The sequence below is a fragment of the Falco biarmicus genome, chromosome 5 (genome assembly GCF_023638135.1).
Source record: "Falco biarmicus isolate bFalBia1 chromosome 5, bFalBia1.pri, whole genome shotgun sequence".
Classification (NCBI taxonomy): domain Eukaryota; kingdom Metazoa; phylum Chordata; class Aves; order Falconiformes; family Falconidae; genus Falco; species Falco biarmicus.
This window is the reverse complement of record NC_079292.1, coordinates 54,126,026-54,242,791: the sequence shown is the minus strand read 5'-3', so window position 1 is coordinate 54,242,791 and position 116,766 is coordinate 54,126,026. Positions and strand designations below refer to the sequence as shown.

Below are 116,766 nucleotides of genomic sequence, written 5' to 3'. Positions count from 1 at the left end.
AACTGGAATGAAGTGCGGTCAGCAAATTAAGCCAGTTTGGACTAAAGCTGCCTATACAGAAATAGTACCACAAGGAGCTATGTTATCAGAAACCTGAGAGGAACTTAACACTGTTGCAACCCCATCCAGAAAGCTGTATTGGGTTCTAGGCATTTTGAGGACAGAGGTTCATAAACTGTTAAGCATTTCAAGCTAATGTAGAAGGAGGAGGGGAAGGAAAGAAAACATACAGATAGGAAAATGAAGAATGGAGGAGTAAGGACTCCACAGGCAGCAGGGAATTTTCTCCAGCTTGTACAGCCCCCTGAAACAGCCAGGTGGAGTTGTGATTCCCATCTGGAGGTAGCTGTAGAGCGTAGATATCAAAAGAGGACAAATATTAGCTACGATGAAACATGGAAAAGCTATCGGAACATAACAAAACATCAACATTTCAAGTAATTGTTATCAAGAAGTCCTAACAAATGCCTTCCTTGAGAAAGTTGGCCTTTTGTCCCATGGGAAGTGGGAAGGCTCTGTTACTTAGGACATTTGTGACTGGACTGCAGAAAGCATCCAAGAATCCCCTGCAGATAAAATGAGGTATGCATCAGGCATAGTTCCTGCAGGAGGCAGGGCAGTCACGCTGGACCATCGCCATTGCTGCTTTCTCTAAAGCTATGTAGTAGTGATATATAGCAAGCACGTTTGTTTTTCACATGAAATTTATTCTCAGTCATTACAACATCAGAGTTAAATACACAGGAAGCTCTGTTTAGCAGCCATCTGTAAGCTTTCGATAACAAGACACAAACAAAGCAGCGAAGAAATAGAAACACATTAATAGGATGGAAGAAAAATGTCTGAGCTGAGCTTTCACCTCTGCTCCCTGTTACATGTCAGGAGTTATTATTTCTCTGTTGAAAAAAAAAAAGAAAAAAACCATTGGCTCAGACCTCAGCCCTGTTAGAGAAGCCTCTGGGAAAGGTGGCTGCACCTGCCCTTCACCCTCAGCAAGCGCCGGGCAGCCCAAGCAATCCCCTGCTGCAGCAGGACTGTTTCACCATCAGATAGCAGAGTCAGCAGCAGCGGCCTCCCACTTGCCACACGCTACGGAAGGACACGAGCAGTAAGTGGCAGTCCTCAGCAACCCTTCGCTGAGCTGAGGCGTGGGGGGCCTGATCCCCACACACCATCTGCATGCCCCCATCCGTGGTCCCTGGTGCTGCACTGTCTGCTTCCTCTCTCCAGCATCCTCCCTGCCCCTCTCTCCTCCTATTTCTGCCTCCCTCCCACATGCTTTTCCCTTCCTTTTCTGCCAGACAATGCACATTAGGAAAGCCTTTTCCCTCCTCCATCTTCTCCCACAGACAGCAGCTGGCCCAGGTCTCCTCTCCCTTCCTCTCCCTCTTCTCTCCTTCTCCTTTCCTTTTCAGGCTTCTTTCCTGCGCCACCAGGGGTCCTTTGCTGATTCTCTAGGGTCTAACGGAGCAACTGCAACCAAAAGTTAATTTGGAAAAATAAATATAAAACCCCAGCAAAAATCTAGGGCTCAAAAGAAAGAGCATGGAAGTACATGAGACATATTTGTTTCGCTGATCAGTAAGAACTGCTTCTGGGAAAAAAACAGTGAGATCTTAGTCCCACATCCTACCTTTAGTACCAGATTTCTCCACTTTGGAAAACACAAGATACAAGAACACTTCACTGTGTTTAATACTATGATATGTAAATTTTTTTCTTGGCTCCAATCTGGGGCAATTTCCCTGAAAGGCAGAATAAAGCTTTGCAGCTTTATCCTGGCAATGTAAACTCTTAGCATTCATTCATGGTAATGCCTAATCCCATTTTTAATCTTAATAAGCTCTTTAGTGTAATAATATCCTATGGCACTAAGGCATACAACTTAATTCCTTGAATTAAGCCAGGAATCTCTTCAGACTTCCACAGGCTTTGGATCAGGTCAGGCTCCCCAAAAAAACCAACCCACTGCAAACTGGTAAACTACCTGACTGAAAAAGTGCTATGGTTTCATATTCTTTTAACACTTGGTTTTTCTACACGTATAAAATTTGCTTCAAGCAATGTTTAACCTGAATAATTAGCTACCCTGATCCCAAGATGTTCTTGATAAACTCTGCAGGAAGGAATATTTCCTTACCCTCACTACCCTGCCCCTGGGTGGTGATTCAACACAAGCAGTTTGGAGCCTTTGGGTGCCTACTCCCAGAAGAACCTTATCTCTTGATCTATCTAAATTAGTCAATTAAAAACAAGATTCCCAAGTTCATGCAGACAAAAATGATAAGATAAATTTAATATGAACTAAATTGCAAGCAGGAGAAAATTGCTGCTAGTTATAATAATTTAATTACAGAGCAAACTTTAAATTACCTCTTTTGAAGGACTGAGAAAAGTCATACTGTGGGGACTGACCGGAATTTCTCTCTGAGTCCCAAATAGAGGTCCCAAGTGGTCCCAATAGTATAAATCTTCTGTCTTGCTTTCAAACTGCAACTGTGGCTGGGAGCTACACAACAGTGCAAAAACTCTTCACTGCCCTTCAAGTGTCTTCACTTTGACACTACTTAAAAATGAGAAATCTGTCTCCAGAGCCCCTTCAGTCCCTTGAGCTTTGTGATGCAGCACTGAAAGTGCACAGAGGGGGTAAATTAGCTCAGGGCTCAGACACACATCCAAAGCAAGGGGGTTGCCCCAGCTTTAAAAGTTACTGCTCATTGACTGGGTTAGAGAAGGTGACCTCTTTGGCTGCTTCAATTGTCAAGTAAGATATAATTCATGGTGGCTAATGCTTGCGTGTATCCTTTCTGCTTGCAGCAAGCTTAGAGCGCAAGCACAACACATTGCTCCAGCTCAGCTGCTGAGCAGTACTCAGTAACCTGAAATGGCTTCATTGCTTTCCACCAGGGACCCATAACTCCTGTTTAGTTTACTAGAGATGGTCAAAAGGCCATTTGATCAGACCAGCAATGTCTTCGTAGGAACACATTTCTGATAGGAGATGAGTCTCTTCCAAGCAGCAAAAGTAAAATCAGATCTGGTGACTGGAAACTAGTGTTTGACAAATTCAGATAAGAACTACATTGCTCATTTCTGAGTACCAAAACAACTTTCCACGTGATCTGTGCCCTGTAGGTCTTCAAACCAATACTGTGTGACATCTGTGGCTCAGACAGTTCAGAGCTCTTTTTCAGGACCACTGGAGATGTTTTCAAGTCAGAGCTATACAGGATGTCTGTAGGATGATCCCAGCTGGTTTTGACAATCTATCACCCATGCTTACCCACTGGTGCACAGGTGGGAGCCCATGAGCAAGAGCTGTGTTTAAATATTACAGCCTTTATATTCATCCATAAGTATTTGGAAAAATTGAGATTGGCATGTACATTAAATCAATGTCACTGAGTCTGACACAGGCACTGCAAAATATCTAGCCTGTTGCTATGGGCCAGACAAAATAGGGCTTCATTGCTGCCTTCTGTATGTCTAATTTAAATCAGAAACATTCAAAAAAGCATAAGAAGGCAGAAGTCTCTGCCAAACCAGACAAAAGGTCCCTCAAACACATTACTCTGTCTCCAGCTGTGGCCACTAATGGATGCAAAGGAGAAGATACAAGAAGGTGGCAATATATAACACTATGTCACTAACACAATCTAGTAGCTTCCAGTGATTTGCACTCAAGGACATCCTGAGCCAGAACTGATGTCTTAGTGCTTCAGAGCACCTGGTGAATTTTTCCTTCATGATGCAGTGTAGATAGTTTTGGAACCTAAAGAAACATTTGCTATCCATGGTGCCCTTAGGCAAGGAGTTCACACAATAAACCTATTCATACCTACTAAAGAAATACATAGAAATATGACCTTTTGCTTATCTCAGAATTCAGAAAAAAAATGCCTCATAGTGCTGGCTATCACCTGCAAGTTTCTTCAATAGTTGTCTTGAAAGAGACAGTAGCTCTCCTACTTCATGCTCCAAAGCAGAGGATGCTGGGGTCATTCATTGTTTGGCCAGTTGTAATCAACTGCAGATGGTGGGTTTCAGGTTAGAACATCATTGCTTGAAAAATACTAAAAGCTCTACATTCTTCCTCACCTAGAGAGGTCAGGAAACCTTCTGCCTTTAAATATAGTTACAAAACACTGTAATGAGTGACGGGGGATGTTGGTTTTGGTGGGTTTTTTTTAAGTCAGCGTTACTTAAAAGCAGCATTTCAAGAATTCAGGTAGGACATGGTGGAGATTAGTAGAAGTTATTGGAAGTTGAAATAGTAAAGTTCCAGGGAGAAAGATAAAAGAATCTTTACGATAACTGCATTGTCCCAGTAGTTTCAAGATAAAAAATACACTTCACAGCCTTTCCCTACACACAGTCAAAACATCTGCTGCTGAAAATTGACCTTGCTCCCATAAGTCACCATACGTGACCAGCTGCAGCAAGTGTATGGTCCTTGAGCAGCTTTCTGGGTCCTTAGAAGAAGCTCAGGTGCTCATGTGCCCTGTTTTAAGGAACTGTGTTTCCTTCCAGCAAGCAGTCTTTTTCTACATTTGGTTTGTGAGGCACCACCACTCACAGTATGAACCCTGGGCTCCTCCAAGGGCTGGCAGCTGATCACAGCAGTAAAATCCAGCTAAACTCATTGATACAATGGAGCTGAGGACTTTACTATGAAAAGAGCCGTAAAGTTCTTAGCCTTCATGAAGTAACTAACAAGAAGTAACATTTTAGAGAAGACAAGGTAATTTGTTGGTTTAACATTTTAGCCAGCTATGGCAAACCAGAAGACACTGCCTCATGCTCATTAATATCTTAACCTAGGATATTGCATTTCGTGGGTTACTCAAAGCAAGGCTACGGTGGAGCGTTACTGTCTCAGAAAGGCTCGCAAGACACACCTAGGACAGAAACTGGGCGATTAACGTTTGGATGGGGTAAGCGTGTCCAGCAGGCAGGGTCCATACCTCACATACCAGAATCAGAGGGAGAACTGATTCCTGTGGGGATCAAAACAGAGAGATGCTAATAATTGATTGGTCTCAAATAAGGTTTAATTAACAAGAAGGTGGCCAGGACACCCCTGTTCCCTCAGAGCAAAGTCCAACTATAGAAGCAAGGCCACCCCTTGGATTTGCTGTCAGTACCATAAGCACAGACTGAGACCAACCTGGCATTGCCTTTGTTCCAGTGCTGGAGGCAGTGAGGCTGCAGGTGTGAATCTCTCCAGTTCTCGTTCCCCATGCCCTGTACACAACTGCCTCCTTTAAGCTCCTTTTGGAGGATGATGGCAGTAGCTAGTAAACACGTCCTGCTCTCTTGGGGCTCCCCACATGCTTGTACTGGTTCTGCCTCTGTTTATTCAAGGGTCACTGTGCCCTGCTCCCCCCCTGCACACAGTGCTGGGTGCTCAGCTCTTGGCCATGGAGATGTCCTTATTGAGGACACGGCTTTGCATGGTTAGACAGTAATGTCTGAGATGTACTGTGAGAACTGGAGCTATAAACACAAAAAATAAGGGTGACTTTAGTATGTTTTCCCACTTAAATTTTTATTGGACTTTTTAGATCCAGAAATACCAGAAAGATGCTTTTATGACAATGGCATTCTGTAAGAGATTGTAAAAACAGAGCCCTAAAACCTCTGCCCTATCAGCCCGTGCTTCTCAGGCCTCGATGCAAGTCATTCTAAGGCTGTGCAAAGCGAAGACGCCCCTGACACAGCATCACTGTCCCATCCTGCTGCCCTTTGCCATCTTCCAGCCTTTGTCCACTTTCTTGTTGCCCTGTGGTCCAGCTGAAAGTGGGGAAAGGAGAGCCTGAGTAGCTTTTGCCTTCCAAAATGCACTGCCAGAGCTACCCAAGAGCACAATGGTTGGCTTGCAAAGCCACAGGTGGCACATGGCAGCAGGCTGCCTCCTCAGATAGAGCTTCCCATTACTGGCACTGAAACACAGGGAAGTTCCTCATCCATAGAAAAATTTAGAGAGTTTTCAGAAGCTGACAGAAGAGTAACCATGGGATTAGTAATACCCGACATCTGAAGGCAGAGCATAGGGAGCCTTGCTGCCTCCCATGACCCACCCCACCATGCAGGAGAGAAGCAATACCATAGCATCTGGGGTCAGAAGCAGCACAGAGGGGTCCAGGATACTCATCCACAACGATGTGTGTGTATCCTATGTGGAAGCAGTGATTTCTGCTCTAGGAAATGCCAGTGCTGGTACAGACTTGCTTGGAAAAAAGCAGCCTTATAACATGAGTTTCATCTTTTGGCAGCTGTACCATAAATAAGAACTTTCTCCTAGTGGAAGCAAAGACAGGGGCTTTTGGGAAAATATATTGTACCTTTAGCACTATCAAGTATTATCCGAGCTTTCCACAGCTGTAGAAAAACAGCTGTTGGGTCCTGTTTTGACCAGTGAAAGTCATAGTTACGACTTTGAATGGCACAAGCACAGAGATACAAATAGCTTGGTTTTATTTATTTTGTTTTCTGAAATCTACAAAAATAAGCATCCTCAACATTCTGAGACTTTGCCAAAAGTTAAAAATACAATTGAAGAAGAAAGAAACAGCCAGACTGTCCCTAGCTCCAAGTCAACAAAAAAATAAATAAAACCAGCCACAGAAGAGTAAGTCTAACCAGGGTTTTCTACCCTACAAACTCACTTACTCCTCACCTCACCTCCCAAAGAAAATTTTCAAATATAAAAAAGAAATTAAGAAAATTATTCATTACCATACGCTAAATGTCACTTAGCCCTGTTCTTCTCTGTGAGGTTCTTTTTGCCATGCATGCTTCACTGTCCTGATACAAAAAACAAGCCTTCTGTCTCAAATCAGCTATGAATGCGTCACCCGATTTTTCTGCTGAAAGATACGCTGTGTCCCAGGAATCTGCAAGGCACCAGGAAAGAGAATTATTAAGTGCTTTTCAGCTTGTGATCTACAGTCCCTGGGGACTTCATGAACTATTTTTAAAGGGTCGGAAAAACAACCAAGGCAAGCAAGGCGCTTGTCACTACACTTTAATTTGATAGGCAGGAACCCAGACTCCATTAGAAAATGTTTTGAAACATATCAGAAAAAAGATAAAAGACATCATCCAAGGTTGGCGATGATCTAGAAAAGTCCATGAACCCACCTAAAGAGCAGGAACCCGCTTCATACATACCAGTCTGGATTGTAAGTGTTTCAACTAGCTGAAGCATCGAACTGTGGTAATTTTGTACAGCTTCTCAGCCGCATTTTGCAGCCCATGCAGAATTCTTGTTGCTGCACCAATTTCCTCAGCAGCATCCATGCCAGATAACTTAAAGCTACTGCTGTGGTTTCATCACTTTTCTAGTACTAATTTATCTGAGCTGTTGTTATTTCACTGAGTCGAGGCTTTGCTTTCATCTTAAAAGTAGAAGCATTATTGAACTGTTTGTTTTCCGCATTATAGATCTGCTTTGCTGATTTACCCAGCCAGCCCTGGATCTTCTTGACTCATTAAGCATCACCAGATCTACTCCATATCGTCCTATTCTGGGTACAGCTCTCTTGCAACAGACAAAAATAACCTCTGCTGGGTTAATATTTGTCATGTTGTCTGTTATATCATGGATCTGTTTGGTGCAGAAACAAGCAACAGATCGTACCTGCATCGTACAACAGAGCCTGGTGCAAAGGTCACACAGTTAATGCCCACCAAAATAGCTCTGGAATGGGAAACAGCCTAACACCTCAGCTCAGCACAGCAGCCTGGCCAGCTAATTTTCCCTGCAGAGAAACGGAGTCACTAGTGAAACTGCTGTGCTGTACTCTACTCCAGATTCAGACTGCTATCTCAGCACAGCACTGCTCAGACATTCCAGCTCTAACTGGAGCTAGCTCCAGGACATCTGAGCTATGAACTACATAGATATGCCACCTATGTGCTAGTCCAGAAATCACTGGTGGAGTGCTATTTTATACAGATCACATCACCTCCAGATAACATGTTTCTATAAAGAAATACATGAGCAAATAACAACATATTTTCTATGCTCATGTGCAGCAGCATAAAACAGCTAAAGTTAAGGGCAGTACGTTAGAAATGTAGCAGGTACAAGAAGCCACGGCCAAATAATCTATTTGCCATTCCACCAGGGGACCACTTGGTGTCTTTCCCAGATTGAGTTAGGCAGGAAAGCAGACTGCAAACCACTGCGTTAGCTTCAGAGGGGTTTACCTTTAGGCTATCCCTGATGCTGTGGAAATGTAAATTCAAGTTCATGCTCCTTAACAGGGTGCCAAATCAGGATAGCTGTTCTCTAAATGCTGTAGTTTATTGATGTAGTGCTGTAGGATCACAGCTTGCTATCAGTAAGCATATACTGTCTGCCCACCTTGCCTGTTCAGTGAAAAAACAGGCCTCTCAACTCTTCCCTCTGCAGAGCATCTTCCCCATTCACTTTTCTCACTGTCTTCCCTATTTCTGTGCCATTTTGGGAAGTTGATCATTGTTCTCAGCACTGGTGTCACATTTTTGCTTGCAATTAGCCTTTATTTTCCAGCTTGGGGGTGTACCCTCTGAGCTAAAGAAGACTTCTGGCTGGACTGCACCTTACAGAGGTCTTTTTAGGTCAGAAGGCTCTTCAGAGCCTGGTTATCCCAGCAGGTCCATGTCCTGGATGACTGAGTATTAAATCAGAGGCAATCTTTAGTGCAAGTCACAAACTGACTGACTCTGTACTGAGATTGAGATGCATCAGCCCTGATACGGCTGGTCTCCCACAAGGCCCTTACTATCCCAGATGGCAACGCTTTCATTAACTGCTTCTCCACTCTCTGACTACAGCCAATTTCTATGGAATTTATAGCTAAGGAAAAGTTATTTCATTTTAAAAAATCAGAAAAAAGTAATTGAGTTGTTTCCTGTAAGTAAAGCCTGTGTTTACAAAACAGCCATGCAGCCAGCAATGCCCAGTCGAGAGTGAGGAGTGTAGGGGAGGGATTAGACATGGCAACCTCAGACCCACTGCCACGTTGCCACCTTGTCTGTGAGAGTTCATCTATTTAGATTCAAAGATAATGCCTCTGATTTAGAAAGCTTTTGAGCCAGACCCCTGCAGGCTGGAAGCGCTACCGTGGGCTTGCCCTGCATCCTTCCCCAGTGTCCAGCTATCAAAAACATGGGGGGGGGGGTGAACCCTCGGGCTGGCCCAGTGCAGCTTGTCTTATGTCCTGAGCTATTTCAAAAGCTGAGGAAGGATTTTCTCTTACTTCTGCTGCCCCTGTAGTTAGAAAGACACTAGTAAAAAATTTTCAGTGAAAAAACAGTGAAACCAGTAAAAAACTGGCAGACTGGTTAGAAGTAGAAGGCAGTGTGAGCACAAGCACAGCCCTGGGAACAGCAGCAGCGATTAGCCAAAGGGAGGAGCAGGGCAGGGCAGGACAGGGCAGGGAGGGAATATGTGGTGGAGGGAAAAAGCGAGAAAGATTATTATCTGGAGTTCACACTCTGCCCCAGATCTGGCTGACTGTGGGCCTGGTTATAACAGATTCACAGACTATGAAAAACATATGGGAGCCCCTTTGCTGGGCCAGGGATGCAGCCCCTGCAGCACCCAGCCCTCTGACTGGGATTAGGTTAGGCACCATCTACACATCAGCGTTCTATGCTTAGTTATACAGACACCACGGTAAAGGTCTCTAAGGATGGGATTAATCTCTCCTAACTTTAGGTTTCTATAGCATAGCTGTCAAGGAGGATCTAGTCAATAAAATCGCTGGAGTTAAAGGACATATTCATCTAACCAAACACAGGCATCTGCTTCAGCATGAGATGAGTCGTACCATAGTCTCAGCTACATTGATTAATCCTCCACAGACAAGGGAAAAAACTTAAGGTGCCTAGCCCAGATGCAGACATTTGCATGTGATTAGAGGTGAGTGCCACAGTCAGAATCCAAAAATAAAGTAGTCCAGAATGCAGTGAGGACAATGCTGGCACAACAGTGACAGCAGCAGTCACACCAATACATAGCTGGGGAATGGGGATAAAAATAAAACCTGTGGGAACAAACCAAATTCTCAAAGCACTACAATAACCATTGGTTAAATAGCACAGTTTTGACTGCCATTCCCAAAACATCCAAAAACCCTTATCAGGGATCAAAGCTTCGCTGTGCTAAGCATTGTACAACCATAAAATAAAAAGACACTCCCTATCCCTGGAGAATGTGTGCAGGAGCAGCAAGATCCATGCATGGTCATCACCCATTTACTCTGACTTTGTTTTTCCTAGCCATTTCCAGGAAGGTCTCACCATTGCCCATTTCTCTTAAGGGGTTGTGCTGGAATGCAGTAATAAGATTTTGGGAAGTGCTTGTGTTAAAACACGGTGCCTCAGAACAGGGCATATATTGTTGATTGCAAAATTTCTGACATTGCAAGGCCAAGTTTGTACCATGACATTTCAGGTTCCTTTTTGGGTGATCTCAAGTTGTTTCAACATGTCTCAAGAGCTTCAGCCAAGGCTTTAAAACAGAATGAGGTAACAAAGAAAAATATTAGAAATATTAACCAAGTATGTGGGAGAACTTCTTTTATACATACAAGAACCAGAGTGTTTGGGGGAAAATGGGAAAGAAACATATCCCCCCTAATGAAAAAATTTACAGAACTCCTCTTTAACTCAGTAAACACAGAAAGGAACTTAAACATTACAACAGACTTAGAGCAATTTGTTAATGAAGGCACAAAACATTTTAAAAATCTGTTTATTTTTTATGTGCTCCAGGTTTGAGTTCAGGTGTGTGTTGAGTACCCACCTCCATGTATCTTCAAGAGCATTTTGTTCAGTGTTTAAAACAAGGTCGCTTGGCTTTTTAATCCAAATAGAAGCGTCAGAGTACACAAGGGTTTATTTGCAGTTGCAGATGAAATCTTCAAAGAAAGCCCAGGAGGCTTATTAAAGCTGGAGCTGGAAAAAGGGAAAAAAAAAAAGAAACCCAAGCATGGACACAAGAATCAGTATTGGCAGCTAGGGGTGAAACCGTCATGAGATGGCCCGAGAGAAGAAAGTATGTGGAAAGAACAGAAAAGAACAGAGCAGAAATAACTGGATTTAAAGGAGCTTCCTTGACTAAGAGCTTCTCAAATACCTGTAAAACTTCACAGAGATTTACTAAATCCCATAAGTAAGCCAGCTGTGTAAGTATCAGAGAGTATATTATTTTTATTTAGCTACAAGATGCTGCAATATATATTCTTAAACAGTTTGCCTTCTGTAAAATGGAGAATGCACCTTTAGAGAATTGTGGAATCAAATGAAAACATGGAAATTAACTCAGAAATAGAAAAATGTAGCAGTGATTGTATCAGAAAGAAATTAAATATATCAGAGAGAAACAAACTAGACCGTTACCTTCAGCGTTGCATTTTATCACTCCATAAATTATATTGCAGCTAAAGAAAAGCAACAATAAAGAGAATCAGGTCAATTCAGGACATGATTTATTTTGGAACTCCTCTAGAGCATGTTTAACATGAGCACATTTCACCATATCACTAAGAATAGTCCTCTAGAAATAGAGAGAAATTTAAAGCATGTGTGCATGTTTGCAGCATTGGGTGAAAGGAACCTAATACAAACCACAACTTCATTTTGTGTAACATTGACATTTTTTCACTCGTTTGCCTCCAGGGGCAGAGTCTTACTGAGTAATGAATAGGTGTTTAAATCATTAGCACTGAGGAGAAAAACTTGCACAAGAGTGGAGATGGACTCCATGGGGGAAACAACAGTTCAGACCATTGGTTACGGTTCTCAGTAAGCAAATTACAATGAATGCCGAGTCCATACCAGTACTGACACCCTCTTTTTTTCCTTTAAAAGATTTAAACTGTATGCTGCGAAGTGTCTGAGCATCCACATCTGAGCACCACAACCAAAGGAAACTTGCTATTCACAGCAACCAGCATTTCTGCATAGAAACACAGCAGGAAATGCAGGGTTTATCTTCATTGCAGAGTTAAATTAACTTTATATGTTGTAAATTGAGTGTTGCCTTTATAATAAGTTCTGTTGACACAAAAAAACTTCACTCAAGTATGATATAAAGCAGATACAGCATAGAAATAGGTTAGTGCTGCCAGTCCTCACACACCTTCCCACAATTCCCATGCATTAAGAAATGATGAAATTCTCCCAGAATTCAGAATGAAACAGTTTACAGAACAACCTCCTATGTCTTTTCTGGTAATTGTAACCCAGACCAAAATGAACCCTGCAATTGTCTGCCCTAGTAATCTGTCAGAAGCTCCCCTTTATCTTCTTTTCTCTCATAGCAGGAGCAGCAGAAGTAAAAGCTTTTTTTTTTCCCCAAAAAAACCTGTGGTTTCATGTGCATTAATATGGGTTTGCACACTGCCAGATCACTCAGCAGCACAAATTTAATCTTGATCACGTGCGGGCACATGACTGTATTTCTGTCAAATCAGACAGAACACATGATGGAGTTTTCGCTGCCCTTTTCTATTAACACGAATTTTATGCCAGCTGGGGAGGGTGGATGATGCCTGATCTCTCACAAAGCCAGGCACTATGAAGTTAACCCATTATATTACCCTGAACCGATGCGAGCTGGCAGGGGTAGGTAGGACATCAGCACTCTGCAGCCTGGGGCTGTGCCATTCTGGATGCCATCAGGAGAGCCCAAGAAGCAGACAGGCTTCAGGAGCCAGCCAAGGCCTCACAGCAGCACACGAGCCCAGATGCTGGCTTACACCGGCGATTTTAAAATGCATTTGCACTTGCCATTCTTGGCCAAGTCACTTGCCACCAGCCTACGGGGCCAACAAGAGAGACACTGGTGTTACACCCCATTGCTCAACCTCACGCAAGATTAGCTCGAAGTGAAAGAACTCGAGAAAACAGATCTGCAATAACTGTGCCTGAACACTGCGGACGCTCCGCTGTATGGCCTAAGGCACGCAGGCATACATACATACGTACATACATACATACATACATACATACGCAGGCCTGCCGCGTATACATACATACATACATACCGGCCTGGCAGGGCGGTACCTCCGGCCCCTTACAGACTGCTGCCACCTTGTGGCCACGCTGCTCCCTGGGCTGACAACAGCAGCCGAAACACTTAATAGGAACTTGTGCTCCCGTTCTTTCAGCTGTTCCACTGGAGATAAATGACTTTTAGCGAAAGAAGTACCAAAAGCAAAAAAAAAAAAAAAGCGACATTAAAGAAAAACGTGTCAAAAATGTTTTCTGTAATGTTTACACCAGGATCCCAAAATGGTAGCTATCACTCCATTTTGCAAACGCAAATAAAGCTCTTTTAAGGAAAGACAGCACAGATGCTTTAAAAACAAATGGATAATTTGCAAAGAACGATTTCTCTAATATCAAACAAAGCTTTAGTGCACTCATCCTGAAATCCTGCCATCCTTGATTCATTCAGGAACAAAGACCGAGACACAGTTTGTAATACAAAGCTTAAAGAAAACAGTTTAAATCAAGCTGCTATCAACACAAACGATTTTTCCCCAAGAAAGTACCTAACAATACATAACCAAAGGTACCCAAAGGTTCCTGGAGACCCCAGACTAAAGCTGTGAACTTCCCTCTCCAGCTCAGCAGCTCACTTTTGAGCTCCTGTAAAGGACAATGCTGCCCAGTGGACAGGACGGATTTATGACAGTTTCCATCGGCAGTTCTGCTGCTCCATCCTCTGGGCGAAGTCACTCCTGCCTCCTGTCCCTGCCTTCCCTGCCTCTCCTTGTCACCTCTCTAAAGGAAGGGTGGGTGGGCCCTTAGCAAAACACAGCACCTAACGCAACACGATTCTGATCGAGACTATGATTTTTAAGAACCATGACAATAGAAATATAAGTGAATAATTGAAATAAGAGCATGGGATTGGTTGTTTTGTGATTAGATTAGAGATTATTGTTTGCACAAGGAAAGCAGATATGATCATTCAACGGGCATTTTGGGAAACCAAGAAAAAGCAGTTCTGGAAATATCAGGATATTGATCAGTTAATATTATTTTTCAGCCTATAAAACAGAGTAATTTTTTAAGACCTGTTTCAGGATTTTTCCCACTATTTGCTCATACTACAAAGCTTTTCTTGTGGCCCACATCTAAACACACATTTCTAAATGTGGTTACATTAAAGACACAGTTTTCACTTATCATAAGTAGGGAAACATTATGGTCCCAATCTCTTTGCTCAAAGACTTAATTTCTTTCAAACATTTTAATAGCATGGGACAGAGGTTCCACACCTGCATGCATCTCAGACCCATCCACTACCGAGAGAAACATAGGCATTGTTTTTCAGTGCTGAAGATGCAGGATCTGACTCTAGAAGGCGTTGTAACATCATATGTGGAATGTGATTCTTGTAGGGAGGAAGTAACTTTCCCATGTGTTAAGAAGCAGTGGTCCCCCATTTCATGTACAAATTGATATGACCGCAACACATATTGCTGATATCAAGGTCACAGCATTTGTCCTGTGGCAGCAAACAGTAAAACTCCCATGACTGTTTTGTCCAGGAGACTATTTGTGGAGCTATTAGGTGTTCTGTGATTATACAGATCAAAAGCGCATAGTAATATGTCACTACTGTAAGACGCAGGTTCAAATTCTCTCTCTTCTGCTCAGTAAAAGAGTACGCCTACTGCCCACAGTCCCTTCTGTGAGGTGACTTGCTCTGGGCAAGGTTCAGGGCACCAGGCAGTTTTGCCTGCCCATAATTCACAGAAATCCTAGGGATGGATGCTCACTCTCAACTAACTTGGCACTCCTATTTTAGCCAAGGAACTCTCCACCAGTCCCTCTACAACCACTGGAGAAAGTATTCCAGAGAGCAAACCCAAGCAGATCCAAACTGTAGAGCTCTGAATTGTTCTTTGGGAGTGCCTGCCCTCATGGACAACAGAGGAAGCTGAGGGAGTCCTGCTAGTTTGCTTAGGTGACTGCAACCTCCAACATCATGGTTATTCCTAAAGTCCTGTCTTAATACCCCTTTCTGTTGGGCCTTCGTTCCTCTTTTTAACAACTAACCTCATTACAGGACAGCGACATGTAGGTCTGCTCTTCACTCCCTGCCTTCCTTCCCTCTGGTCCCCTCAGCCGGGGATGGTAAGCCACCCTGACACTGATGTAAGGCTGGTCATCAGAAGCTGGGGCTGGCACCAGCGAGTGAGCTGCAAGGCTCCACAACAAATTTGGCACTGGTCAGCAAAGAAGTTAACCCTTCCTCCCCTGTGCCCTGGGCGGTCTCTGCCCAGGCTCTGGACTCCAGGTGATTCTCTGGGCCTTGTGCAGAGCCATTGCTCTGGAAAGTAGCTCATTTGGGAGTCAGCCATCAAGGCATTATAAGGAGTGAAGAACTATGGCAAGGGAGCTAGAAATTAAGAGGGCAGCCTCCTCTAAGAGACAACATCAAAGAAGAAGGATTCACACTACATGTGACCCTCGATGTTTGCAGCCCTGTTGTGGTGCTGACAATGGCACCTAAGGCTCAGCACAACCTCCTGCAGCCCCTTCTACCTATATCAGACAAAAGGAATGCTGTGAAAAAATAGGAAATCCAATTACTAGAGCCACGAGACTCAAGTGACAGGGTAATCACCAGAATGTAACAAGAAACTAGAAAACAGATTACTCAGTAGAAGATCATCTGTCCATGAAAGGGCTACTAGAACTCTACAGAAGGCACCTGTGACACGACACAGTAAGAAAGGTTACGTTTGGCAAACGCATCCTTCTGTCCCTCAGCCCCGGGGCGCCCGGAGCAGCTGTATCCCCTGGTGTGTCCAACAGGTCACGGCCCGTGTACGGCCCACGGGAGCTGCCTGCTCACGCCTCCAGCAGCCGAAAGCGCCCTGCCCCAGCTGCGGGGGCTGCTGCAGGGGGCGGGGGTCGCCCGGGGGCCGCTGCGCTGTCACGGGCCAGGCTGTAGCTGCGGCCAGGTAACACACTGGGAGGAGGCGGCGCTGCCTGGCGCTGTAAATGCACGGGGTTTGTCAACACCGTACTTCACAGTGATGTGTCGTGCGGCTGGCATTCCATGACTTCCAGGTCTAACGTTCACACCCGACAGAAAGCAAATGCCTTTCCCCCCGCACACCCCGCAGCCCGAGCCAGCAGCGGCACCAGCAGGCACTTGGAAGCCGTCGCACAGCCCCCGCCACGCCGCGCACCAGCCTGGGCCTCAGGGCTGCACCCCGCTCCCTGCTCGCTACCCGGGGCCGCTGCGGCACAAACCCGCGGCTCGGCCCGCGCTGCCCCGCCGGCCACCGAGGGCGGGACGAGGGGCCGCGACACCCGCCCCCTACGGCCCCGCGCCGGGGCCGCCCCCCACCCCCCCCCACCCCCCCGCCGGGGCCGCGCTCCCCCCCGCCCAGCCGCCGAACTCTCGCGAGAGTGGCGGGGAGTGCGGCGTTCCGCGCTGGGGGTGTCGCGCCGCCTCGTCGGGGCGCCCTGTCCCGCCGCCCGGGACAGCAGCAGCGCTCTGGTCCCCACTCGGTTTGATGTTGGAGTCGGCAGGAGCTGGGAGGGAATGCCTGGCTGGGAACTCCCTGCTGCAGAGTTCCTGCAGGCCCTGCTGAAGTCTGGTCTGGGAAAGGATCTAATGGTGACTCCCATGCAGAAAAATTAAATGCCCCATGACAGAGCTCTCAGATTTTAGGCATGCGTTTCATTCCATAGCGTTTCACTGATACAGGTGTTTCCAGAAACAGTTTTACTGGATTAACTACTGGAACACTTCCTTAATGTTAAGGAAGAGCATGAAGAGGAAGGGAAGAGCAGAGGAACTGTGAATGGAATTCAGCTAAACAGAAAGTAGTTGAATTCAAGTAGGTATTCCAGCTAGCAAACTGGAAAACTAGAAAACCCCTGTGGGTCTGTAGTAACTGCAATCATGAGGAACAGTACAGTACACTGAACGCTGTGTTCTTTTGCATATGGCAACACTGATTCAAGGAATGAAAAAATTACTTAAAGGAATCTTGTTTTACAGAACTTCCTGGGTGTTACTGTCAGAGCTTTAGCAACACTACAGGAGAGAATAAGACAGGCTGCTGCAGCATACATCTCTAGCGGAGCCCCGGCCAAGCAAGGGCAGACACAACTGATCCGAACAGGATCTAACCCTGCTGTATGGCGTGGGGTCCATCCCCCATATTTGGCAGCATGGTAAGGCAGCAGTTTCTCCTCAGGTGGATCCAGCAGTAAGGCGATAGAGAGAAGCAAGAATACAGGAACTGAGAATCCAACAGTCTGATGATCGGTGTCTGGCCACCGGTACAAATCCTTCATTTTGCTAGATAGAAAGTTAGGTGGCAGGGAATTTTGATAAGACAGCCAATTCAGTATCAGCAGTGTGAAACCACAGTCACGTAGTACGTCATTGCAGCCGAGAAATACCTGCAGTTTTCACCTTTCTCCTTTTCCCTGAGCTGGCCCTAACCAAAGTGTCAGAGCGCAGCTCCTGCCGGAGCCACCAGCAGGGCTGCACTGACTGCAGCGGGATCTCTGGGCTCCCGCTGTCGGCAGAAGTGCCACATCCTCTCTCTATTTTGTGGGTGCAGTTTGGGGGTGACAAGGAAGTTTTTGTTACCCTGGGTTTGCAGGCCTTTGCCACCTTATTGACACCAATACAGAGAAAGCAAATAAATATTAAAAACAATTCCTGTCATGGTTCTGTAAAGGGAGGATCCTTGACTACTAAAATTACATCAAGAATATTCTGTAACCAAAACAACTTCCCAAACAAAAAAGTAAATTATTGCTGATGGCAAATCTAGACATTCTGGCCCTTAATGAACTAAAGTAACAGAGATTGTAGTAGAAAGTTCAGTTATGCCTCTGTGAACCCCTCATCTGAGGAAAAAGCAGAAGAGGGTAAAAGGAGGGACGGGCTCAAATTGCATGCTAAATGTGATGGGAAAACATTACTTGCAGTATAAAAGTGATTGCTGCTTGGTTTGGGTGTTGTATTTTTTGCTTCTAGACTAGAATAATTGAATACAGAGATTTAATAACAAACTGATGGCAAGAGTTGTCAACTACATATGATTTGTGAGTAAGAAGTTACCCGTTTGACTGGTGCAAGAACCCAGGGGGAGCTGAGTCCTGCAGTCTTTCCATCTAACCCAGTTGCTTTGCATAAGTACAGAGTATGAACTGCCCTTTGCTCATGCAGAGAGACACAGGGACCTCCAAGACAGAGTCGGATCTTAGGCTGGCTGAAATCCATAAGGTTAAGTGGGCATGAGCAGCAAAATCTTTGTATAATTTCTTTTATGCTTAACCAAGATAATCCTTTAAGTTCAACTCCATCAAGTTGTCTTTTTCTAGAAGGAGTTTTCAGAAGGGTGCAGGTGTTCCCTAAAATGACTCAGACTGAAATGAAAGATACCTGTTCTGCTCCTTCCCCTATCTAACAAAATCTCCTGGTTTATGTATTCCCAAGTGAGAAGTCTCTGCCCCCTGAAGCAGATCCTCCATCAGAAAGGGGACAACACACTGATCTTTGAAGCACAGTTTGAGAGTGTGAATTTGCAGAAGGTGGTCAAAGTGTAAGTTTCTAATCTTTTTGTCTGTTATTAAGATGGTGTTATTATCAGAGTTGTTGTATCAGCAGCCTGCTATCAGTTTCTGAGCAGTATGTGTTACTCCGGGTTTGCGCTAGTTTTACATTAGTTGAATGAGCTTCAAAAGTAGTTGCAGGTAGCCTTCACTTGAAATGATCTGATAGCACTGAATGTTTTCTATAGGTGATAATCACCCACACAAGCTAAACACCATTTCTTAAGCACCTCCTTTTAAAGCATAATGTGGAGAAAATTTTCAGAAGTCCCAGTTATTGTTAGAAGTCGTAATTAAGATAACAGTTGCATTATTGACTAGTTGTGGTTAGGTGTCTTTTCCTAGCAGCTGCACAGACTTTATGACAGTGTAAACTGCATTTGCGCCTGTTTCACTGTGGTGTGCTTTTTCATGGTAGTCTGCATTATTTGGCACTGCATCATACCGCAGCGCTAACCAGCATCACAACTGCTTCTCTTCTTTCTGCCTACCAGCAATGAATTTGAGTAGCAGCTGACCCCATGCACTGACCTCCACACAAGCAGACGCATACAGTGGTACTACTTCAAATTAACGAGTACGCAGGCAGGGATGCCGTATCGCTTCACTATTGTCAATTTTACCAAGTGTAACAGCCTATATAAGCATGGCTTGTGGCCACTGTTGTACTCAGAAGCCAATGCTAAGAAACACAAGGTTGGCTGGCAAAGGGCTGGAAATGAAATCAAGTATTACAAAACCAACAGGGGCCAAGGCAGACATCAGTATTTCTCACTCACTTGGGCATTCTAGTTCACTCATACCAAGACACCTGCTACTTTGCCCACTGCTATCCTTACACCTGCCATCTCTAAAGATCAGTGAAGCCCAAATTCTGCAAGATTCATATCTTGTGCTATTCACTGGCAGGAAACACAGCGTATGCTTTAACTACCACCAACCCCCCCAGAAGTGGCAAGGGCACCGGGAGGAAGGCTGTGATACTTGCCGCCAGGGTGCATCTCGGAGAAACTAATAGTTCCTGGGTGTCAAAGGGCTTTCTAGATTACATTCTTGGCAATTCAGACAAAGCTCAACTCCTGCAGGACAATTTTGTCTTCAGAGTGGTACCCATGTTGAATCCAGATGGTGTCATTGTGGGAGGTCACCGCTGCTCTTTAACAGGTCGGGACTTGAACCGCAAATACAGATCTAATGTGAAGAAATTTTACCCTTCTATCTCGTATATCTGAAGCATGATCAAAAGGTAATGTCATTTTATTTCCCATTGGAATAGATTATTTTCCTTTCTACTGTCTCTTTGTTAGCGTGACTTCCCTATGTCCCTTATTGTTTTGGAATTTTTGGAATTTACATCTTTGCCCTGTACCCAAGCCTTTCTGATTGTTCTGTTTACATTCAGTTGCATTTCAGAGTAGGTTATTTTTTTCTTCAGTATTGTGCCGGTTTTCCTTTAATATACTTTCTCTGTTCTGGTAATAAGTTATATCTCCAAAGTAAGAGTTTTCATCAAAACATTATCAGCATAATTCTCCCCACTATCCTTTGCCAAAATCTACATATAAATTCCTTATTTCTTTCATTTTCATCTTTTCTGGCATACAACCACAGCCCAGAATGAAGTTAGGTTAAAAATAGATCCCAGATGTCCATTTGACAGCAAAGATTGCCAAGTTTCCTGTATGTTTTGAAACAAATATGTTTGATCTCTTATGCAGACTTCCAGTCACAGAGACATTAATACTCTGGATATAAATCTAAACCTTTGGGTATTAAACTAAACCTTCAGCTATTAAAACAAATCCCTCTGGTTTAACTTCTGTAACAAATTAATACAAACTTGACTCTTCTGCAAAAAAACAGTGTCAGAATTAATAAATTTAATGTTTTTAATCTAGTTACAGTCTGTTTTAAGTAAGATCTGTATTCTTTCAAATGAATATTTTGGCATGTAGATCCTTAGCTTACAGGGGATGAGCACGGTGCCTTTCCTTCTTTTCCATGAGAATTCCTCTCTCTTTCTTACTATATGGAGAGAGTGAGTGCCCCATAATTAGTATTAATTATGTCTGCTCAAGTGCTACTGACCTTCAGCATCATATTCAGCTACTATAGCTTCACGTGTGGTTGTGAGAGAAAGCAGCAAGCAGAAGTACTATATGTGCATCCATGTGTCTTCCCACTCTTGCTGAGCAAGAGCTGCCCAGATAAGGTAAGCAAATATTTGGCTAGAAACTTACTCACCTAAAAAATCAAGCACCATCCGAGTTACCTAATTTTTTGTTAAGGTATCACATTTATTAAAAGACCACACTTCAGCCGGTAAAATAATCTTCAATTGGCTAAAACTAGAAATGGTAGGAATATGAAATGTTAACTCCTTTGAAATTCCAGCACTCCAAATGTATCATGCTGAACTGGGACATAAAGTTAGCATTTTTAAAAAACTTTTTTTTTAAATAATGAAAAAAATATGAAATATCAAAGTAGCATTGTTTTAATAATGTCAAAAATGAACACTAAATATTGTGTACTCTTATATTAAAGGCAGCTTTAAAACATACTGTAGAATTACAAACAAACAAGTAAGTAAACAAGAAGCTAAAGAAGAAAAATGTTTCCTCCGGACTGAATCCTTTTGAAAACTTCTGTTGAAAATTCTGTCAAAATCACTATGTTTGTGTAAGCTATTTCAATTAGGGGGAAAAAAGTTCAGTAGGAAATGACTGCTTTTAAAATATGTCATTTACCAGCAAAATCTGACTGCAGTAAGCTTCTTTTGAGCCTTTGAAAAAAGGTTTCAAAGGCTCAGGAATAAAACAGCACACAAACTAACCTACTAGATGTCATTGCATACGTGCAGCTAATGCTGTTTTCCTCGGATATCAGTATATATATCAGTAATATCAGTAATGAGGTGGTTGTGAGCTCCAGATTGGTTGCATCAAACTGTTGGTCTATTAACTCATGAAAGAAGACCTATTCCAACTTTTTAGTAAATATGGATGTTGGTATATAACAGGATTTCTGGTAACTCAGCTGGTCAGCTGTCTGTATAGGGTTGTTTAGAAACAGTAAGTACAGCCACATAAAAATTATTTGCATATATCTCAGAAATTCTTAAAGTAAAATAAGCTTTTAACCTAAGGGCTATTATTTCACCTACATCTCCATTATACCAGTAATAACAGTATGCTGTGAGCTATGCTGTGCAATATTAAAGTAGAGTGAAAACTCACAATCGCTTACCTGGTAGATAAGATTTAAAAAAACCTGCAGGGTTAAAATGAAATTATTGCATCTTCCTATTTCCTATATATTCCAGACTTCAAAGGCTAATGTTGTGTCTTTTAAGTTTTCATTCCCAGACTGCCGTTTCAGAGTACGAAAGAACAAAGGCAGCCAGGCCGAGTGGTAGTGTGGAAGATTAACATCAACAACAGCTACACTTTGGAAGCCTCTGTCTGTGACTTTAAGTTGGGGGAGACAATTCCCTATAGCTATTTAGTAGGAATCATCAAACAAGACCTTTACTTTTGTTTTTTCATGGAAAATGGTGGCTTGAGCTACAATCCCCTTGTTGGTGTTCTGTCTTATTGGGTAGAAAGTAGTGATGATTTAAGATAAAAGTTGGAAAAAACAGAAAACTAAGGCATTCACCTAGCAACCTTTCAGGCCACCGCTAGTATTATTGCATATGTATCATGAAACAACATTAGTGGATGGCAAATTAAAAGCAGTGACTAAAGCCAATTGTATTTTTAGGAAATTTTGTAATGAGTTATCCATTAACTATGCATTATAGTTAACCGCTTCTGAGGGGATAGACTTGTTCATATAGGCAGAATAATGATATGTAATATCATCTGTATAAAACTCCAGCAGTTATAGACCTGTCTAGCATCTGGCAGTGAAAGATATGTAAGTCTGCAGTCAGCCACCATCCTGAAGTATCACAGATACCTAGCAGTCAGCAGGAAGACTGACATTTTCATTTCTGTCTTGCTCATATTGATGCTGCAGGCTGCAAAGCACCCATTTCAATATGAAAGACTTGCAGTCAATAGGACAGCATTTCTGTGATGCTCTTTTGAACTACTGTGTTCACAACAGGGAGGTAAGGAAAGTACCCCCTAGGCCTTTTCTCCTGCCTCAGTTCCTCCTACTGTAACAAAACATAATACGCTATAGGTTTATAGCAAGAATAAATTTGATAATGGTGTTCTTTAAGCAGTAAACTAAAATTGTGGTGTTTCTTGTTACTATCTGTGCCTGATGGAACACAAGAAGGTAGTGAAACAGCAAGCCAGAGTGAACTCCAGGGTCCTGAATTCTGATGTGTTAGACTGAGATTCCAGGTATCTTAGAACTATTCAGATATGCCATACTTTATTATATGTTTTTTTCACTTCATAAAGAGTGCCAGAGTAAATATTAGAAATGTTACTGAAATTAGACTTTTAATAGTCACACTCCTTTAACACTCCTTGAAAAACTGCATCCAAATCGTATACCCAAACTTTAACAGCCAGTTCATCAGAAGCAGAACTCAGTATCTTCCCCGGACGGCCTTCCTGAGGAGAAATGAAACTGTTATATCACTTAAATTGGTCTGTTATATCACTTAAATCAATAGGCTTTTTTTCAGCCTTACATTTTGCAGAGCAATCTAGCCATAATATAAGGTATATTGTTTGGGTTTGTGTAAACCTAATTTCATTAACTATGGAAGACTCTAGTCTGATTCCATTTAGTCAAAGGGGCTAAGTTCAGGGTAACTGATAGCAGTCCAAGAATCTGTATGCTGACCAAACGATACCCCTATTAAACGTGATCAGCTCTTCCTGTACCAGTGCTGACTGTGAGTGACGGCAAGTCAATTGTGCATGTGATTTGTGAGAGGGGGACATTTATGTGTTATGAACAGCTGTGGCTCTATGGCCGTTTATTAGGGAATAAAAACTTTGTACCTTTCTTTTTTGGGAAAACATTAATAAGTTTATATAATACATAATAACATAATACATAATAACATAGATAAGGATCTATCTCATCAAACTTTAGGTGCCCAGAATATAGAATTCAAGAGCTGAGCTGCGCAATTGGTGCTGAACTGCAAGGAAATAAAAGAGAGACACCAGACACTGATTGTATCATCAGAGAACTAGGAGAAGGCTTCCCGGGAATAAAGGGGATGATGTTCTGTGAGAGGATTTAGGAGGGGAGGGAGCACAAAAAGAAACCTAGGTAGAAGCAGGAGGTGCCATCTGGACAGATCCCATCTCTTTCAATAACCAAGCTTTCTCTAAGATGATGATGCCCACCTTTTGCAGGTTAGCTGTAGGTCTGTAAAAGCAAAATGTGGATCTGGAAGACAGGCGTGTGGAAAACACATATGCAACTCTACAGCTAGGGTTACTACAGAAGACACATGCTAACGGTTGGAATGAGTGCTGCAAAATACTGTTTGCAATCACCAAATCTGGAAATTAAACAAAACAATGCTCGTCTTCCACAGCAGCCAAACTTCTGACAGCACAGACTCCTGTGGTCTTGTTGCACACCAGCTAATACTAGGTATTAAGGTATGCTATGACTTTTTCTTGGCTATTTTCATGTCTGTCCTGAATGCCACTGGGAAAGAATTGCTAGAGTTTAACAGGCTCTATTTGAAAGAGCTTTAGGATTGAGTCAGTCAGAATAGTAATTAACAAATCAATAGTCTATAGAGGTACAGTCCAAATGAACAGTGCAGAGCAACAGTATTAATTTTCCTTATAGCTTAACCCAGATTGTCCAGAAGGTGGTGGTTTTGCTCCAGAAGAAGGAAGCCAGGCTTTCTAGCTGTCAGCTTCTGTAGTACAGCTGAGTAAGCAGGGTCAGGGGGAGGAGGAGGCGGGCACCAGCTTGAAGCACAAGAAGTATCGTGCCCAGGTACACTGGTGTCAGCCGTACCGTGCAGTTACCCAGTTCAGTGTTCAGGAGCTGTGTTCTCCTCTCACACACGCAGACAAGCCATCACACTGGTGCTGTGCTGTCAGCATCAGACTGCCCCGTTGCCTACTTCTAAGCCCACGGGCAAATGTAGCCCCAGATTTAACAAACCACTTTCACTGAAGGGCAATGAGACGTTTAATTTTCCTGAAATCTGTATTTACTTATTTTGCTGAAAAGAATGGGTTGAAACATCAGGCTTTTTGTCCTTATTTGCTTGGTGTTTATTTCTTTGGTGCCTGTGATTGCCATAATATTACTCAAGATATTTCCTGTAGATAAACAAAACAAACTTTGGTGAGTGTATTACTTTTTGAACGCTTGAGGATGAATTTTAGCCAACAATAACAGTTCTTATAAATTGTTGCTTCCTGTTTGTGACATAAATACATTAAATAAACAACAGAAAAAGGGGAATCTAGTACCAGGGCTCTGTCCTAAGAGTGTGTAAAATTGAAGTGACCCCTGTAACACTTTGCAAAATATGCAGATAGGCATTTCATGTAACTGGGCTGGTCAACAAATTGCATGATTTTGAGTTTTAGATCTAGTTTCAGAGATGAGAGTTTGAAACATGACGTAGTCAGGTAAGCTGTCATGAATGCACTTGTGATGAGGGAAGCTGCCACAGATCCCTTCATGTGCTCTGCCCTTCCCTGGAGGCGTTTGTCCCTGGAGGGGTTATACGGAGAACACATGCCTGTGCAAATTGCAACAGTTCCACCTAGTCCCACTCACCTAGAGTTAAAGCAAAGCTGCTGGGTTCTGTACTTCAGGAAGGTGAAGTCCAGAGAGCCTTTCCACTCACCCAGCCCACATGGGTGGATGGAAAGGTCTGTGAGGATGGTGTTGACTTTTAATGTTTATCCACAGCTTGAAATTTCTTCCCCTGCAGTGCTGAAGAACCAAGCAGGAAGTTCCACCACTGATGCCATTGTGTTTCCAGGACTATATTGGTTACAGGAGGGCTTCTGTAGTGAGTTGGATGAAAAGTCTCTTTTGTACAGTACAAGGACTGGTAGCAGAGGGTTGGTGAAAGTATGCAGGGAGGGGTGAGTTTTGAAGTATTTTTTCCTTAATGTATCCTCTGTTATGTTTGTTCTTGTAACTTTACCTTTGGGATTGAGTTTATTCATATGTGAGTAATAAATCCACATGGGCACATTTCCCAGTGCTGGATTTAAAAAAACAAATTATTAATGAAAACTTTAGAATGAAAATGTTAAATGAACTCCAAAGTTAGCTAGTTAAATCTTCTGGTTGACACCAAGAATCCAGGGCCTTTTGGTACTTCCCAGCCCCTCATGCTTTCTTGCCCCACCTCCTCTGGTCTGGCCAGCAGGGTGCCAGTGTGACATGGGGCCGGCAGCTCTGAGGACTAGCAGCCTGAGAAAAATTTGCCTAAAACTCTGAGCCTTTCTACTTCATTTGCTAAAAATATCCTTGTTTGTATTAAAACACTCACCATGCCAGTCAGCGGGATTGATTTTGTTTTTTTCTGATAGCCATAAGCATAATTTTCTTGGGGTCTATAAATGGTACATACAAGCAAGGCAGGCAGGTTTTGCCTCATATCTGTGACTAAGCTGTATATTGAGCAGGCTGCCACATGACTTTCATTCATAACTGCTTATTGCAAAACATCTGTGTGTGGTATTCATCCCAGGGATTGGGATTAAAGGATATGTAATGAGATTTATCCAGGTGACATGGGAGATATGGAACCCTGTTGGATAATTGTGATTTCAGGAGAATTTCAAACTCAGAAGAAGAATTGGAGGGGTGTAACACTGCTTTAGATAAAGTCCAGAAAAACACAGAAGGCTACTGCAGAAAGTTAGGGTATTGTTTCTTATCCGTTTAGTTTAGTCTTTAAAACTGGTAGACTTGCTTAGTAATATACATAAAAGAAACATCCAAGAACAAAAAAGGGCAGGGATGCCTTCCAGAAACACAAGAGCATTTGTTAAAGCTTAATTACTTTAGGATCTGTACTAAATAATGGATTAGCATTTTCCTCATTCTGACAGTGTTTAACAACCACTTTCTGTCCTCCCTTGTTTCCTCCTGCCACATTCCTTGCTGTGTGTTCCTTCCCCTTACATCCCTCTGATGTTCGGTCCCTGCCAGTGACCTGGTTTAACACACCAAGCTGATAGGAAAAAAAACCAGCAAAAAGAATGAGTCGGTTTTCTTCTGTGTTAATGAGTTAAATCAGCTCACACAACGTTTTTTGGAGCATCAGAGCCAGTTTAAGGGTTGGGGGAAAACACTAGCTAGGAGCAGGGACGAAAGCCCTTTGGAGATCTCAGCAGTCTGAAACCACAGCTTTAGGTGATTACTTGAACCTCTCTATTTTGAGTGACTGCACTTTAGAAATTAATCACTAATGTAATAATAAAGAGAAGTCTTCTCCAGCAGAGATCCCTCTGGGTACAGAGCCCATCCCATCATATGCCTGTCTTAGGAGAGGATGAGTATCTTCAGGACTCAACACAGCTTTGGCCACCTAAGAGTCTGATTCTGTAAGGCTATGCCTGCCAATACCTATAAACACCAGTGCACATTGCAAAACTATTAGTTAAGTGGAACTTCACTAGGTCTTATTCTGTAATTTTTGTGCTGAAACACAGGCAAAGATATCTTTCATGCAATGAGATTGTATGAATTGCATTCATGCATCTTTCATGCAATTAATTAATGTGCTGTTGCTGGATGTATAGTAGGAGAAAAACACATCAGAGTGATACTGTTACTATGTAAAGAAAATAATAATAGCTTATCAAATGAGTTTGAAAGATCAGTACATCACAATTCCTGCCAGAAGTTTCTTTCTCTTGTTCTTTTTATGATTATGCACAATTTTCCCATGTAGATCTACTTCAGTGACTAATTAACATTATTAGATCAAAAGGCTTACCAAAATTTCTGTTGTTGCTCTTGATGGAAGTTCTTAAAGACATTTGAAAAAGGTGAATAACAAGGAATATCACAGGTACAGTAGAGGTTTTGACAGAAAATCGTGCTGGAGCTGTACGTAGCCCTCAACGGCACTTTGCTGATGTTCAGCCTAGAAAACTATATGACCCTCAGATGTAAAATAGGAGCACTGTTATTTTTGCCTAGAGACAGCAAACTGTCATTTGGAAAGAAGTCATGTTAATGTTTTGATGGGTAATGTTCTTTTTGTGTTCATAAACTTTATAATGCTGGCTGCTATATTAATGCTTTCATTGGTTCAATAGGTAGACCACTACTTCACAAGCTTTTAGCATTTTATGCCAATCTGCCTTTTCAGAAGCCCCAACACTGGAAAAACAGAGCAGTGGCAATTCATACTGCTGAGAAAGCATGGACATCCAGGTTCCCAGACTAAAAATAAACAAGCCATATTGAGTAGGAAGTAAGGTCCCTTGTCAATACGTTATGTTTGTGTCCAGGTTTGTAAGTATTTGCTGAACAACACAGCATAAGGAATTTGATCTTGAGCAGCTTGCTTACATGTGTTCCTTCTGGCATTGTGATTATCATGTTTATTTGGAACTGTTTGAGGTAGTGGTTTTTTTCTTTCTAACTATAATATTCCCTCATGAATCAAAATGTTTACATACTATTTTCTGTGCAGAAAAATACCCAAAACATGAGGAGAACATTTTCACAGCATTGCTAAAGACAGAAGTCATGAAAGCAAAAATATGAGCATTTTTCATCCCAGTAGAAACATGTTGTGCTCTTTTTCTGACCAGAAACTGATACATGACAACTTAATTCAACCACTGCAACTTTAGACAATTTTGTCACCAGAACCTGCTGACCTTATTGAACAAGATTTTTGCCAAGCCCATTAAAATATTTTCTGTTGTGTTTTCCAGTCCAGTAGAATGCTGTGAAGATAAGAGAAAGGGAAAGATCACAGGACTTTTAAGGGAAACGGGTAATAATTTTTTTAATTAACTTTGGGATCATTACCAAGCCCCTGCTCTGAAATACTTGTGCTGGCAATACTTGTAAAGCTGCATCATGCCCCTTCCTAACCATTCAGTGTGTGATTTAGTACTCAGCATTAGCTGGCTTAGCAACTACCATGGGATTAAGTTTATTAAAGGGTCATTATCAGTCTAGTTGGCATAAAACCTAATCATTTTTAAAAGCATCACTTCTCCATTGTTGCTGTTCAGCATCCTACATAACTATTTACATAATGAAAGCCTCATTGTAGCTGACAAACACTTCAAAACTGTAGATGAAAATAATGTAGTCTAATGTTATGCTACTACTTTCATGAAAAGGAATTTAACGTCAATATTTTTTATAATGCTGAGCACCCAACAGCTTGCAAAGCGAGCACAAGCTGCCAAGTTTTCTGAGCTTTTGAAAATCAGGCCAAATACAGAACGCCTAGCTTGCCTTCTGCTTTTTGGGGGTGGGGGGTCTCGGTGGGGGAGGGTGGTCAGGGAGGTGAGGAAGGAAGAAAGAAAGAAAAGAAAAAAAGTCACCTTTACAAGTTAACTCTTCACTCACTAGTTATTGAACCCTGACCAAGCTTCTCCTGTCCTAACCTCGTGCACACACTTTGAACAAGCCATGAAGTGGCTGCCTGATGATACTTTTTTGTCAGTCTTTTGGAACTTAATAATATAAATAATTTGTGTTTTCATTCTGTTTCACAGACTTAGGACATTGAAACTCAACATGAGATATTTCAGGTACTTGACCCAGTGAAAAAAAGGTAAACATTATGTGTTTATTTAATTCTTAAAATCCTAATAAGCCATATTTTTTTTCTATAATCTCAAACCTCAGTAAAGAGTATGTTCCAAAAAGATAATTACAGATTTCTTTGATTTCTTTGTGATTTCACTCAGCCACAGCATTTGGAAGAGTTCATTTTTCTTTTGTTTCAGCTGTCTTCATCACATTATTACACTCTGTTTTACTGATTTGGAACAGTCTCACTGGAGAAAAACAATCTGAGGCAAATTCCAGACAGGTGAAAAAATATTTGCTTCTATTGACAGTAGGGTTATGTGCATTTTTAATAATGTATTCATTTGGTCCAGAGAAACTAGAGGAGAAAATATTCATTGAAGTCAAACAAGACAGACCAAATCTTATGGAAAATTGGGATCAACCAGAACTTATTGGTTTCAATAGAGACGAAAGAGAATAAGTGAATGCGGAGACTAAGAAAACAGAACTGGAGAACTTGTGTCATTGCAAGAACTAGGAAATCTGGGAAGGATTTTGATATCACAGTGAATAAGTAGCTCAACATGAGTTATCTTCATACTGTGCCACAGGGACAAATACAGTTCTTGCCTATGTAAAAACAGGAGGAGGGAAAAGCTATCTTGACTTCTTTGTAGAATTTCTCTGAGACTAATACTGAATTATTTTGACTACTTCTGGTGTCATCATTATTTTAAAGAGTTTTTTAAAAAAGAAGAACATAAAAGGGAACCCCTGCAAGTATTTAAGAACCTCTTGTTATGACACTTTAAAGAGTTCAGCCACTTTATGATGAAATTAGACCTTATGGGATGACAATTGTCTCCTAAAATATAAGGACATTCTTCAGTAGAGCAGCTCAGAATAGCAGAGATAGCATCAGGTAATGAAAAGGAAAAAAAAGCATGAGAAGCTGTGGCTGCAGCTGATAAAAGTTTGCATTAGAAATAACAGATGTATGTTTTGACAGGGAGTCAGAACACCTATTAGGGCAAACTCCAGATGTAGTGGGTTTTCTGTCTCGCTTCAGTCACACAGTTTACAACAGGGTTCACAGCAAACTGAATGAAATTGCTAGCCTATTTTTCATGGTACACAAATTATGAGATAATCTGTGATTCTTTCAGGCCTTAAAAATCTGATTTTCGTAAACTTACAGTTTTAGTTTTTGACATGAAAACCAAATGGGTTTCTTACGGGAGTGTTGAGTTTATTGAATTCAGGAGTTTAAGGATAGGGTTTGGTAGAGTTTTTGGTAGGGTTTTAATTGAAAACATTGATGTGGACAGAGCACTGAAAAACAACGGCATTTGCTGTGCTTAGTGTCAAACTTTGTGGCACAGCAGATACCTACAAAGCCGTGGGAAACAGCCCGCTATCAAGCATATAAAACCAACATCTATGTTGGTTAATCTATGAGGAAAATAGCAGAGCAGAAATGTCCTGAATACAAAGCTGTCAGCCCTCACCTCACAGTACCATAAGTCAGTATTCATTGATTTTAGTCATTGTTATTAATTTTTATTCCGATAATCACTTGTGAGCAGTGTTAATTTCAGTACTGTGTCACTTTTAAAAACTCCTTACAGCTCATACATTGCCAAAATTTTGCAAAGCTGATAATACATTTCTCTTCAGTTCTGACCTGTCCTACACAGTTAAACAAGCCTCATGAAACATTCCAAGAATTACAAAAAGAAAAACAAAGGATTCTTCTAATTGAAAGAAGAGAATTTAAAGATTTAAATCTTTTCCAGATGTCATGTCAGCAAATTATATAGAACAGTACTTCAGCTGTTATTTTCTGCTGAGCAAAGATCTAGAATTCCTCAATGAGGACCAGGTAAGAAATATTAAGAGTCATACCTATTATCTGTGTTTTTATATAAACCTGTGGGTTTTACGGATTCATGGGGAGCTATCACAGATCAGTTAAAGAGAGGAATGTGAGAACATGTTACTTATTCTCTGCCTACATAAGTAATACTGGAATTAATTCTCAGGATGATCCTTTTTCATGTGATTTTCACTCTTTTGATCTTGAAAAGCTAAGAGTGTCATGCTGTAGCGGTATGTTTTAGTAACAACTTTGTGCTTGGTTCTGAATTCCTGTCTTTTTTCTTCCTCAGGCACGCACCCAGAGCTATTCTGCCTTACGACTACTTTGGTTTTGTCTTGGAGAGCTTAACCAGAAAAATAATCCAAAACCATAGTGGCATGGTAGCTGGAAAACTAAGACAGATACTTGGTTTGTGAAAGGATTTGCAAGAAGGATGTGCCTGTGATAGGAGAGGACTGGATTCACTGATTGAGGGGATCCTGTGTTCTTAATATGTGGGTTTTTTTAACCTACAGAAATATAACTGGCGAGTTTCCCTGTGTGTTGTGATTGAGTTACGACCGTCAGGAAATAACGCAAAACAAACAAAATAGCAAGCAGCAAAAAAGCGCGCCCTTGTTTGTTTCTCCAGGTTTGTAGACCCTTTCTCCAGCTTCTCTGATTGGTCGCCCTTACAGCTAGCAAGCTCAGCAACAGCTGTTGATTGGCTAAGATGGGTGGATGTCATGTCCTGAGCCAGCAGCTGCCCTGTCACTGGTCTCTAGCCTCGCCTCATATCCTGTTTTCTCTCTTCCTTCTTGTCTCTTGAGTTCACTCGGTCAAGGTCGCAGCTTGCTCTCTCTACGGACACAGCTCTATCCCACCATTGAAGCCTGAGCCACCAGCAGCCCAGTCTGATCCCTCATATTCCTCACCTGTGTTTTGCCTTCCCTACTGTATTTTGGCCAGATGTGTTAAATATTATTATTTACATTCAGTATAAACTATATAAAGCACCTCTTTGCTTAGAATAAAATGAGCTTCAAAATGTCGTAAACATTATTTTTGTCCAAGGGATACGGCTCCCCACACACTGGCAGACCTAGTTCCTCTCACCAGTTGGACACAGACCTTACCCAGTGGTTTCCTGCCTCCCCACACCCTGCAGGTGAGCTGTTTGCTGTGCAGCACTGCAGCGAGCAGCAGCCAACCTGGCCCATGTCTGGCTGGTAAGATGCACCTCCTGGATCAGGTCATGCCGAAAGGGAGGCCAGGGACCCGGGCTGCAGCAGGGATTTTGCCGCTTGAGGAGATGTGGTCTCCACCTGCCATCAGTGCCAGGGCCGTGCCTGTCACACCAGCCGACGTGCTGAGATCTGTGTCTTCAGAGTGAAGATATGAGTCACCTGCAGTGTGGAGGGAGAAATGGAGTTAAAAGTGACTTTCCCTCTGCCAGCCTGTCTCGACACAAGTCGTTAGAGCTGTAATTGGCTTCTGTGGGACAGGCGGTCCAGCTAAGTACAGTTTAAGTATGGTACAGTTGAGTACATTTAAGTGTTATGACTGATGAGGGCTTGCCTGCCAAAGAAGAGGTTAATAAAAAATGCATTTTTATATGTTTTTGCAATCTTGTGTGACTTTAAAGCACTTTATTCCCCAGCTGCAGCTGTTCCATCCTAGTTATAGCAAAAGGATTAAAATGTAACAGATCACGTTCTTCTAGGCTTTCCTGGAATTGACGTTGCTTAGAGGAAGGAGAAAAAAAACAACTACACAAACAAATCCTGTCTCTTAATGTTTTGCTACTGTGGCTTTTATATCTGGACTCAAGTACTATCCCACAGCCTGTAAAACACTTTATATCTCCTTTTTCTTCCTCCTACTGCTCTTCTAGAGATGTCTTACCAGTGTAGTGAAGGCAGGTGTTATATGTGCATCTGACGGGAAACAATTTCTAGCCCAAAGGCTGCTGTTGCTTAGCCACTTTCATCTCACCTGCCCCGGACCCCTGTTCAGCAGCCGCCTCAGCACAGTGGCCCCCCGCTCCGGAGGCTGCCACCCCGCTGGAGCCCTGTGTCCCCAGGGCTGGCGCAGCTCACGCCGCAGGGCACCCTGCTGTGGCACAGCCGCGAGCACCAGCAGCTGGGCAGGTCATCAAGTATGGCCTGTGAGGGTCTGCCAGGTGGCACCAGCTCTTCTCTCCCACTCCCACCAGTGTTGCTTGACCAGTGGGGCTCAACATACTACTCGTGCTCTGGAGATGTTTGTTATGAGACTGGTCCAGCATCATTGGAATGTCAAACACTTGCTTTCCTTGGAGCAGCTGCTACGAGTGAGAACGCATTGTTCAACAGACCTACACACTTACCAAAACAAAACCATGTTGCCTTTGGCACCTTCACCTCCTGACTCAGTTTTATACTTTGTGGAACAGTTTTAATGGGAGCTACCTACAATGTCTTTATCGCCAAACAGCCTTTATTAGGCAACAGGTGAAGAAGGGGAGGTGGTCATTTGAGTTAGAATCTGTTCAATATGCAGAAAGTCTTAATCCCCACAGTCAGCTGAGTAAATGGCTTGGTGTCCAGAGATGTCTGCGTACTGTAACTCCACTTACTGTAACTCTACTTACTGCACAGTAAGTAGAGTTACAGTAACTGTATCAGCCTCAGTCAGTTATTGAGTCTGAAGTGGCCAAGACAAAATTTGGATGTTTCATTGTGTTGATTTTTTTTAAGAGATCTGATACACACTTTCAATATTTTTCTTTTTTTCTACTTTTTACAGTAGAATTGCCTATTACAGCTTCTGCCAAGCAATTCAGAAAGGATTTCAGGTAGGATACTATTATATTTTACAGGTTTCTAGCATTTTTCACAAATCAGGAATGAGAGAATGATCCCAGCCTGATTTCTCTACAATTCCACTCTCATCCTTTTTTTGCTCTTCTGACATTGTGTTTTATTGTTTTTCATTCATAAATGAGACAGCTGTCCTTGGCCACTTCATCCGATGGCTGAGATTGCAGTGGAAGGTGAAATTGAGGAAGCAGATAATCTTCTTTCCTCCATCTCATCTGGAGCAGCAGACCCCCTCCTTCAGCACATAGCTGAAACTCCTTTCCTCAGCTTTGCTGGACACACCAGCGCACAGGCACGGATCTGATGCTTTTCTGGAGGAAGGGATGATTGCTGCTGCCTTGGAAGGCAGGGAAAAGATAGGGCCATGCAGCTACTAAGAAACAGGGAAGAGGTGAGCAAATAAAGGCCAAGCCAGGCTAGGTGGCACAGTTGATAACAGACATTGACTAGTTTAGCATGGTTGGATATCTTAAAATCCCAATATTGTCATGGTGCTGGTGCATAGCTCATTGCTAGCACTTTCCCTTCACTTCCAGGTTCTAGTGCTTCAGCGATGAACAATGGAGGTTGGACACTGTCCAACAAGGCCCAGTGGCTGTAACACTGACTTTTGTAAGTACCCACCTGCTGAAAGCATGAAATGTTGTGTGTTTTGCTGAGCATACACTTGTCTGTGGTTGGGTAACAGAGCAAAGTGGAGTTAGCTAGCTAGTTAGATTGCAGCAGATCCTGCCACAAACACCTCAGGAAATAATACATATTAATTTGTTCATGCTAAATGATTTCAAGGACTGATGCTTTGCACCTTACAGCTCAGACTTTGATACACAAGCTTAAAATTTTTAGGTTTTCCTCTGATAAAAGAGGAAGAAAATGTCTTTGGTGTCTGATTTTACTTCTGTGATGGTAAGGTAACCCTCTGCTGCCTCTGTGATGGGTACTTCTGACTGACTCAGAAGGAATAGTGTTATAGTGGCTACATGATATTGGCACTAGTATCCTTAAGACAGTATGATGGCATTGTTGTTCTTTGCAGTTTGAAATACAGTAAATTACTTATTTTCTTTTTTCTTTTTTTCTCTCATATGAATCTTCGGAAATACTTCAGACTGAAGTAGCAGGAATTTTACCTGTAAGGATTTTGTGTTCTGCACGGTCATCTTTATGTACACCTTGTCATGGATTTGTGTGGAGTGAAGTATTTTCTGGCCTGACCTCCATGTGTTTTAGCTCTGAGAGTCTCACTCATGATGCTAAAGGCAATCATGAAGAACCATCTGTGCCACAGGAGGCAGGAAAAAGTGTGCTACGATACAATCCTATCCACAAGAAAAAATTTCCATTCATCCAGCTTTAATGTGTTCTCCTACAAGATGAAGCAACACAATGGCAAGTGTCTCCAAGCCTGCAGAGAAGACATTTCAATATTTAAAAGGTTTCTCCGTTCTTTTTCTATTCAAAATACACCAGATAATAGGATTTAGTTCTGTTTGGTGGGTTTCTTTGTCTAGCTATCTCAGGGTCTGGAAAGACATAAGACAGATGGTAGCAGTACATCAGCAGCGCTGGAAAACTCTTCAAGTGTTCATACCAGAACTCATTTCATGGAGCTTCCCAGCTGGGACATTAAAGGTCCAGAAGCTCATTAACCTTTTCGTGAACAGCCCAGTGAAAAGAGCTTGGAAAATCTCAGCCTAATGACAAAGGATAATGCCCCTGACCCTGCACTATCCTTCTGCAGTTACTGGTGGGAGAGGCTCTAGCCATCAGTTCATTGCTTTTTATATGTATTAGTATGCAATAAAGGGATGTATGGTCTGATTCTGTGAAATGTTGGAATTAACCTTTCCAGGAAAATGTCAATAGAATATTGTATCTCTGGAGCAATAAAACCAGGTCCTGTGCCTGTGCCTGAAGTTTCCATATTTTAGTACCAGATTTTGAATCATGCTGTGGCTCTCCTTTAGTAAAGGAAATGTTTCTGCCATAATGCCACATTTCTTGTGAAGGAAGTTAGAGCCATGTACTTCTTTGGTAAGTAGTAACCCTGTAGTAGTTGATACAGATTTGTTTTTTCCTCCTTTTTGGCTCAGGTCATGATCATAGTGCAAAGAGCAATTCAAAACTGGAAGAAAAGAAAATGAAGGAGAGACTTCCCTCATAAAACACAAGGCCCAAGAAAACCAGGACAGCAAGACAAGATATAAATTTTGGGAAAAATAAATCCTGCCAGGCACAAGACACACTGCAGTTCTCTCTGCTGTTACTGCCTTGAGCAAAGAGCAGACAACATGTTGCAAGGCACATTAAAGTGTCATGTATCTGATTTGCTTAAACAGCTCCCAAGACTTTGGTTATGGATTATGGCTCTACCAGCAAGGGACATCAAAATTCTTCTTGCTCTTTTTTTTTTTTTTTCAAACTAGTTCACACACATTGGCTAATGTACACATGAAGTTTCTCTCACCACATGAAGAAGTATCTCAACTTCTAAATCAGTTTAGTAAGGGAGTCTTTTCCTGAATATAAAGTAACATTTGTCTTAAACAGCATATACTGGTTTTGTGAGGCAGGCTCCACTTGTGGAAAGAGCTCTATGAAGAGCTAAGTCCCCCCTGCTTCTTTTTTGCCTTTTTTCCCCCCCTTCTTCACTCAGTTTCAAAGTTTCCCTAAGATTCTTAAGGAGAAGGATTATTCACCAAGTAGCTGAAGCCACGATTCCTTGATCATAGTAGAAAAACCGGAGTCAGAAGCCACAAAACTGGAGATTTGTAAGCTACAAAAAACATTCCCCCTTTCATTAACAAACCAAACACTTGTTACACTCAAAAACATTTGACATAAAATCCACACAAATAGTCTGTGGAACTCTGCTGAAGGATGTCATGGATGCAAAAATCACATGGATTTAGATGGACATGTACCTTATAGATAGACCACTGGTAGTTTTTGAAGACACATATGGCTTCAGAAATCTCCTCAGCTGAAAAGAGTGAGAATCTGGGAGAGTGCTTGGGAAGAGTATTGCATGTTGGTTCTGTTCCTGCTCTGCCCTGGGCATCCATGCACTGTCACCTTTGAGGCAGGGTGCTGTGATAGATGGCCCCTTTGCCTAAACCAGTATGGCCATTCATGTGTTCTTACATACCTGGGTAATATTTTATTCATTACAGTCATATACCTGCATAGCTTGCATCTTCTTAATTCGTATTGTACATTTACTATGTGTAATTAGCATTGTACAGACATTTGGGAAAAGAGATTAAAACTATGCTGTTTAAGACAAGTACTGAGTTTTGTCTCCTTTAAATTTCCTAGCATGTAGGATTGCCCAGTAAAGAAGTCAGTGGACTTCCTCTCTCTACCTCATTGCTGTTTCTACAGCATACTCCATTTTAATCCATACATTGGAATCCATTGCTGTAAAATCAGGGGCATCAAATTTTGAGCATTTGAGAGGGCTTGAGCTAGAATCGTCAATAATAGAGAAAAACTAAATTATTTTGTATCTGCAAGAAGGAAGAATTGGCCAAATACTTAAAATGCCAGGTGCCTTAGATGGGTAGAACCTCACACTGCAGCCATTGAGCCATGTTGCTGCAACGGCTCTGGTGCAGGGGGAAAGTAGGGTATGAAGTATACACAGGACAGCAATTGGTAAGCCTTGTTTTTCCACATAGACCAGACCTATCAAATGCAAAGGGAAGCCTACTCATGCCTGAAGTATCAGACAGGACAATTATATTACCCCAGTATTGCTGGAAGGAAATACCCCATACAGCCCCTCTGTTGTGTGTATAAGAGACGAGGAAAAATCGTACTGTGTTACAGCAAGACAAATGCAATAACAAAGAAAAAATTAGACACATAGGCACAAGTCATTATTACAAGGCAACTGGGTCAGCTTTCTGTCAGGGCTAGAACTGGGTGTGAGTATGGTGGAGGAGCACCTTCCAAACTAAAGGCTGCAGCCAGGCTGGAAAACGAGTTCTGAGAGCCTTGCATTTGATACCCTGCAGGACTAGGGTTCAGTCTCATGAAATCCGGCAGCACACAAGCAGACAGCACAAAGCCATTTAGCTTTGCACTACCTTGGACTCTGGCTCTCAGGTTGCTTGCAACCTCCTCGTGACAGATATAGGAAGAAAAGCACAGAGCTGGCTTTGTTTCACTGAGATTTATTATTTTTAATTGTCAGTAGGTTACAGATGAGGAAAAAAATAGTAATTTTATGATTGTTTCTGAATAAAAGTGATTTCTAAACAATGTAGAAGAATATGAACTCCAATTCTCACCAGCCTAAGGACTCCCACAGGAATCCCTCAAGTCTGGTACAATAGGACAGTACTAGCTATAGCTCAGAGAGTTTTTGAGTAATTAGAGGGAATGGAGTTCTGCTGTGGATATTCCCTCAGGAATGAGGACCAGGGTCATGATCAACTTCTGGGAAGCAAGTGTAGTAGCTTACTTTTGAAACAGCAGGCTAAAATAAGCAAAACACTTTTCAAGGTCCCAGCTCATCTCGCGCTTTACTTCTGATCCTTAATATTACTAGAACTGCCGACAGTGTTGCTGTGTTTGCTTTAACTGCACCATAAGAAACCAAGAGCTGCAGAGCAGTTCATTCCACTGTAAAGCCATGTGAACATCTTAATGTACACAAGCAATGGTATTTCTATTTCAGGAAACAATCCCAGGAAGAAACAATTGCAAAGGAATTTAGTGGAAGCTGGCTTCTGTAGGAAGCGCTTTCCTTTCCCGCCCATACACATCAGGTCCCATCAGCCCAAACACTCCATTCAATTCCTCCTACCTCCGGGCACACATATGTAGAAGCCCTGCTTTCTCCTCTCCCTTCCTGTTCTTTCTCCATGAGACACGTTGATCATCATCCTTCTGCTTACCCCACCCTACACCCATCACATGTATCCTCCCCAACTGCTCCCCCATCAGATAGACTTTGGGAATCAGAAACCAAAGGAGCAGCCAGAGCACGCCCGTAAAATGTCCCTAGGAAAGAGAACAGCAGGGCATATCGCATCCTGCCCAGCCTTCAGGCACAATCTTCCCTGGATAAATGCCTAGAAGGAGAAGGCAGGGGAACTACCTGCCAGAGACACAGCCAAAGGTGTGGAAGGAGGCCTCCAGAATAAGAAGGTCAGCTGGGACCAATGGCAGGTTTTGAGCCAGGGGCTGACTGGACCTCTCCCTGCTGGCAGCCATGCCATCCCAGGAGGCATTACAAGCAGCAAAGACTGAGACCCTGCAGGGGAGGAGACAAAGTGTTTCCAGAGAAGCGCTTCTGCCATAGGTACACAATCAGGCAAGAAGCTCTGGCCGGGAAGACACCATGCTAACATTCCCAAATGCTCTGAGCAGCACAGAAAAGGCCAGAGAGATCGGAGGTGAGTGCAAAAACTAAAGCCAGGATGTGTGGCCATCTGTCGCGCTCATGAAGCCTGAGGTTCAGGAGATGGGAAGGGGATCAGCCACCCCTCTAGGAGGATGGTGGCTGCAGGGAGAAGTGCTGTGGCATGACAAAGCAGGCCCACTGTGGCAGTCATCCTGATTGCTTCAGCAAACAGGACCCCAATGTGACATGAGGATGTTTGTGAAGGAGCTGCTTGTGCCTTCTGCCTGTGGCAGTGGAACAGCAGCTTCCCCTGCAGTGCTGAGGCCAGCTAAGCACCTGAGTCACCAGACCCAAATCATACACCTGTTTCCTTCCTGAATGACAGAAAAGTGAGTGGTGTGAGGCCAAACTGCATGACCGCCCCTCTTGACAGCACAAACATGCCTCCCATGCCAATGCGTGTTTCTTCACGGGAACAGAGGTCTTGCCTTGGTAGTCTCGGCTCCTTCCCCAATTTCCCAGCCAGCAACTGCAACATTAGATGATGGCCATGTTCAGCCCCAAGGCTTCCAGGTCCCCATCATTCACCACTTGCAGCTCAGCAGCTGTGGCCTGCTAGGCTTTATTTGCTGCAAGCCTTCTGCCCCCACACCTGATTTCTCCCACCATAACCCCTGCTCAAGTAATCTATGATCTGAACCACCTCAATCCAGATCCCTGTCCTTCTCCACGCTAAAATTATTCAATGCACACAGGCCAGACAGGAAGGCACCTCCCCACTCCCACCTGCCTTATGGCTCTATCCATTAAGCTTCTTTTAGGGTTTCCTCCCATATTTCCATTCACTTACCTCGTGCTCTTGGATGTGAGTGTCAATATTACAGGTTCACAATATGTGTACCACCTGGAGGTTTCCAGACTATGCCTAAATGTGGAATCAGTAGGTAGGACTCTGTGAACAGCTTCATGGCTAGCTGTCCCACCTATATCACCCTCCAGCACACACCTCTCCTAACAGACCCACCACGAAGGCTGCTTATAGGACAGGACAAATGGTTCTGGATCTGGCCAGGAGGCCTAAAATAAGAGTTTTGCTCCTTACACCGCTTGAGGTTTCAGAGGTGTCGAGGTTTAACCCCGGCTGGTAACTACGTACCGTGCAGCCACTCGCTGGCTCCCCCCTCAGGGGGATGGTGAAGAGAATTGGAAAATGCAGAACTCGAGGGTGGAGATAGAACAATTTAAGAATAGAAATAAAACTAAAAGAACAATAATAATAATAACAACAACAACAGTTATAATGAAAAGGAGGGAGAAGGGGAGAGGAATGAAATCAAAAGGGATGGGAGAAAAGAAACCAAGTGATGCACAATACAACTGCTCACCACCTGCTGAATGATGCCCAGCCAGTCTCTGATCATATCGGCAGGCCCCAGCCACCACGACTTCTCCTCACCCTCTGCAGTTTATATACCAAGCATGACGCCCCATGGTATGGAATACCTCTTTGGCTAGTTCAGGCCAGCTGACCTGGCTGTGTCCCCTCCCAATTTCCCGTGACCCTCCAGCCCTCCCATCAGCAAGGCCTGTGTTTAAAGGAGAAATTCACACAGACATGGGTACCACTAGGTTTGCTTTAATCACAACTAGGACTTGGGCCACCGCCTCCGTGAGTGGCAGAGAACAAAGGGATACAGCACAGCTTATATACACTCATCAAATCATTAGTCAATGTCTGAAGTTTTTAGAAGTTTACTTCGGTCTTGTCAGTTCTGCGAATCCATCAGCTGACTCTGTCCCATTTGATTCATCTATTTGGTTCCAGTCTCTGCCTCGGTTCCAAGGTCCTCCTTGGATCATGATCTTTCTGCTGCTTTAACTCACACAGTCCTTCAAGCACACTCAGTCTTTGAACAAGCAATTCCTATTCACATATGCTGATTTTTTTCTAGAAACACCTGCGTTTCTGAGAGCACCTGTGTACACAAATTGATCATCTATTGTTTCTCTGTCCTCCCACTGATTAACTTGACCAAGTTTTAAACCAGCCTTGGATTAGGGCTATACAAGGGATGAAGCCTGGTTCTGCCATTTAGCAGCTTCAGCACTTTAAATTTCTTAATTAAAAATACATTTTCTTTAACAGTCTGAAAAACTAAAGTCCTTGACTTTGTACAAACATTACCCAGCAACAATGAAAACCATCAGTGTGCTATCAGCATTGCTCTCACACCAAATCCAAAACGCAGCACTGCACCAGCTACTAAGAAGAAAACTAACTCTGTCCCAGCTGAGAGCAGGGCAGCAGGTTTCCCGTCACGCCAGGCAGCGGGCCGCTCTCCCCGCGCGCTGCCTGCACCCGCGCCCTGCCTGCGGGCGGGAGGGAGCTCGGCTCTAGGGAGGAGAGGGCGGGCAGCAGCGTGCAGAGTGGTCAGTGAACTCTGACAGTGCTGCAGTACCGGGGTCAGCGCTGGGACGGTCAGTCACCTCTACTGAAGCGTCCCAATAAAACGAACTCATCTCAGTCCCCGTAGACGCCCAAGCCCCTCTAGCAGCACAGCTTTCCTGGGTGAGTTTAGCCCCATCTGGGAGAAGAAAGTGGAAAGTGCAACCCTGCCCCTGGCTCGGCCGGCCGCGGCTGGGCTCAGTTTGTTTTCTGGCTCTATTTAGATGACGCAGTATCAGGGAGGAGCACTGCATCAAGCTACCGTGGCCCTCAAAACCGAAAGAGAAAGCAGCGACAGCTGCCTTCGACGCAAGAGGGCCTGTGGTGTCAGCGCCCAGGCAGCACCAGACCCAGCAGCAGGCACGAACCCGCTCAGCCCTCTCCAGCGCCTTTCAGCTCCACACACAGCCAGATGGGCAGCCCGTAAGTATCCTCCACTGAGTCAGTCCCTGCAGAGGAGTGGTAGAGGATTTATAGAGGAATGAAGGCAGTTTAATTAACATTGATAATATACAGCTGTGGGCTGGCTTCAGGGGCCGTGGGTTGGTTGACGTGGATAATGTGCAGCTGTGGCTGGTTCCTGCTAAGTAGTTAAATAGCTGTAAGGGGTACAGAAGAGGAGTTCTGGATGAAGAGAGACCTAGAAGAAGCAGAGGGAGGAGAGAGTGCACCCTGGATGTAGGAAAGACAAGGAGAAGAAGGGGGCCCAGATGAGAAGAGGCTGGCTGGAAGAGGAGCTGGAGAAAGAAGACTCTGGATGCAGCAGAGGCAAGAAGCAGGGTGGACTGGCCTGAAGAGGATGAAGCAACAGCACAGACAGTAGATGAACTTTTGAAACCTTGTTGGGGGTTGGTGGCTGTGTTGGAGAAAGGTGTGGGAACTACTTATTGAAGTTAACCTGGTATGTCATGGTAAAAGCCTTGTTGCAGCTGGCTAGTTTTGATAGTGCTGCAACAAGTCCTCCACCTTCTCAATGCTGCTGGCATTGGGAGTTGCTGCCAGAAGTGGTACTGCAGGGTGCCAATGTCTGGGAGGCAGCAGGCCCTTCCATAGTTGTAGGACATTCTTGGGGCAGTTCCTCTGCAGCCTGGTCTGCATCCCGCTGGCTGTTTTCTGTTTGCCAGCAATCCTTAGCTTGTCAGCAGCCTTTCTTCACCTACGGCTTCCCTGCAGCTAATCCTGTCCACGGGGAAAGAGGGATCCTGGGGAGGAGTGGGTGGCTTGAAGGAAAGATGCTAAGTCCAAAGCTGTCTTCCTTTCCTACCACTCTTGCATGGCATCACTCTCCTTAGCAGCTGGGGAGGGGGAATGCAGGCAAGCAGTCTTCTGTGGAGCTCTTCGGTGCAAGAGAAAATGCCTGTTCCCTCACCCCTCTGCATTCAGCCTGTTCACTGCAGCAGGGTCCATCGGCTCCACAGATATGTTCATTCCTGCACAGAGGCCAGCTCCTGTGCTGGAGCTGTGTGCCTTGGCCTCCCTGTCCCACTGCCTTCGGCCAGCACTCGCTGAGGGGCACGCACAGCTCCAGCCTGGGAAGGTGCTCACCCACCTACCAGCTGGCAGAGGGAAGGGCTCTGCTGTCCTGGCAGCACAGAGGGTCCCTACAAGCCCCATCTCGCACACAGACACCCCAGGGAGCTCCAGAGCTGTGTGCACAGAGCCCCTCTCTACCTGGGAAACTGAGACACAGAGCTTCCCCCAAGGTGAAGTCCAGTGCTTCCAGTGATGCCTGCCCAGAAACAAGGAGGGGCTGAAGCCAGGCAAGGGCTCATGGCATTGTGCTTGCTTTCCTCTTTCTTGCACCTTTGAGGTAGAGCTGCAGATGCTCTGTCTGAAGGCACAGGCAACTCCATAGAGGTAGAGGGGCTGTGGATGTCTGGGAAAAGCCCCAGCTGGACACCAGGTGACAGCTCTTTACTGTTTATCTCCTGCTTCTCAGCCAGGCTGCCCTCAAACTAGCCTCAGGGCCAAGCTGAAGAGCTCACAGGTGCCATGTCTGTGGCTGTGCTGGTGGCAGGTCTCTGCTTTCATTGCCAATCTGTAGGTCACCTCCAAGCCAGCTGTGTGCTGTCTGCCCCAGCTGGCATAGGGCACACACACCAAGCATTTTTTTTGTCCCTTGTCACAGTCATGGCCTTTCCAGCCTTGGAAAGTCACAGTCATGCCTGCTGGGCTGGGGAGGCTGCAGGAGGCTGAGGGGTAAATCTGCCTGCAATCTGGCAGAGTGAATAGGGGGGCATTGCTGGGAAAAGAAACTAGGTCCTTATAGACGTGAGCCTGAAAGCAGAGGAGAGGGCAGATACACCATGGGATTTCCTCAGGCCTTCACACATGTGGAGATCACATAGCAGTGCAGAGTCTCTGAGGTGGCTCACCTCCACTCCTGCCATATAGTTCCACAAACCTGCTAGGAATTTATTTCTCTGTCCACTCTCTATTAAACATGTGCAACTAGGACAGTTTTTTAATTGCTTTTGTATTTTATGGAAGAGTGTGCATGGTGCTGCTAAATAAAAGATAACGTGAGATGGTGGAACACAAAGCCCATCTTCCTAGGAGTCTGCCTTCCTTAGGAAACCAGTCTAAAGAAATATGACAGCAAGAGTTGACAGGTAGACAGGGCCAGGATCTGGCTGGGCTGTCCCAGTCCCAGCTCTGAGTTCTGACAGAAATCCTGGGGAGATGGTCAGGTGACCAAGAGCCCCCTCCAAATGAAACTTGTTCTCCCTTTGAGGGCTGTGAGGCAGGATGGCGAGGAGAATGGTACGTGGATGTGAGCCCCTGTGGGACAGCGAGAGAAGAGCTGCAACAACTGGCTGCAGGAGAGCACATGTAAAGACAGACAAACCAAGAAGCAATACCAGGGGCAAGACAAACCCTGGTGAAATTACATGTGTGTGAGGTCTCATTCTCCTACATGCTCTGGGCCCAAGCACGGATATTTTCCTGGTCATTTGTGTCTTCATTGTAGATTCAGAACAGTGGGCATCCTCCATGTGACCTTCCAGTCTCTCCAGAAGCCTGTTGTGAAGAAGACCTCCAAGGGAAGCTACAAGAAGTAGTGAAGTATTCATCAGGGGAGGAGACAGGTCGGTGTCTGGATGCTGTGACTCCCTTCCATAGTGTGTGTGTGTGCTCCTGCTGACAGTGATTGTGTGGAGGAGGAGTTTGGGACACAGAAGCTTTATCTCTGTGCACATTAAACATTGGTGCCCCACTCCCAAGCATCTGGGGAGGCGAGGATTGGGAGTGGGATGATGAAGGGTCTCTATAGTCACCAGCACTGCAGTTAGGCACCAGGTACAGATTGACCTGGCACTCTAAAAACTCAGAGACTGTACCAAATCATAAGCAGCTGTGGGGTGATGGCCTGGGGCATCTAGGACATCAGGATGATATACTGGGCAATGGGCAGCGGAGGGAAGAAGTGGGACTGAAGTTGTGAACTTCTTGAGGCAAGGTGATAAATGATTCACAGGAGATAATGCTTGGCAGAGGCTGGAAGGGGGTTGTCTGCAGAGCCTCAAGCCAGATGCTGAGCTTGAAACCAAGGTCTCTTGAATTCTTTGCCCTGTGGTTGTGCCACTGTACAAACCTGGGTGGACAGTGCTGCAATGCCTCGTGGCTCTTGCAGCCAGGGATACCCCTTCCTGATGCCACTTCCCTGTTTCTCAGCACAAAGCAGAAGCCTGCAAGTGGACACTGAGGACAGCCCACATTTCTGGGAGAGGAGCAGGGAGTCCAGCCGGTCAGAGAGGAGCGAGGAAGATGGCAGTTGCAGGTCTGTCTCTGTAGCACCCATTTTCCTGGGCCTCAGAGGAGGTCAAGTGGCTGTGGGTGGGTCTGCGGTGGACAATTGTCTGCCCACACGAAGCATCAGTCCTCAGGCAACCGGGACAGAGTAGCACCGTGTCTCACAGCCTCAGTGGGGAGCAGGGCTGCAGGCAATCAGCCCTGCTGTGCCCATAAATGTACGGCAGCAAAAGCCTCAGGGGCATGTGGATTCGGGAAACTGTGATATCAGTGGCATTGGTTGTTCCAGTGCTGGGGGGGTGGGGCGGCAGGGGGAGCCCTGCACTTCAAACCCTGTCATGCCTGCATTTTAGCCAGTAGTCCAAAGATCACAAAGGATGTCCTTATCTGACCAGAACTGGAAAAAAAAACATTTTCCCAGAATAGCTCTTAACCCCCTCCTTACCAGATAGCAGTGTTTTGCTGCCCTCCCATCACTGCAGTTCGCTGACAGATGCCTTTCTTGTCCAATGTGAGACCATGGTGCAAAGGGCATGTGTGGGGATAAGGGAACTCTACTGTCCTCCCAGTGCTGGTCCACGTAGGGGACATCATTAAGCCACCTTTGCATGACCAAAAAATGCATCCCCCTCAACCCAGTAACACATGCACAGCAGAGGCAGGACTGAGACACTCTGGCTTTACTTGCAAAGGAAGTCCCAAGACCTCAGTGACACAGGCTCACTGCCCATCTTGGGAAGGGTGCCATAACACGCAACCACCAAGAGGTCCCCCACTTTGTGTTTTGCAGTAGGTGTCCCCACAGCAGACTTTACCATGATACCAAGAAAGCTTGTGGGCACCAGGATGGGTCTGCTGCAACAGAGGTGCACCAGGCACCTGCTCTGTGCACTGACCCTCCTGGAGGCTGCCGGCACCTCGGCCTTAATGTTCTACGCACTGCTATGGGAAGCCGGGAACCTGGTCAACCTCCCTGAAAAACGCATTGGCTTTTACAACTTCTGCCTGTGGAATGAGACAGCCGGGGAGCTGCAGTGCCTGGACTACAGGCATCTGCAGGTGATGGGCATCAGCCTACTAGGAATGGCACTATCCAGGGTGTGTGTGTATGGCTGCCTGGTCTTCAGCATCTTCTACCCCATTTTTGTTGCACATGTGAAGTGCACAGAGGAGCAAAAGGGATGGAAGGTGATCCTCACCGTACTCGTCATCAAGCTGACAATCCTGTCTGGCGGCCTGGGTATATTTCTTTTCCAAACCTCGCACTGGATTCACCCCTCTGATTTCACTGGAGGCTTCCTGGCACTGCTTGGGACTTACGCTCTGCTACTGCTCCAAATTGTCACTGCCACTATACACCTCAGCTGGGCCAAGCACACAACCCCATATCAAAGCTGTTTGTACTGAGGAGGCCCTGCCCATTGAGATTTGACAATGAAGAAGATGCAAGAGGTATTGATAACCTGATTTAAAACAGTAATCCCACTGCAGTTTTAGTCACTGGCAGGAATTTCATCCTTGGTCCAAAGGCCCATGTCCAGCCATGCTCTGGCACGTAGTTGTGTGCGGCGCACCCCTGCAGTGAGCAGGCAGCAGCCACCAACACCCACAGCACAGCATGGAAGCTTCCCAGGAACTGCAGCACGTAACACACTCCTCAGCCTGGGACAAAGCATCAAAGTGACAGCATTTCTGGCGCTGAACCAGAAGACAGTGAAGGAGACAGATGAGAATGAGCACACAGTGGACACAGCTCTGGCCATACCTAGCTGTCCTGGTTTCAGCTGGCATAGAGTTATTTTCTTCTTAGTAGCTGGTGCAGTTTTTGGATTTGGTATGAGAGCAATGTTGATAGCACACTGATGTTTTTAGTTGTTGATAGTTAATGTTTACACCAAGTCAAGGACTTTTTAGTTTCCTGGGCCCTGCCAGTGAGAGGGCTGGAGGGGCATGGGGAACTGGGAGGGGGCACAGCCAGGGCAGGAGACCCAAACTAGCCAAAGGGATATTCCATACCATATGGCATCATGCTGAGTATATAAGCTGAGGAAAGGAGAAGAAAAGGGGAGGGGGGGGACACACTTGGCATTATGGTGTTTGTTTTCCTAAGTAACCATTGTGTGTGATGGAGCCCTGCATTCCTGGAGGTGGCTGAACACCTGCCTGCTGATGGGAAGTTGCGAATGAATTCCTTGTTTTGCTCTGCTTGCATATGCAACTTTTGCTTTACTTATAAAACTGTATCTCAACTCACAAGTTTTGCCACTTTTTCGATCCTCTCCCCCATCCCACTGTGGGGGCACTGAGAAAGCAACTGTGTGTGGCTTGGTTACTGGCTGGAGTTAAACCACAACACTAGCCTAAGTATAGGCAGAGAAGCAAACAGGCTTCCTCTCTTGGAGATGCCCAAACAGACACTGCTCCTTCGTCACCTGCTGTAGTGGAGGTTCACTGACTAGGGATGCCTTCGAGGGAGCTGTGGCTTCACACTGCCATCACAGCAGTGACAGCCCCAGAGATACACTGGAAATACCCTATTCAGCAGGAGTATCTGTATTTCAACTGCTGGAATAATATCTAGAGGGACTCTGCCTTAGTTCTTTAGGGTGAAGTGGCCCACATCCAACCCCAGCAGCAGCAGAGCACCTGGAGAGGCAGCCTAACAAGTTGCTGAACAGCCCTAATAAGGAGGGTTTCCATGAGAAAATTGAATATTTTGGTGCAGAGCCCCAGGTTTGTCCCTGCTGGTATTAAAGGGCTGAGCCCAGCACTCCAGCAGCCTTTGAGACTGCAGGAGAATGGGTTCTGTGGAGGGCAGTTCACCGTAAAGCTAGCTCAGACCAACACGTGCCTGGTGCAAGTCTGTGCTCAGGGAGCAGTGCCAGGGCTGCCAAACGACAAGTGCAGTGCGCCAGCTGGGCCGTCGTTGCCAGCACTGGATGGAGTCTCTCTGCTGTGGCAGTGCATAGCACTGTTCCACGCCATGTCTGTAACCTTGCACGAAGTGCCTGCTTCGCCTTCCATCCCCTTTGGGGACATGAGGGTCCACTTTCTCTCCTGCTGCAGACTTGGTGGGAATGTGGCTGCTGATGCTGGTTTGACCGATTTTTTATTTCAATAAAGTCTCTCACACCTGCCCTGGACTCATGTGGTTTGTTCAGCCCCCCTTAGGACCAGGAAGAGGATGCTAAGCCATCCTCATGCCTTCCTAAACCCCCACGCACACTACCATGGGCTCAGCTCCCTCAGGATAGACCCTGCTCCCGCCCGTCTGCTCCCACCCATGCCTTCTTCAGCTTATAGGAAGCCTGGCCTGAGCCTGGAGACAAATTCAGTGTCCCCAAAGGGGACAGCCTGCCACGGCCCACTGTAGCTATCACAGAAGGACCGCAAGAACAAGGGAGACCCAAGGCTGACCACAGCTATCCAGCTCTGCAGAGCCAGCAAAGACCTTCAAGGCCAGCAATTCCCTGCTCCCCTTCAGTCCCAGCAGGGACCTGCCAAAAGGACACTCACAGAAACCCACATGTCCTCTTTAATCTCTCCATGCTCTGAGATGCCAAACAGAAATGAACATAAACTACTCTGGAGCCAAATCCCACTGAACCCAGCACACAGCGGGAGAAGCGAGTACCCCCTTCCTTTTCCCCCATGGCCTCCACCAGCTCCACAAGCCACCAACACGGCAGATACACGGCCCATGCCAGGCCGTCCCCCCACCATCCTCAGTGCTGGGGGAGGGGACACTCTCCCCACTGTCCCCTTTGCTTCCGGGGAGCCTCAGAGAAGGCAACGTTAGCTGAAAAATATCTCCCTGACATATTTCAGAGCATCGTCCTCGGAGTCCTCCCAGCCTGCCAACGCCGCGCCGGCACGCGCCCCAGGGGCTGGAGGGGCCGGCGGAGCGGGGCCGCGGTCACTGCCTGCCCCCGCGCTGGCTGTGCCTGCGGGAGCCGCGCTCGGTGGTGGCTGAAGCTCCCGCTCCTCTCCGCTCCCGGCCGGGGCCTTCTCTTCACCTTCCTCCTCGCGGTCCAGGTTCTAACCAAAGAGAACAACCAGGCCGGGCTGCGCGCCCGGGAGCACCCGGGGAGGCGGGGGCCACCCCACCGCCCCTGCGGGCCACCCCGCGTCGGTCCCGGTCCGCCGCGGAGGCGGTTTCCGGGGCGGCCAAGGGGCAAAGGCACCGGCCCCGGCAGCCTCAGGGAAGGGGACAAGGGGACTGGGAAAGGCGGGCGGCGCCCGGCAGCGCCCCCAGACCCGCCTCCCGGAGAGGGCCGCCGGGGAGCCGGCGGCGGCGCGTTCCCTGCCCGCGTCCCGCAGCCCTCCTGCCCGCCCGGCCGCGCTCGGGTGCGACCAGGGCCGCGTCCCCGCCCCTAGGGAGCCGGGCTCACCTCGCCCAGGACCGCCAGGGCAACGTCCACCAGCTCCGCCTCGTTCATGCAGTGCACCACGGCCGCCGCCCTGGACACCGCACGGGGAGACACTCAGCGCGCCAGGGCCCGGCCTCGCCCGCCCCCACGTCACAGCGGCCCTACCTGGGCCCCGCCGCCGCCCGCCGCCGAGCGGCCTTAGGAGGCGCCGCCGCCGCCCGCTCGTCCCTCGCCGCCACCATCCACGCCGGGAGGAGCCGCCGCCGCCCACCCGCCGCCATGCCCCGTGCCGCCGGCCGGAGGGGGCGGGGGGGAGACGGGGCGGGGGGGAGACGGGGCGGGCCCGGGAGCCGCGCCGCGCCGCCAGCGGGAAGCGCCGGGCCGAGCCGCGTCCGCGCAGCACGGCGGGGCGGGGCGGAGCGCTGCCGGACAGCCGTCTGCCGCCAGTCCCCTGCCTCGCTACAGCGGGGCTGCAGGCGAGCAGCAAAACAACCACAACGCCCCCAAAACCCGACAGGACAGGAGCCGGCGCTCGCTCGGGCCGGGCAGCCGGGCGGGAGGCGCGGGCGGGTGCGGGGCTGCGGGGAGAGGCCGGCGGGTGGGCGGGGCGGGCAGATGCGCTGGGCTGGCGTACTTTACTCCAAAACCTCACCCGATGCACAGAGGGCTGCATCCTTCAACATTCGAACAAAGGAGCAAAGCGGGCTCCGCAGCGGCAGCTGTGCAAACGGCACCTTTCCGCAGACGTATTCCTGGGCCCCCGCCCCGGCCCCCCCACGGCGGAGGCAGAGCCCGCTCTCCCCACGCCCCCGCCGCGCTGCCGCTGTTAGGCCGCCCCCTGCCGGCACTCGGTGCTGTCGCCGCCGCGTCAGGACGGGCGGCGCGTCGGGGGCTGCGAGCCGCGGCCGCCGCTCGGGGCGGGCTCCGCTCTTGTCGCCCTCTCCCCGCCCCGCCCGCGGCCCGACACAGCCCGCCGGACGCCTCCCGCGGCTGCTGCGCCCGGGGCGGGCCGTGCCCCCGTCCCCGCCGCACGCAGAGGCGGCCCGGACTCCTCAGGGGGAGCGCGGGCCGGCAGCGGTTCCGCGCCCTGCGCCGCCGGGGCCTCGGGCGAAGGGCCGTGGCGGGTGCCCCAGCGGGCGGGACGCGGAGCGGTGAGGGGCAGGCGGAGCCCGTCGCAAAGCCTGCGCCCACCCTGCCTGGCAGAGCAGAAGGCCCAGCAGCAGCTGACAGCTCTTGCTTTGGGACAACCGCTGGCTTTCCCATGGGTGCACCTGCACCGACCAGAGTAGGCAGGGTCCTTCACCATGTGGGAGGTGATGAGGCCAAACCACTCTGGCCTGTAGGAGAATGATAACCTGTCACTTGGATGCAGGACTCGAGGGATAGAGATAGGCAGAATGAAATTAACACAGCAGCATCACTATTCTTACCCCATTTGTAGGTGTCTTGCCAGTAGTAAGAGCAGAGCAAGAGGAATATGACTCTCCTTTTGATTCTGAGGTACCTTCTCTAAAGGAGGCAGGGGGGCCCCACTGGGCTTGCTTGCTTTTGGGCTCATTTCCCTTTGCTGCTACCTGTTCAGAAGCAGGACCCTGACATGCTGTTGCTACAGGCAAACTGTTCTCAAAGTGAGGTCGAGCTAATAACCTGGGTCTCCCAGCAGCTGACCTCAGAGCTGGATTTCTAGTATAGGATTGAAGCAGTAAGGCTTCCAGCCTGTTGCAATCCTCCGAAATCCCAGAAGGCTGGCGCTTGTCAGGGTTGCTGGCTTTCCATGTCACAGCTCTCTTCTCCAGCTCCAGTCAGTGTCAAATGTTTACCTGTAGGGCCTACAGTCTAGATGCTTAGCTTCTGTCCTTGTCCTCTTATCCTGGCCAGGTGTACTCTGGCCCGTTTCGAAAGCCCTGCTCAAGAGAGAGATGCCTAACATGCTGATTGTTGGCCCTTTTCATTCTTTCTGTCACCTGTTACGTTGTTACATGACTTGGCTGAAATGGGAGCTCTGTGCATGGAGGCGGTTGAGGAGCCTGTGCCAGTTCTCATGTGTGTTTTTTTAAATTATGCAGATAGATTCTGAAGGTCCCAGGAAAATGTCAGCCAGCATGCTGCTTCCAGCTGCAGACAGACACAGAGCAGGCATGCAGTCTATTGGAAAGGAGCATGGCAATGGTAATCTGATGGACTAAATGGTTACCTTTGTAAGCTTCTCTGAAGTGAAGCAGATGGGGAAAAGCCAAGTAAAATAAGCGCTCACAGCAGCCTTGTGCTTCTTACCTCCTTTGTAGGTGTACTGCCAGCAGCAGGAGCAGAGCAAAAGGAAGACTGACTCCTGAGAATAAGGTACTTTTTCTTCCAGAGGTAATGTATTACCAGTGGCAGAAGTCACACTTCTGCAGCCCCAGTGCTGTAATGCAGCATAGTGCTGTAGTGTTGCTGGGAGTTCCTTTCCCCACTGTCTGTGTTCTTGCTCACTCAGGTTTCTGCGCTGGTGAGAGAAGAGATTCAGCTAAAGAAGGATGCTTCAAATCAAGCAAGTTATTGAGGTGACAGACAGGTGACTGTTAGAGGCTGATGCATGTATTCGTGAATAGAGCCTGTCAGCGTACAGTTCTTGCTACTGAGTTCATGTCGGAGTGCTGCTCAGAGGAAGTGACTGAACGTGGGCCTGAACTGTATTGAGTTCAGCAACTGTATTGAGACCTCCTTTTGACAGGAGTGCGCTGGGCCCATGAGCTGGAGGTGAGTTCTGGTGGCTTATTTGTGCCACAGAGAGGCTGTGGATTCTCCATGCTTGGAGATGCTCTAAACTGGATATGGCCCTGTGCAACCTGCCCTGACTGACCCTACTTCGAGCAGGGCAGGGACAGACAACATGAGGACGCTTTCAGCCTCAATGATGCTGTGCTTTCAAGGCACAAATGTCTCCAGTGATCTGAAAATTTCACACTGCAGGCCTGGTTTTATACAGTCAGACTTTCTGCCTGCTTTAATGAGCTTCTGCCTGAGCCTGACCTCATCTGAGCTGTAACTGTAGTCTTCCTTGGGCTATATCCAACACCTTCAGGCACAAAGGTGGCAACAACCACCTTGGACACAAAGTCAGGGTGGGAGTTGTGATGCCACCAGTGAAGAATAGCTGTAGAGTTAGCCAAGCTAATCTTGGTTTCCAGCCCCCAGGTTGTAACCTGGAAGTGGAGAAGAACCACCACACTCCAGTTCTGGCTGGGCAGCAGTGGAAGCTGCCAGCTATGGAGGTTCTCCTGGCCTTGCCCTCATCTCTCCAAATGCAAGGAGAAAGGCAGAGCTAGGCATTACAACTTTGACAAGTCACTCTTCACAAATACACCAAAGCACACAAAACAGACTGAAATAGCAACCTCCTCTCCAGGCAACTGCCCTTCACATTATGAATGTTAATGGACATCCAGGCTCTAAGAGCAAAATGGCCTTTGGAATATACCAAAGGCATCTTCAAACAGCAAACTGGGCCAATTCTTCACATAATTGAAATGAGAGCTCTGCCAAGGAGCAGTACTGTAAACTCCCAATAAAGGCCAAGGGCACCAGCAGCAGTAAGCTCCGTGGTGATGTGTAAGCAGATAGATCTGGCTGCTTGACAGTCCATTTGAAGAGTATGCAAGATCCGAGCTTGCCTGATGTTGGGGGCATGCAGGGGGAGACTAGCTTCAGTGACAGGGAGCACCATGCAGGACCAGACTGGTTCTGGCCTTCCCTCCTCCTATCCACCACCAGGCGGCTGCTAAGCATTATGTAGTTTCTGAACTCCAACACAAGCATTTCAAGTCTGACTCTGGATCTCTCCTCTAGCTGGTAGCAGGTATCTATCACAAGGGAACACAATACATCTGAATGAATGCCAGTTATTTTTGTTCCTGATGTCTTGCACCGATTCCCCCAGTGTGCAGGTGTCTGTGCTTGGAAGTGCCTGGTGAAAGCACAAGGGTTTTTTTCTCCACCCAGGAGACTTCTTGGCACACCACTGCCCCAGCCACCCTCCATGTTTTCCAACAACAGCTGAACAGAGCACAGAAATCAAGTGCAAGGGATTTTTTTTTTTTATGGAAAAGAAACTAAAACAAAACCATCAAAGAAAAAGCACATCGAGAAATGCTATACCAAAAGAATACCCTTGTTTTGCACTGGCCTTTGCAGTTTGAGACATCACCATGCACTGTGCTGTCTCATGCACACCTCCTCCAGCCTCACCTTCTTCTGCAGAACCCCTGACATAATCCCAGCAGCCTTCTAGCCATGTGCTAGTTAAGACTCCCTAAGAGAGGGAGTCCAGCTACCACAGTGGGTCAGTGGAGACTTACTTTTCAGTACTGCCACTGATCCCATCCATATCGGCATTCTATTGCACAGTGTTTTGGCAAATGTATTAATGTTTGTCAAGAGGCAAAAGCTACAACGAGAAAAGAGACTGCCTTCTTTCCCATGCAGTTTGTTCCCATGGAGTTAACACTGTTTCTGTCAAGTTTGCTGCTCTTCCGCTTCTGTACTATCCAGGTTAGGACTTCTGAGCCAGCAAGGTTGTTAATTTAATCTTCCCATCCATAGAGGCAGTGAGGCAGGTCCCACAGTCCATGGCTGTGCTCCAATCCACTGTGACAACAGGAGCTCGGTGTCCTCCCAGGGAAAGACAGCTCTCCAGGACCTTTTCCTCACCATTTAACTGAAATAAGGAAAGCATAAGATTTTTAAGGAGGAAAATTTCTGTAGTGGGGGCAGTGCACCTGCAGAAGTCAAAGCCTGCTATAGACTCCATATCCCTATAAGCATACATAACTAAGCATAACATCAGAGATGTTGAGTTGTATGTAGCACACAAATTTCCAGTCTCATGACAGAAGCACATGTTCTCAAGCAGCTCAGCTTCTAACATCACCCAAGCTGCTGTAATTGCACATGGCAGGCTAAGACTACTCACTGACGAGGAGCATGTAAGCCTAAGATAAGGCTCACATTAGCATGGGTGCTCTGAATGCCCCAGATGCAAAGTAAATTCCTTCTGATCTGCCTTGCAATAGCTTATACTGATGGCTATTGACTCAAGAGGAGGCAGGCAAGGGGCTATCAGTAACCACCTAGTTACTGCAGCACAGAAATTTGGGTATTTGAAGCCATTCAGCTTTACCCTTCATTTCATTTTAGTACACAGTAAGGGGAGAGAATCAGGCTGGGACTAACATAGCATCAGCAAGCACACAAGGCAGATTAAAAACGAGCATCAGACAACAATTACACATTTTGCATTGAACTGGCATGCATCAATACATTTAAAAAAAACAAAACTTTGTCCTAGGCACTTGGGCACTAAGAAAAACTGCTGCAGCTAAGCTTTAAGAACACAAGGAGCATACCTACTCCAGCTATATGCAGAGGGCCAAATGCTTACAGAGTTCAAACACCTCCTAAACACCACACACTGCTAAAATGCATGTTGTATGAAACTGAGCAGCAACTTTCACAGAGCAGGGATAGACAGGTCCTGCTTGAGACCTTCCAGTGGCTGCTGTTGCAGCCTTGTAACAAAAGCTTGTATGAATGCTTGAGAGTACTCCCCATCACTTCTCAGACTTACCTTAAAAATTACTCCTCCAGTAGAAGAGCATGTCAACATATAGCTACCCTCGGAGTCAAAAGCAAAAAGCCTCCCTCGTGGGAATTGGACTTGCTTGTAGCCACTGTACCCGGACAGAACAAAAGGACCTGTAGCTTCGCTGGGAAGATCATACTCTGACACCTTCAAACCACTTTTGTGAATATTCCACTGAATAAACTAGAATGACAAAAAGATGACAAAAGCCCATAGTATAATTCACTGGGATGACAGTAGAGAGGCCATTTGACATTAAGCAAAACAGCTATTCCTCACAAACAGAAGGTGGCATTCGACATCTGTGTAAGAGGCTATATTTATAAAACAGGCTGCAAAGGCTGTAAGGAGTGCCTGCTATCCATGCAAACATATGTCCTGCCTTCCACTAGCACTGCTGCCTATGTATCCTTCTACATTTCATGCAGGATCCCAGTGAGAAATTCACTCTAACTCTCACCAGCCAAGGACCCACACCTTCAGGCAGGTGGCTCCCTCCCTCCCCAAGCCACACCTGTATGTATGGCTGAAGACTGCAGAAATTGAAGCTTTTATTATAAACAACAGGGAGCTGCTGACAAGGAATTCATGCTAAGTGGTCAAGGATCTGCTCCCTGGCGAAACAGATCTCAAATGCGGTGATCTCGGGGGCACAGAAATGTCACCTTCGCATGGATCCCCTAAGAAGGGGATGTCATCAGCAGTAGGATTTGCAGACAAGGTCCAAGACAGCTCTAGTTCTTAATACTCCTTCCAGCCACTCTTTGCAGAGACTGCATGGAGGAGGGTGGTGCTGCACACCTAAGATTACAGTCAGCAGCCTGCAGATCCTCCAGATTCTGAGGGTATTTTTACTCCTATCCCCACCATATGGAGAAGACCCCAGAAAGGATAACACTGACAGCTGACCAGTAGACTGTCACCCAGAGCCTACCTTGCCATCCTCCCCTATGCTGTAGACCGTGTTCTCATCACAGCTGAACTCAACAGAGTATACTTCCCCGTCATGTGCCGTCCAACTCATGGCACACTCGTGCTGCTGCATATCTGAGGGGAGAAACAGTACTGAACACTTCTTGTACTTGCACAGAGCTGAGGTCAAGAGAGGCCCTTCACATTTGTAAGGTCTCTGTCCCAGCCCTCTAAACCAGCCTGGGGGAGACCAATCCAACCCCAGTACCCTGTGCTTATTCTCCAGCATGTGGCTTTTACATGGGCCACAGAAATCATTGCCTTTAACTAGTCACCTCTTCCTCCAGCTTTACAGGGTTGCTCACATGCTCACTGTCAACTGCAGGCATTCTGTTTCCAAACTGCCACCTGTTTTCTTCCCCTCCCATTGCCATCCTGTCCGGCCTCACAGCTGCTGCCAGTTCTGTCTTCCCACAGACCTGGGATCTGGGCCAGAAGCAGATCCCTCATCCACAGAAGAGGGAGGCCCAAACTGTCTTTATCACAAGGACAGGCTGAAAAGGGCAAAACCTGAGAAAGAGAAATTGCTCAGGGAAGGACCAACGTGAAGATCTTGCCTTCAACTGGAACATCACACATAAATGCCTTTCCTCAAGACTCAGCCTCTGATACTGGTACTACTATATGGCAGAGCCAAGACTGCATGGCTCAAGGGCAAGTAAACTCTCTCCTCAGCAGGAGGGAAACAACAAATCCAGCAGCACTACCAGTGTCACCTGTCAATGTGCCCCAGAGAAAGTTTATGTCAATTCACTCCTGAGAGCTGTTGTTTTCTCTCCTCAACAGCTTCCACCTTGATGTTCAAGCATGTCCCACAGCTGCCTCCCTACTTGCAGAAGAAAGGCCCTGGGGGCAGCCAGCTGGGGATACCGAGGGGCCACCTCACTGCCTCGTTTCATAGAATTGTTCAGGTTGGAAAAGACCTTTAGGGTCATCAAGTCCAACTGTTAATCTAGCACTGCCAAGGCCACCACTAAACTATGTCCAGAAGCACCACATCTACAGATCTTCTAAATACGTCCAGGGATGGCAATTCAACCACTTCCCTGGGCAGCCTGTTCCAGTGCTTAAAAACCCTTTCAGTGAATAAATTTTTCCTAATAGCCAATCTAAACCTCCCCTGGTGAAACTTGAGGCCATTTCCTCTTGTCCTATCACTTGTTACTTAGGAAAAAAGAGACCAACACCCACCTTGCTACAACCTCCTTTCAGGTAGGTTTGGGAAGTGATAAGGTCTCCCCTCAGCCTTCTTTTCTCCGGACCAAACAACCCCAGTTCCCTCAGCCTCTCCTAACAGGATGTTCTCTAGACCCTTCACCAGCTTTGCTGCACTTCCCTGGACATGCTCCAGCACCTCAACACCTTTCTTGTAGTGAGGGGCCCAAAACGGAACATGGTATTTGAGGCGTGGCCTCACCAGTGCTGAGTATGAGGGGACAGTCACTGCCCCTGTCCTGCTGGCCACACTATTTCTGATACAAGTCAGGATGCTATTGGTCATCTTGGCCGCCTGGGCACACTGCCAGCTCATATTCAGCTATTGGTCAATACCCCTAATCCTTTTCCATCATACCAAAGAGACGAACAATCCCATCCGCAGCCCCAGTGACCAGCAGGTTGCCATTGTGGTTGAACGCTGTGCAGTTAATAGCAATGGGCTCAGGCTCCAGGGAGAACTGCAGCTGGAAGGGAAAGTCTGCATTAATGCAAAGAAATGGAGCTAGGGGTGTTAAGGAGCTGATCTCCAGGGGAGGGAGTAAAGACTGTATCTAGTAGCAAGAATTCCAGTTTGAAGCCCTACATGTCTCATGACTACAGACTTCAAGGTTGGCAGCTGCATTTTACTGTGACACCGAACCAATGATTCACCTCAGCCAAGCCACAGCTTTCTTGGCCATGGCCTCAAGGCTGCAAAACCAGCTTCTGGCAGGCATTAGCTTGAGTATGTTGCTTTCTCCTGTACGTCAGGGATAGTATTTCTTAAGGGTAGAGGTGAGAGATGGGATGAAGATTCCCTGCCAGAATCTGACCCATCTAAATCAAAACAATGGTGAAGATGACATGAGATGAAACCTCTGAAAGTAGCACTTCATTTAGAAACAGGGAGGGCAGGGGAAATGGCAGCAAAAAAAACCTTCAATGGAGCACAACTGGAGAAAGCCTCAGCAAAGCATCATTCAATCCACCTGGAACATTTCCAGTCACAAACTCTGCAGGCAGGATAGAAACAAGGCTATGGACTACTTTGAAGAATACCTCAAAAAAACCAACACACCAATAAAACAAAAAAACCACCCAAACCCAGAAGCTACTTACATTATTAATTTTTATCCTGTATGTGATAAAGGAGACAGGAGGGAGGGGGGGGGGGGAAGGGGTATTGAAAAGAAAGTCAGCATAATTTGGAAAGAGGGCTCCTACACATTGAAACAGAAGACATTCATTCTCAGCAAGCAGACCAAGAAAGAAGAGAAACCCAGCAAGTACCTGCTGCTTCATCGTTTTAGTGTCCCACAGTAGCAGCTTCCCAGGAACTTGGTTCATGCTTTTTCCCCCAGAGCTGACTGCTGAAAAGTCCACGTGGGAGATGGGGCTCTGGGCTGCCGCAGAACAGACAAAGGAGGCACCACTTGGGCTGCAGGCAAGCGAGAGGATCCTGTAACACAGTAAGCAGTCTGAATTACCTCTGTCCGGCACATGCCTCAAGCCCAACACTCAACTACAAGTTCTCCCGTTAAGACCCTGCAAGACAGGGTGCACTGTAAAGGAGGGCAGGATTTGTGTTCTTCGACAGATTTTGAGCACCTCCTGTTTAAAGGAGCAGTTTTATGCTACTCAGACAGGGACTGCCATTTGGATGAAGGCTATAGTCCTGCAGTTGCAGGAAAGCAACAGGAACATGTAAACTTCACCTACCTTTTCATAATCAAACCCAACAACATTTATATTTATATATAAAAATCAGTATTCTAGAGTTACCTGGGCATGTCTTCATCAATGCTGATCTCACAGAGATTCTTCTTTGCTTCTGTGTCATAAAGACGAACTGTCCCGACCCCACTGCCAAGCAATAGCTTGAAACCAGCAAGGAGGAGACGGAAGGAGGGTGAGTGATGAGTACAATGATGCTGTCCAACAACCACTAACACCACAGAGTAAAATTTTTTTCTATTTATGCATTCCAATTAAACATCACTCCATTAGGGTACATCCTTGTCTTTCTGCGTGTATCTCACAGATTATGACTACCCCAGAGCCACAGAAGTCAAAGTAAAATCATCGCTTTCCAGTCAGAAAAGGATCTGATAGGCTCCAAGGTGGAATAAAAGCCACTTCCTAGAGTATAGCTCAACATATATATGTGCAGTCTCAATATCTAGAGAAGCAAGAATTAACAGCCTAAGTTTAAGAAAAAATTAAGTAAGAGTCACCTCCTCTTATCCAGAGGAGAATGAAGTCATCCAGAAGGGCTCACACATGCTTTATCAGTGGTGCTACAATTCAAATAAAAGTAAAACCATGGTGGGATGCATTATCAAAGAAAAAGCAGCAAGCCAGATCCTTTTCACTTCAGAGCCCAATTTGCTGCTGAATCCCCATGTATTTCAGAAAGAAGAACCTTTCTATCAGCAAGCAGGAAATAAATTCCACAAAGCAGAAGCAGCATCAGAACATCTACACAGATAACTTCCTTTCTAAGAGCAAAGGAAAGAGACAAGCTGTAGCACCAGCTCTTCACAGATAGCATTTTGGGGTTAGCAACAACACATCGTCAGTGCCAGAACATGAACATTATTCCCTCAGTTGCAGGCCTGCCTTTTCACACAGCCCTGTCTCTCCACCAAGAGAGGGCATGAAACACTAGGAATAGTTCCAGGACTCAGAATACATATAATTCAAGGCTCCTCTCTAGTTACAGAGCTAGAGAATAAGTGCTATAGGAAACATTTAAACTGTTATGATATTTAAACAAGCCTTGAGCTACTTATGCACACAGCAACCCCCCAACTCGTCAGGCACCAATACAAAACTGGCTATGGAGCCCTTTTCACACCTGCACAAGTAGAATGTCAACACCACACCCCTGCTCCTCCTTCTCTGCTTCTGGCTCAGGCTACAAGTAAAGCTCCACAGCTTCCTGCTGGACGGTTCCCACAGGCTGTTGTATCAGGAGGCCTCTGCCTGCCTGCCTTTACAAGCAGCTACCTGCTCTGCCTGAAGAGAGGCACTTCTGCTAAAGGAGCTACTTCTATCCTGTAACTGTACCAGCACTGCACCTTGAGAACTTCTGACTCAAGGCAACCAGTGGTGAATTTCTTGCTCAATACACAGAGCACACTCCCCACTTTTTCTTAGACCCTACGGGCTTCATTTCCCCAGGTCCCACTAAAGAGGAAACAAACTGTTGCCCTGATCTTTTCCACAATGCAGCTATCATGAAGTTCACACACACCACACAGCAACACAACCCCAAATATCTGCTGTGATGCTCGAGTCTCCACACACAGACTACTCACCAGCCGATCACGCTTGGTTGCCCATTCCAGAGACAGCAATGGAGATTTGGAAATGGATGAAGCTTTAGTTTGCATTATAGGGTTGAAAGACCAAACTTTGATAACCCCATCCACATCCAAGCTGGCCACCCTCCGTCCAGAACAATCAACCCTATGTGCAGAAAAAAAACCAATTGAAATGTGCAGAAATTGAAACCAATTGGGTTCATCAGTTCTCAGATGCAAGTAGATACCCCAGTAATTCTTCCTCTCCTGGCCACACACCAATTCCTTCTGCAGGAATCAACTTCCTTGCACCGCTTCCTGTTCAGTCCACAGTAACTTGCACAATGAAGCACATCAAGTTCCACATACAAAGCATAATGCCCTTAAGCAATACCATTCTGCTTTCCCAGGGATTTTCTTCCTGGCTGGCATCTCCAGTCAGTCACAAAAATCTGTCTGTTCCCACTGCACAAGCTATAGGCTATTTTCAGTCACACCAGGTAAACTGCCCTACAACTGAGAGTACATGCACGATGTCCTGGACAGAAGAGAGGCTGGGAGAAAGAGGTCAGACACAGCTGGTCCTCTACAGATGCTTCTGTGAGAAAGCCCTCTTCTTCCAGTCCATTACCTGCAGTACATGATTGATGAATGGTGCTCCCCATACTCCTCCTGGCTCAGGACAATGAAAGGCTGCTCCTGCCGGACCCCCACAGCCTCTGCACTGCTGGCAGGCATCCTGGTTGAAGTCTCCGTTTGCTCAGCATGCAGCTCTGAGCACAGCTCTGTCTCAGCTGCACTAGTATCTATTTTCTTCTCAGCACTTTGGCCCTGAAAGAAGAAATCCTGTGTGAAATACAAGAAAGCAGAACCTCCAGATCAAGCTCTTCAGCCACCCCAGCCCACTGGGAGAAAAAAAAATCCAAGGAGCTGCACTGACACAAAAGCATTGTCTGCTCAACACCCCTTCTGCCAGGGACCTTTCTGAGCACAAAGATACCAAGCTGCACAATTGCACCATTTAATATGGCCTCCTTGGTTGTAGAGTCCCTTATATCCCCCTCCACATGCTCAGCCGCACGCTTTCCTGGAAGAATTAAAGGAACCACAACATCTGTTTGGCATACCTCAGCTGGTATCAGAGGCCCATTTTGATGCCATTAGAGCACAGCTTCACAAACAAACATATTTCAAGGAATTCTTGCATTCAGCAATGTAAGTTACATCCATGTAATACGCAGTTCAGTAAACCTGCACAAAAGCTCTTGTTGGATGGTGAGCCCCAGGCATAGATTATCCTCATCTGCCAAAGATTTAGTCTGTGCACACTGGGGCAACCACTGCAGCCAACTGATTGATAACAGTAGAGTTGGCACAAGAGTCCAAAAGCTTAAAACCCAATTTGACAGGGCAGAGAGAACAAGTTGAGTTTTATGAGGTGAAGGTATCTGAATGAGAAAAGATTTGCACTGCAGCAAACAGCAGTGTTTGAAAGCAGCTTAGTCTTCCATTGCCACGGGAAGCTGAACAAGAAGCAGACACAGCACATAATGCAAAGCACTTGACACTGTACCACAACATCCTTCCCTCTAAACTGGAGAGACATGAATTTGATGAATGGACCACTTGGCAGATAAGGAATTGTCTGGATGGTCACACTCAATGAGTTGTGGTCAACAGCCAGCGGTGAGTGGTATTCCTCAGGGGTCGGTACTGGGACCAGCACTATTTAACACCTTTATCAGCAACATGGATGGTAGGATCAAGTACACTCTCAGCAGGTCTGCTGACCACACCAAGCTGTGTGGTGCAGGCAACACACTGGAGAGAAGAGATGCCATCCAGAGGGACCTCAGCAGGCTTGAGAGGTGAGCCTGTGCAAACCCAATGAAGTTCAACAAGGCCAAGTGCAAGGTCCTGCACAAGGGTCAGGGCAATCCCAAGCACAAATACAGGCTGGGCAGAGAATGAATCAAGAGCCGCCCTGAGGAGAAAGGCTTGGAGATGTTGGTGGACAAGAAGCTCAACATGACCTGGCAATGCGTGCTTGCAGCCCAGAAAGCCAACGATATCCTGGGCTGCATCAAAAGAAGCATGACCAGCAGGTTGAAGGAGGCAATTCTCTCCCTCTACCCTGTTCTCAGGAGACCCCACCTGGAGTACTGCATTCAGCTCTGGGGCTCCCAACCAAAGGCGGCCATGGACCTGTTGGAACATGTCCAGAGGAGGGCCATGAAAACAATCAGAGGGCTGGAGCACCTTCCTGTGAAGACAGGCTGAGAGAACTGTGGTTATTTAACTAGAAGGAAACACTCCAGGGAGACCTTACAGCAGCCTTCTAGTACCTGAAGGGAGTGTACAAGAAAGTTGGAGAGGGACTTTTTACAGAGGCACATAGCAAGAGGACAAGGGTATGAAATGGCCTTAAATTGAAACAGGGTAGATTTAGATTAGATATTTAGATAAAGAATAAATTCTTTACTGTAAGGGTGTGGGACACAGGAATAGGTTGCTCAGAGAAGCTGTGGATGTCCCATCCATGAAAGTGTTCAAGGCCAGGTGGGATGGGGTTTTGAGCAACCTGGTCTAGTGGAAGCTGCTCCTGCCCACAGCAGAGGGGTTGGAACTATATGACCTTTAAGGTTCCTTCCAACCCAAACCATTCTGTGATAAGCTAGTAAAACATCTGCAAGCATTCCTTTGCTAAACCATCCTCTAAAGATTAAATGCTCCAAAACTGTTTTGAAACCCTGTTCCCTAACACATCCTTGCATTATTTATAGTAGCTTCACATCTTGAGCAATGGGTCAAACACTGGATAATGAAATAATCTGAAATCACAAAGCCAGAAAAGATTGGGAAATAAATCCAAGAATGCCCCTCTGTGTTATTTTATGTGGAGAGATAACAACCAATGAATGACAGTCATGTGAAAAAAAGTGCTGCCACCTTTCAGTTTCCTTTTTGCTCACACACATTGAGAGCAAAGCTAAATACTATCAACTTCAAACACTGCCTTAACCTGGAACGTCACAAAACAAGGGAAGTCAAAGGATACTTAGGGGAAGCTGGGCTTTGCAATTTTCTGACCAACGTTTAATTAAGAAGTGTTTTAGATAGCCTTGAATGCTCACTGGTGTACTATGAGAGAACTTTTCTTCATGGCTATCTCCTCTCTAAAGCAGTGCTCCCCACCACAGAACAGCCATATCTACTGGCTATTAGGCAACAGTCGCTCTGCACCATTTCTCCCCCAAGGGAGTGCCTGAGATGCTGCCATCGTTCCTCCTGCACTGTTATCCTTTGACCACATGCCTGCTGAAAGCCAAACAATATACAGGTGAACAGAACTGCCCTTCAGCAGTTAAAATTGAGGACACAGTTTTATTATTTCATTAGATTAGAAAGAACAGTACACCCCCCAGGCAGAACTGCACTATACAGTACAAAAGAACTCCAAAAAGCAAACATCACTCCTATCCAGAAAAACTTTCTATCAACTTCTTCTGTCCCACAGAGAGCCTGCACAAACCGGCATAAGAACCCACAGAAGAGAACTCACTTGAGCAGAATGGGTCAGCCAAGCCCTTTGCCACTAAGGAATGGGGATTATAACACAGTATGTGAACAAAACCATTAAGCCAGATAAAACATACGCCCTCCACAACCAGGCTGTTGAAAAGATCATGACAAAAGACAACTCTTCTTCCATTTGAAATGTCAATACTGATTCCCTTCTAGGGACACAGAACCTTTGATACAGAATGATCTGAGTAGCAACTCAGAAGTGTAACAGGAACACTTGCACTTGTCCACATAGTACAAACTACAAAAACCCTGTAGCCCTCCACTTCCCAGCCCTGCGGCGTTGCCTGGTACCTGAAAGGTCCCTTTGGAAAGCAGTTCCTTCCTTTCTTTCCCATGCTCTTGCAAGCGCTTCTGCCGCTGCTGCAGGGAACTTGACTCGCCTGCTAACCCACTGAAGTGGCTCTTCCCATCCTTACAGCTCACTGTTCCTTCTTTTCCTTTGGCACTCTAGAAGGCAGAGGAATGATTTGGCAAAGTTACACTTGTGCTAGGCTGCAGAACAAAAAGCAAAAGAGGCAGCAAAGAAATCAAGCACCTGCAAGGCCTCCACAAGACCCCATATAACAGCAGCTGTTCTTGTGCTGCATTCAGGCCCAGCATAAACTTGCAAGGAAGGAAAGGACACTTCATTTTTTCAGGTGGAAGCAAAAGCTTAAAGCAGTGCTGTGCTGCAAATTAACTCCTTGGATACTGAGCACCTTTCAATAAAAACAGTGGAGAATTACCTGGTGATTTGTTGGTTCTTTCTTCCCTAGCAGCATACTGCCAGTCTGCATTGGAGAAGCCCCACTTGGATGGGCTGGTCTGGAAGGGCCCTTTTTACTTTGTGAGAGAAAAGAGGACAGAAAGCCTCCCCGGGACTGAAGAGAATGCGCAGTACTCCTCTGACTGCAGGTCATATCACTAATTAAAAAATAAAGAACAAAAAAAACAACCAAAACAAAACAAAAACCCCAAAACAAACAAACCACACCAAACAGAATATGAAATTGTAGCCAGACAGCCTGATCAAAGACCACCCAACAAGCAAAGTGCCAGCTGTATGAACCACTAGAGGACAGATGTCCCTTTCCAAGCCAATGGACTGCTATGCATTTAAAAAAAAAGTTTCAAAACATCCTGTTAGTGCCTAGAGCAGATCATAATTACTACAACCAAAGCTCACTTCTCAGAGATGCCATTGAAACAGCGGGCTCAACTGTTGCTGAATCTCCTGTAAAACCACCTCAAACCGCTTCCACTCCATCTGGTTAGTTTAGAAAGACCCAAAGGGAAAGGCAGATTTCTAAAGAACCTATTCAGCTGGGATTCCACTTCTAAGCATAAAACAGACCTACTTTGAAATGCATTCAGTATCCAGTGTTTTACTGAATATCTTTAGATATTCAGCAAGTCATGTTCAGCAATTTCAAAGCACAGGCCCTCAAGCATCTCAAAAACTAGACCCAAAGTAAGAAAGTTTAGGTCCATTTCTATGATTACACACACCTCCCTTCTCAGCCCACAACAACAAGAGCAGCAGCTGCTTCCCAGAAGGTAACTGTCTGACCTCACTCCGCTACAGCTTCCTCAGAGCAGAGCAGCACCCAGGAGAAGGGGAATACAAGCATCTTCACTGTGTCCATCCTCTCTTCTAGGAAGGAATTATTCTACCCAAGTTGGGCTTTGGGTTCAGCACACATGGAAAAAGCAATCAGAACTGGCCCCTAGACTAAAAGACAAAGTTGTGCACACAAGAAATGCCACTTCTTAGGCAAGTTTTTCTAATACAAATTGACAAAAATTAATATGGGAATAAATTATCCTATCCTTCATGTCACTGTCCCCCATGTGTGCAGATAAACATCAGGGCTTTCCACACAGAGTAGTTAAAAAAAAAAAATCTCAAATTAAACTCTTGTAGCCGGTCCTGTGCAGAGTGTACAGTGCAGTTATCAAGACAGTTCAGACACTTAAGTCTATCAGACAATTTTTAGATTAAAACAAAGACTTTGTGTGTGGCCTCTGCCACAACTTCTATTTGTCACTGTCAGCAGGATAATTTGATCAACCCCCCTCTGTCTGAATAGGACTGAAAGAAGCACATGAGAGTCAAAGCCCCAGTAGTATTAATACCTTGCGGCTAAGCTACATTTGCTTTCAGATCCTTTTAAAGAAAGAAAACATCTCAACACCATAATGAATTCAAACACAGACTTTCTTTTCATGACTGTGTACCGGGGGAGGGAAAAAAAAAGTTTAACAATTAAACAAGCCGTATCACTGTGTATGTTGCCCAATTTCCACAGATAGGAATACAATGGATGTAACCATAAAACACCCTTTAACTGCAACAAGTTTATAGGGAATTCTCTGCATAACTGAGCCTCACAGAAAAAAACCCTTCCTTTTCCCCCAACTATGCAAAAGCAGGAAAGCATCTCTGCATAAGAATGACCCTTTTGGGTCACACAGAAAGAATGTTTTCAAAACACAGGGCACTCACCTACTGCACCACAGACACTAAAGTAAATAGGAACCAAGAGTCAATCCACTTCAGTTGAGCAGTACTGCAGGGTATTGCACTGCTACTAGTGCCCTGACTGCCCAGAACACCTTGGTGTGATGCTGAGAGGAGAGCAGAATCACTTCCATGTGTACTTGGGCTCTCACTGACTGGCAAAAATCTGTCTACCAAATGGCAGGAGAGATGCCCATCATGAATACCCCCGTTAAACCCACTTAGGTCACCAGAATTTCTGCCTGGATGTCTTTCTGCATTGATTCCTGGCAAAGGGGACAAGTAAATAACCCTCCAGGAGCCTTCCTGACCCAATAAAAGCAGCAGAGCCTGTCCCCACCTCCTCCCCTGCAGGCACTTACAGCTCAGAGTCCCCTAGCCGATCCATGTTGGCCACATATGCAGGTAACTTGTGATGCACAACTGCTTGTTCCACCTGAAATTCCTCTTTCTTCATGCGAGAGGATTCAGCCTGCAAAGCAAACAACTACGGGAGAAAAAGAGCAAAGTAAACAGAGGGTCACTGAGATTCACCTCCTTCCCACTTGCTGAAATGTTTACTCCTTTTATTCCAACAGCCCTAGAAGGGTGGTGAGGGAATAGTGTCACTCTGACTGGTTAAGCACCAAACTAGTCCAAGTAATCAAGACAATCAGTACTTTACACACATGAAACTGGAGCCTAAGGAAAACCCTTCACTCCTCTCCTTGGGCTGTTGCTGTAAGAACATTAATGGGGCTGGTAACTAGAGCTGGCCAGGGCAGAGCTGATCAGCCACCCCATGCGTGCAGTTCAAGGCCAAGGCAATGCATGTGACTGGCAGCAGTGATGTATGGGCACTGAGCCTAGAAGGTAATCTTCCCACGGCCAAGGGTTTGGTGAGCTGGCAGAGTGCACTGACGACAACACCATCAGGTCACCCCAAAACCCAGTTCCACACCATGCCCAGCTCCCTCCCAAGCATGACCAAGTGAGATTTATCTCCACATTGTGGAGAAAGATATTTTTCTTTCTTCCCTTTAGCAGAGAGGAACCTCGGGATGCAGCTTTCTGTGACAGATGTGGTTTATGCCTGTGACTCTTGTTCACATGAGTTGCTCAGGCTTTTCTGTTTCCATACATTCGTTTTTCAGATATAATTCTTTTTCCTTTTACCACAGTATTTAAGGAAAGAAGTTACAGGAAGAAAAAGGAGCTTTAGAAATCCAGTTTGCTATTTACATATTTGAATTGTTTCAACCGTGAAATGAGAATCACTACTTATTTTCAACTAGCATTGAGTTCAATATTTATTCACATCATTTTTTATTTAAACCTGTACTCTGTAGGTAGCTGCTTGCTTTTCTGACTTGAGCTGTTCTTCAAAAAGGAAAGTCCAATTTTAGTCTGCCTATTTGCCAGAGAAATCTTATCTAGTCTTTAAGCGATATCAATCAACACACCAAAACAGCTTTAATTTTACTAAAAGTACAGAATACAAAATTGGAGGAAATAAAGGAGCCTTGTTTCAAAAGATACCTTATCCTGCTGTTCCTATCCACTGACCATCTTTGCAGAATCCTCCTGTCAAAATCTGCCTGATCCACTGACTTCATACAGTACAGTGACAAACCTCACCTTTCATAAAAAAGCCTCCTTTTTGAAATCAATTATTCTATTTTACTTCCAACAGTTTTACTACAAATGAACAGCATTGATCAGCCACCAAAAGAGTTGAAACAGGAAGCACAACATACAATGTAACATTTTGTAACACAGGAGGTAAAACAACTTATTTTACTGAAGTAATCCTGCCGTGAGAGCTTTTACTTGGTATGTTTGAGGAAGTGAAACTAAAGTAGTGCTTACATGAATAAGGCTTCCCACTTGCACATGATCATCCACATGTGATCCATAATTTAGAAAGTTCTTAAACTGCAGATTTCCAAAACCTCTCTCATAGGACATTATACTGGAAAGGGACTGACTCATGTTATATATTCTTATACCATCTAAGCGTCTGCCCATGATACTGTCAAACACAAGACAAGATGGGCAACATTTTGTCTGAACCAGTCAGACCTTCTTATGGTTTCCTGTAAGGTCTAGAGTTGAGAAAAAACATTCACAACTTTTCCATTAGTTGATCTAAATTGCTTTGGTGTATGCCAACCACGCTGAAGTGGCCATTTCAGAAGTAATGTTTTACTGCCTCTTTGCCTGTTTTTATTGCTCCACCAGCTAAAATCTGGAAGTGACTAAATACTATTCAGAAGTTTACATCCGAAGTCAGCTATATATGCCCTTAACCTGCCACTAGTTTCAGCTTCTCTTGACTTGCACAGTATCCAGCCACCTGTCAGACAGTACAGGGAGAAGGATCACCTCCAGTGGAGCGACAGCAATACTCTAAATAGACATTTTATATGATCACAACCCCAAGTTTGCTGGAGACAGTTGAAAGATAAACCAAAATAACAAAGGCCTTAGAGGAGAATCTGACTTGGAATAACTGCACTGAACAGTTACAGCTTTCTTGAATAGATGGAACCAATTTTACAAAAAACTTAGAGCCTCATACAGTCAGCAACTAAAGACTGACTTCAGTTCTGACCTTATGCCGCAATGATTCATTTTCTTCTTGTATGAGACTGCTCCTGAGACATTCAGCTTCAAAGTTCAAAATGACTGGAACTGGTGAGGAATGTTAAAGAAAACCAAGGCAAGAACTTGTATGCACCAGACTTAATTCTAAAAGTCAGCACTCCATACCAGCCACTTGCCTGTAAGACAGCAAAGCCGCTCAGCCCATACAACTAACAAGAAGTTATGTGCAAGGTCAGAAGACTAGTAACAGCTTAGTTACCTAAGCCAACTTTGTACTTTACCGTTGCACAAACTATCTGACATAAGACTTTGCAAGAATTTTTAAATCCTTCCTTTTTACATGACCAAAGTGGAGGACAAGACAAGTTATGTTACTGCATTAGTGTACACTACAGACACAGTTCAAGATGATCTGTATTTCAGCTGCAGTGTAAACCTGTCTATCAGCAAACAAGGTCAGAACTCTGTAGTGGGGGACAAAAGCAGTTACTTCTGCCAGTGTTGAACTTTAGTAGGAAAGTGAGCTGTCCTTAGACAATGTTGTGAACATAGGTACCCACAGAAGAGTCTAGCAGGAGATGCTAGTTCAGTTATGGACTATGACCCAAGGTTGCATGCCTGTTTTGTACTATGCCAAGCAAAGAGGAAAAGCATTTCAGAACAAAATGCGCACTCCCAGTCACTTGCATAGTGACAAGTTACTATGGCTGAACAACCACAACTGTCCGCACCCAGGGAATATAATATATCAGATAATTGACCAATAATTATTCCAACATCCTCTGGTAAACACCAGCTTCCTATTAAGTCTTGGCTCCAAACCTGAAAGCAGCAAGCTCTGCAACATTATATTCTTGACACCACTGTTAATAGTAAGCATTTTACTAGTACCAGGGCAAGGGAGATTTAGCTATTAGTTGCAAAAAAGGATATGCATGCACTGAAACAAGACGCTCAGGAAGTTGTGCAGAGACACAATAAATGTATCTGCCCACTGGCGCGAGAAATAGGTGGCAAAGGTGGGGTTGGAGTCTGGGGCAGGGAGGAAGGGCAGGACAAACCAATCCTTCCACTCCGCCTGGTTCTGGAGCTCAGAGGCCTGCTTGAGGAAAAACTCCTGCGCCTTGTCATTGCGGCTGGTCTGAAATACAGCAAGAAGAAAAGGGCTCACGCTTTCATTAATGCCACCACGTGGGTTCTAGTGTGTTCATAACAGAGAGCAAATATTACTAACAACTACTTTCATCACCCAACAGAGCACATGGTTAGAGTTAACAGATTCATCAGGGAACAAAAGCACCCCAAATACACCAGGAAAATGCATTTAATTTGACCTTCTTTCTACTCACCAGTCTTGTTTAAAGGCTGAGGCAAGTTAAACTAATCCCACTGATTTCCAGCTAAACCAGTGCAGTTTATGCACCAAAACATCAGCATTTACGTACAGGACCAAAGCAGACTTCAAATTATTCAAATCTACAGAAGACATAGCCTGAAAAGGTTTCCATCCGATACATTATTCGGGAACACAGGACAAGTATGCCCAAGGGCAAGTATAGGGCAAAACAAAACATGAGAAAACTCACTTCCAGAAATTTGCGTTAGATTTTCACTCCTCCAGCAGCACACATCATTAAAGATTTTCAGTCAGGGAACAGAATCAAGGAGGTAAGATAGCAAGAAATGAAACACAAAATCCTGACAGGTATCTGTCTACTGTTTGTCCGAGCCCTGCCTGTGTAACAGATTCCTTTGACTTTCCTGGTCAACAAGATACACTCTGCTCCATTTTAAACTCATTATTTTCTGTCCTATTCAAAGCAAACAAAAACCATTCACTTATTTTCTCTCCCACAATACCTTGTACAGATTTGAAGCCCACTTCTCCCCTCTCAAACTAAAACTCACCTCCACAAACTTCAAGTAATCTTTTTTTCTTCTGGACCCTCCAGCTCCCTTGAAGCTTTAACAACTGTGGTACCTCAAAGGAGTGGCTGAGTCCTGACAGCAGGTTAGAGTGGAAGGAACACAGACAATCCTGCCTGTTGATCCCCAAAGCTGCAGTAACAGCTCTACTGCTGCCTGCTCCATCATTCCATATTCTACATTGGAGCAGTTGACTACTACCTGCACACAGGTGCTTGGGGCTTTCTTCCTGCTCATTTCTTCATACTCATGAAGACTGCTTTGAGCCCTGTTCTTGTCCTTCTCTGTTCTCATGGCAATACCCCACAAGGAGATGTTTACAAACCTCGTGATCTTTCCCAGTATCCAAGTTATTAACAGAGGCTGAGCAGGACTAACATCTAGTCTGAGGGGGACCTGCCTTCATATCCTAGTATCTTGCTCCCAACTAACTGTATTTCTCATCTGAGCAACCCTATCCTGCTTACAAACTTGTCATGCAAGCCTGCATGAAATTCCTTACTACGCTCCTGATACATGACACATCAACTGCTTGTCCCTTACCCACCAGGCCTGTCAGGGGTTCACAAGGATATTTTATTGCTCTGGTTTCAGAGACCCGGTTATTTTTAAAACAGAAGCTTAAAAAAACCAAACACTACCTGAACAGTATGGACAAGGTAGTATCGGAATAAGCTGGTTTTCAGCTTGTTCACTGTTGGCCGGTACACATCTTCCAAACGGCTGAAGAGGCGTCGGTCCAGGTAACTCCAATAATCCCGCAGGGCAGCCAGATCATAGCTCTGAACAAACTGCTGCAGCTGGTCCACTATCTTATCCACCTAAAGAAGGCAAAATGGGGAACACTACAGTCATGTGAGGGCTCTTCCAGCACAAGAGACTTTCTGTAACTTAACACTGAGAAGCTTTAACTGCACAAATAGTAACACAATCCAGCACTTATGCATTAGCTATTTTCCTAATCCTAGAAACACTTTGTATTAGCATTCTTCCACTCTGCAGCACCTTCCAAACAAAAAAAATTTTAAAAAAGACATGAAAGAACATAGCCAAGCAGATTTTGACAAAAAGATGATATGCTGTTAAATGCAGTTGGTGGGTTTTTTTGCATATAAGCAAAACTTTCCACTTTTAAAAGAAGTCAGTTGATAACAGCAAAACAGGAATAACGTGATTAAATGTTCAAAACTCAACAGCAGCACCTGGAAAACTTATTTTTAGACTAAAAGGAAAAAATATTTAGCCAACAGAAAGAGGAAGAAAGAACCATTGTACTGCAGTCTTTGAAGTACCTTTAATAACATCCTCTACTAACAAGACGGGCATTAAAGTTTGAAACAGAAGGGGGTTTTGCCATTATGACTCTGAAAATCATTTCTGCAGTACCAATATGGCAGAACTGTGGTGTAGGAATAGTTTTTTTTTCTCTCATTGATTTCTGATGGCCAAGACAGGCATCAGGGGAAAAAAAAAGTTGGTAGTTTAATTTTCTCTAGGCTGCAAAGTTGTTCAAATATGTGGTTTGCTCCCCCTTATCAGCTAATATCTTAGGACATCATCCAGCTTCTGTCTCTGTGGCTCCTACAGATAAAAGGAACTGAAGTCTAAGTCGGTGACGCCAACAGTCCTTTCTTGGACAATACAATTTCAATTAAATCAACTGTTTTCCAACCTCTAAACATTAGCAAAGTGCTGAAATTTTTTAAAATAAAAGCAATATGCTTTATGAATTATGAAGGCAGTGCTTGTACTATTGTTAAAGGAAAATCTGACTGTTCAGAACACTACATTCAGTGCCCAGCACTGCTGCTACAGGAACGTGAAGCTCACACAAAGGGCTGAGACTGTATTTTTGAGGCTGTCAAATTCTGCACCAACTTTCACACATCTAGCAAGGTAGTTGGTGCTTAAGACATGTAAACTACAGCGCGGAGCTGTAAAGCCGCCAGATAAAAGTCTCATGGCTGAGAAAATATGCAGGCAAAGAGATGTCCTCCCGCCGCTGCCCACTCGAACGCGCGGCTGCTCCGTCCCCCTCGGCACGAAGCTGAGAAGCCCCCGCGCGTTACCGGGGGCCGAGGGTGCACAGGCGGCGGCCCGGGAAGGGCCGAGCAGGCCGCCGGCGCGGGACGGCTGCCCGGGAGCTGCGGCCCCCGGCTGGGAGCTCAGGCGAGGGGCTGGCACCCACCGCCGCTGCCCTGCACCGCCGCCACTTCGTAGCCAAGCGGCGCAGAGCCTCCGAACAGCCAGAGCCCCCCGCCGGGCGGCCGCGCGTACATCGGCTGCGGCAGGGCCAGGTGGCGGCCCCCACCGCCGGGATGCGGAGGGTCCTGCCCGTGCGGCCGGCCAGGCCCCGGCGACCGACCCAGCCCGGGCAGCTGGGGGGCGGCCGTCCCTGAAGCGAGCTGCTTCCGCGGGAAGGCACGGGGGCTCGGAGCGCCGCTCCCAGAGCCGCCCCGCTCGCCCAGCCCCGGGAGCGGGTGCGCAGAGGGGCACCCGCGGCCTGCCCGGGAACAGCGGCCTCCCCAAGGGCCACCCGCGAGCGGGGACGCGGCCACCACTCACCCGGAAGCCCTTCTCCCGGTCCGCCTTGATCTCCGCGTCCAGCTGCTTCAGGGCGGCGGTGAAGCCGCGGAACAGCAGATACTCCCGCACCAGCTCGTCCGTCCGCTCCGCCGCCGCCGCCATGGGAGCCCCGCGGCGCTGCCGGCTCCGCCCGCCCACGGCCGGGGGTAGGGGGAGCCCGGCCCGGCGGCGGCAGCAGAGCCGCAGCCCCCGGCGAACCTTGCCGCGCCCACCCGGCGCGAGGCGCGCCGGGGCTTGTAGTCCCCAACTAGCACATGCGCACGACCCGCCCGCCTTTTCCCGCCTCTTCGTTGCTACCCTCCCCGCCGGCGTCCGCTGCCCGCGTTTTTCCCGCCTCCTTATTGGCCGCCGCCGGGCACTGGAGGCGTTCCGATTGGCTCTCCGCCACGTGCGGCTCTTGTTGCTGAGCGCAGGCGGGCAGAAGCGCGGCGGCGGCCATGGAAGGGGCGGGTGCGGGCGCGGGCGCGGGCGTGTGCTCGGGCTCGGGCTCGGGCTCGGGCTCGGGCCGGGCGGGGTGAGGTCGATCGGGCGATCGGTCGATCCCCAGAGGTGTCCGGTGTGAGCAGCCACGGTCAGCCTCGAGCCGGCCTTTCCGCTCCCGGCAGCAGAAGAGACAGCAGGGCCAGGCGTCCTCTGTGCCGCGCTGGCGGTCGGTACTGGGGCAGGGGGCGTCGGTCCGTCGTGCGGCGGGTGCCTTGGACTTGGTCAGGCCGGTGGGGTGGCTGCAGCAGGCTCGGCTGGGCGTGGGCCTGGCCCTTTTGTGTATGTGTATGTCCGGTGGTGTTGCCTGCTCCGCTGTCACAGTTTAATTGGAAGAAAAATTCCAATGCTGTGAATAAATCTTTTAGTAACATCGGTGGAAGCTGAGGAGTCTCAGCACTTTCTGAAGCGGAACCCTGGGTACCCCATGGAAATGGAGCATCAAACCATTGCAGGGAAGGGTGCAGGAGGTGGGAGGTTTGGCTGTGTTTCTTGCAGTGCAGTTTATCGTTAGTGGTAGATTAGGTTTTAGTCAGTACTTACAGATGGCATCCCTCAGGCAAAGAGAAGATTTCAGACTCCAGGATTTCCTACAGAAAAATGAGCTGGAGTGCTTTTGTCAGTCACCCTGAACTTGCCTTTTTTTGTCTGTCCACTACACAGGCTGTAAGATTTTTTTTTCTTTATTTATATATTTAGTCCATATAAAGTGTTGCAGCTTTTGATGGAGACAGCTGGAGCCTGTAGGAAGACACGTGCGAGAGTAAGTCCCAGTCCCCTGACACACCTGCAAGAGGTAGAATCCTACGTGGCAAAGCGGCGCTTGTCACAGGCACGCCACCGTGCTAGGCTGGGAAGACTTTTCAGCGACTTGCGGGAAGCTGTTCTATCCCAATCACACAACTCTGCCTCAAAGGTGCGGAGCAGCGACTATTTCTCTATGCGTCGCTGTTATACCTGGGTGTGTTTAAATTTAGCCAGGTTTATTAATATGACCACTGTATCTTTATGGGTGCCAGTGTGTGTGAGTGTGATTTCACTGTGTGAAGCTTTCCTGGATCTCTTTTACTTTAAAGCTGCCAGTTCAGCATAAGCAAATTGTTCACTTCATAGTCTCTGGGTCATGGGTTGTTCATGTGCCTTAGATGTGCTTTTCTTAAGGGGTTTTTGCAGCTTCTTTATAGCTTTGCAGCTTCTTTGTAGTGTTTTGGAAACAAAGCAAAGGATCCCGTGATGAAGTTATCTTGATTTCACACCATTTTGCTATGAAATCAGAGTGGTGAGTTTAGGGACAGAAACAGTTAAAGGGGAGGGAGTAATTCATTCAGCCTTATGAGGTGCACTCTGTCCTCAAGACACTGAAAAAATAAGTCTGGAAAAAAACCCCATCAATGCTGTTTATTGATCTCTGCTAAACTAAGAGACTATTTTATCGTTTATAAAGATGAAATGAACCCAAAATACTACTGAAAAGATTGATACCACCATGCTCAAAGCAGAGGAATAAGCATGAGGAGTACTTTTATCCTCAACTCTGCCACTGATTCATTTAGTTAGATTGGTTACTTACAGTTTTCCAGTTTGTAAAATGGAGAGCGTGGTGATTGTTTAGGACAGGAGTTGTCCTTGTAAAGGGCTTTAAGACTCTGAACATGTAAAACTGCTATCTGGCGCTTGTGCCTGCTGAACCCCTTATCTCTCCTACAGATTGAAGTAGGAGTTCAGTTTGCCATGTTCTGAACAAAAATGCAAGTTAAGCTGAAGTCACCATGAGCTCAGAAGCCAAGACTAAACAGATACTTGTTTTGTCTGGACTAGGGGGACTATCATCACATACCAACTCTTAAAATTGCTTTTTAATAGTATCATGTGCCCCTTGTGTGACTTTTGAAGGTCAAAAGAAGTTGAGTATCTTCAAGAGCCTAAATAGGAAAGTTCACTTGTAATCCTAGTTCTTAGTGTCTGGCTAAAATACCCAGTGTGACAACGCTGAAAGGTAGACATCCTGTCAAAGGTGATTGGGATGGTCTCACCAATCACATATATATTGAAATATTTTTGAGGTGTATATGTTTAAATGCATTGGCCATTTGTTCTCAGTTATGCTTGCTATAAATGATGAAGGAATGATGTTCAGCACTGAAGTTACTCCAGTAACTATCAGTGTAGCTGAGAGCAGAATATGGCAAAGGCTTCTCCTAGCAAAGTTCTCATGGGAAATTATTAGTAAAGTCTTATGCCTAAAGTTGGTAGACGTCCAACAAGACTTCACTGCATGGTATTTCTGGACATGCTCCAAGAAAAGAACAATCCAAACAAGACTGTTTGCTGATGAAAGAAGATCACAGTTAAGTAGCAAGTATCTATGTGACCAGGTGTTATGTGTATGTGTTGCATAATACATACCTAAATATTTATATTCTGCATTGAAGTTTGCTCTGGTATTAGTTCTTGCCCCTTTTCATATTAATGAGGGTATCTGGTGAAACAATACAGTTGTTTTCGCAGGGACATCAAGATAACTGAATATCAAAATGAAGGAAAAGTGAAGAAAACAACCAAGGCATGTTAAAACATTGATCTAGTCAGAGCAGAGAGCAATCAGTTCTGATTTTTTCTTGTGTTTAGTATCAGGTTTTGCGTAAGGCTAAGAAATCTATCCAGAAGTTGGAGCAAACCTTGGGTTCTTTGCTGGAGATGAAAGGTAACTATGCAAGTATTTGCTTTGGACAGAGTGCCTGGATTTGTTTGTTTATTTATTTGTTAAAGAGACATTTAGCTACCTAGCTGAGCAAATTAAAGCGTTAGAGCTGACTGTGACTTTAGTTGTAACAGTAAGCAAGGGGTAGCAAAAAGTCTTACTGACCTACTAAGCACTGCACCTCAGAAATCCCCCTCTGACTCTGAGTTGTTCCTACCCCCTCCCCTGCCAAGGTGAAGGAAGGAAACTGGTAATTCCTGCCATCCCATGGTCAGGCAGAATGGCATTGTCACCCTGCTGCCAGTTCACCCTCAGCAGGTGTGAGGCTGGTGTGGGTCGCCAGGCTGCATGCTTGGGCTCCCACTGAGAGGCTGCAGGAGCATGTGTGCTCCTCCCGGCCTCAGCAATGTAGTGTAGTGTGAAAGACAGCTGTCATGAGCACCCAGGATTGCAAGTCAAGCACAGCCAGAGCTTAAACTGCAGGCTCTGGTGTCAGATAAAGGAGAACAGAGAAGCTGCTGAGGATTTCCTAGTACAGGAAATGGAAGCCTCTAGTTAAGAATTTACTCTGATAGAAACGGGTAGAGAGCTGCTGTGGCTTTGTTTTCTTTCAGCTTGGTGGGTCGTCTTCATACACTCTTCTGTTACCACCTGTGGCACCATGCGTCACTGCAGTGTAGCATGTGCTGTCAGCAGTTGAGGCATGCCTTGCCAATGTGCCATCTTGTTTACTGATGCTGGCCGCTGCCTGCAGTGGCAGCAATTAGTACTGGGGGCTGATGGGGTACAGACTTTGGATGTATTTTTGTGTCCCTTCAAGTGTCCAAGTTACTGTCAGGTAGAAAAAACCCTGCTATTCTTGCAACTTGCACCTTCAATAATTTGCATCAGTTAGAAGTCCCATTGCTTAACGTGAGCAATCTCCTCTGAACCCACATCCTTGAATAACCCATAAAAGTCAGTCATAGGTAGAAGAAATAGTTTGAGAGAGCAAAATTGAAGGGATCACAAGCAGTGAGGCTGGGTGAGGAGAACATGGAGGTTAATTTCCCCTTGTGTTTACTTGCATATATGTACAGTTCATACTGCTTGTGAATCACGTGTTGGTTGTCGGGGGGGGGGGTGTTAAATGCAATTTGCTTGTTATATGGCAGTCACAAAATACCGTATTGACTAGTGCTTGCCTGGAGTTTGATTTGCTGGTTATTTTATTAATATCACCATCATTTCTGTCAGACCAACGTTAGGAAGAAGGCATTAATTTTAAGTTCCTCAATGATAATAAACTCCCAGTAATGCTAGCTACATTGCAGGAGAGGCAGACATTTCTCCTTTTACATCATTTTTGTATAATGAAAAGCTCTGGCTTGTGAAGAACCAGATGTTGAATTTATTTTGTTTGATTGGGGCTGAGGGTGGGAGGGAAGCCAAAAGTGTCACTGATGTGACAGTAACCTTTCTGCTGACAGCAGAGTCCTTCAGTCTGGAGGATGGGAACCTGTCCAGCTTGGAGGAAGTCAGGGAGCAATATGTCAAGAGGCACTTCAGCAATCATAGGTAAGGGCTTACGCCAGTCAAGTAAAGATGATAATACTTTGCACTTGCTTCCATCCCAGCATCTCTGAACCTCTTTGTCATTGTTACTGAATTTCCAAGCAGAAGCCTTTCATTGTGGGGAAAAGATGAAGAGAATTCTCCTGGACCCCTGTGATCCTGTACAGTACACAAACACTCTAAGCATGTTGCTGGTCTCATTTCCAGTCAGTGCTTGTATTTCCTTTCCCTTCTATGTAGCTGATCTGCACCAAGGGCTTCTCATTCACCTGCAAAGCAAAAGGAGGAGGAGAAAGCTGGCTTGGGAAGAATGGCCCTGGACTCTGGAGTGGCCATGACAAGGGCCTTATTAATCCAGTTAAGAAGTTGTTCGTGTGGCTTTTTTTCCTGTGTGTTCTTTCCAGCACTGCATCAGCCTCGGAAGCTGTGAGTGAGAATGACTCTACTACCTGGTGTTTGATTCAAGAATGTGAAAAAAAAACACTGGAAGAGGATGGGAAGCCAGAATTGATCCAGTCTTCAGACACTTCATCCTCAGATCTGGTGGACTTTGAACGGTAGGTACACACCACATTGCCTTCAGTTTTTTGACTTGTTTATATTAACATCGTGCATCCAGTCGCTGCCATTCCTACAGCCCTGCTGGAGCCTGCCTCAGCCTTGCAGAAGCCTTGTGCCAGCAACTTTAGCCCTGCTGGTGATGAACCTGAGCACCTCACATGTCTTTTACCTGCAACTTGCATGTGAATGGTCTCCCAAGCATCATAACAGCCCCCAGCTCTCCAGACCCTGGAAAATCCCTGAGAATTTTCCATCCATCCTCAAGAAAGAGAAAAAAATGTATTTCAAGTGTGTCAGTCCCTGTGTGGCCATGTTTTACCATTGTTCATGTGGCCTGCAGAGTAAGATGCAGCATACCTGCTAACAGTAGTGGTTTAACAGACAAGTTCAGATGGAATTGGAGGTTATTCATCCAGAATGGTTTATGCAAGTGCATGTCCCTGTGTGTTTTGCTGTCAGTACCACTATCAAGTTGTATCCCTGCAATGGGGCTAGATTTTAGGAATGTAGGAATTGCTGCACCAGATGAAATTTTTGATTCCAGCTGTTTGTGTTCTGGGGAGGTGCAGGAACCAGAGGTAGGCAGGTACTTTCCCCCACAGTGATGTTTGTCCTGCCTCTAATGGCATTGTTATGAGGAGCTTGAATGCTGTTGCCCCTTCCAGAAATAGACCCTTAGCTCCTGGCAGCTTGGAGTGCTTTTTGGGGGATCAGAGAAGGGTAAGGCTGGATGCAACCAGGGGAGATCATGCAGTTCTTGGCTTGTGGGCTGCAGAGTAGTGGTGGCCTGGAAGATGTCAGAAAGCACTCCTCAAAATGTCTGCAACACAGGGACGAGCAGGGGAACCTAAACACTTAGGTGTGTGTTACAGTTACAGCTGGTGGGTGCAAGTCTGTAAACCCCCTTTAGGATCAGCTCCTAAGTGCCTGTTGCAGGACTTAAAAAACAAAGACCACTTTTCTCATGTCAGTGGTCCATGTATTTTAGTTTGGGGTTGTAATGGTAAGATTACTGGGTTTTTTCAAAGTTACTTATATCTTAAGACTGAGTACATTATTCATCGCATTCTTTCCCTTGCTGTCAGACAGAACTAGGAGCTACTTAGAAGTCATGATTCCTTTTCCAAAGGATGAATGATCATTTAATTGTGAAGATTTGAGAAACAGATAGATGTCTAATCTATCCTGTACCCTCAAGCAGAGTCAATTTTGCCCTGACCGTCCCAGAGTAAAGAATACGCAGTACAGGAGAATCCAAAGCTGCAGCTGGCAACCTCTTCCACAGCGTCACTGCCATAAACAAAAACTTCCACAGTTCCTTGCTCTCTTTTGCTTTGAACTGGTACTTATTTATAAAATTCCCTTGGACTATTGAGGTTTTCATCAAAACGGGATTGCAGCTGTGTCAGCAGATGGCACCAGCCTCCTGCTACTGTTCCTGCTTTTGCTCCTCTGAGAATCTGAGGTCTCTGTAATAAAGATACCGTTTACAAGACCTTGAAATCTGCTGAATCAAGATTTTCTGGGGAAAGTATGCTCTACTTCATCATAGACTGCAGGACATAGCTGTAAACACCTGACTTTCCCCTTCTTCACTAACAAAGTAGACCAGAGCCTGTACTGTGTGGGCTCTGGCGCTTATCCTTACAGTCTTCCAGTCCTGGCAGACTGCATTTGGTTCGTAGCTAATCCTTCTCCAAAAAATTACCTTTTATAACAGGCATAAAACAATAGGGACTCTTCAGCAGAAAAAATGACAGCCTTTTCTTTGGTGATTGTCTACTCATTATTTTGGCAGCATCAGAAATGCTTTGAGATTCAGCTGACTTTTTTTTTCTCCCATGTGCAGCAGCAGGAGCTGTATTGGTAGGACTGCACAGTACTCCGTCCAATGCAAAATGTGGTTGTCTTCTTCCAGTTGGGAAGGAAATACTTGAGTCATTTTCAAGCTTAATTTCTTTAGCAAAGCAATCTAATGGTGATTCATATTCTTCTGTTTGAGAATCTCCAGATCTTTTGTTTGGAGCTGGATATCCAGAATCCTTAGTAAGCACAATAACTTACATGAGAACTCTTATTCCCCTTCTGGTACTTTTTCTCCAGAAATGGTGGAAAATAATAGAGTGTGGAAACTGGAGTTCAAACATGTTTATGCTTGTGTGCAGAATTATCTTAAGATTTTCAATATTGATTTGCTGGAACAAGTATTTTTAAAAAAAAAACAAACCCAAACGACTGAACTCTTTTGAGTTACTTTCTCATGCAGTACGGTTCAGTTAATCAGGAAATGTGCTTATTTGGGACATCTTCCAAGGAATCATTTTGAGCCCAAACTTAGTAACAATGACTGCTGTTTATAGAACGCGTGGCTTGTACTCTTTTGATCTTGTTATTTTCATCTGAGAAACTTTAAGCATTTAATTAACAAAAAATAACCTTCAGTGCTGCTTTCCAAAGTAGACGTTATTATCCCTGGTTCACTGTGGCACACAGGACTGACAGAAGAAATGGGATTGTTCTGAGATTTAGTCACTGGGTTGAAATTACAACAGTTATGTCCCATTACCAGTTTCACTACAGACTGCATAGAAGTCAGTCTTAGGGATGCATTTCCTTTGATGTGAGATAGAGGAAATGTAGCTCCCATGCTTGTTTAAGTTAGTGTCCAGGCCTGGGGTAGTCTTTTTCTATCTGCATGTATAGTACCTGATACGTCAGGATATGACCTCAACCAAGTGTAGAGCAATGCCAGTAAAAGTATAAAAAGTGGCTTGCAGTGTCAAAGCCTCAGGATATAAAGGCAAGTAACTCAAAATTTATTAAATACCAGAATGAGGTTTGCCTGTGCAACAGGTACAGCCTGCAGTGCCTCGAGGTTCTGTTGTGAGGCAGTCCTGCTGAGGCTGTGGCTGGAGCCTGCCTTTTGAAGCTAAAATCTTGGCGGAACAGAGCTGCTAAAATCTTCAGACAGTGTTGGGCAACCTTCAGTAATTGTGTGAAGTCTTAGAGGGGGGAGTCAGTGAAGTAGTTATGAATCACGGCTACTCCCCAGTCTCCTACTGATTTACAATAGATGGCTGCCTCATAGCCTGTGCTTAAGAGATGCTCCCTTTTCTTTCGTTACAGATACCTGTATTTTTATAAGCACACGGTGGACCTGCTGATAGAGCATGGAGTTGTTTGCACTGAGGAAGTGCCTCTTCCTGAGGTCTCCATGACTATTTCCCACCTCTGGCAAGAGCTTTCTGAAGAAAGGAGAGACAGCATCCTGCGGTATTGTAGCCAGAGAGATTTCCTCATGGATCCTAAAGCTGCTTGTCAAGAGCCTGCATGCACTGAAAGTAGTGTGAGGGACAGCCGAGGTAACAGCGAGGAAGCCAGTGGTTCATCAGTCTCCACACCAGAGGAAGTAAGTGCTCGGTACAGCGGGTCCTGTGCTTCTGAAACTCCAAACCTTCAGATGCTAATTGGCTCTGAAACTTTTAATTGGAAACATACAGTAGTTGTAATTGTGCTTTCCTAAGACCACTTGAATGCATAAGTGGAAACAATAAGCAGCCTCTGAGTAAATATCTGCACCAAATTCTGTCTTGGTAAGATACACAGCAAGCTGTTGGAGTCAGTGGTAGTAATCCTGCTAGTCTCCACTGACCTGTAGAGTTTCTGTGCTAAGTAACAGTTAAATTTGCTCTAACTTGCTCCAGGGGGAGGGAGCGAGAACAAGAATTATACGGTTATGGTGCTCTGCAAACTCTCCAAGGAGCGCCGATGATCTAAATACAGAAGGAATACCCAGTTTGCCAAGGCCTGCTGTGTTTTGGGTTGGGTGTTTTATTTTCATCAAAGCACTTGGTAGCAAGTATTTGTAGACCAGTTTCTGTACAGGGCTAATAAATGCCAGTGCCACGCACCTTGGCAGAGCCACAAAGTCAGTGACTGAGTAGACCAGGGCATTTGTTAAAAAGAGACAAAATAACAGCCAGCTCTTTGTAAACTGTTCCTGGAGCACATAAGCAACTAGCTGCTCAAAGACATGTATGTAATTTTACTAGCTGCAAGGGAGGGACAGATGTCCAACTTTAATAGGTAAGTAAAATGCATTGACAAGTTCTTTTTGAGTCACAGGACACAACTCATGTTGCTGGCCTCCTTAATAAATGTCATGGGGATGTTGCATGCACAGTACTTTTCTGGCACAGAAGATGTGTGAACTGCATTATGGTGGGGTGAACAAATAAGCTTATTGGTCTGTCACAGGGAGCATCTGAACTCCTTTGTAAGCCAGGTCACACACTGGAATCAGATTTGGGGAGACCGGCTGGTACAGCTGAGATCTCCAGCCATAAGCAGCAGCAGTCTAGTCTCTAAAACATTGATATAAATAATGTTTTTTAGTGATTTTCTGGGAGATGTAATGTTAAGTAATTCCTACAGGTTGAAGCATAGGCCTAAGGGAATGGAATAACCTTGTTCCTAGTCATGAAATACAGTTATTCTGTATTATTCCTTTCTCCATAGAACCCTTTTGGTTTACTCTATATGTAAATATACCCGTTAAATGGAAAGAAAGAGTATCATGCTTTGTAAGACTTCATTATTAAAGGTGATAGGTAAAACTCTTAGGTGGCTGGATATGTTGACATCTGAAGTGTTTTCTCTGATAGGTAATGTTTGAAGATGCATTTGATGTTGCTGCTGATTTCCTTGACAGAAGTGAGACTCAAGGAACATCTAGCCAGAGGTAAGTTATAAACTTACCCCTTTTGCTAGACAGAGTAAGTTAATAGTCAGTACTCCATGACAAGTTTTCTGTGGAGTAAGGCAATAGCCTAGCTTTCTTTTTTGTGCCTAATTTTTAGTAAATGGTTAGAACAGCAACTTCCAGCAATTTTGCTCACAATAATACCCTCTTAAGATGCAAAAGTGAAATGATTAATAGGCATTTATGGCAGAATGAGTAAGAATCACTTATTAAGAGCACCCCATCACTTCAGGATAACTCGAATTCTTCTTTTAGCACTCTACATAGCTTTCCATCTTTTCAAATTACAATATTTGTGAAGTTTTCCTTTTCTCTCTCTCACTTACCAGGTCTCTGAGGACCACAAGGCATTCCTCAGATAAGTCAGCTAATCATAAACTGTACTCTCATTTAATGAGAAAAAAATTGTAATTTTTGAACATTGACTCCCTTACCGTTTTTAGTACCCCAATTTAATCACAAGGAGGTGATCAAACTAAAATGTGATTGACCTGAACAGTAACATCCAAGAAACACCAGACCTATTAAATAATAACATCTCTTTCCTCTGCAGGTCAAGTGAATTACCTAAAAGAGAACATGTCAGATACAAAGCTGGCACTGCCTTTGATTTGTCCCAGTAGACCAAAGAAAGAAAAGGGTTGCTTTCCTCAAGAGGAAAGTCACATCTTTTATGCATTCTTGCTACTTAGTCTTCGTTAGGATTGTTTCTCTTTGTAAATAGTGTTTTTAACCTGTTCTTTTTAATCCCAGTTTCTACTTATTTTTCAATATTTAGAGAGTTCTTCAGTGTGAATCTCTTTGTCTTTCACCACCATTCCACCTTGTACTTCCAGAACAGAATGAATGGAAATAAGGTTGTTTTGACTGTTGATCAGAATATATTTAAATACATAAAGCTTAGCAAATACATATCTATTAAATAACATTTATTAGGTCAAAATTGCTGTTTACTTTTAAAATAAGAAAGTATTCCTTAATACTGCAATGTATTGCGATCTATTTTAGATCCCAAATTGGATTAGTATTTCAGTAGTCAACATTTATCCTGTTCCCTTCCTTCCTTATCACTCTGTGCTTTGTAATTCTGGGCAAAGGCGTGATGACAGAACTTTTTAAAATCCCAGGGAGAACATAGAGGTGAGGTCTAGAATGATTATCTTAGCTTTTTGCCAGTTACCTGTTACCCGACTACAAACCTGCCAGTGATAGCTAATATGTCATTTCGTGGCCACATGTTACTGCATTCACTCAAAAACTTTATAAAAGAAGTTGAGGCTGTTTCTCTGAACAACCCTACAAAATACACTACCAAATAACCATTGTTTCTCTCTGTTAAAATAGATATATACTTTTCCCCACAACAGTGTTACTGTAGTTGTCACGTGTCAGTGGATCTCTTTGTTGTGATACTGGTTTCTTTTATTGCTGTTCTCTGTTCTTACGTATCTTCCTTGCATTTGTTAGACAATATCTCATCAATATATCCACCTCCACTCCTCCTTGTTTTCCTTGGTTATTTTCTTTAATATCAGAATCATCTTGAAGACAATGTGAATCTTTTTAAACTTATAGGTAAAATGTGTAGGTGAGGAAGTAAGTAGGAGGAAAAACAAGGGAACAGGAATTTAAATATAGTATCTGGTTCCATTTTCAGTTCAGCATTTCCAAGCTGCGCTTCTGAAAATCCAGAGAATCACCACAGACTCTGTCTGCAGATCACTGACTTCCTAAAAAGCCTCTTCTTTGCTAATACACAGTTTTTCCAGGTAAGCTTTGCTAAAGAATTCCTTACAGAAGGATCAATGTCTTTCTGTCATCGTCAGAAAGGGATTTCTGTTTTCTGTGCTTCTGATCATCTTGTCCAGAATCATTACAAATAAGAACTCTGGTTTCATCACTTCAGATGTGTCATTCCAAAAGGTCACTAGGATTGTGTCATTGTGAGGAGTTATTATTGCTCAGAGTATTATTCAAAATGGCAAATGACATGGGGAACTTTTGTTGTTGTTGTTGTCTGCATGAAAGTTCCTTGTGGAAAAGCTTGAGTGATCTCATCTGAACAGGCGAAGCTCACTTCGCAGTTCTCCATTAACCCCCAGCTGCTTCATTCTGAGCTCAGTAGGACCACCTTCTGCTTGTCTGGGTGCCAGGTTCCCTACCCTGAGCCCTCCGCTGGCAAGCCGTAGGAGTAGGATATTTGTGTTCTTGAAGGAGCTGATAAACAGCTGCTGAGCTGCCCCTTAACCTCAGCTTGCTGTTGCAGGTTCACTAAGCCAGAAGTCATTGTGTTTGCAGTATTATTCCTCCTCTTCTTGCCCTCCTGCCAAGGAGGTGGCTCAGAGAGTGGAGGACTGAAAGGGAGATATCCCTCAGCCAGAGCATGCTTGTGTTTGTGATGAGGGGTAATTGGGACAGCAAACAAAGCAGAAACTAGTGTTGCACACTGAATCTACCACACAGTGGCTGCTGCATGCCATTTGGTTTCCCCCATCTCAGGGAGAGAGTAGCACTAGAGAAGGTGCAGAGGAGTGGCAGCCCGTGCAGCAAAAGGCATTAAAGAGGAGCTACTAGAGTAGGACTCTTCTGCAAAAAAAGTCTGAGGAATACCATGAGAGAATTTTGATCCTAAATGATGTGGATTTGGTACACAGAATGGTTATTCATTGTGTCTAATACCAGAAGGACTCGAAAGCACTCAGTGAAATGAACAAACAACATATTAAAAAATAGTTGCATGTGCAAATTACCAAATTTAACTCCTGGAGCATCAATCCATTGGCAGTTATTAAATCTGAAGGTCCAGATACAATTTCCAGCTTAGAAGGTCCTCACAGCACAGTTTGCCATAATGAGGGAGCATATATTGTGGAGCAGAGCACACTGCATGCACAGTTCTTGCACTTTTTGTCTAAATAGCCACTCCTGGCTATTGTCAGAGAGCAGGCACTGATCTACACAGCCCTTTGGTCTGTGAATAGCTATGTTCTGTGTAAGGACAGAGCTCTTCCTGTGCTTATGTAAATGACTGTGAACTAGAAAAGAAGGAAAAGCTTTAGGCAAGATATGGTATTTCCCGGTTTAAAATTTCTTTTGTGGATGTCATGCCTGGCAGCATTAGGTGGTCCCATTTTGTCCTGCTGCTGCATTGTTATATATGAGCCCAAGTCCATCTCACAGCTCCCAGGTGAGGTGATAAGAGAAGAGGTAGTGTCTCTTTCAAGCTTTAAAGAGGGACATTTGAAATAAGACTAGGAGAATGGGAGTGATGGGAAGACAGGCAGCAAAAGAAGCTGAAGTACCGCAAACTGGCAGTTGAGTGAGCTCCGTGGATCCAAAAGGAAATAAAAGGCTGTGTGCATTTCTTTTATGCAGGAACTTTTGAGTTGTCTGTGATAAGACAATAAAAAGGAAGTTTGAGCAGAAATCACGCAGCTTAGAGAGTACTGATAATGTGAAGGTCACAATCTGTTTTGGTTTAGATAACTGCAGTACAGCACATCTAGAGAGTCCTGCCAAGAGACACACAAAAAAATACGACTGACTAGATTTTTTTTGGTTTGAGCGCAGAAATTCAGCTCCATCTCAAAGCAAACAGATTGAGGCAGTTATGGAAGTGGTTGCAGAGCAGGGATAGGAGACATTCCAGCTAGCTTGAAACACACCAACTCAGGCAGCAGCAGGGAGTTCAGTATAGGCTACATACCTTACCCTAGAAATTGGGCTACTCGGAGCCTTAGAGACTTCTGGACTTGACCGGGAAAGGAGCCCTTCCTGCTTACCTTATGGGTGTGACTGAACCGCTGCAGCCTGTTCCCCTTCCCTTGATGTGGTATCTGCGCCAGTGTTACACTGGCCCGGGAGTCTGGGCAGTGCTGGGATAAGTTATCCCAAAGATAAAGTGATGTCCTGGTGCACTGTGCACACACCTTCTAGAAGATACAGAGGTGAGTAGCAGGTGCAGTACCAAGGTGAGGCATGCGATGTGCTCCCAACAGAAATATGAAAGGCAGCCTATGGTCTTCTTTTCTTTCATCTGCAGAGCTGATAAGGCGGCAGGGTTCATTGCTGGTCATTACAGGCTAGTGCTGTGTTATGCCATTTCTGGTTAACTGTCCAGGTAGGAAGTACTATTGTTGGATTGTGCATGTTCACCATTTCATAGTCACAGATGCACTGAGTGCAGCTCCTTTTGAGCCGCTGCCCTGGCCATCAAGGCTGCCAAGGGCATGGATCCCGGTAGTATAAAATGCTTGAGAAAGTCGCACACAAGAGGAGGGAGGAGATCCATTAGACAAGGAAAGGGAGGGCTCCGGAAAGGTCAGTGACCTAAAAATGAAAACAGGAGCATGCTTCCATGGTACATGGTAGAGAAATTTCTCTGAGCATGAGATTAATTAAGCAATCTTGTAATTTTTTAAGAGCTGTTGTCTTAAGGTCACATCATAAAAGATTCTTAGCAGCAAAGGCAGTAAAGAATTAATTTAGATTGAGGTCCAAAGGTTTTACAATATCTAAGTGAAAGTCAGTGGGGTTTTTTCTAAGCAGCACTGAGCACCTTTGCATTTTCAAAGGCGTAATTTCTTTTAAAATTATGGATTTTAGATGAGTCACTTGACAAGCAAGTGGGATTTATTGCTCCTTAAGCCATACATTTTTTAAACAGCACCTATTTTTAAGAGCAGCCTTGCCGTAAAGCATCTTGCATCAATGCAGAAGGTGGAGTAGATTGACTGTAGGCATGAACACTTTCATCTAGTTTGATTTCTCAAGAGCCATTTATTCTCTGTAAGCCGGCGAAAGAGAAGGAAATGGTCTTCTGTTGCTAAAAGAGCAGCAAAGCCTGAAGTCAGAAGTTAAGGGCTCAAGGAAGCTCTCCTATCTTCAAAGCCTGTTATGTGACCCACTTGCTACCACAGTCAGTAACAGCTGTCTAAATGATGTAAATAGACATAGGGTAGGAGCCCTGTGATTTTAGAAAAAAAATTGGTTGAAAATTTGAGCCATTCATCAGGCATCTCAGGCACTTGACAAGTGCTGGTTGCTGATTCAGAGAGAAAGGCGGGCTCATGGTGCAATAACTGATGCATGTCGGCACTTGACTAACGCGCTGTATATTTGAAACACAATCAACTCCTGTGGTTTTTAATCCTGCTTGACTTTGGGGGGCCTTTCAGGAAGAAGATCTTCAGTTTGATTATGAGACTGTGATGCTGAGGTGCACTGAGACCTTTGATGATGAAGATTTCTAAACAGTATCTCTGTTTGCTAGTGTTTTGCCAAGCATTGCCAGGTACACCAGCATGTGAAGAGACTGCACTTCTTTCAGTGAAGCACGTCTCTGAACAGAGTGTGAAGACACTGTGTTAAAGTGGTTTGTTACTGTTCCGTTGACTTCCTATTCCCTCATCGGTGCTTCTTGATGTATCAGTTATTTATACCTTTAAAGTTCCATGGTTTAGATATTTATAAAATCTTAGTAAGTACTTTTGTCTGTTGCTTTTTAATGTTTAACCTCACTTCACAAGTAAACTGAGGCACGTACAGTTGTGACCTTGCCTAGCATAAGCTGTGGAAGAGCTGCAGAGAGGTCACATCAGTGATGGCCTGCATGCCCCTATAGGATGCAGGTCTCAAACTGCAACCTGCAAAGATCATTGCCCTGCACTCTGGCAGTGATTACTTTTCCAGTGCTGTTTTACAGCTTGGGCTGACAAGGGAAGAGGGATTTCCTTACAGAGAGTGAGATGAGGCTGTTCCATTTCTCTATGGGGACAGCAGCAGCGGCCACCCACTCCCAAATCACCCAGAGAAGTGCAGGCACAATAATACACTTTGGACTATTTACTTTTGCGAAATGTAAAAAGCTGAGTGATCAGACTTGTGCTCTTCCACCACATCTCACTCTTTAATGAGTACTGTTCAGATAGTGTCTTGGAATTAAAAGTGCTGTGAAGATGAATAAAGTCTTTCCCATCTCTGAGCTATCATTAAAGGCTCTCTACAGACTTGGACAAACTGTGTTCTGACAGTGGTTATGCTGAGGTTGTGCTAACAGCCATCACAAACAGAAAAGCTAAAAAGTTTAATTTTAAAATTTAAACTAAAGCTGGCATACTCCACTATCCATTGGCCTTCAGCAGACAGGCTTTTAGGCTGAATCCAAGAGGGCTGGGCCAATGCCTTGGTGCATAAGAGCATGATACATGCAGCCGTATTCAAGCAAACACATGTGGAGCCTACCACTGAAGCACAAGAGGAGAGTAATTCCTCCAGAGCACCTTCCGTCCCTGCAGGTGAGGCTGTAGTAGTGCTCCCAGGTGAATGTTTGCTAGGCTGCTGTGTTTGGAAGTGGGGGCTCCTAATTGCAGATCCTCTTTGGGTTTAAGAGCCCCTCTGAGTTCTCCAGTGTGCAGCCTTGCCTTTCTAATGTGCTTCATGCATACAGGCTATAAGCAATGCTGGCTCTCCTTCCTCCTCCTCCTTTTCCTCTCATTCCAAAATGCCAAGCACGTGCATCTCCTGGGCAGTCTGGATTTTGGGACACCTGCTGGCTGAAATACAGGTACAGACTTCTGAGGGGTTCCAAGGTCAAATCATCCTCTCCTTTAGCTAGTACAAGAGACATATATATACCTACAGTAATAAGCATTTACATTAAGTGTTCTGCCTGTGTTTTCTTTTTGTAGTTTTGGGGGGAAATAGGTTAGTTTTTCTCAGTATTGAGAATACTTTTCCCACAAGCTTTTAGCTGTAGAAAGATTTCTCTCATCTTCAGTTCCATTTGCCACACAACTTTTGGTCAGGTTTGTTACATTAATGATTCTTTCACCACATCCATCTCAATAACCACATCAGCTGAGGTCAAACTTGGCAATACTGGTATGTGCCATAGGACAGCCATGTGAATAGATAATGTTCAAGGCTTAACAACCTTTTATTGGCATATTTCATTCCTGCCCTTTTGAGGGCCAGTTCAGGACAGAAGTTAAACATAGCATAATTCATTTCCAAATGACTTTCAGCCTCCCACCTACCACAGGAGGCAGTTTTAAATGGACACCACACACCATGTAGATGCGTTCCCTTGATCATCACACATGAGAGTTTCTGATGCTTCACCAGGAGAATTTTAGGTTAAGACTGGCCTGAACATTAATGTGAAACAGCAGGTGTGTTCAGGTAATGTGAAAAGACTAAGTCCTCCAAATGGTAGCAGGCTTTGTGGGAGGTGTTGCAACATTAAGGAGAAGATAAAGAACACATTACTCTGGTTCCTCCTGTCGCATGATCATAGTTTACAAGAGTGTGGGCCTGTGTGTAACGTGGGAAGGCAGTTTCCTCTCCTGCAGAGCCAAAGCTACACAGACAGTAGCTGTTCTGCCCTGGCGTGCATGAAGTCTGCTCTGCCTTGGCAGGGAAGCAGCCTTAATTCCTGAGCATATTGGTACTGTGCTTACACGGGTACCACATTGTGCAGCACTCAGTGGTTGGTCTGGTGGAAACTTTTCATGAAAAAAATCTGGAAAATGTAGGCTACTGGGGCAGAGCGGTGAGAAGGAGTTGGAGGCAGAAAGGCAGCAGGGAGGGAAGAGTGGGAAACGTGAACACATCAGTGGAAGTGCAGTTGTTGCAAGGGTTTGGGCAGACCAAGCTGAACAGCGCAGGGTGGGACCCACCACATTACAGCTGTGCTACAGCATGGCAGCCCCTCACTTTTCAACACATTAAGCGTAACATAGGGCAGTCCTGCCCAGGTCACATCTTGTGAGAAAGCTGTGGAAATGAGCCTCTGATTAGCTGCTCTAGAGCCAGCGCACCTAGGGTACAAGCAAATACCTATCACCAGGTCTCCTCGGCCAGAACAGCAGGAGCATCTGCCTGGACTTCCCAATTAGCTGTCTGCCTCTCTGCAAAGCTGCAAGCAGGGTGACCCCACACCTGGTTGAAATCAGTAAATGTTGCTGCACTCAGGACTCAACAGTAGCACAAAGGGTAATACAGCTGACATGTAGCTGGCTGTTCTCCAAGCAATCTGAAACAGCCCTCAAGTGTTCAGTTTTATGCTTGAGGATCCTCTGGTTTTCATTTTCATTAAGTAGAAAATAAACAGAAGCCATGTTGCTGCGGTGCAAAGTCGAAGCTGTTTCCAAACCTCAAGTGGCCACATGCAGCTGGGAGGAGTGGTGGCCCTGCAGCCTAACCCCTGCCTACTTTGTTTTAAAATTTGGAAATGTCCCCCCGAGGCAAATAAAAGGATATTTTATAAATATATAACAAACACACCGAAGGGGGGAATTTTTAAAAACATTTAGGAGCCTGAGCTTGAAACAGGGATGTAAACAGTTTCTGAAAAACTGCCTTCTGAGCCTTAGCAACAGCAGACACAGCTGCCCCAGACCAGCATAGCCCGCACACAGCTGTCTGCGCCTCCTGGCCCATAGGATGTGCCAGGGTAACAAATGAGCCTCCACCAGGGATTGGGGCCCCCTTATGCCAGGAGCTATAAAGTCATGCCCAGCTGTAGTCTAGGGAACTTGCAAGCCAAATACAAGATGGGGACACAGACATGTCAGCAGGCTGGGGCAGCAGGGTGACAGCATAACAGATGAGCAATGTTCTCCATCCTTGGGGTGGGGAACAAAAAGGTAATTGAAGACCAATTTTTGTGGTACAGCAGGTTTTGGCAGGTGTGGCTTGTGTACCTCATTAGCTGTGTATCCTGTTCCCATCTATGCCGGTCCTCCAGTGTGTGGTGAGTCTGGCCAGGAGCAGCCTGGCAGCTTCAGTACAGGACACAGGAGCCAGGGTGAGGTAGACTTAACAGCTCACTTTCACACATGTGCTACAGCACAAGTAAATTCGAGAGTGATGATGAATAAGACCATGGGTTTGTCTGCTAGATCCTCTGGGAGCATAGAGAGCTCCAAATAAGCTTAGAGATGTAGTCCAGGTTGTGAAGGATGAAGAAGATACCAGAGCCGAGATGCCTGGGACCAGGCATCTCTGTAAAATCTGTGATGGTGGGGGGGATCAGATATACTTAAATACACAAATCATTTTTTCTTCCAAAGACATAAAAACCACAATCTTCAGCACAGGTACTCCAACCTGCCCATAACAGCAAACTATTTATACCATAATATTTCCTCCTTTAGGATCCCAACACACACACAATTGATCTATTCATGTTTCATTGGCTCCCAAAACAAACAAACAAACAAAAATCCTTTACCAATAAAACAAGGCACATACTGCTACAGCTGCAGGATGGGACTAAAGAACAGGACTTTAAAGGTGTGAGGAATCAAGGCTTTACATTGAAACCACCAGGTTTTGTTCAGTCTTGAGACAAAAGGGTGAAGGAGGCATCGTATTGTGGCCTTCAGCTGTCCCGTGGAAGGTACAGAGAAGATGGTGTCCAACTTTTCTGCGGAGAGTAGTGACAGGACAAGAGGCAACAGAGACAAGATGAAGCATTAGAAATTCCAATTAGACATGAGGGAAAACGCTTTTCACCTTGGGGGTGGTCAGGCACTGAACAAGCTCGAAGAGGCTCTGGCCCTCCATCCACGGCTCAAATGGACACAGTCCTCCGCAACCTGGTCTGACAGGACCAGCTCTGAGCAGGAGCTGTCCCATGACCTCCAGAGGTCCTTTCCAACCTAAATTACTCTGTGATTCCTTGAATACTACCTGCCACATTATGGCAATCAATCACCCTGAAAAATATCATTACACTGTACATCTTATTTATTAAAAAAATAATAAACTATAAATCTCAATGCAGGAAGCACAAGCTTATGCTACAGCACAATGTTATTACACACCACCAGCAACCAGCACCATGTGCAATCATATTATATATGGCTATATAGGTTAAGGCTGTTGCTGCTGATAGTGGACAGGAGCAAGGATCTGCAAACCGTTTTCCAGAGAAGTGGTTGTCACTGCACAATCACCACGCCAGACCAAACAAGTACAGTGTGGGGGACACAGGACATAGCAGGAGCAGGGATGCATCAAATTGTGAGCAGAAGAGCTTTCTCCTTCATCTTTGATGACAATTCCTTCATCTTTGTAGGGTTTGGTGCCCTGAGGAAGCTGGGTCCCCTGAAACTGCTCCCAGCACCCTGGGTGGGATTCATTTCAGTGAAGCTGGGGTTTTCTGTTAGGTCAAGTACCTAAGGAAGTTCTTTAGATTCCCTCTGCAGTCTAAGGTGGGAGAAGCATGTTCAGAAGACAATCCATCCCGTTAACCTTAGACACCTCTCTTGTAGCAACATTCATTTGACTGGCTTTAAATTACGTGGATATGGAATGAGATTAATCGTGACCTAGAGGTGCTCGCTCCTTGCCCTTGGCCAGGATGAGGTGTAAACCACAAGCTGAGAGGTGAGCATTGCCATTTACAGATCTTTAAGGTCTTGGGGATTAGTCTCAGCCCAAGAGGTGCCTGAGAGTGGAACAGGGCCCACATCAGGGATGTCTTCTCCCGTGGCCCCTTTAGCAGCCAGGAGACAGGAAGAGCTCTGCTTCAGCGAAACAGCTGCTTCTTGGGGTCCCCAAGGCTCAGTGCGAGGAAGGAAACTGAACATCTTTCCCAGGCATTTCTTGGGCTTTGGTGTTGCCCAAAGAGGGATTATGATTTTCCTAGAGGTGGGCAGGCAGGAGCAGAAAGGAGATGAATTACTCCCTCAAGGTCACCAGTGGTGCAGGGGGCAGAGCTGGCAGAAGACACACATGATAGTTCTCCTCCTCCAGCCTCTTAACAGCTGCCAGTTTATGGTCAAGTGGTGGGGTCTGCAGATACATTTTTCAGACCTCTGCTTCTGAGATGAGTTCACATGCAGGCCAGGTGCTTATATCCTTGTATCAGCACCTATCTCGGAGTCTCTTTCTGAGCTTTCTTTAACATTCCTTTCCTGTCCAGCACCCTTCAGTTCATCCATTCTCTTGCTGCCAGGCAGTCTTCTGGGGCAAGCGGGGAGATACCGAAACCAAGACACAGCACAGTATTTGGTGCCTATGCCAAACGGAAGATCATAGACCTTGGAAACAAGCTGAGGGTTGTCCGCCTCTCCCTTGTGGCTACGGTTCCATGCCAGGAGCCCCCGCTCCTCCTGTGTTCCTGCAACAGCAAAACCAAGATAATTGTATTTAAAACAGCAGGTGTTCTGAGCACAGGACTACCTTGTGTGCCTCACACCCACTTCTCAAATCCCAGCCGACCCAGGGCAACGCACAGATCCCTTGCACTTAAACCCTTCTAGCTCCAAAACTCTTTACAAAAATTCACTAATGAGGTTCCAGATGATACCTGCCTTCATGCAACAGCTCCCAGATAAGCAGTCTTCTCCGCTGCTTTCCATGGGAATCAAGTATACCAAGACAGGTTTTCACAAGCCGTGGGGGATCTAAGAAGTGTGTAAAAGTGGGGATTCATATAGTGCTAGGAAAACAAGGCTGGATGTTGACTGCCCAGATACTGTGGAGTGGGGGAATAAGGTTCAGCTAGCAATTACTAGTCAGTCACAGCATTTACCCTAGACAAGGAATTGCTAAGTGCCTGTAATTGTTGCAGCTGCTGAGTGCCTCTTGGGAAAGGCAGTGAGCACCCGCGTAAATTCTGCCTGGAGGAGCTGCAGATCGAGGGCTACTGGAAAATTAATGAGCCAAAAGGAGATCGGCTTTCCAAGAAGCCTGAGATGGTAAAAGAATCTGGTTAACAGGGTGTCCTTCCTGCTCTTCTCCTGTAGCAGAAAAGAGGCTTTCCTCTCCTTACGGCATCCCTGCCCAGGCTCGATGAAAATCAGAGGCTCTTTGCTGGCTGTGAGGGCCAGCTGCAGGTGCTGTAGCCTGTCTTTGATCACCAGCCTTTCCTACTGCTCTCCACTGCTGTGGCACCAGTTCAGCATCAGTTTTAGCAGCTCTCATAAGGAGGCACACATTCGCTTCCACTTATTGCAGTTGCCTTTCTCTCTCCTTTCAACCAGCAACATGGGTCTAGGCTGGCATTTCCCCCAAAAGACATTTTCCCCAGATAAACCTTTTCCTCAGACTGGTTTATTAGTGAAAAATTAATTAGTTTTTGATAAGCCGCTGTTTTCCAGCCAGAGACCACTTCAGTGATGCCCCGTGTTCCTCACCCCACCCTGGGAGGAGTTCAGTCATACGGTGTTTCATGGTTGCTAGCACAGCTCCTACCCATATAGAGCAGTAGTCACAAAGACAAAAAATACTAGGAAATAAACCCTAGGGCAGGCACAAACTAGTAGCTTAGCTCATTTCAGCAAATCCTACCTGGAATGGTGTTATCAAGGATAAACCCCAGGAGTCCACCCACAAACATGCTGGTGGTGAGAAGCACCTGGATCACCTGGTCCAGCTGGACGATTCCTAGCAGAAAAACAAAGGTTTGGATAGTGGTGCAGAGAGATGCAGGTATGACCAGCAACACAGGTAGTGCCAAGAGGCTGTGAGCTGCATGCTTGTTTAGACAAGACTTGCAAATCCCAAAACAGAGCTTAAGTTTTGGCAATGTAAGGGAGATTGATCTTGCTGCCAGTTTCAGACCTAGTTTTATTCTGCATAATTATTCACTGACCCAGCTGCCAGTAGGCAGGAGATGGCTCATAAATACATTACAAGCCTATTAACAGTCCAGACCACAGCGCTGTCCCAGAAAAAGCTGCGTTCTGCTCCAAACAAATTCTGCGCCTCCACAACATAACAGCAAGTGGTTCCCTACAAAAGCACAAGCTTCAGTTCCCAAAGAAATACATGTATATTTAGCATGGGATTTCACCACAAGTTAATCAGATGTGACGTTTCTCTGTGAGATCACGAGCAAAGCTCAATGGCGCCGAGCATCTGATAGACTGTCTATTGAGCATGTGACCTGTGGGCCCAGCTCGTTCAACAGCCCACCCAGCATGCCATCTCTTATATACCTTAAGAGAGGACACTACGGCCTTTGTGGCAAACACATTAGTCACATGAGACACAGTGAAGGGGTAACTGTTGGAGGACTGCAAATTTCAATAAAGTGAACTTGATGGAATTTAGTAGAGAGTCTGCTCTTGCATTTTGGAAGCATCAAGTTTTATTGTGTATAGCATATACGAAAGCCTCATTCATTGAGATCTTGATCAAGTTTCAGTCCTGGAGTATTCTCTTGCCCCATCCCAGGAACGTGTCCCAGGGAAGCGCTCTGCAATCATTAGCCCAACAGGAATCTGGCAAGGTGCAGTCAACTGATGAAGACCAGAGATTTCTGCACCAGGGCTGTGCATCACAGCAAAGGGCAAGAATAGCCCTCCCAGAAAGAAACAGGCAACAGGGTTTTATCAGGAAAAAATTGCATTTTAAAAGATTTCTCTACATCAGCCTTTGCTTCAGTTCTATGCTACAGAAAATGCTTCTGAATTTGCTTCTTACCTGTTTCCAGCAGTGTACTATTTTTGCATGCCCAGTTGGGAACCGTGAGGCCAGCAAATAGAGCAAATCCAAAGATAAAGATGTTTCTGGAGGAGTTCATATCTGTGTACTGCACAGAGAAATTGTATACATTACATCTTGAATTACCCAAATCTGTGGATTACTGTTGTGTTCATCTGACATGCTGGGATATAAACAGTGCATGCAGGCGTGGACGCAGGCAGCAGCCCTGGTGCTGCTGGGGCATTACTGATCCCCTGATGCCAGCAAGCCCTGCCCCAGGCAGGGAGCCCTCTGTGATTTAGTCCCTCTGGGTACATCCCCTCATCATCACCCAAGGAACTGCCAAAGTAAATGCCTGCATTTGCTGCAGCATGTTTATATCTGATTCAGCCTGGTAAAAACCTGACTCAAAACCAAAGTACCCTTCCCTAGGGATGAAATGGCACCCGCACAGCTCGTTACCTGCAAATTGGAAATCCCCACTGCTGTGATAACTCCAAACATCACAAGGAACATGCCTCCGATCACAGGGGTGGGTATGCTGGCAAGCATTGCCCCAACTTTCCCAAAGATGCCACTCAGGAGCATGGCACAGGCACCGGCAATGATCACCATTCGACTCCCTACCTGGGGCAAGAGGAAGAGGAGGCAGTTAAGCACTAACTGGCACAGAGAGACGAGGGATAGCAGGCTCTAGTGCCAGCCTGCTGGGCAGGGGTTGCACCTCTAGCCAAAGCACCCAATGGTACATTCAGTCGCAGGTTCAGATGCAGCTGACGGTGAACTGCGGTGCTCACGCTGCATGGGGAGCATCAGTATTTGTCCACTAGTAAATATTTGTCATGAAAGGCACTCTGAGAGCAATTGTGGATCCACACCACTCTTTCCTACTGCTGTCAGGACTTTAACAGTTTGCCGTTAAACAAACAAAAAAATATTATTAAATTAAGAGCACATTGATACACACACAGAGCTTTGCTCTCACTCTGGCCTAGAAATGTCTTGGCACACCCACAGGCTGGCACTGCAGCCACCCAGTCAATTCACTGGACAATCCTTCACCAGGGTTTGGCTTGCCATCTAAAAATGGCTTTCAACAAGATATCCTACACTGATCCCTCCGTTCCTTGGAGACCAAGTTTTGGGAGACCAGGGCTGTCTGGCTGCTCCAATCCCAAGCTCTGGGATCTGATATATCCTTTCCATAGTCAACAAATGGCTAATAAGAAGTGGGGAGGTCTCTTGGTCTGTCCCTATCTCTCATCACCCATCTAGCTTCAGTAAAACCATTTTTTTCTCTTTTTTTCCCCTAGGAAGAGCCAGGGTGGCTTTTTCTGGGTTGGGCACTACAACAAAGATGGGATGAAGCACGGAGCAATGCCTTTCATTCAGATCTGTTAGAGCATGCAAATAGGAAAGAAAAAGAGGATCTGCCAAACAAAGGGATGAAAGAGACATTTACAGACTATGGAAACTAAAAAGAAAAGCAGCAATATTTGTTAGACTTTCAATTCAAGATATGCCTTGCCTCACCAAAACTTGGACAGCTTAAAGCATTTATAACATTCATGTCTTAGGCAGGGAAACTCCGTAATCCTCTGCAAACATTCTATAATTCAATTAAATATTTTAATCCCTCCCTTTAAATATCTGAAGAATGTCATATTTACAGGAAGGGCTTTTTGTGAATGCTTCCAACAAAAACACGCCCAGTAACTAGTAGTGTCTGGTTTTAAGCATTTCTTAAACATGTTCCTTTAAAATATTTTAAGCCTTACTTGATTGTGAAAGATAAATGAAAAAGATTTGGTGGGGAGGTTCAAAATCAAATCATGCATTGCCTTCAGGTGGGCTTTTTATATTCTTTGGCTTAAAAACTTGGGACATCATTACCATCAAAACTATAATTTAATAAAAGTCAACAGATCTATTTGTTCCAGGATTAGAACAAAGCTTCAGATTCCTTATTTGCCAAAATGTTGATTTACCCAGTATATGGAGTTGCCTTAAAGGCAAATTACCTAATCCACTGATACCACAACTGCGAACATATGCTGCTATGGCCTCTAGTTTAGAGTTTGCTTCAATTATGTCAGGAAAACAAGAAAATCAGTTCTCTTTCTTACAGTTGAAGAAACTGCACATTTCCCTACTGTGTATATGGTGACTCTGAGGTCTTTACCTCTCCTTAAAATCCTCCTCTTCTTTTCTTGGAAATTATACCTCAGTACTGGCATGCTGGGTTTGATCAAGAAGCTTAAATATAGGTACCTGGTGCCATTTAAGATGTCACATCTTGGCAGCTTCCAGCAGCTTCTCCTTGCCTTATCTGACAGCCCCTGTGGATGTCTAAGATCTCCAAAGATGTCTCGGCTGGTGCCGGACAACTCTGTTTATGCAGAGGAAACAAGTCCCTTACATTTCCATTTGTCATAAAAAAATGTATTTCCCACATAAAAGCCAAAATGAACTCTGCCTTGTGCTCTCAACATGCCCATCTATACCAGCCAGAGCCTTTACACTTGCTGGAAGGCTGACTGAGATCAGGCTGTATTTTCTGCTCTCTTAAGTGTGAACAATGTGACCAGAGAGATCTAAGGGAAACATCTCTCCTGAGTCAGCAAGGACGCTATGTCGACCTGAAGGACTTAGCATTCATGGGAGAACATGTCCTGTAAACTGATAATTACGAGCCTGGGCATTTCTGCACTATGCTACATCCCATACATGTCAGTAAAGAAGGGGCTCAGGAATATGGTCAGTATGCACAGTTTCCATAGTGAGGAGGTACATGTGGTGACAGGTTAAACTGGACTCCATACAGACACCAAGACAGCTGCTGGAAGCAGCCACCTCAGTCAAACACTAATGCTTGAGTCTGAAAAATGGTTATTTTGAGTGAGCTTTATAAAATCCAGTGAAATAAGCAATGTTATAGAGTGGGAGCTATAAGTCAAATTCTGCATTTATTTACTGACTCACAGCTCTGCTGACATGACATTGCTTATTTGACAATGATTTAAAAACGTTCCCCAGTTGGCTGCTGGATGTACCCATCCCCTGACTGTAAAGTTTAGTGAAAATCTGTGATCTGATTGTCAAACTTGTCTCTGGAATTTTCTTTCCCTTAAAAGAGCAATAAGGTACTCAAGAGAGAAACAAAACTTTATAGAGAGGTATAAACATATGCCTGTCCATCACATTTTATAATCCCAAAGAAATAGTCTAACTTTCATGTAATTGCCATCCTTGGATTATAAAAATTCTGCAATTCGAAGCCTGATTAAATCTCTTCTCCTCTCCCTCTCCTCTCCATAAATATGTATAGGAAGACAGAGAGACACAGACAGACAGACAGCCTTTGATAAAGTCAGTCCTCAAGAAATTTCCAGGTTAGCGGAGGTGTAACATCACCTGAGCCAGCTGCCAGGGGTAACAGCAGTGTGTACTCATCCCATATGCAGGCCATAAGCAGAGAAAGAAAGAGTGGCCACCTCTGTTAGGTGATTTGGAGTGCTGCTGAGGAGGTCACCCATGTGCCAGGGCACCTTTTTCCAGTGTGCCTTGCAGAAGGTGGGCTAAGATCACATCCCGGGTCCAAGACATGCCCACGTCCACCACTCCTTTGCACATACACCCCCAGGGGCAACCTCCAGGAGGGCCAGGGCACTGCAGCCACCCCACTGCAGCAAGGCTCACCTTGGTGATGCCCAGGGCTCCCACATTCTCGCTGTATGATGTGGTGCCGTTCCCTGTCCCCCAGGTTCCAGCCAGAAGGCAGCCGATGCCTTCCACGCCGATCCCGCGGTTGATGGCATGCTTTGGCGGTGACGGGGCCCCAGACAGGCGGGCACAGGCGTAGTAATCTCCCACAGACTCCAGCATGGAGGAAATCACCCCAGCTAAGATGCCAAATATCCCAGCCAGGCTGACGGTTGGCACTCCCCACTGGCCTGCAAGTAAATAGATGGTTTCAGCTCGGTGGTGCACGTTTGTCTCAAAATCTATTGCAGCGCAGGGGGGAGAACAGCAGGGATGCTTGTGGGTATTTCCCCGATTTTTGGCATTTCATCTCCCCCTGCTAGCTATAAGCAGAGGTGCAAGCTGGAGCAGGGAGTAGCAAGGTGGGAGGGGGAGAGGGGGGGCAGTGGTACCTGGGAAAGGCAGCCGAAACCAGGGAGCCTGGGATAAAACATCCCCACGTATGTCTGTCCGGGCCAGGTGGCCATAGGCGGTGGGGTCGGCGGGGAGGACGTCTGTCACCGTCAGCACGTAGCAGAGCAGCCAGCTCAGGGAGAGCCCCAGCAGCACCTGCCCATCGCATGCAGCAGTGGGGTACGATTAGAGTATGGCTGCGGCACCGGCATGGTTGTGGGTGACAAGGTGTCTCCCCACCTGCCCCTTTCCCCTGCGCATGGAATGGAGGCAGAGGGATGGCAGGGGGTCCCGGTGGCCCTCCCTCCTTCCCTCCCTCCCCACGGTCAGGGCCATGGGGACCTTCTCCCCCTCTGCCCCCTTGCTGCACAGGCTGGGCTGGGAAGCACTAACTCTGCGGGATGTGAGTGGAAAGAGCCCAGGCAGCCTGGGGCGGGTAAGGCCAGTCCCTCTGCCACGATTGCCGTGTCTCCGAGATCCTCAACGTACCGGGAAGATCTGGAAGAGGTAGACCGGGGAGAGGTGGCACTTCTTGCCTCTCTGGTAAGATGGTAGTGGCACAGGGACATCTTTCAGGTACTGAGAGAACAGAACTATGAAAGCAATAGTCCTAGGACAAGAGAAAACCAAACCATGAGACAAAGTGGGTGCCCAGCTTCCTGCCTGTCGCCACATTAACTCAACACCTGCTAGCCAAGGACCCGGGACTCCAGAGGACCTCAAAAAACAGGCTCTCAGCACCAGAGTGGCTCCCCACTCCAACAAGCCTGAGGTGGAACAAGTTTTCCATCACACTATCAGTAACTCTTCTGCATTTGCAAATGTCTTTTTTTCTTCTTTTTGTTTCAAGACTGACCCCCTAGATAGTGCATCAGTGAGTGTAGCACAGTTGCAGGAAGCTTAAAAATTACATTTGAGTAAAAGAAAGGCCTGACAGACATGCAAGGTCCAGGCAGGGTATGTAGGAAATTGTGCCTGAACCTCTGCATAATTCAGATATACTGGAAATACGGGATTTATTGGTTTCTTGATTCCAGGTGCTGCTCTGCAAGTTGCAAAAAGCTCCTAAGTGGCACAGAGTAAAAAGGGATTGATTTGGCTGTGCAAGTCCCTGTTTTGAAAGAAAGAAATGCAGTGGGACTGTGGGGCTGCACGTGGTGCCCACAGAGACCTCCCAGACGGTCAAGAAGGGGAGAGCACATCCCTCCGGTCTGCCAGGGCTGCACAGCAGAGGGGTCCGCCAAGGCAGGGGTGCTCACGTGTGCCCTCAGCAGCACCGGGGGCTCATTCTGGTGGAAGTGACCACGAGGTGCAGCTCCTCTCCCATCCCTCAGGTGGGACATCTCCTGTGAACAGCAGCACAGCTAGGCGCGCTCAGAGCAAGCCCTGACTGCCTCCAGGTGTCTTCCCCCCAGAAAGGGCAACCAGATGAAGCTGGAGGCTACCATATGCAGCGAGAGGGCAGGGACTGGGCATTACACCTTGATTGCTGAGTTGGTAGAAGACCTTGGACGTTTTCCTCTTATGTTAACCAGGCCTCTGAAGGGCCTCTCATTTTTTTATAACAAGTCTAAATTGTATACATTGAGTGAATTAATCCTGATAGGATTTGGTGTGAACACAATCGCACCAGCTGAAGTACACTGACAGAGCAGGGAAAACTGGTCATTTCCCATGCATGAAAAAGTGACGAACTATAGGTGCACAGGCAGGCAGAACGCCGGCCGTGCAAAGGAAACGCTAACCTCCCCACTCTGCAAAGATGTGCCACAACATACAGCCAAAGGTTATCTATCAATCACAATCCAAAACACTGAATGACTGGAGGCAGAAAGTCTGAGGAGGAACTGGGTTCCATTTGTGCTTTCTAAAGCTACAGAGCCCAGACAGACTGCGTCAGTGCACATTTTGTGCATTTGCATTAACAAAGGTGCTCAGCAGCCTTATGAATCACTGCAGAGTCCTCGTCTATCTCGGGTAGGTGTCACTGCTTATTATTCAGGTTGCCTGACACATTGCATTAACAAACGCTATTTTGAGCTGCTTACACTTCTGCCTAACTTTACCCATTCAGGATGAAAATTTCCATGGAGAACATCTGCCTCAGGCCAAATATTTCTGGAAAAATGCATCCCAAACCTATTTCAAAGAGTGATGTTCAGGAAATAGACATAGTATATAGCCTGCATTGAGAAGGTCATTTTGCCTTGAGCAGTAGCAGGCCTGCTTATGACCTGGAGCAGAAATTCAAGATTTAGTAGAACTTGTTCTTTGGGGTAAAGGATATTACTCTTTCTCACAAAAATCTGCTCAGCTATGCTCAGTCTGTAACAATCATTATTCATCCCAGATCCCAGGCAGTCAGCAGAAACATCTCATTTGCAGCCCATAAAGATTCTGAGCTGTCTGCATACATCCAGGCCTTGCCCAGTGATGAACTGCGTACCAGGGAGCAAGTGAGCATGCACTAGACCAGTTTCTTGAGGCAACAGTGGGTATCACCCACCATGGGGGTTCTGGGAAGGGTTGAACAGCAGCGCTGAGACCACATGGCTCATATCTTCCACGTTCTCCATCACCGCTCTCCCTCTTTCCCTAATGATACCCATGGAGCATCGAGAAGGCATCAAAAGAGGACACAACTGAGGTGGCTCAGAGCACAGTGATTAGGTTGAGGCTAAGGTATCTCAGTCAGGAAAGAGGACTGGGATTAGCACGGGTAGAAGATGGGACAGAAATGAACCAGATAGAAAGGGTGACCTGGGTTGAGAGCAGGGACACGGGCTCAAGGACTGGGACCCCCTTAATGGAGCAGCACAGTTGGGCAAAGAGGTCAAGCAAGAGTTTGAGGTTAGGAGCCAGTGGCTGGAGAAGGGAGACAGAAAAAGGAGACAGTCCAGACAAGGATATACAGTTTGAAGGGAAAATTCAGGCTGGCTAAGCAAAGGGGCTAGGACAAACAAGATCTGGACAACAGGACAACAAGCAGAGATGTGGTGGGAGAAACAGTGGTGAAAGGAAAGCTGGGTTGCAGACAGGGTTTGGAGTCCTGTGGGGTGCTAGTGGAAGAGACCAGTTAGATGAGGAACTGGGGGTGGAAAAGACTAGTGGCTGTTTGGGGTCTGGGAGGGCAGGTGTAGGGAGGAGAAGAGAATGAGAGAGAAGTGGACTGGAGCACATCCCCACAACAGTGTGTTGCCTTCATGGGGCTGCAGTCAAGCCTGGCCCCCCAAGTCTCTGAAGGCAGCTCTGAAAGCACTAGTGAACTTATGGAACCCATAGAGAGGTTAACAACCTACTCCTGCTGCAAACTGAAATCTGCATTAGGGATCTGAAGGTGCCAAATCTGCAGGGGCACGATGTAGCGGCATTTCTACTTTTTTAACTCATTTCTGAACTACTAAGGAAATTCTGCCACCAAGCACACTCATGCAGAAGGGCACACACACACAAACAGCCCTGAAAACTGAAAAACACTGAAACTCAGTGCTGCAGTCACGTGCAGACATTTCCAGAGCCCCCCAGGCCCTCTGTGGAGAAAATATTTCCTCCTCTTCATGTGAAAACTATACATAAAGCATCAGCTATTTAAACTTGAGGAATACCTAACTCTGAGTGCTCAACTTTGTCATTTTAGGAATGTCTTTTCAACTTAAATAATGGGTGTATAAGACAGTGTATGCAGACAACTGTGACAGAGACAGTCCCCCAGGAACCACACACAGGAAAGACTTGTTTTTCTACTGACCTATGAACTTCGGATTTTCACAGAAATCAGATTTTTTAACTCATTTTTAGGTTTTGAGGGCTCTAACCTCCCGGGGGATGGGGGAGAACTATGCCACACTGCTGCCTTGCACAAGCCTGACACATGTTAGCGCTCAACAAATAAACCTTGAACCCAGGGGAACTCTGCTACAGACTGTTGACACTTAGTTTCGCATCAGAGGTAGGCGGCTTGTGTATGCTCAGCTTTTCCATAGGGAAGTGAGACTTACATGAATGCTATGCCCCAGTGCTGCCCAGCCTCGTTCCCGGCCGAGTCAAAGAGAGGTAGTGCGACCAAGGTGATGGTGGGGGCAATTGTCAGGGGGCCGATGAACCTCATCAGAAATCCAATCAGGCCAGAAAATCCAACAAAGATTTGAAAGCAGGAAGCTACAATGATAGCTCCTTGCACCTGGAAAAAGGGAGGAAGAGAGCAGTTTGAAAGGAGTGCCAGCTGCTGAGCCTTTCCTTCATAAGTCAGTGCAAACCCAGTGTGACAGCCAGGCTCAGCCTCCAGTGACAGACTCGCACCGAGGCCTCCCGCTGGCTACAGCAAAGCCCAGCTGAGCATTACATGCAGGGAAGGACCACCGAAGTACCAGCACACCAAATCCCCCCTTGGCTGGTAGGTTTAGTCCTCACCAGGGCTAGTTTTGTTCCAGAGATCCCCTCCTCCTTATCCTCTTGGGCCACCCAAGCATGCATCAGTGACCCTGCACTCTCTCTTCCTGCCCCCTCAACACACAGGGGAAAAGCCCTTGGCCCCAAAATGGGAGCAGGGCCATGGTCTCCACTCATCCATCTGGGAAGGGCTTGAGGCACTTCAGCACACCGGTAGGGCAGGTGGGTCATTACAGCCTCTTTTTTTCTGAGTAACAGTTTCTCTCTGGGGACACATTCATCACCCTGGACTTTCCTGTGTTTGACAGTCACTGCTAAGCAGCCAGCAATTACATCCTGAAGTGCTGCTCACAGTCAGCTCCAAGCAGGGGACTTGGGTAAGGCTGCTCTCTGCCTTCACAGATTTATTGATAAACACAGGCGGGGTCCTCTGTGGTGCTGAGCACCTTCCCTCCCCTGGCCCCAAAGGCAAGAGAAACGCAGGGGATGGGGTGAAGCAGCCAGCTTGAAAGAAGGCAGCAGTGCCCTTGTGATAGATTTTCATGAATCAATAGGGAGGGCAGCCTGTGCCACACAGTAAATCCTTCATGAGCTCGCAGTGCTTCCCAAGTGCTTTGCAAAGCTCACCATGGAAGGGATTGACAGAGCCCAATTTAGCCACTTACTCTGTGGCAATAGATGTAGAACAAGGCAGTGAGATCCCTGACTTTTCCTCCTCTCTTTTGACTGCCTAAGAGTGGCTGTTCTTTAACATTTACGGTAAGTTCTGCCCTTGCATTTCTTTTTACTAGGTTTCCTGTACTTAGAACCATTCTAGAAGTAGCAGTAGCTATAATCCAAGCATACGTCTCCGTTCTCCTACTAAGCCTATACTTACAAGAAAACATCTAACGGCCCACCAAGCACACCCCTTCCACATAGTAGACCCTAGCCCCTGACCAATTTCCTTGGAAACATCTTCCCTCTCTTCCTCAAAACAATCCATGCTCCATGGAGAAGGGATCTGGCTGGACCAGTGGAGACTTTGCAGGGGCCACAAATCAGCCGTGGTCTGCATGTCCCCTGTTCAGCAGCAGTGAAGCGCCTGCTTTTTTTGCCAGAGAATAGATGCTTAGGAAGCTGCAACAGGGTGAGAGCCAAGGCCCATTGGTGATAGAGGGCTCTCTATCACCCTGCCACGGTCAGGTGCTTTTCTGAAAGCAAACAGCCCCGACACAGAGCAAGTGCCACTGAAAATGTAATATACCTCTCGCATCCGCATCTGCCAGACTTCAATGAACTCTGGTGAAGAGGCATTCACCAGGGTGGCGTTCTGCGTCCAGGCAGGGCACTTCCACTTGGGGAGAGACAGCATGGCCAGTGTGGGTGTCAGGAATGCAAAAGTGCCTCCTTGAATAATAGGCAACCTGGAAGGAGAGCAGAGGGAAAAGATGATGAGCAAGAATGCTAGAAACCCAGCTCCATTAGGGTGAGAGAAATGAAAGCAAAATAAATTTTAAAAAAATCAGTCTGCCCATGGCCTCTGACAGTATCTTTTCACATGTTCTGGCAGGTGACCATGGGTGGGAATTGCTGCCCATAGCACTCAAGAGCAATGACCTGGGGGGAAGATCTCAGGTTCAAACACAGGCAATGCAGGAGCGCATCGGTGCTGCAGTCAAACTCTGATACCCTGCATTAAGGAAAAAGTAGTCCTCCTAAGGTGTGATGAGACCATGGAGCTGCACAGAGTAAAATAACAAAGGGGGAAAAGCTGGAGGAGGAGAGAAGACCAAGGAAGAAAGATGGCAAGACTCTGAAGCAAAGCTCAGAATCAACCTAGGCTCAAATCTTGCCAAATATCTAGTTGCTTCCTCTGCCCCCTTCAGCTGCCTCAGTTTTCTTCACAACCTGCTCATGAACACAAGGACATGCCCTGGCTACTCCTCACACCACAACCATCTTCAGACTAAGGGCAGTAGAAAATGTGATTTGGCTTTTAGTTTACCAGATTTTAAAGCTAATTCCTCTGCCCTGACACTGGAAAGGAGAACTGTATGGACACATCTGAGCATGCTGACTGGGTGAGACCTTGGCTCTCCCTCCATGCCACATGTCTCCTGGCTTCGAGTAACCCTCAGCCTGGAAACTCTTCAGGCTAGCAAGGAGCCCACACCTCCAGAAGTGCTCAGCACCGGCTTTGTACAGAGCTTTGCACAGTGGAGCTGCTCCTGTGAGCTACGCCAGCCTCTTCTCTTTCTACACATGGAGAAATGGAGACAAAGACCTAAAAGGCCAGACTGGCTCTTCAGGCTTTAAGCCCCAGAGGAACCGCTTCTTGAGCCAGGAGCTCTCACGGCACCTTCTCAGAAAAGCAGCGGGGCAGCAAGCCGTGTGAGGGCTTCTGCAGGGCATGGACTTCCCTGAAGCAGAGGCATTTCCACCATTCTCTGGAAAGCAATGGAAAATAAGAGATGGCATAGCTGTTATAGCAGCATGTCTCCATCACCTAAAACAAATATTTACACCACTGCAATTACTCATGCCATGCACAGCCAAAGCACTGTTGAACTTTGCCGGTAAATGATATTGAAGTATCAGTCATCTGTAGAGTCACTTATTTACAGTATTTGGCCAAATATGTTGCAGCCTTCAAAGGATTTGTCTGGGTAAGGCAAAAGACAAAAAGAAACAGAGAAGGCCCAGTGCTGAAGTTAACAATAGATGTATAGCTCCTGCTGCATCGGCCCTCAAGCTATTTCACAGCCAGTGCTGGAATGGGTGGGCTGAGAGCAGACTGGGGTGGTGAGGTGGTGCATATGGCGCATGCTGAGCTCTTTCCAGTGAGGTTTGCAAAAGGGAAACTTGCAGGTTTAGGGAAGGAAATACTATGCTCTGATCATCACTACATGATGTCCGAGCATCTGCTAAGGGAGGCTCACCATAATGGCAAGCAACTGTGTCTCCCCTCAGGGAGCCTCTTGGACAGTGTCTCCAGTGACTGCCTGGGACCTGTTGCTGCTTTTTCATGCTGCGTAACATGACTGAGCTGCAAGTTGCAGTTCATCAGGCTTTTCCCTTGGCTGTTGCTTCTGGAGGGCTGCTTCTGAACCACACTCGCTTTTGGTGGGAAACTCCCCGTGTTCGTGGCCAGTTCCCATCCATTCATTCCTGTGCCAACATTGCCTTTTAGCCAAAATGATTTCTCCCTGCCTGATTCCCCCCGCTTGTCTCCCCAGCTAGTTGCGGGCTGCAGCCATGCCCCTCAGAGCTGCCACTTTGCCATGCTAACCAGGCCAGCCTCTGCAAGACCAAATGTCCCTTCCCCATGCCACATTAACAGATCATCTCCATACCTCTTCTCCTCTGAATTAGTCTTTCTTAAATATGGACACCAGGAAACGCACCAAGCACTTAGCTGAGGGCTGCCCAGGGCCTCGGAGAATGGCACGTATGTTTTCCAGGAAGAAGCATCCCCTCCAGCTTGTTATTTACCACTTTTCTAGCTGTCTTGTTGGTGACTTACAGTTATCAACTACTATGGGGTTTCAGAAAACAGTAAAAAGAGAAAAAAAAATCTGCTTCCAAGTGTCTCCTCAGGCTTTGTTTGCCTCTGGCCACAACACAGGCTGAGTCCCACCTTTCTGGCAGGAGCATCCTCACATCTTACAGTCGGGGCCAGCCACAGGGCAATTGCATCCTCAGCACAGCAAAATTGTTGGCGGGGGTGGGGGGCGGGGCCTGGGAGGACTCCAACCTGAATTGCACCAGCAGCCACAGCCACGATCATGCACTCCAGCCTGAATTTAACTGAACTGAGAAGAACCAGATTCTCTCTTTATTGTGGCCAAGGTGTTCCCTCTCCTCCACTCATCCCATAGGAATGTAGAAGAAGGGGAGCACCCTCTGGGGACAAGTTTGCTTACAGCCACTTCTTAAGATAGACAAAGATGGTAAAGTTGCACTGGGAGAAGAAACAGGAGGAGTAAAAACATTGTGTGGAGCTGGCAGTTGACCAGTGATTTGTTAGTAGAAGAATTTTGACAAAGTCACTCAGATTTGGAAGCCAAAGAATGTGTGATTTTTGCCTTTGAAGCTAGAAACACAGGTTCCCACCATATTGGAGGAAAAAGCAACCTGTGGAAAGATAGAAGCAGCCCAGAGTTATGACAAGGGAATTAAGAAATTTTGCAAGCAAAGATGCAGGGTCTTTGTGGCAAGGGGGAGTACTTGCAGTCATGTCTCTTATTAAGCACTTCATTTTCTGGGCAGTGAACGGCAACTCCATGCTCATCTCCTCTCCCTCGGCTCTTCAACAGCTCGGCAGCAAAGAGGATTTACCTTGCTTACATTCAGCCTGTGTCACAAATCCCTGAGCATGGAAAGTGATGCCGCTGAACAGGATGTGCTATAGAGCTCCTTCCTGAGTCCCTAGGCAGTGGCAGATGGGCTTTAGTTTCTCCCAGTTATCCCCTGCCCCAGAGTTTCTGTCCCTTGATCCTGAGCCCAGATCAGAAGGGCCCTGCCTCAGCTGGAGGATCCCTGGGGTAAGGAGCAAGTAGATACTGTTTACTGCATGTTTCAATACTTCATTGTTTTGCAGGACAGACTCCTTAAAAGCCCGACAAAAGCAGCATCAAGTACCAGGAGACACAAAAGTCAGGACAGTGAAGTAGCCCTGCAAAGCTATCACATACAGAAATTTCAGGGTGCTTTGACATGTGCTCCCATTGCCCAAGGGTAGCAAATGATAAACTCTACAGCAGAGTGGTGGCGAGCACGTAGCAATTGCATCTACAAACTGTTTTGTCGCATTTCCCATTTCTTGCATTTGGCCTACCTGACTCCAAAAAGGACTTGCAGCAGGGTGCAAATCCCAGAGACAAAGAAGATGGTGCTGATCAGGTGGCTCTGGGTGAGAAGGTCATGCTGGAGGCAAAGCTCTTTGGAGAGGATCAGCGGGATGGCTACGAGACCTCCCATGGCTGTCAGGAAATGCTAGGAGCCATAGAGAAAGACTGGGTGAAGGACACAGAACTGGCTGTACATTATTACCGTGCTGTTGAGGGAAATCTGAAAACAATTCACAGATTTGTGTTCATGCACACTGGTATTACCCATCCTACTTTTTGGCAGCTTTAACGCTCTCTTAGGGCCTGTTCCAAAACACCTACAAGAACTGCAATGCACGCCGACAGACTTCTGCTTTCCATGCCCAAAGACCTTTTATAGTGCTCTGGACTCCCCAGATCACTGTTAGACACAACCAGCTTATCTCCAGCACATTCAGACAAGCTGTCGGGGCTAATCTTCCAGGAAGGTGGGGACATCCTAAGGTAGGGACACAGAGTGATCAGGCAAACTGAATGCAATATTTCAGTCCATCTCATTTGCACCACAAAGGATAACATTAAAAGTTGGCAAATTGGAACTACTAGTTCTTTGCTATCAGCAGCTTTTCTCACACAGTGCAATTATGGATAACCATAAAAAATGGACACCATGAATGGGAAAATGAGGCATTGCCTTTTTCAGAAGTCACAGACATATTTCTGCAATGACCTTCAGTTAATTACTAAATGTGAAAATAATTTTTCAAACTTATTTTTCCTTTCAATATTAACCTTAGTTGTTACTTCTCAGCTCAGAGCACAGGACTGCAGTGGTGGAACTGGTGGCACTCTGAAACTCACTGTGTTCATTAGAGGTATGTTTTATGAAAATTATGAGGCAGATGTAATCAGAAAACCTTGGTTTAATACACTCTAAATTTGAGACAACCGTTTAAGGAAACTAAGTACAAAATGTCCACCTAGCTCCAGGCGCCGTCCATCATTACCTTAATCACTCAGAGGTCTCTCTTCCCTGAGGCTCTGTACCCAGAGTGGCCCTGGGTCATTTAATGTGCCTGGGCGTGGACACCAACCAAAGCAGTGTGGGCCCTTCTGCTTAGTTTTTATTGCCATGGGAATGCAGAAGTTCAGAAGCCCTTACACTTTTGGCTACACTCAGATGAGGTATCTGGCCTGTTCCTACTAACTGTTCGGCCCCAGCCCTGGGACTCTTCCTTTCCATTTGCACTTCAAGGGGCGCAGTGTAGCTGCGGGTGTAAGGATAATGGTCGGTGCTCAGCAAGTGGTGGTGGGAAGGACTTGAGTTCATGGAGATCCAGCCCCACAGCTCCAGTCATGCCCAGTAACAGTAGAGCACTCCCAAATTCAGGTTTCACCCCCACCGACCAGCTGAACAGTCAATTAAACTTCCACCCATCCCCACCTCCATCTGCTCCCCTGCCGCACCTGAATGCCCAGCAGGATGCACAGGTACCAGGGGGGCACATCCATGACAGTGTAGGCAAGCTTGCTGCTGCCACGGCCCTTGCCCCTGCCTTCCTCTGGGCTCCAGGCAGCACGATCTGGTGAGAAGCAGTAGTGGCTCCCATCTTCAACCTGGACAACAGAAGAGACCCTTCGTCGTTAGCTGCAGCCCAGCCCTGCAGGCACCCAGCAGCCACCTCTCTTGCAGCCACACTCCACATCTTGCAGGAAAACCTCGTATGTAGCTTTCAACAATGCCAGGATAATAAAGAAGAGCAAGGGGGTAAATTAAAACAGAGATACAAACACCTGTGGAAAAATTTTATATGCATGTGTGCGTCTAGACCAGAAGAAACATTACAGCGTTCCTCAACCTCAGAGAGACACCTGCACGAGGTGCATGAGTATCATTAATGTCTAGCTAAGGATGGAGAAACGGCAATCAGAAGCAATGACGAGTGTGCAGTGGATTAATCAACAAAAGGTGCATTGTCCCCTGGTCTCTGTCCCTCCTGGTTGTCCCACCCAAACAGTACTTTTTATAAAATGCACTAAAACAACTTGGCTACCACTAATTACAGAGTAGAAGCAGGTTTTATATTTAATTTTCTTAAGTCTTCTCTTTCCAGTCTCCTTACACTCACCCTTGCAATGGCCGGCCTTGATAAACACACCTGCCCTTTTTCTTACTGGAAATCTCTCTCCTGCAGAGGAGCCACGTGAAACACATGGAACAGGTAGCCCTGGCGTCCATGTCAAAGGAGCCAACTCAAACCAGGGCTACTGGGGTGCTGCCCAAGCTCGGCTGCCTGCCATGGGGAATGGCACCTGGAGGATTCAGGAAACAGCCTGGGGACCTGGGGGCTCAGGGAGGTGCCAGGGTCTGAAATAGCTCCCCAGGAAGGCTCAGATCCCGTCCTAGGCAGCCAGCAGCCACAGGGCTCCCCAGGGAACTATACGCCTTACAGAGTTTATTTATACAAAGAGACATTTTGCCAAGGAAAGCAAAATAGTGCTTTGCTTCCATTGCCACAGCTTTTAAGCTAAATAATTGCTCCTGGTTGTCTGCTCCTCCTTCCAACCCACCCCGACCCCTGTGTACGCACACACACACATTGCCTGGGCACACACACATGCACACACACAACCTGCCTGTGTGTGCACACACACATGTGGTAGCGGGAGGCTGCCTGGAAAGCCACAAAATTTTGAGCCAAATGCAAGAGCTAATTAAGATCCCAAACCACCTGTTTTATCAACCCTTCTCCAGCTAGTGGGTCTTCAGTAAGCTGGCAGCAAAGGGCTTTTCTAGGCTGGGATGCCCTGCTTCATCAGGCAGGGATGGAAACCTGCTGTTAGGAGGAACTCAACTTTCTTTTTTTTTTTCCTTTTTCATCCTTCAAGTCCTGTTGGAACCTTAAGACACAAAAATGTCCAGCAAAGTGAGGGGGTTGCAATAATGCTCATGGCCTACCTACCAGTGGAGGCAAACAGCTAATGCTGTGGTCAGGGAATAGGGTGTAAAATTAATGTTACATTTAGTTGTAAATTTTGCAAGTGTGGTAGATTAATCCTGAAAGACTTCATCATTTGCCTGAAGCCTCCAGGTTTCTGTTCTCACAGCTGAGTCTCCAAAGTCCCATTTTAGATCACACTGTTTAAAACATGCTATGTAATACCTTTTAAACACAGTGTATTTATCCAGCCTAGGCAGGCTAGGAGCATTACAGGTACTTCAAAATAGGTGAAGACAGAGTTAATTCAAACTGAACTCAGGCATGAACTTCAAGAGCAAAAGGCATTCCTGAGTAACTCCCTGTGGAGACATTTTCATTTAGAACAAGAAAGCCTGAGCCATGGATTAATAAATGTACAGCAAGGTACTTAACACTGCCCATGCACTGAGTTATCTGGGGACAGCTACTCCTGAATACCAGAGTAGATGAATCTGAAGCTAGTCAGACAGCACTAAGCTCCTTTCCTTGCATTGCAACTTTCCCTGCGTTAACCAGCAGGCATATTCCAGCCAGGCAGAGCCTGTGCCAGTAACAGCCCCACATGACCATCACATGAAGGCCTGAACCCCCGGGAGCTGGAGGGTAGTGAGTGAGCAGGGCTCAGTGGGAAAAGGATGTGAGCGGAGATAATGGGATGAGACAGGACCAGAGGCAATGGGCTCAGACTGAAACACAGGAGTTCCCGTCTTAACATCAGGAAACGCTTTTTCACTATGAGTGTGAGTAAGTACTGCACAGGCTGTTCAGGGAGGTTGTGAAGTGTCCACCCTCAGAGATACTGAAGAAGTGTCTAGGCACAATCCTGAGCAACTGGCTCTAGCTGACCCTGCTTGAGCAAGGGGGGTGGAGAAGCTGACCTCTAGAGGTGCCTTCCAACCTCAGCCAGCCTGTGATGCCGAGATGCTGGGAGGAGGACAAGGCAGGAATAGTCTGGAACAGGAAAGGCAAACTGCTGCTGGTGGTTCTTAGCCCAGCTTCCCCCATGAACTCAGGGGACCAGGACACCCTCCATGGGCCTCTGGCTCCAGGCACGGCATCAGGGCGCTCAAGAGCATCTTAAATAATCACTGAACTGAAACTAAGACTGCTTGAACCACAGGTGAAAGATCTCTGTCTTCTACCTCCTTTGGGGTGATTCAAACCGGAGGAAGTCGCCAGCCTGTTCTGTATTATGACACAACAGGTAGAAATGGAGACCCTGTTAACAACAGCAAAAGAAAACCTCTGACTTGCTCTGAGCACTTCCCTGAGGCTCTGCCCATGGCTGGCATAGCACCCCCACCTCCGCTGCTCACGGCAAGCCCACCAAGGCTTATCCAAGAAATGGGAGACTTGTACAGCAGAGGTTAAATGCCTCCCTCAAGGCCCCCCAGGTGGGTGGTCTGTACCAAGGTAGCAAGAGGGTTGCAGGACCCCACTTCTTCACACCTGCTGTCAGAACACAAGCAATGCTTTTAGTCTCTAATGGAGGCGAGTCCTGCTGTGAGAGAGGAAGGGAGCTGCCGTGCCCCAGGCCCTTGCCTCATGGCTGTTATAGCCTGCAGCATTTCCAGTGCACTGCACACCCCTGAACTGACATATCACTGACTATCATTTACAGCTTTTACTACCCTGCTATAACTCTACAGGGTGCCCTCTCCTGCTGACCCCCAAATCTCTTTTTCACCCACCTCTGACAATTCACCTCACTAGAAATAGATCCAGAAGACAAAGAAACACATTCTTCACTAGGCTAAATTTCTACTGTGATTTTACTAATTAGTACATAATATGCTGTACCCAGGGATGCAGCCACAAGGAGCCACAAGCTAGCTTGCTTTTCAGTACAGATACACTTGTATTACCATTTATCTGTGCTATAATTTTAGAAATAATAGAGAGAAAAGAAGTTGAAAAGGGTGTCAGAGAGTAGAAAGTATGCTGAGTCTGCAGCAGCAGGCTGTAGTAAGGAAACAATTCCTCAGATTCCTGATGATAAAGGAGCAGAGACAGACATTTACCACACACCAGCATCCTTGCAGCCAGTCCGAGCCCCCTGGCTTTCCCTTTCTCCTCCTTTCGCAGGGCTCACACCTGTTTATGCAAGAATTACCCTTCAGAGACAAGCAGACTCACCACGAAGCCGGGGTTATCTAGCCCGTTGAGCTCTTTGTCTGAGGAGGGAGTCATGCCTTCACCGACTGCCTTGAAAAAAGGAAGACTGGTAAGACGAGGAAAGCCTCCCAAATGGCCACTTCTCCCAGCCAACACAGCCCTAAAGGAGCAGCATGAGAAGATGCAGAAGCTGGACCCCGGGAGTCAACCAGCACTCAGTCCTAGTTATTCATGTGAGCTGTATCGCAGCAGCACTTCCTTTCCCTTGGCTTATATAAGTGACTCTCTTTCTCCAGCTGATTAGAGGACCGGCATTCAAACCTAACTGGAAAGCAGCCCTTCCCTGAACTGTGTGAATCTGTGACTGATGGCAGTAAAAAAAACTTCTCCTATAGGTAAGGATGCTGACGGGGCATCAGAGATGTGAGACGTTTCCGGCTTTTTCTGGGACAGCCTTGAAACTTGTTGCTTCATTATTGATTCAACAGGAACTTGGCAACTTACATTTTCCATGTGGGTTGGGTCGGTTTGAAGAGCTTTGTGGTGATTTTTAGAAAATTGTCTCTAGATGGTTTCACTTTTTCTGCATGTAAACTGCTGTGTATTT

The 116,766-nt window shown here is 46.0% G+C and overlaps 6 protein-coding genes, 1 long non-coding RNA gene and 1 pseudogene across 12 annotated transcripts; 5 read left to right on the top strand and 3 right to left on the bottom strand.

Moving 5' to 3' along the window:
* The first annotated feature begins 18,196 nt into the window (after positions 1 to 18,196).
* AGBL3 (AGBL carboxypeptidase 3) lies at positions 18,197 to 32,547 on the top strand. Its single transcript, XM_056338932.1, is given in 9 exon segments — positions 18,197 to 18,593; positions 19,098 to 19,402; positions 19,405 to 19,854; positions 20,661 to 20,815; positions 21,959 to 22,004; positions 22,007 to 22,079; positions 22,627 to 22,729; positions 22,891 to 22,961; positions 24,122 to 32,547. Coding segments are annotated over 9 exon segments (1,488 nt in total). The 5' UTR covers positions 18,197 to 18,474; the 3' UTR covers positions 24,288 to 32,547.
* LOC130149812 (uncharacterized) lies at positions 31,088 to 36,331 on the top strand (annotated as a pseudogene).
* Positions 36,332 to 41,792: 5,461 nt separating this feature from the next.
* TMEM140 (transmembrane protein 140) lies at positions 41,793 to 48,694 on the top strand. 2 transcript variants are annotated; one of them, XM_056338938.1, is made up of 5 exons: positions 41,793 to 41,927; positions 42,029 to 42,227; positions 44,776 to 44,893; positions 45,480 to 45,585; positions 46,351 to 48,694. In XM_056338938.1, the coding sequence occupies exons 4-5, from the start codon at positions 45,573 to 45,575 to the stop codon at positions 46,962 to 46,964; spliced, it is 627 nt and encodes a 208-aa protein (XP_056194913.1). In that variant the 5' UTR covers positions 41,793 to 41,927; positions 42,029 to 42,227; positions 44,776 to 44,893; positions 45,480 to 45,572; the 3' UTR covers positions 46,965 to 48,694. The 2 variants fall into 2 exon arrangements, with proteins under 2 accessions (XP_056194913.1, XP_056194912.1); XM_056338937.1 differs by having other exon boundaries at positions 46,348 to 48,694.
* Positions 48,695 to 49,074: 380 nt separating this feature from the next.
* On the bottom strand, positions 49,075 to 52,195 carry CYREN (cell cycle regulator of NHEJ). 3 transcript variants are annotated; one of them, XM_056338933.1, is made up of 4 exons: positions 51,575 to 52,195; positions 50,580 to 51,501; positions 49,949 to 50,018; positions 49,075 to 49,595 (listed from the first exon to the last, which is right to left on the bottom strand). In XM_056338933.1, exons 2-4 carry the CDS (start codon positions 51,188 to 51,190, stop codon positions 49,353 to 49,355), a joined length of 924 nt encoding a protein of 307 aa, XP_056194908.1. In that variant the 5' UTR covers positions 51,191 to 51,501; positions 51,575 to 52,195; the 3' UTR covers positions 49,075 to 49,352. The 3 variants fall into 3 exon arrangements, with proteins under 3 accessions (XP_056194908.1, XP_056194909.1, XP_056194910.1); XM_056338934.1 differs by having other exon boundaries at positions 51,596 to 52,195; XM_056338935.1 differs by lacking the exons at positions 50,580 to 51,501; positions 51,575 to 52,195 and adding an exon at positions 50,093 to 50,518.
* LOC130149386 (uncharacterized) lies at positions 51,996 to 52,532 on the top strand. Of its 2 annotated transcripts, none has more exons than XR_008821897.1 (3): positions 51,996 to 52,125; positions 52,213 to 52,267; positions 52,404 to 52,532. It is a non-coding gene; the product is annotated as an uncharacterized LOC130149386 (long non-coding RNA). The 2 variants fall into 2 exon arrangements; XR_008821896.1 differs by having other exon boundaries at positions 52,213 to 52,285; positions 52,404 to 52,530.
* Positions 52,533 to 53,980: 1,448 nt separating this feature from the next.
* On the bottom strand, positions 53,981 to 74,445 carry WDR91 (WD repeat domain 91). The gene is made up of 15 exons (XM_056338931.1): positions 74,187 to 74,445; positions 72,263 to 72,442; positions 70,630 to 70,836; positions 69,703 to 69,786; positions 67,472 to 67,596; positions 65,335 to 65,512; positions 64,901 to 65,056; positions 61,653 to 61,852; positions 61,037 to 61,187; positions 59,499 to 59,593; positions 59,007 to 59,175; positions 58,093 to 58,201; positions 56,482 to 56,594; positions 55,533 to 55,730; positions 53,981 to 54,623 (listed from the first exon to the last, which is right to left on the bottom strand). Exons 1-15 carry the CDS (start codon positions 74,307 to 74,309, stop codon positions 54,459 to 54,461), a joined length of 2,253 nt encoding a protein of 750 aa, XP_056194906.1. The 5' UTR covers positions 74,310 to 74,445; the 3' UTR covers positions 53,981 to 54,458.
* Positions 74,446 to 75,096: 651 nt separating this feature from the next.
* STRA8 (stimulated by retinoic acid 8) lies at positions 75,097 to 90,310 on the top strand. 2 transcript variants are annotated; one of them, XM_056342031.1, is made up of 7 exons: positions 75,097 to 77,391; positions 78,858 to 78,945; positions 79,347 to 79,499; positions 82,630 to 82,912; positions 84,168 to 84,244; positions 85,923 to 86,034; positions 89,443 to 90,310. In XM_056342031.1, exons 1-7 carry the CDS (start codon positions 77,385 to 77,387, stop codon positions 89,515 to 89,517), a joined length of 795 nt encoding a protein of 264 aa, XP_056198006.1. In that variant the 5' UTR covers positions 75,097 to 77,384; the 3' UTR covers positions 89,518 to 90,310. The 2 variants fall into 2 exon arrangements, with proteins under 2 accessions (XP_056198006.1, XP_056198005.1); XM_056342030.1 differs by having other exon boundaries at positions 85,923 to 90,310.
* A 3,132-nt stretch (positions 90,311 to 93,442) lies between these two features.
* LOC130150794 (solute carrier family 23 member 1-like) lies at positions 93,443 to 116,500 on the bottom strand. The gene is made up of 12 exons (XM_056342058.1): positions 116,181 to 116,500; positions 112,531 to 112,680; positions 111,072 to 111,229; positions 107,499 to 107,658; positions 105,862 to 106,043; positions 102,353 to 102,473; positions 101,863 to 102,019; positions 101,408 to 101,661; positions 98,171 to 98,335; positions 97,706 to 97,814; positions 96,569 to 96,664; positions 93,443 to 95,396 (listed from the first exon to the last, which is right to left on the bottom strand). Exons 1-12 carry the CDS (start codon positions 116,232 to 116,234, stop codon positions 95,128 to 95,130), a joined length of 1,875 nt encoding a protein of 624 aa, XP_056198033.1. The 5' UTR covers positions 116,235 to 116,500; the 3' UTR covers positions 93,443 to 95,127.
* Positions 116,501 to 116,766: the final 266 nt, after the last annotated feature.

What these genes read in the sequence shown, in the direction of transcription:
- CYREN (XM_056338933.1), bottom strand. Translation starts at nt 51,190, where the DNA reads ATGGGAAAGCCAGCGGTTGTCCCAAAGCAAGAGCTGTCAGCTGCTGCT. An exon ending in TGCAGCCCTCTGTGCATCGG is followed by an intron (nt 50,019 to 50,579) that starts GTGAGGTTTTGG and finishes TGCGGTGTCCAG; the next exon opens with GGCGGCGGCCGTGGTGCACT. An exon ending in CCCTGGCGGTCCTGGGCGAG is followed by an intron (nt 49,596 to 49,948) that starts GTGAGCCCGGCT and finishes CTCTTTGGTTAG; the next exon opens with AACCTGGACCGCGAGGAGGA.
- WDR91 (XM_056338931.1), bottom strand. Translation starts at nt 74,309, where the DNA reads ATGGCGGCGGCGGCGGAGCGGACGGACGAGCTGGTGCGGGAGTATCTG. An exon ending in ACCGGGAGAAGGGCTTCCGG is followed by an intron (nt 72,443 to 74,186) that starts GTGAGTGGTGGC and finishes TGCCTTCTTTAG; the next exon opens with GTGGATAAGATAGTGGACCA. An exon ending in ATGAATCATTGCGGCATAAG is followed by an intron (nt 67,597 to 69,702) that starts GTCAGAACTGAA and finishes TTTCTCCCGTAG; the next exon opens with TTGTTTGCTTTGCAGGCTGA.
- STRA8 (XM_056342030.1), top strand. An exon ending in AGGCACTTCAGCAATCATAG is followed by an intron (nt 78,946 to 79,346) that starts GTAAGGGCTTAC and finishes TGTTCTTTCCAG; the next exon opens with CACTGCATCAGCCTCGGAAG. An exon ending in CAGTCTCCACACCAGAGGAA is followed by an intron (nt 82,913 to 84,167) that starts GTAAGTGCTCGG and finishes TTTCTCTGATAG; the next exon opens with GTAATGTTTGAAGATGCATT.
- LOC130150794 (XM_056342058.1), bottom strand. Translation starts at nt 116,234, where the DNA reads ATGACTCCCTCCTCAGACAAAGAGCTCAACGGGCTAGATAACCCCGGC. An exon ending in TAGTACACTGCTGGAAACAG is followed by an intron (nt 96,665 to 97,705) that starts GTAAGAAGCAAA and finishes TTTTTCTGCTAG; the next exon opens with GAATCGTCCAGCTGGACCAG. An exon ending in CCTTGATAACACCATTCCAG is followed by an intron (nt 95,397 to 96,568) that starts GTAGGATTTGCT and finishes TTGCTGTTGCAG; the next exon opens with GAACACAGGAGGAGCGGGGG.